Source organism: Adiantum capillus-veneris, chromosome 22 (assembly GCF_014529385.1).
Source record: "Adiantum capillus-veneris isolate H3 chromosome 22, ASM1452938v2, whole genome shotgun sequence".
In the NCBI taxonomy this organism is placed as follows: domain Eukaryota; kingdom Viridiplantae; phylum Streptophyta; class Polypodiopsida; order Polypodiales; family Pteridaceae; genus Adiantum; species Adiantum capillus-veneris.
In genome coordinates, this window is record NC_140952.1 from 138,877,988 (window position 1) to 139,022,166 (window position 144,179).

The following is a 144,179-nucleotide window of genomic DNA, read 5'->3' on the forward strand; positions in this document are numbered from 1 at the left end:
CATACCCGACGCTCGGCAAACACTCAATTGCCCATAACTTGCTCATTTGGGACCCGATTCTCAATGTAAAAGGATCGACATGGCTGTAACTCAAGTGCTTCACATTTACCTACCAAAACTAGCCATGGACACCTCTCCCCATTTGCCCTGTCCATCTAGGATCTGCAAAGCCTTCTAACTTTGAACTTCAATATCTTTCGCATAGGGACTCCGTTTGAAGAGCTGTCTAGATCGACTTCTAGAGCACTTTGAATACTACAATCCCGGGCATCACTTGGACTTGCCTCCCTAATTGGCCTTCTCTACATCCTTCTTGGCCCAAAATACCACATTATACGTACATTTCTACCAGCCTTTGCCTACCCAGGCCTTGCATACTAGCTTAAACCCCCATTCCCACATATGTGTGCACCCTTAGCACTGTTTGGCACCACTTTTGGCTCGGACCAACTTTGCTTGCACCATCATTGCCTACCCCCTGTTGAACATTCATGTTCAACCAAAAGCAGCTTTATTGAACTTGAAACACGCAACACCTTGTGAATACTCAAGCACACTAAGGAAAGCACAACGATATGTACAATATGTACAAAATGTATGTCCATTGCCCCTGAGCCTCTTTTGGTGTGTTGCCCAACCCCCCTAGCCATAATCTAGTTCACATCAGGCACCAATCTCTTGTCATAGTATAGCTTAATCTGCACCCCATTCACCCTGTTTCTAAGTAGCTTGTCATTCACTCTCATCAGTTGATAGGTCCATTTGGAAAATCTTTCTGCACCCTATACGAACCCATCCATTTCTTCTTGAATTTCTTTTGGAAAGTAAAATTCAAGTAGCTCTCATATTTCAATGCTTTAAAAAATCCCGTTTCACCTTCCATTGACCTAACAATTGCTTGATGACCAAAAAGGCATCACCCTTTACCACTAGCATGTAAATGTTGAACTCTACACACTGCTTCAATCCCAAGTGTAAAGTGAGATACTCCACCTCATTATTGGTATGAACATCTTCCAAGTCATAAGCCTTTGAAAAAACCACGTTTTTGTGTGGATCTCGTATCACCACACCTCCACCTGCTTTCTGTATCATCCTCCTATACGCACCATCAAACCACATGGTAAAAGCTCCTACTAGATTAGGTTCCTCCTTAGCTTCATCTCGTACCATCCTGGGATAGATTGGAAAATCAACAACCTTGCTGACCAAAATATCCACCAAGTGAGATCAACTCGTGTGGTTGACCTTGAACTCAAATTCAAATTTCTGAGCTCTATCACCCATTTCATGATTTGCTTCCTTGGCTTCAAGTGCAGCACCACTTTCAGTAACAAATTGTTGGCCTTCAACACATGCACGATGAGATATACCTTGAGCTTACTGCAGGTAAAAACTAAGGCCATGACCCACTACTCTACTTTTGGTGTAGGTCACTTCTCCAGGACTTATTACTCTACTTTCAAAGTAAATAGTCTTATAGCTCCCCAATCGCCAATCGTACCCACCGTCATGGCAACATAAACATCATCTTCTCGATAGGGTGGACACATGGTTGGCAGCTGACACAAGATTTCCTTCACCGTGTCACTTATGGAAATGGCATTATGTATGGTCAAAACCCTTTGTCACATGTAGCTTGAGGCTGTCATGTGTGTTGTGTATGCACTAAATAGGTCTCCCACCAAAGTGTTGTAGTCTATCACTTCTTATGAGGCCCTGGGGTGACCACTCATCAAAAGATTCCTATATCGCACATGTTCAAGAGATTATTAATAGTGCCCCAACATACATGTTATCTTTACACTATGGGTCTATTCAAAAAAAGCTAAGCCCCTCTAATGTATACAAAAAAGTATACATTTTGGGCTATTAATAATTTTTAATAGAGTCTATAAGTTTTCATCATAGAGGTAGATTGGTAACTCTTAGTACTGAGCTAAGTTGCATGTATTCACCCGTATATTCATATATATACATATAAAACGCTAATAAACATTGTAATTGTATTATATGGGTATATTTGTATAAATCATACTTCAATTGAACTATATTATTTGATCAAAGTATAGTTTGATCGAAGCCTACTTTTTATATTGAAACAAAGTGTCAAGAATTTGGACAAACTATCAAGAGACCTCGTTTGTCAGCTTACCATTGCACTTGTGTTTGGCCATTTTAGCACACGGGAGCCCACCTAGCCAAACATTACATTTTTAATATATTTGTATTATGTAATTTTTTTGAGCTAGTGTAGCTATACTCTATGTAAATCTAACTCCAGAGTGACAAATCAATTCCGTGAGTTGTAATTATTTCATGATGATTGTAAAGGCCCATGCGAGCCAGTCATCAACCATGTGCAAAGCCCTAGGTGTACAAAACAATAACCTTAGTGTGAAAAGGAGGCTTATCTTTAGGAGAAGAGGAGCTCTATTGTTTGTACGCTCAAATGCCCAAGCAACTATAACTTATAATCAATTTTTCTAATGATTGGGTAATCCAATTTCAATTCCAAATCTTGCATTGTGTTCCTCTTTCCATGCTCTTCCAATCAATTGTAAGCATTTAAATTTCTATTGTGGTTCGTGACTACACGTTGTTGGGCAAAAGAAAAAGTGGGATAGCTCTATATCTTTATAGGGGCAAGAGCGTTAAAACTTCAACCTCAGTACCAAAATGTATACCAAACCCACTCTTAGTAAAAACCAACCAAAAGGCCTATACTTCCTTGGGAATTTACAAGCACACGCCTACCCAAATGACCATAGCACGTAGGAGGAAAACCTTGTCAAAGCACGGATTTACAACACACGCCGGCCAATGCATATGAATACAAGGGCCTCCCCTTTCACAATTGAGCATCACAAACCCATGATTTCAACATCAACTCCATAATTCATAGATACATGCCCTCCTAATCTGTCTGCACACAATTTGCCACTAGGCTTCCATCGCCATAACCCTGCCGAGAGCTAGTCGTAACTTGAAGAGAACAACTCCAATTGGGGCACTTTAAAGCTTGGAAGAAAGATTGAAAAATGACTGGCGAGAAAGCTGAACATGACCCAAATTTATTCTACACACCACTATGTGTAAAATTGATGCAAACAGAGAGCTGTTACAGTGCGACTACACGTAGAGAAGACAAACTCACTTAAACTCACTTACGGGCACTTACAGTAACCTGAGAGCTGGCGCTACACTAGCGACTTGCCCTGCATGTACATGTACTTGCTAAAGCAATCATAAAAACCCAAAATAACATGTCCAAACACTCTAATTAATGTCTATTTCAAGCCCATATGTACAATTTTTATAAAAAAATGAGGACCTAAAAATGTGCCTAACAGTGTCTACAAACCTAATCTTCAGATTTGAGTGCTTAAATCACTATTTTTTTACGTTTTGACAATTGGAGAGTGTTATTAGACCTTAGGGAGGCCTGTTTGGGTTGTCTTGTTGCAGTTTTTGTGACTTGGGTCATGATGGATCACGATCGATATACCTTTTTATCTTTTGTAGACTTGTCCCTTTAGGCCTAGTAAAGCTGCTCTTAAAGTTTCGTGATGATCCGAGTCCGTATAGTGGACAAAATGGCGTGATGATCGAAAGCAGTGACAAAGGACATAGATAGATTTCATGATCATTGACTAGTGATTTTCTTGTTGAGTTGATTTTCTTGCTAGGTTCACTTCTTGAGGCTCACAACCTCAAGAGTCTTCATACCCCATCCGAGTCACCTGCGTGAGTATTGGCATTATTATGTTAGTGCCAAATAGCTATGCTATAGACATCCATTGTGGTGACATGCTAACATTGGCACCAACGCCGAGGAATGATCCGTAAATGGTGAGCAACCTAGTACATATTTTGAGCTTAGTCTTCTAGAGATTAGCTTTTCATTCTATTTGCACTACTAGCAAAGTAGCTAAACAGGGGTTTATTGCTTGTTGATAGAGTTTAGAAGTCGAAGACTTGCTAGATCTGTTCTTGAGAGGTAAAGAGAGTTGTGAAAAGATTGCCAAAAGCATTTCATTCTTCAATTTTCTCATTAATTTTAAAGTGTTGTACCGTTTTCCGTTACAACTTTAATTTGCATAGTTTTGTCTATTTTTGTTCTTAGTTTCTTTCCTGAACATAGAAGTAGGGTAAGTAGAAACCATCACCATTACAGTGGGTTGAATTTGGGTTGAAAAGATCAGGATAAAAAGAGGTGAAAACCATATTTTGGGCAAAACAACCATAACTCTAAAATTTTGGAAATTTGATGGTAGAGACATCAAAGCTAATCTAAAACCAAAAAGTTGGTGCTCAAGGGCATCAAAAAACTCGCCAAGTGCAAACTAATAAGTTTCAGTAGATTTTGTGGAGGAACGTGAATCGCGATCTAAGTACCTTAGAGGCCTTCTTTGCAGAAAGTTGCTAGTGATGCTCTATATCAGTAAAACATTGCTATGAGAAAGTTTGGTTGCAAGAAAATTTTAAAAGTCACATCCAAATTGGTTGATAGGGCAAAAGCCACAAAAACAGGGATTTCAAACACAAAATTGGCCATATTTTGAAATTTTGAGATCCAAATCACAAAAGACCAAGTTGGGGGAACCATTTCAAAAATTCCTTTTAATAGGAATTGCCAAAATATGCCATTTTATCTTAGAAGAAGATGTCTCTCTCTCACTTTTGGAGAGGGTGGGCACTTTGAGATTGCAAAGCAGGCAAGGGTTCTCTCTCTCTCTCTCTCTCTCTCTCTCTCTCTCTCTCACACACACACACACACACACACACACATACACACATACACACACACACTTCCTCAAATATGTCACCATTCAAGAAAGTAGCAACAATGTATGATTGATGTACATCCCATCCAAAATGAGTTGTCAAAGCACATAGAAAACACACAGTAGTCATATGACAAGTGGGAGCAAAAGTCTATTCATAATCTATACCTTTTTGTTGTGCATAACCCTTTGCAGCAAGTCAAGCCTTATAGCAATCAATCTCACCATTCGGTTTACGTTTCCACTCGGAAACCCACTTTGTACCAATGGCCTTTTTTATAGGAGGAAAATCACTTAAAGTCCATGTGTCATTTTCTATAATTGCATCATATTCTAATTGCATGCCAGCCATCCAATTTTTTGAATTTTGTGCTTCATCAAAAGATAGAGGTTCCGCAACATCACATAAATCAGAAATAGCCAAAGCATAACAATTTGATGCATAAGGTACATGGTGTGAACCTGAACGAGTACGATTAGACAAAGGTACATCCAATTTACTATCGCTAGTACATGACATCAAGGGCTGAACAGAATCTTCCACAAACATAGCATCACACTTTGTTTGCAGATGGTACAATTTGTAAACTTTGTTTTCAGCAATATAACCAACAAAAATAAATTTGACAGCCTTATCATCCGATTTTCTATGTTGCATTTGTGGCATTAAAGCATAAGCCAAATAACCAAAAACGCGCATGTGATCAATAGAAGTCTTTCTATGATGCCATCCTTCACATGGATTCATAGACTGCAAAGCTTTCGTAGGACACCTGTTAAGTACATAAGTGGCACACATAATCGCCTCAAGCCAAAATGAATGTGGAAAAGCTTGACTTTTGACCATACATTGTGCCATTTTCATAATTGATCTATTTTTTCTCTCAACAACACCATTTTGTTGAGGTGTATACGCATTGTACATTGGTGTTTTATCCCACGACTAGCTAGAAATGCATTAAATTCATGAGACATATACTCCCCCCCCTCGATCTAAACGGAGGGTTCCCATAGTATATTTCAAGACATTTTCAACCATAGCCAAAAATTGTTTAAAGCACATAAACACTTCGGAATTTGCTTTAAGAAAATGCACCCATGCATTCCTGGAGTAATCATCAATGAAAGTGTCGAAGTAAAGATAATTGCAAGGACGAAGTTTGCATGGCCCACAAACATCATTATGCACAAGTTGCAACCTGTATGTAGCCCTAACTGAACCATCCTTTGGAAACTTTGAACGTTGCATCTTACCCAAAATACAGCCTTCACAAACATGCTTCATAGGTGCTTCAAGAGGTGGAAAAGAAGCAACCATATTAGATTTCTGCAAACGCAACAAACTGGCAAAATTCAAATGCCCAGAACGTGCATGCCAAACTTTTCCATCTGAAAGAGCCTTTGAATCCACAAATGTATTTGCAAAATTTTGCCCATAGTTGTCATACAAAGTGAGCTTATACAGCCCACAATAGAAAATGCCAGATGCAACAATTTCATCACCAAAACTAAGATCATGGAGAATACATTTGTCATCCATAAATTTCACAACAAGACCAAGTCTAGCAAGTGTAGATACAGACAAAAGGCTCTTTTTGATCTTAGGTACATAAAGTGCATCGAGAAGTGGGAAAGAACTACCATTTGCAGTAGTCAACACAATCTTTCCAACTTTCTTGACCACATAAGAGGCGTTGTATGCACAAGTGATTGTATTCCCATGAGGGACATCCTCGAGAGAGGTAAACAAGTAACGATGAGAGGTAATGTGCTTTGTAGCACCACTATCAAAGTACCACACATGAGCATCTATAGCAACTGACATACATACATCATGGACAAAAGGATCATAAGTGCACTCTGCCCTAAAAGCCCATTCTGCATCTACTTCAGCATCACAATCTTCTTTCACAAAAGACTCTACAATAGATGTACTTGTAGTGGAACCAGTCTCTTTCTTAATAGTATCCTCTTTTGTCTTCAATTTTGGGCACTGCTTGATCAAATGATCATTAGGTTTACAATAACGGCAATGCATCTTCTTTTTTCCCTTTTCACTAGAATTCCCAAACAAAGTGTTGCCAACAAAAGCATTAGGAACAGGTGCCTTTCCACTCGCAGAAGAACCATGAGAAGTGGCTACATTGCTGTTACCACTTTTTCCTTGAGTAGCAATAAAGGCCTATTCAACTGCATGATGTTTAGCCCTTTCTTTTTTGAAAAGTGACTCTTGCAATAGCAATGTACATTGGATCAAACTTGACAACGTCATAAGTCTCCAAGTACTAGCAAAAGTCTGGTAAGAATTCGGCAAAGCATCAAGAACAGTCTACACACGGGAATTCACGCTCATTGATATCCTTGATAGTAGCAAGGAAAGTGTCCATTTCATCTTCCTCATGCATAATCTTTGGCTCCAGCTCTTTACATAGCAATGCAATTTTAGCCTTATTACGACTTGCATAAAGACCAGCCACAATTTCTAAAGCCTGTTTTGTAGCTTAGCTGAACGAATGTGAGCAGTAATACTGCACTTTACGGATAATGCAATCAATACATGAGCCTACACATCTCCTACATCCCAATGAGCCTGCGCAATTGTAGGCAAAATAGCTCTAGCAACAACAATCTTGCCACTGAAACCTGCAACATCCTCAACATCGCATGTATCCACATAACCAAGACGTACATCAATGCCCTGTACAAGATTCCATACACCCTTTGTGCATCATGTAAGACCACATTGGGTAATTGCCCGCATCCAATATATCCTTACCAATTTATCCTTAACAACAAACATCTTGAACACATCTTGTTGTTGTTAGCCATGGCGATTGCCTATACCTATTGTGCAAACTACCCAAAGAGGAGAAATGGAGCAAAACAAATGCGTGCAATATAGCCCAATATGTAGAAGACTATAAGGGACTTGTTATGTAAAAAATGGCACTAACAAAAGTTTGCACAAAAAGATAAAATTTTCTGTGCAAATTTGCATGTAGTGGAAACGAAGGTCGACATTTTTTCAGTGAAAGTGAGCAGGTGTGTGTTGGCGATGCTGGTGACTAAGCCCGAGAGGATGCAACCTGCTCTGATACCGATTGTTGGAAATAGGGTTGCAGGGAGAAAGACACATCTTGGAGAAGATGAAGGAAGCTCAAGGCATGCAACAAAGAGTAGTATTACTTAGTGTGCAATGGAAAGATAAGATAGCCCTAGAGTGATGGGCATATATACAATGCACGCGGGAAAAACCTCCTAGTGAGGGAAAAAATGCCATGACTGTCCTAAGTGTGTTCACACACATCACTACTCCATGTATATGGTAACAGCCTTTGCAAGAGACCCCAAATTGGTCAAACTGGTGGCTGGACCACAACAAATGAGACCATCTCAAGTGGAAAAATGTGTCAAGACAAAGTACAATGGGTCCGGGGATCCATATGCTCATGTCTCACTCATAAAAAAAAATTGAGAGCTGAACAGGTTGCAAATTTCCACACTCAGTATGAGGGATTTGAGTAGACATTGGAAAGAACAGCCTTGATGTGCAACCACTGAATAAAGATTTTTTTTTTTAACATAGGACAACTCTTGCAATAATTTGTAGAGGAGTTCTCTAAAAAGGGGATCAAGCACAACACATGGTCACAAATCTATGCTTTCAAGCAGAAAGAGAACAAGAAAGTGAAGGAATCTTTGTTTTGATTCAAACAATGCCTTGAGAAATGTCCCACACGAGATGTACTGTAGGATGAAAGATTGTCAGTCTCTTTATAAAGGGCTTAAAAAATGAAGCTCTCAAAAAAGATCTACACTTAAAAGGATGAAAGAAGCTTTGTACCTTGTGGATAACTATAAGCTTATGGTGAGATTACAGAGGATGAAAAAACTACGACAAGCAATGTTTCCTTGTCTTCTAGTGAAACCAACCCGATACCAATTGCTCAACCCCAACCAATGTCAATCTAGATTAGCTAGAAAAAGGAGTACTTTGGCCAAAACTATATGTGAGAGAGATCACACGAACCTCAAGCATGGTATCAATTTCCACCTCCAAGGTTTCCAATGGGTCAAAATAGGATTGTGATAGGTGTTGAGCAACCGCAACCATCATATGTGCCACGACCTATTAAAAATCATTATTCCATGAATGAGAACACCTTAATGTTCATAGCCAATCAAAAGTATGGATCAACTGAAAGGCAAGAACAACCATTGGTTGCACCACCAGCTACACAACAAGTAGGACCATGCTTTGAGTGTGGAGGTAATAAATGGGCAAGAAATTGTCCTCATTAGACAAAGAACATAGAGATATTTGAATATTGTTTAGAATATGTTGTTACACGCCTTATTCCTAATTGTCCAAAACACCCAAACAACAAGGGGAAAGCAACAATGAACGTTGTAGGAGTGTTACCTTGTTCAAGCAAACCTCAGGTAGAACCCATAGTTCCTATAAATGCAGTGACTTGAGCCCAAGCTCAAGAAACTGCCAAAGACACACCTATCAAGGAGGAACATAAACTGCCTATGCAGACAAAAATCAAGAGCATATCAATGAGGACTCAAAGAAAATCATGGAAAGCCTAACAAGACAAAATGAAACCAAAAAGGCTCAAAGAAAAAACTACCTTAGAAACCAAGCTGCAACAAATCAAAGAGCAGCTAAAATAATTAAAGCAAATAGGAGCAAACCAAGAAAGAAAAATCATCTAAGATGTCATCAAGAGGATCAGTGTTGGTAGATGAATTCTTGGAACTGTTAGAGTCTCTATTACAAGCTTAGGAGGCTAAACTAAAAACAAATTAGATACTAGAAGAGAGATGGTTGACATATTCACATCTTGAGGTCAAAATACAGAGACTAGAAATGTGCAAGAGACTCATAGAGACATCTCAAGCTCTAATGGATCCAGAGAAACAAAACATTGCTAGATAAGAAGTATTAATCCACAAAAGGAACGGGTAAATTGAGCAAAAAATAAACAAAACTAACAATCAAATGAAGCCAAAGACAGAAACGCCATTGGATACAAGGGTAGTGGCGAATACCACGGATGATGCCAAGTCACAATTGATGATGCCAATTTCAAAATTGGACGAACCATGGCCACAATCCTTATGGGAAGTGATTAGGAGTGCAAAGGATGGTAGTGTGACTTTTAAGTCTGCACCTATCATTGAAATCAACATGGAAGACAAATTTCCCCCATAAGATATCCAATATCTATATGATGATGCAAGAATAGAAGCATCTACAAAGAATAAACCTGAAACATTGAAAAATTTACCATCTTTCATAGGAGAACATGAAATGAAATTGGAGGTCAAAGTGGTACCATCTCAGTGGAAAGCCACACCGAAAATGATGGATGGGTATGTTGGAATATATCATAGTAACTATAGAGTACAAACATACCTTCACAATAATGGACTTTGGTAAAAACAACAACTTTGATGTCATTTTAGGGAGATCATTTATGCATCAACTTAAAGTGGATTGGGGCTATGACCATATCTACTTAAGACACAAGGGATTACCACGAGGATTAGTAAAAAAGACCATAGCTACTGAGATATTAGTACTCTAATGTGTATATTAGAGCATATATTTGGATGTGTGGAGTGTCCGAATTTGAGAGCTTCATTAAAGAGGACTGCATTCTAGACATATCGGTGGAGGATAAAGATTACTTTCAAGAACCATTTCCTAAGGATTCATTTGAGCCGTTTGAATGGGACCAAATCTTGGCTACTTTAGATTTTTGCAGGCTACAAATTTTTGTAATGAGGATGGATATGACATAGCTATATACTTTATGATAAGGTGTTTGAAGGAAGGTGAAAAATGTGAGTATGAAAGAAGAAAAGTGAGACAGATAACTGTGTCATGGATCATGATGCAAAAGCACAAGCAAAGAAAGAAAAGCAACCACAAGAATATGTCATCTTTGACATACCCAAAGAATCAACGATAGTTGTTTTGAAGGAGCCAACTCTAGACAATGCACAACCAAAAGCGGGTGAAGAAGCAGTGTTTCCAAGTTCCACATCAGATGTTCAATAAACTCAAGATCAAAAGAAGAACAAGGATAAGGCAAAAGATCACTTGTCTCCTATAGTGATTAAATCCAACATATGTGGAGAAACAGGACTCAAAATAACATATTTAACTATGATAGATCCTTATGCAACAAAAAATCTAATGTCTTATGGCACTTTTATAATGATGGGAAAGCCACCATTAAAAAAGCTAGATGCTACAATGTACACAAGTTCTAAAACATTAATTCATAGCTCTGGCATGGCTATCTTCTGGTGCAATAATGAGCTAGCCACTATAGCCATCCATGAAGCTATACATTTGGTGGCTTGCTATTTCATCTAACAATGTGTCTATGAACGGGAGTGGGAATGGATCCTTGATTCTCTGAGCATTGAGCTTTTGATAGTCCACACACACTCTCAACTTTCCATTCTTCTTAGGTACCACCACAATAAAAAATAGCCAGTCAGTGCTTTCCACCTCTGTTATGGATCCTTCTTTCAAAAGTTTATTGATCTCCTCCTTGAACTTCTTAGTGTAGTCGGGATTCATTATATACTGATGCAGCCTCACTAGTCTCTCATGTTGCTTAAGTGGTATTTGATGTTGGCACACCTTTGGATCAATGCCTTTCAAATCAGTGTGCTCCCAAGAAAACACGTCATTATATTTTTTAAATAATTCCTTGGCTTTTTCTTTAATCTTTGGTTTCATTTTTACCATTCTGGGGTGCTCCTCTAAGCCGAGATTCCATTTCTCTATTTCCTGAACATTTGGAAGTAGCCAGTTCAAATCGCCTCCTTTTCTCTTGGCCAGCGACTCAGCTTCCTTGTCACTCCAAATACTAGCTGCATATTCATTGAGTGGCTTCCCTAACTTAGTGAGTTCTAGTTCCATTTCTACCTGCTCAGCAACTCGGTTTGGATTCTCTACATTAGTTTGGACATGACCTATGTCTGATCTATAGTCCTCCTTATCTTGGTCTGACTAGTTTCATGTTCACCCATCTACCTGTATTGTCCTTTCACTTGGATTGGACTTAGTGAATCAATCAGGGTATTGTTGTCTTTGTCTCTTAACCTAATCTTTGTCGCATCAAGACATCATTCAAATCGATCTCTGCAATAGGAAAGATATTCATAGATGTGAGCATACGCTCGATCTTCTTTGTTTCATATTTGTTGCAGAGTTCTTATGGTCTCATGGCCTTTCTCAAGCTTCTAGTATTATGAGTCTTGACTTGAATTCTCTGATTGGACCTTGAATGATCACTGTCTGACCAGCATAGCCATGAATGGCTACAATACTTCTGAGCAAAGGTCTATCCAATAACATCCCGTATGCACCTTGTATATCCATTACTAGAAAGCTAGTTTCGAACTTTTCTTTGCCCACTTTGATCTGCAAGTTTTCTACCAAACCAATGTCTTGGACACACTCTGATCAACCATAGTATTTGGAACGGTGCTGGCTTCATCTTTAGGAAACCCATTTTTTGCCTCACAACCCAAAATGTTCACTCGTGCCCCGCCATCCAGTATTACTCCTAACAAATGTTTCGATTGTTTTTTGAGATTGTACTTCACTTTGATGATTGGCACCTCGTCATCTTTAATGGCAAATAAATCCATTGCCATTGATTCTGCTGCTTTCTCTCTCTTCTTTTCGATGAGCTTCGTAGCCTCTAGTAAAGTGCATCTGATGTTTGGTTGTAAAATTTTGAATCCGTTCTCACACTTTGACATAAATTTTGTCCATCTCATTAGCAAAACTGCAATTTGAACTAGAAAATCTTTCTTCCATTTGACTATCCTCGCAATGCCACTCTGCTGGCCTCCTACGTTTGGTGGTTGGTTTACCCTAGAACCAAGAGTCAAGTTGCTCTCTAGCATTTCCATCCCCAGGTCAGTGTTTCTAGCTCCGGCCATGTCTGTGTCTAACTTGCCTGACTTCCTCAGCTAGAATCTCTACTTCTAATGTTAGTAACTGATTTGTTCCATTCTCGACCTCTTCCTCACTAGGCACTCTGACAAGCTTATCCTCATGAGATATTGAAGATAGGGGAGGAAACCTCTGGATGGTTCTGGCCTCTGATCATTCCAGCTTCTCCGACGTCTTCTTGGCCAAATCTTCTGTAATCTTTGCTGCTAAAATCCTTTGCTTCTACCATTCATCGACCACCTTTGCCTTGCCCTTTGCCTTCCAGGTAGCTCTGTGTTATTCCCATCTCTTAGCCTCTCGTGTCTACTTTTTCTACTTCGCAGGCTCATATGGTAGGTCCTCAATCACCACTCCCTTGCTTACAGTGATGACTCAAACCGGAACTAGTGCTAGCTTTAGTTCAGGTCCTTTTGGGTTCACGCTATCATGGCATTGGGCTACAAAATGACCATATTTCCCGCAAGTGTAGTAGCTCAAGTTTCTCTTCCTACCTCACCCTCGGTCATTACCCCCCTAATATCTTCCCTTGCCATGCCCAACACTCATACTGGTCTGATTCTCTCTGGAGCCAGATGCTCCATCTACCTTCACCAGCTATGGGTTTGTCAATGCAATCATAGATCTTTTCCCTTCTTGAATGATGAATCCTTATCTTGAAGTTGTTCCACACATGACCAAACACCTTGCAATATGTACACTGAGTACATTCATCAAACATGTGATCATTAGATTGACACTTTGAACAGGTCTCTAGTTTCCCAACTGAGGGTCTGGTTTTGGACATTTCAGCAATTTGCTTTGACATCTCTTCAATCTTTCTTGTCCAAGACTCTTTCTTCTTCCCCTTAACTTGATGATTTGAGTCATTGTCAGATGAATTGTAGTTGGAGCTAGACTCCGACTCCTCAATTGATGTCTCATTGTCATCGGAATCCCATTTTCCCTTATTACCCCTTTCTATCCTTGCCTATTGCTTGAGCTTCAATGCTCTTTGGACCAAGTCATCGAACTTTTTGGTCTGCACTAGAACCTCATGTTCCCTAAGCTTCTTACTTTTGAACCGATTGAGGAACCAGGCCCGTATTATCTTTTTTAATGGAGGGTCATGCAATTGTCTTGTCCACTCTTTGATCTTTTCTATATAGCTTTGAACTGAAAGCTTTTCCTGCTTGATTTTGTCCAGCTCACATAGGATGTCCTCATCACCCCTATTATCAATACGTTCTAGTTGAAAGTCCTTGATGGACCTGCTATAGGTTTTGAGCTGGCATGTCGATTTTTGTGATGCATCCTTCAGGGTTTGTGGGAAGTGTCCCCCCCACCCCACCCCCGATCTTTGCCAATATCCTTTAGCTCAACATATTGCTCAAACGCTTGGATATGAACGTCAGGATCATCCTTTTTGCCACCTTTCAATATTGGAAAAGCTATTTTCAAATCAGTGGAGTGCTCATGGTGTTTGAAATTGTCCTTCAAAGAAGACTTCATGTCTCTAGTTTGACGCTTACTATAATGGTCTGTATTGGCGTCCCATTTATCATTATCATCGATTTTAATAACCGTGTTCAACTCATGCTTCCTTTTTCATTTCTTTGGTATTGATCTATGACTTTGTCTACTACCTTCACTATCTCAGTCTAACCTATGCCCTTGGTCTTTTCCTTCTTTTGAGATCCATTCAAGCGAGAGTGCCTCTCGGCTTGTTCTAAACAACTTCACCGGGGCTGAGCCAAAATGTTGGGAGTTCCCATGATCCTCAGCGTCCCTCTGGTCCAAGCCTGGATTTGTCTCAGTCCTAGGTTCAATGTCAGTGTCAGAGCCTCGCTCGGATTTCTCTGGTATGGTACTGTCACGATCATGTTCTTCCTTGAATCTTGTGGTTGATCTTCTTTCACGTCCAACTCTTCTAGGTGGCATGGTTGAACTGTAGTTAACTCCAAACCCCAATTGGGAGATAGATTCTCTTACAAGAGCTATCCACCTCAACACCGTGATTTCCAAAATGGAATGGGTTGGTCACTTCTGACAGTTATTCTAGATTGGAGAGTTAGAGTTAGTCAGATCGGATCAGATCAGACAAACAACCCTCACATTAAGACTTCAGAGAGCATGGGATCAGACAAAGATTGAATTGGAAACACATATATGAGAGACTGAAAGTGGAATCGAGATATATTTAGATACTGGAAATATACAGCCATGAGAGAGCTAAATGATGCTTGGAGCAATTGCTTAATGATTACAAAAGAGTAGAACTAGACTCTGGAATGACTAACCTATAAAATGAAGTAATGAGCCCTATTTATAAGTACACGATTGGGACTCTGACTAATTGCACACTGTGTAATTATTGTGGTAACTGTATTTTATAACTACCTGTTCCTAATAACTATGTTGGAATTTGACTAGGGTCTCACTGTCTACACCTGCACAATCCCTTTCTTTTGATCACGAAAACCCACAAGCTGCACGTTTGGCAATTTGCAACATTTGGTGCAATCCCTTCCTTTCGATCATGAAATCCCACAAGCTGCCCAAAATAGCCATGATCCATGACAAGGGTAACCCTACCTCAATAAACACTAAATAGATCAAGTTCTTATAGTTGATGCCCTTATAAAGATCCAAGAATTCTATCATATCGATCCCTCTTGCTCCAATCTTTGATTTCATCATCATCGTCACTACCAGCATATCCATTGTATCTATCCTTGTGATTGTCTTGCTCTCTACGATCACTAGCCATGTGCCCATAATCCCTTATATATTCATCCTCTCTATCATGATCTCTTCGTCTTTCATATCTTGATCATGTTTACCGGGAACAAAGCTTGAAAAGTTGCAGTGCTCAACGTTATTTTTATTGAGATTTCAACAGTGCGACGTTTTTGAGCCGTGCATCTCAGTATAGTCAACGTAAGCAATAAAAAAAAGCATGGAGCACCTTCGGAGATCTTGTAAGGGGGCGAGACGAACGGTGTTTCTGTTGCTCGTGTCTTTTCTTCAGAAGAGTGTGCCTTTGAAGCAAGCAACAAATACTCGCCCTTCTATAGATGGTTGCCACGTGATGAACCGCACGATGGTTATAATTCAACGCTGGCGATTTTTAAAACTTGAGTGTCAACGTAAAAACAATCGTGAACCGCCAAGCCATCATGTGCCTCCACCATTTGCCGTTGAGAGAGAGAGACGGATTCCCATTTCAAAAGAAACAATTGAAATGGACACAATTGTGAGAAATTCACAATGAGGAGAATCTTACATGATTCTCCCTCTATCTTTGTCTCCTTTGGAATTAATATGAGAGTTCCCTTTTCATGAATCTTTTCTTGATGAGAGAGAGAGAGAGAGAGAGAGAGAGCTCCATGAAGATAGCCATTCCGTGTGCGAATGATTATATAAAAATAGAATCTCCTAGGATTAAATCACAAAAGAAGGAGGTAGGTGATACCCATTTTCGGAAAAAAAGTTCAAAGACGAATCTTGAACAGATGCCGTGCTGAAAAATGAGTGCCTCCATACAATGAGGTCGTCAACAGAGGCATCTGCTGTGGAGTGGGACGGCAGAGCATAGCCATGCGACAAGGTCTCCGATAGACACAACTGTTGCAGGAGAGCTCGTTGACAGAACGCAAGGTTCGGCTTGAGGAAAAGAACTCTTTTTTAATTGAATGAGGTGACTTGCGCTACCACCAAACTAATTGGTTGGGCTGGTTAGCGCAATGATTTGGAGCTTGACGTCGAGCTGGATTCTTTATATCTGACGGGTATTTTGCTTGCCATTCCACGAAGCATAAGGATTTGGAGGAATCTTTGTAGATAGAAATGAATAAACTAAAAGGAGGAGTAGGGAACCCTCCTTTCCCTCTTCAAGGATGACCCATCTAGTGACCGGCAAAGGCCAGGAGCCATGGGGTAGAGAAAGGACATTCATTGTTCTTTCTCTATTTTCAATGTGCCCCGTGTGGCGATCGACAACAAAGGCCGAGAACCATGGGGGAACCCTGATGCAAGGAAAAGGGCAATGGACAACATGGAGGTGATAAATTACGCTTTGAGTTGGATATAAATCATTGGGCTATCGAGTAGTTGTATTATGAATGTTGAGGTGTCATTGAGCAATGGTAGATTCCGTTATTTAAGGGACAGAAGCTGTATGATTGAGATCTCTTTTAATAAAACATGACATCTCCTTGTAAAATACATACAAAGTCATACACACACACACACACACACACATAGAGAGAGAGAGAGAGAGAGAGAGAGAGATTGATTAAAAACCCAAGTAAAAATCAATGAAATATACTTTTGGACGTTTTTTGATATGTTTATTACATTGTTGGTTCTTACCAACATAGCATTTAACCTATTTAGATGCATCTTTTGTAAAAGAGAAATCTTTAGATAGCTTATTTACTTCTTTTAATTCACAACTTTGGGTATCTAATATATCTATATGAAAATTATCAACTAAGGACTTCAATGATTCAAATGATTTAGTGAGAAACTCTTATCAACGATGTTGAATCTTCAACATTCGATCCACCACGCTATTTCCAAATCTCCACTAAACATTTATAAAACTTTTCTTCTGGCAATTTTATGAGTTGTGAGACAGTTTACAATCATATTCAAGAAAGCAAAGTATAGAGAAATCTAACAATTTGTTGAAATGTTAATGACTTACAATGCAACAATTTTTATGTTGTCCTTAAAAAATAATGGAATGTAATCATCTCAATCTGTGGTGTCTCATCACTATCACGATCGGATATCAATATCGTGAGTGTCCTCAGCGCTAGTTATAGTATTCCAATTTGCTTTATTGTTGGTGCTATCTCTTTTCAATTATTTCAAAACAATATCAATAACAATTGGCACATCTTGTTTTCTGTTCGTCTCTGAAACTAGCTCACTATATTTAAAAAAACTATAGGTAAATTCAAAGGTAAGTCCCATTATATGTACATAACTGAAACCATAAGGAAAATAATTTGCTCACTTTCGACATGTGATTCATTCCATCTTCTCAGAACCAATCAATGCGAGGTTCAATGTCTACAAATTATTCGTCCATGACAATAATATTAGTGATATCTTTGAAGGTCGCATCCATAGGGAAATGCATGTATCTCCGTAATGCCTTGACTTTGACAAAAGCCACAATAGTTTCATCCCTTTGAGCTAAATTTAGATTGAAAAATAAAACCATCCCCTACTTAGCTTATGATTTTTTTCTTGATGACATAGAGCATATCACTGATAAGTTTCAGAGCCTATGCGAGCCATACGTACGTCACTCTTGTAAGCCTTTTCGCCTTGAAACTGTTTGTTAACTGCTTTTATGCCTCAAACAATTCCCGTACATTACAGGAGTCAAATATGGCTTATCATCAGTCAAAAGCCCCTGATAGGCATCTCTTTCACCCCGACAAAACAAGCAAGAACGAATAACTGATGCATATAAGGGTCGACAGAAAACACATTCACAACTATAAAATCATATCCTTTTCATCACAACCTTCACAGTACGAAACAGCCTTTTTGTTAGTAGGCTAACTCGCTTGAAATTTTATGCTTCAAGGGAGACTTGGTTCTGTTGTCTATGCATTTAGAGAGGCAGAGATCAGGATTATCCAATGTTCATATCCACAAAAATCCACAAAAAGGCCTACTTGAGATTAAAGAATGGGCTAGTTTTTTTAAATTTAAATATTTGATTCCCTATGGCCAACTAATGCCATCCCTGGCTTTGGGCAGGCCCAAAATTGCGAAAAATGTCATGGAGGAAGCATTCCTTGTATGAGGGTATTTATGCCCCATGTACCTTCTCTCAAACTGCCCCCTACACCCAAACTCATTGGTTATCATTGTGATGGTGAAGAGGAAGGAGATCACCTTAAAACAATATCTGACACACGGACCCATAAGTCCTTTCAAATTCTGCTCAAACCCACTGCTGACATGCGCTTGTGTGCTGAGTCTTCAAAACTCCAAAAATAACTATGATTGTCAATCATGAAGCCTTTTTCCCCTGTCAAAAACGCAGTGAAACTACACATCAACAAGGAACACATAGAAATAATAAGGTACAGAGAAAGGTCCACAAAAAATTATAAGTACAAGAGGTCTGAGAGTGATGTTTCTCCAAAACAGAACACACCTTTTTAAATTCAAAGTCTCGCCACTTCAACATTTGTAAGTAGTCCAAATTATAGTGCTCACAGATTCTGGCAATTGACAAGTCATTTACTTTTTCTACCTCATCTTCATGATGTTGTAACATGCTCTCCAGCTTCTTGGAAGGAGAAAGAATCTGCACAAAAAAACAAAGGCCCATGATAAATTTCCTCACATAACACTCCTGTACTTATTTTCACCATTGCTTTTAGCTGTTTCTGGTCAAGGGCTCAAATTCTTAAGCAATAACAGCTGGAACCTCCTCAACAGAGAAAACCACAAACAAAGGTAGAATCTGGGTGATGTGTACTAGAAATTTGAGATTAATGACAATTACTTACAAAAGAAAACCTGTTTTCTTGCGGGCAGATGCTTTTCAATGAAGGTCATCTCATGACGCCATAATATCTCTGACTTGACCTCATCTACACTTAAAAAATCGATAGGGTGCAACCTTAATTTGAACTGATTGTAAAATGTAATGTTCCAAACTTTATCATGGCTACCTTTGACATCCCGACTCCCATCCAGTGTGGTGCATTCAGTTAGTGCTAAGTAGGGAGCTACTTTCATGATACCAACCACACTAAAGCGGTGAAGGGCCCCATCAGCCATGACAAAGGCTAGCTATTTGCTAAATCTGAACTTGACCAAGAAAATGAAGATAACTCCCGATAGTGATTGGGTCATGAATTGGGTAGTTTGAGTGTAATGTCCATACCAGTGTATGTTCAATAGCGTTCTGTTGGCTATTGTGGATTTCCATGCCTTTTTGGTTTGATTGCACTAGATCAGAGCCATCACTTACAAATTCCATAAGTCTCCTGCTACCCTGCAAAATGACGTAAAAGCATCGCATCCACTGATTATTATGTCATAATAAGGGTCGAGCTTCCTACTTCAAAAAATTGATAATGTACACGGGATGCGCATCTATCATGCAGATATTAGTGGCGTATAACCTCAGATCCTGCACTGAAATACTCGGGTATTCTTTTTTTCTACAGACCAAAACATGTACAAACAGAACAATTGCTTTATAACTAACGTTCAGGATTGACTCTAACTAAACAAGCAAGGCAAACAAGACACTTACCTGAAGAGCCTGCCAATTAGCATAAGCACGAAACAGATTCCAGAATAACGGTGCATTTGGGACAGGGACAATCTAGGCAACAGGTAGCCCACAAAGAAGCTGGTGAGAGTACATCCTTCGCATGTTAAAAAAAAGAGGCATCAACTGTTAGCAAGTGTATCATATTCAGCATTCATATAAACCTATATGCCATTAACAATATCGTAGCAACCATGAACTTCTTGATTTAAAAGAATAACATGAAAGAGAAAAGAGCGAGAGCATGCCATTAAATAACTATCAAAATAGACCATTCGATTTTACAAGGAGGAGCAGGCCTTATGAGCATTGCATCATAGAATGAATTTTCAATGTTTCTAGACATCAAGATGTGATGTTAGGTGCCCTGACAAGACTGTCTAATGGTCCTGAAAATTGAGAATGAGTTCGGAATATTGTTTGGATCCTGACCCTCAGTTGGACAGGATGTGTGATTCATCCCAGCAGAAAAAAAGCTAACACCACCACAGAAAAGCTACCATGTTTTCAAAACCAGAGATTTCTGGTGGCATTTCAAAAGGAAAAAACCCAGAAACTAGTTACAACACTACACCCGCACGACCTTGAGGAGGACTTTCTATAAGTGGGTAGTTGCATATGCTATGTGCCTGAAAAGGCACTGAGGTCATTCAGATCTGTACAACACTCATTACCTGTAGATAGTTGGGATCCAGTGCCATTCAATTTCACAGAAACACTTTTGACTTCAAATACTACACAAAAGGTGCATACTCGCAAAATGGAAAAACTACTAGCAATCCATCATTTATTGAATGAGAATACAAGAAGTAACTCGTGTGATTTTCAGCACCAGGGAATTATCTTCAGCACAGAAATATAAGCATTCTAATTGCCAGCACAAGCAAAGTTGCATACTTTTTCTGCATGTCCTTTTTGGACTCCTATGCCATCACAATACTAATTGCAACACTCCCGTGAAAAGTCAGCCAATAACAAAGTGCATGAAATCACAACCGTAAGAGGAATTGAGCCAAAGAAGGATGCTACGTTTCTGTGAATGTCTTTATGGAACATACCATTTGAGAGTGTTCAAGCAAAACAGAAGCAGCAGCACGCACGTGATTGCATCACATGCATTGTTCTTTAGTGAGCACCTCAAAACAAAGAATTGAAACTGACTCCACCACATGTATCTCGCACCAATTAGTCAGTCAACACCAGAGGATGAGGAAGTTGACATACCCCAAATAGAATTGAGAATGGAAGGCATGCAAAAGATCCATACATGTACCTTGAATGTATTTGAGCCCCACTGCAAAACAAAAAGAAAACCTCAAATGATGATCATTCATTTAAATTTCGAATGAACTACCTCCCCATAATTATTAAAAACACGAGCTTGATTTACAATTACAAGTTTTGTTTAACTTGTCAGATTTGAACCGTGTTTGTGATGATAGCAAACTTGACGACATGTAGTCTACACAAAAAAAGTTTCATACAATGGAAAAGGGGTGATAGATCTTGTTAAGAACATCATAGGGTGTCCTTCCAAGAAAACCATCAAGGACCCCATTACTCACAGTAGTTCTGCTGGCCAAAGATAGTTCCACATGAGAGAGAGAGAGAGAGATGGAATGTTTGCAGGCCCGAAGGCATTATCTCAGCCAGTAGGCATACAAGGATAACGGATCTGATAGTAAAAAGCCCCTAAGATATTCAACAATCACAAACCATAGGAGAAAAACTACCAGTAATGCAAAGTTATACAAGATGGGTGAAACAAAAGCTAGGAGCAGGGGAGTGAAGGAAGAAAGTAGCAGAGAGCTGAAGCAGAAAGAAGCCACCCTGACGTCGAGAGGCGGCCGAAAACTCCACCAAAGAATCTCCGATAGGCAACTCCAGACCTCCAAGGACGTATACAAGGGCGCATCCCAACAAAAGAGACATCACCACTGCAAGACGACTTTGTACCAAAAATCCGGGATGGAGATAGCCTCTAGTCATCTCTGGCAATGATCAACAGGGCTATGGCATTCTTCAACCTACAAGCAGAAGCAATATATGGTGCAGTTGATGGAAGGAGGTCTTCAGCTATCCTATAGCATAACAAAGCCCATGCAAGAGGTGTGAATCCATGTATCTGCCTATCCTTATCTACAGCTGATGGGAGGAGGTTCAAAGCTGTCCTGTGACATACCGAAGCCCATGCAAGAGGTGTGAATCCATGCATCTTCACCATAAAATAAATCCATCCTCAATAATGTGAAGAAAATGCTTTTTGTAAAAGCCCATTTTCTCCCCTAGCGCCACGGAGAGAGAGTGTAACAGGCTTGGACACTCCACGCGAGAAATCAATAGCAACACACGAATAGAACTTCAAAATCACTGAACTTTAATAGAGAGTCGACACGGCCCGGTGTATTTCCGTGCCCAGAGGTATTGGCCCCAAAGTCTTGCGCCCCTTTAGGTATTTCTTTATCATAAACCATTGCAAAGTACAACTCCCGAGGGACCTCTACTCTCAGACTCTCCCCAAGGGCTCTTATAAATAGTACAAGGGATGCCCAAAAGCCCCAAAAGAAGTACAATGAAAACTTCAGGTCCAAAAGCATCTCAAGCCCAAAAGCTAGCGCTCTGGGCAGCCATCGTAATTCGCGGTAATCCGTACGCTGCCACGTCAACAATCAATGCAATTCGCGGGTTGTCCGTACAGCACTTGCCAAGTCAGCATCTTCACGATCTTTCTTTTTTTTAATCTCTGTGTCCCCAAGGGCCCCATCAGATGAGTACCCAATAAGTTGGAACAACTTATAATCTTGTAATTCTGTAAGTGGACATGCCACGTCATCATTTTGTGACATACCCCCCTCTTGAAAGAATTATAATCGCCTGCAAAAGACAGAAGCCAGAAACTAGTTCAGTAGACACTGACTCTAAGTACCGACGCACTAGACGACACAAATCCAGCACTTACACAAAGACGACAATCATTGCATATTCACATCACATTTCAATCATATCACATAAAAATCCATCGAGATCTAGGACCATGATTCCTGCCAACATGTTTAGCAATCGCATCTAGATCCACACCGGACCTCACTGATGTCGGATTAACTAATCCTTTCCATGGAATCTCAAGACCGAAATGCTACAGTCATTTCGTCTTTCAATCCTGCACTCAAACCCAATCACATGAGTGAACACACAAAAATCAGATTCATTTTCAGGAATTTCCATGTCGAAGTACTTCTTTCATAAAGTCATATAGCAAAATATTGTCAGTCCATCAATATCCCTGAAATCCAAAGGAAAATCAATGACTTTATTCCATCTAGGTAACCTATGACAAACGAGCGGAGTGACTTCCCTCTTGTGCAGTCCCATCTGCACCAGATTCAACCCTGTTGATCCACGGGATCTCTCGGAATAGACAAAGCTAGACCGAAAGCCTCAAGGTAAAGTTCCAATATCTGAGGAGTATCTGCTAGGTCCTCCTCCATCCACTTCGCATCCAATGCAAGATAGTTCTTGACTAAGAACTGCCGTTCACGTTACCTTTCTCTTTCTGTCACAAGAGTGTGACAAACATTATATATATTTTCCGGTTTCTTTCCCTTGATTTTTATTTCATTTTTGGGACCCTCTTGTTAAAATCCCAAATGCCCGGACATTGCGTGGCCAGTGTGAAATGGTCGTTGGCCGAGACTTTCACCTGTTGGAGTCAATGCCAGGCAGCCACGACATGGTTGGGTCGATCGGCACTGGAATCTGACTAGTAAAGAAGTGGCTAGGCTCAGTTAAAGTCATTTAGGCCCAGCCACAAGACTCTATAAGTTGGTGGGTACTAGGAATTAAACCAAAAGAAGCAAACTGGACACATGGCAGTAGGAGAGAAACCTCCAGGTCAACACATGGTCCAAGGACCAAAGTATCTCATCCCTAGAGGGGGTGCCCAAAATTGAGACTCGGGCTGATTTTTGGAGGATAAGTGAACATAGTGTGTGTGTATGTGTGTGTGAGTAGTGGGTGCAGGTGATCACAGATTTAATGGAAAGCTTTCTAAAACCGGTTCGTAGGGCGGTAGACTTTGGCTTTCATCCGAAATTCTTTACTTTAGACACACACATAGAGCACTTTGAAAAGGTAACCTGCGACGGGAATCAACACTTTAAACACACACATGGCTCGCAAGCTAGAATGCTTCGAGCAGATGCCGAGAACCTGTAGGCCCCAAAATTGGCGCCCCTTTCAGTATTTCTTTATACTTTAAGAGGGTAAATTACAAGAAGAGTCCTAGGAATTCTTTACCTCTATCTAGCTAGATGCCACCTGTTCTCACGAAATTTCGGCAGCAAAACAACCCCAAAACTTGCCCGAAACCAATTCCCTTGCTGGAACTCGCTTCCGCTGACATAAATCTCTGATTTCTGCTCAAAAACAGTAAATTCAGCACGCTGTATTTACTGGTTTTTGCCCTGTTTTCAGCCCTAAACAGTCCCTGAACTGTCCTCTAACAGTGGGGCACTGTTCCCAATGGTTCTGGCATCCGTATGGCTGAAAAACAGTCCAAATTCAGCGCATAACCAACACTGAAAACGCACCTGTACGGTGAGGTTATCACCCTCACCAGTGCTTGCTTTTGGAGCAGCAGTTAGCTACTCCTGTTCTTGCTCAGAAATACTCTTGCCTCTGCAAAAACGTATAAGCCTCACAACTGTACATGAGTCAAATGAAGAGCCCTCTTGTGGAGCATCACATTACTGCACGTAGGGGGGAGAGAGAGCAGTGTAGGGTGTGCAGGGCATGACTTCTTGCACTACACTGTACATGAGAGGGAAAGCTAGCAGTCAATAGCTCTTAACGTGTGACAACTTGCAAATGATAGCTAGAAATCGAGCACTACCTTCTTTTGCATGAGGAAAGTGTACGAAAAGGTACCGCTTGGCACATTTTTACAAGCAATTTCCCGTTTCATGCTTGCCGCTTAAAAATCTCCCGATTGGTTGCCCAGTTGACTTTGCAACAGAGTTCTAAAATGTTCCCCTTGTCATTCCGAAGGTAATGACGCGAACAGATTTTATGGTCCAAAATAGCAGATCCCTAAATTTTAGGGGATATTTCCGTTGGGCTCCCACTGGTCATCTGACCATCTATCCCCACTGGGACCGCATCAAAAAATGCAATGTGGCCCACCTGTCGCGTACTTTCCCTCGGTGACCCCACCTTGGCACTATGCGAGTTCACTTCCTAGTATCCACCAACTTGCTGAGTGCGACGGGGGGACCTACATGATCTTGAACTAAGCCTAGACATCCTCTTACTATACGAATTCCAATGCCGACCAACTTCCCGTCTACGAGTGAAACTACCATTCACATTGGCCATACAATGTCCGACCATTTGCAACTTCAAAAAGAGGGTCTCAAAAATTAAACAAAAATCATTGGAAAGAAACCAACAACTAAGGTTAGTTGTTGCCACGTCCTCGTGACATACCCTCCTCTTGAAATCGCAAACATCCTCGATTGCATACCATAAATACATGCCACTAATGATCTTGTGTTGTTAGCACTCTTTTATCATCACATATATCCGCAAGAAAGGTCGTAACATATAGATACAAATGACTTAATGAGACCTTTATACTTTTGTCATTTCCATGTATTACACTGAATTCATATATACATTTGATGTGCTAGCTCTATCATTACCCCTCCTTTGCACACGTTGGGTTGGGGCATAAGTAGGCTGTAACCCAAAGGCTTCAAGGTAAAGCTGCAATACATTTGATGACTCTGACAGTTCATGCTCTTCCATCCACTTTGCATCCATAGGTGGGTAGTTCTTGAACTTCACCAAGTAGCGTCTTGCAACCTGTCCTTTAACTTCCCTATCCTTATGTGCCAAAACTTGCTCAAGTACCAGGATCTCATCAAGTTCCTCAACTTCTGGTTGATCCTCATATATCTTCTGGCACATCACCCACGAAGGGTCTTAGAAGACTCACGTGAAACGCATTATGAATCTTCCACGCGTCAGGCAATTTCAGCCTGTAAGCTACATCATTGATCTTGTCAAGCACTTGAAAAGGCCCATAGTAACGCATGTTAAGCTTAGGAAACAGCCGTTCCTTGCCCTTCATCTTCTTTAACCTTGCCTTCTCAAACCTTAACAGAACCCAATCACTAAGTGATAACAACAAGTCACGACCGTGACGATTAGCAGCCTTTTTCTCCTTTGCCTGAGTCTTTCTTCTCCAAAGCAACTTTAATTTTCTTGTACATTTCATCCATGTTTTCAACATATCGATCTGCCTAAAATATCTTGTCCTTTGTTATGCAAAATGGGAGGAACCTTTTGCCGCCTTTAACAATCTCAAAAGGTGCCTTGCCAGTCGACGAATGCACCGTATTGTTGTACGCATACTCAAGCACATGCAAATACTGTTCCCACTTGCCCTTATTATCTGACACATAGCATTTTAGCAGATTCAAGACAGTAGAATTAGCCTCTTTTGACTGTCCATCAGTTTGTCGCGATCACTGAAATCGATTGTGGCATACCATGGTACTTCAACACAATGTACATGAACAAGCGTGCCATCTGACCAGATTTTATCTTCTTCCTAACAGTTAGCGTTCTTGGAAGATCAAAGATAAAGTCCATAGCACTGCTTTCCCATGGCTTATCCGGAATCGGCAGTGGTTGTAACAACCCAGTGCCTTTTGCATGTCAAACTTGACCTTTTGGCAAATCATGCATGCTCGCACAAAGGCATCAACATCTCTCCTCAAGGTAGGCCAATAGAAGAATGTCTCTACCGCTTTAACTGTCGTATCAATACCACGATGCCATGCATACGGTGGGACATGACTTTCTACCATGACCTTATGTTGCAATGGCCTAGTGACACAAATTCTGCCATGCATCATCATAAAATCATCTCTGAGGAGGTAGTGCTCATGATGTTGCCCCTCTTGCAATAGTTCAAAGATCCTTGCAAAATCTTCATATTTGGTATATTGTTCCTTCATGTCATCAAGCTCATGATAATAAGAAATTGACACAGCTGAAATTTGTGGCTTTCTTGATAACGTATCAGCCACAACATTCTTCTTGCCTTCCACATGCATAATTTGGAAATGGAACATAGAAAGAATGTTCGCCCATCGCATATGCTTTTCGGATAGCTTTGACTGTGTAAGAAGTATCGCATGGTCTGATGATCTGTCTAGACAACAAAATCAGCAACTAAGAGGTAGTGCTTCCAACTAGAAAGCGCATGAATCACGGCCAAGAGCTCTTTCTCATAGACTTGCATAGTCTTCTCTAGCCCTTGCAAAATTCGGCTTCCATAAGCTACTACCCGTCCATCTTGCATTAGCACCGCTCCGATGCTACTGCCACACGTCTCACACTGGACCACAAATGACTTCCTAAGATCTAGCAAAACAATTACTGGATCTGAAGTGGACTTTTCCTTTAAGAGACTAAAAGTTGAAATCTCTTTTTGGGTCCATCTGAAAGTGACCTCTTTCTTTTGCAAAGCGTGAAGAGATGATGCTATCTCTGCAAAATTCCAGATGAACCTTCTATAGTAGGAACATAATCCCAAGAAGCTTCTGACATCGTGCACAGTGTTCAAGTCTGGCCATGTCTTAATAGCTTCGACCTTTTCGGGATCCATTTTGACACCATCCTTTGAGACCATGTGGCCAAGAAAGTGGATCTCTTCCAGGAAGAATTCACTTTTCTTAGGATTGACAAGTAGCATGTGACTGCGCAGCTCTTCGAATACAATGGTCAAGTGATGCCTATGCTCCTCTTCATTCTTCGAGTAGACTATCATGTCATCGAAGAATGTCCCAACAAACTGTTATTGCGAGCGGAAAATCCGGTCCATCATCCTATTGAACGTGGCAGGAGCATTTGTTAGACCAAACGGCATCACTAGGAACTCATAAAGGACAAATGTCGTTCTGAACACAAACTTGTGCACATCCTCTGGCCTTATACGAATCTGATGGTACCCACTCTTAAGGTCTATACTGCTAAAAATTGCAGCACCCTCTAAACGATCAAGAATATCATAATCCTAGGAATAGGAAACCTATTCTTGATGGTATTCTTATTCAACGCATGGTAATCAATACACATGTGCCATGAGCCATCCTTTTCCTGTACTAGGAGCACTGGGGAGCAAAAGGGTGAAGAACTAGGCTGGATCAGCCCCTTCTAAACCTGGCCCATAATCTCTTTCTATTGCGCCGCGCTAACCCTATAGGGAGGTCTATTTGGTCGGCTACACCCTGCCACCAAATCTCTCCAATGGTCCTCGGGTCTCTCTAGCGGCAATTGCGACAGTAATGAATCAGAAAAACAATCACTAAACTCTCCCAAAAATGCTGACCTTTCTTTATCTAGCACAGAATGAGACATCACGTGCAAAAATCAAGTACACAGAAAGATGATTCTTTATTATAGAAGTGATAGCTGAAGCAGATACAATAGGGATAGACTCCCCTTTGAGCTTTACATCCAAAACATGAGTTTTGCCCCTATGCTGAAGGGTGATCGTCTTGCCGAAGGCATCCAGCACACCATGTACTTTGAACATCCACGTAGCGCATCGCACCCTTCCAATGGCATGATATAAAATTCTTTTGTAACTACATATGAATGAATATGCAGACGCGGCTTTCCAATAATGGGAGTAAACACACTCTTGAGTGGCCAGGACATGCCAACCCTACCTCTACCATGTACCCCATCTCTTCAGCTCTGATGCCCAGCTTCATAGCTAACTCTGGTGAGATAAAGTTTGCTTTGGCACTTGGATCAAAGAAGATGAGTGCCGTCTGAACTCTAACTTTACCCCATGCTTTGCATAACTCATTGGCATCTGTACTGGGCCTATCACCCGGGCCTGTCACCCACCATATCTGGCACCAACCTGCCGTGGGTTTAGGCTTCTTGCCTTTCTGGTCCTCTTTATCATCTGAATCAGCTGGTGTTTTCCTTTGTGGACAATTTGTAGCAAAGTGACTAGGCTGCTTGCATATAAAGCATTTGTTTTCAGCCATTAAGACCTTTTCCTCGAGCGACTTATGCACAAAAGGCTTCCTTTTCAGTTTCTTTGCCTGCGCTCCAGAGTCCCGGCTGAGTCCTTATCCTTGTTGGTCTTTTCCGACCCCTGTGACGCCTCAGGAGCCGTTTTCACAAAGGGCTTCTTCGCTGAATTTTTCTCCTATTGCCCTCCTTTTTCGTTGCTCGGAAACCCACTGTCCTCTCCTTTCAACAAGGCAAGACCAGTGTTAGCAACTTCCATGAGTTGGGTGAGGGTAGCCACTTTGTTCTTGGTACAATAGTCCGGAAGCCCTTTAGGCATCCCACAACAGTACTCCTCTATCTACTCTGTCAATGGCACAAATCTGTAGGAGGTCACTGAGAGTAACGCTTTACAAAACCTCCGATTGTACTCCAGCAAGCTTTTGCAAGTAGCCGAAGTAAGCCGGTGCCAATCTGTCATGACGTCGGCTTCAAATTCATTTGACAGCCAAGCAAATGCAAACATTTGCTTGAAGTAGACCCAAGTGGCGGGTGCCTATCCTTGCATTAACTATGTCGTCCACCATGTAAGCGCATTGTCTTTCAAGAAAGTGGCAACTTTCCTGACCTTGGCCTCTCTAAACTTCCCTCCTACATAAGCTGTATCAAACTGCTAGAGGAAAGTAAGAGCCTTTGCCTTATCCTCGAAGCCGCTGAAAGTGCTAAACTTTACAGCCGCACCACCTTCTTTGTAAGCAAATTCATTTGACAGCCAAGCAAATGCAAACATTTGCTTGAAGTAGACCCAAGTGGCGGGTGCCTATCCTTGCATTAACTATGTCGTCCACCATGTAAGCGCATTGTCTTTCAAGAAAGTGGCAACTTTCCTGACCTTGGCCTCTCTAAACTTCCCTCCTACATAAGCTGTATCAAACTGCTAGAGGAAAGTAAGAGCCTTTGCCTTATCCTCGAAGCCGCTGAAAGTGCTAAACTTTACAGCCGCACCACCTTCTTTGTAAGCTTTCGGCTTTTCCAGTGCCCCCAAATTGTCATAAGGAATTGTCTGCAACATGGGCACGGTAGTAGGGATCATCGGCACGTCTTGGCCATTGGCTGCTGTCCAGAAAAACCAGCCATGCCAAAATTACACATTGGCACCCCAAACTGGCCCTGGTTGCTCTGAAAACCTTGTTGCATGCCGATGCTACCATACATGGGGTTTGGCATCATGCCTTGCATACCCCCAAACATTGTTCCTGGCATGTACGGCTGGCTTCTAGGCGCATAACCAGCCATACTCTGGAACATCGATCCACCCCCGAAATACTCAGGATGTACCGTGGGTGGTGGAAAAATTGGATGCATTAACTGGTAACCAGTTCCGTCTCCATTCAAGACAACATGCGGGCTCTGAAAGGTGGCGGGCTGAACTGGCATAGCCTGTGGAATAGGCGTCCTAACCACCTGTTCAAGGACGGGAGGAACCAGTTTTGGAGCCCTTGACTCCGCAACATGCGAGTGTTCCCTATCATGTTGAGACACATGAAGTACTTAGGCTTGAGCCTCAACAAGCTCTGTTCCCGGTGTAGGTTGCCTATTTTGCTGTGGCACTGGTGGCGCTTGCAAGAACTCTATAAACCTTGGGTTCTGCACCAATCGCGAAAACACATTCACCGCGGAAACTAACCGAGTCCTGAACGCATCATCCTCAAGTTGCCCAGTCATAAAGCCCTCTACTGGAGGAGCATTCTCATTAGGAAAAGGTGCAGACAAGGGTGGCCGTGAACTCTCGCCAACCTCAAACATCATAGGAATTTCCTGTCTGTCCTCTGGAGAGGAACCCTCTTCCATAATGCCTTTCCCTTTGTCAGCCATAGTGTAATCCCGCGTTCCTGTACTTTGTGTCTTTACCCAAAACAATCGAGGCTCACTTCTTGAGGAAAAAGTGATTATGTCCCGGCAACGGAACCATGAAACCGGCCCGTAGGGTGATAGACTTTGGCTTTCACCCGAAATTCTTTACTTTAGACACACACAGAGAGCACTTTGGAAAGGTAACCTACGACGAGAATCAACACTTTAAACACACACACAGCTCGGAAGCTTGTAGGCCCCAAAATTGGCGCCCCTTTCACTATTTCTTTATACTTTAAGAGGGTAAATTGCAAGAAGAGTCTTGGGAATTTTTACCTGTATCCAGCTAGACACCACTTGTTCTCGCGAAATTTTGGCAACAAAACTTGCCTGAAACCAATTCCCCTACTGGAACTCGCTTCCACTGACATAAACCCTCTCATTTCTGCCCAAAAACAATAAATTCAGCACGCTGTATTTACTGGTTTTTGCCCTGTTTTCAGCCCTAAATAGTCCTTGAACTGTCCTCTAACAGTGGGGCACTGTTCCCAATGGTTCTGGCATCCGTATGGTTGAAAAACAGTCCAAGTTCAGCACATAACCAGCGCTGAAAACGCACCTGTACGGTGAGGTTATCACCCTCACCAGTGCCTGCTTTTGGAGCAGCAGTTAGCTACTCCTGTTCTTGCTCTTGCCTCAGCAAAAACGCATAAGACCTCACAATTGTACATGAGTCAAATGAAGAGCCCTCTTGTGGGGCATCACATTACTGCACGTAGGGGAGAGAGAGAGCAGTGTAGGGTGTGCAAGACATGACTTCTTGCACTACACTCTATGTGAGAGGGAAAGCTAGCAGTCAATAGCTCTTAACATATGACAACTTGCAAATGAGACCCCTCTCAGCTAGAAATCGAGCACTACCTTCTTTTGCATGAGGGAAGTGCACAAAAAGGCGCCACTTGGCACATTTACAAGCAATTTCTCGTTTCATGCTTACCGCTTAAAAATCTCCCGATTGGTTGCCCAGTTGACTTTGCAACAGAGTTCTAAAATGTTCCCCTTGTCATTCCGAAGGTAATGATGCGAATAGATTTTATGGTCCAAAATAGCAGTTCCCTAAATTTTAGGGGATACTTCCGTTGGACTCCCACTGGTCATCTGACCATCAATTCCCACTGGGACCGCATCCAAAAATGCAATGTGGCCTAGCTGTTGCGTACTTTCTCTCGGTGACCCCACTTTGGCACTATGCCATTATTGAGTTCACTTCCTAGTATCCACCAACTTGCTGAGTGCGACGGGGTGTCACCAGCGTGTGACTACTATCTATCCTTTTTGTTGATTTCTTTCTTATTATCTATTTACTTTCACTTTTTGGAAACACCCCTCGGGAAATCTAACTGCCCTACATTGCATAGCTAGTGTGGAACTGTCCAGAGGGAGTCCAGGCCTGAGGGCAAGAGAGCACTAAGGTTGGACAAGGACTATGGTTAGCCAAGTGGGGTCATTGACTAGCCAAAGTGGAATCCTTTGCTACAGAGGCTACATTTCAGTTCTGGGTGTGGCCGCAGTGTACAAAGAGGGTCAGATGACCTAGAAAGATACAATGGCAGCATCTCCTAAAATTTAGGGAACTGCTATTTTGGGACCTGAAAATGTGTTGGCGTCATTACCTCCGGAATGACAAAGGGAACATTTTCTTACTCTGCCGTGAAGTCAACTGGGCAACCGGTTGGGAGATTTTTAGGCGGCAACCCCGAAACGGGAAAATGCTTGTAAACGTGCCAAGTGGCACCTTCTGGTGCACTTTCCTCATGCAACAAGAAGTGGCGCTGAATTTGAAGGAGAGAGAGCCTGATTTTCAGATTTTGTCACAGGTTAAGAGCTATGGAGTGCTTGCTTTCCCTCCTATGTACAGTGCGGTGCCAGGAGTGATGCCCTGCACGCTACGCACTGCCCTCTCTCTCCCCTTTGGCAGCATGTTATGCCCCACTAGTGGGCTTTTCATTTGACCAATGTACAGTTGTGTGGGTTCATGCGCGATTGCCGAGGCAAGAGCCTCTTGCACAGGTACTGGATTAGCTAGCGGCCAATCCCCCGCAGGTACAGGTGATTCGGAGAGGTTTCACACTCGAAATCTCGTCCGATTCAAAGGGCAAGTAGCCCTACAGGTGCGGGAGCTCGAGGACTTGCTACGGATGCGACCGGCACGCGAAACGGAGCCCGAAACAGTAAATTACAGCCTGCTGTGTATTTTTGCAGGTTTAGGGTTTTGGCCCTAAACGGACCCTAATACCCCCAGGAGGTTCGGGGACGCGAGGGGACCGCTGTACAGGTGATCTGGCGCATTTTCGGGGCTGAAAACAGAGAATTCAGCGTGCTGCAGATTCTCGCCAGGTTTTGCAAAGTGCCCGTATGCCTCGGGAAGGTCAGTCAATGCGTGGGAATACTGACTGTGAAGGGTTCTAGTACAGTTATGCTGCCGAAATCAAGCCAGAACAATTGAAATTCAGCCAAGCTTGTGCGGGGCAATTTGTAGGGAACCACAGCGTTTATTCCCTCTTTTAAGCAATAAAGAAATACCGAAAGGGGCGCCTAAATTAGGGGCCAATCTGGTGTCGGTCTACTCATACAGGTGCAATCTAGCAACCTGTATCCCTCTCCCCTTTGTTGTGTCTTGAAAGTACAGGTAAAATAGACGACTAATAATGGGTGAAGCTAAATCAAGGTTTGAAGTAAAGTCTACCGCCCTTTTCGGATTGAACAGGCCGGTTTCACGGTTCCATCGACGGGATTAAATCACTTTTTCCCATAGAAGTGAGCCTTGGTCAGTTTAGGCTTGAAGACACAGGGGATCATAGACCAGACACAGGGAATTGCAATTATGGCTGACAGACCAGATGATGTGACTGAAGAGGTTTCCTCTTTACAGGGTCAACAAACACATGAAGTGGGTGAGTCCTCAAGACCACCACAAACAGATGATGATATATTCAGGACCCAGTTGGCTACTGTTGTGGCTATGTTCACACAAGTAATGCAGAACCCGAGGTTTTTAGCCTTTCTGCAACCTCCTGTTCCGTCTCAGCAAGTTGGGTCACTGGATCATATTCAAAAGCCTGTGAAGGCTCGAGCACAGGTGATTCATACTGCAGAGTCAATGGAAACACCTGTACACTTGACGGAGAACATGCAGTCTCCACAACCTGTGCCTAAGGTGCAAGAACAGGTGGCTGAGATGCCAGTCTTTCAAGCTGTACCAGTTCAGCCCGCCACCTTTCAGCAGCCTATAGCTGGTTCTAATGGGCAGGGAAGCAACCTACAGGCTATGCAACAAGTCTTCCCACCACCTTCAGTACACCCTGGCTATTTTGGAGGTGGATCGGTATTCCAGAGCATGGCTGGTCATGCACTTGGAAATCAGTTTTACACGCCAGGAACAGTGTTCGGGGGTGCTCAAACGATGATGCCTAACCCCATGTACAGTGTCATGGGTATGCAACCAGGGTTTCAGAGCACTCAGCGCCAATTTGGGATGCCACAGGCAAATTTTGGTATGGTTGGAATTACAAATCAGCAGCCAAATATGGCATTTCCAGGTCAAGTTAATAGCGGCCAAGGAACACAGATGAACCCTAATAGTGTTCCCATGTTTCAGTCACTTCCATATGACAATTTAACGCCGCTGGAGAGGCCAACTCCGTACAAAGAAGGTGGAAAAGGTGTGTCATTCACGACCTTTACAGGGTTTGATGACAGGAAGAAGGCTCTCTCATTCCTCCAGCAGTTTGACAAGGCCTATGCAGGGGGAAACTTTACAGAGGCTTCAAAGGTCCGCAAGGCAACCACTTTCTTGACAGGGAATGCGGGACAATGGTGGACAACTTTATTGCTTCAAGGGCAAGCTCCGTCCACATGGATTTATTTCAAGCAGATTTTTGCAGCAACATGGTTATCTGATGACTTTGAAGCAGATGTCATGACAGAATGGCACCAGCTTAATGCTGCCACTTGCAGAAATCTGGATGATTACAATCGGAAGTTTTGGAAAGCTCTACTTCCAGTAACTTCCTATAGGTTTGTGCCATTGACAGAACAGATTGAAAAATACTGTTGTGGCCTACCTAAAGGATTGAGAAAGTACTGTACGAAGACAGAAGTCACTACTTTGACGCAGCTCATCGAGGTAGCAAACACTGGCAATGGTTTGCTCAAGGGAGAAGATTGTGAATTTAACACTGGCATCAAGGCAGGATCAGGCAAGAAAAATTCAGCCAAGAAGCACGTTCCCAATGAGGCTCCTAAAGGGACTCAGGAGTCAGCCAACGCAGGGAAAGATAAAGCTACGACTGAATCAAAAAAGGGACCAGCGAAGAAATGGAAAAGACATTTTCCTCGCAAGTTAGAAGAGCAAAAGAAGGTCCTGAGGACAGAGAACAAATGCTTTATATGTGAGCAGCCTGGCCACATTGCTTACAATTGTCCTACAAAGAAAAGGCGAGCTGATTCTGATGACAAGGAAGACAAGAAAGGAAAGAAGCCCATGGCTGGTCTAGTGCCAGATATGGTGGGCGACAAGCCAAATTCACATGCAAGTGAGCTTTGCAGAGCATGGGGAAAGGTCAGGGATCAAACAGTGCTTATCTTCTTTGATCCAGGTGCCAAAGCCAACTTTATTTCCCCAGAATTGGCTTCAAAGTTGGGAATCAGACCTGAAGAGATGGGGTATACAGCAGAGGCAAGTTTGGCATGTCCTGGCCATACAGAGGCTGTGACACCCATCATTGGAAAATTGCGCCTACATATCTAGTCCTATGTAGATGCTGAAGAATTTTACATCATGCCACTGGACGGATGTGATGTGTTGTTAGGTATTCCTTGGTTGTTTTGTGTACAGAGAATCATGGATGCCTACAACAAAAAGATCACTGTACAGAGCAGGGGAAAGACTCACATTCTGGATGTAAAGCTTAAAGGGGAGTCTATTCCCACTGTATCAGCTTCTGCTATTACTTCTGTAATGAAAAAGCATCTTTCTGCGTGCTTGGTTTTTGCACGTGAAGTGTCAGATTGTGATGAATCAAATTTATCTGTGCTAGATAAAGAAAGGTCAATGTTTTTACAACAGTATAGTGACTGTTTTTCCGATTCATTACCGTCTCAATTACCGCCAGAGAGACCCGAGGACCATGCGATAGATTTATCTCCATTCTGTTCTCCAGTGTTGTTGGTGCAGAAAAAGGATGGCTCATGGCATATGTGCATCGACTACCGTGCACTGAACAAGAATACCATCAAGAATAGGTTCCCTTTACCTAGAATTGATGATATTATGGACAAATTAGAAGGAGCCGCTATGTTTAGCAGGATAGATCTAAAGAGTGGGTACCATCAGATCCGCATTAGATCAGAGGATGTGCACAAGACTGCTTTTAGAACGACGTTTGGCCTTTACGAATTTTTAGTGATACCCTTCGGTCTCACAAATGCTCCTGCTACGTTCAATAGGATGATGGACAAAATTTTCCGTCCACACCAGCAGTTTGTTGGCACATTCTTTGATGACATGATAGTCTACTCAAAGAATGAAGAGGAGCATAGGCATCACTTGGCCATTGTGTTCAAAGAGCTACGCAGTCATAGGTTGCTCATCAATGCAAAGAAAAGTGAGTTTTTTCTGGAAGAGATTCACTTTCTGGGACACATTGTCTCAAAGGATGGTGTCAGAATGGATCCTGCAAAAGTTGAAGCAATCAAGTCATGGCCAAATTTGAAGACGGTGCATGATGTCCGAAGCTTCTTGGGACTATGCTCCTATTACAGAAGGTTTATCCGAAATTTCGTTGAGATTGCTTCACCTTTACATGCTCTACAAAAGAAGGCAGTCACCTTTAGATGGACACAGAAAGAGATTTCAGCTTTTAATCTCTTAAAGGAAAAGATGACTTCAGATCCAGTCATTGTGTTGCCAGATCTTAAGAAGTCATTTGTGGTCCAGTGTGATGCCTGCGGTAGTAGCATTGGTGCAGTGCTAATGCAAGATGGCAGGGTAGTAGCCTATGAGAGTAGAATTTTGCAAGGGCCAGAGATGACCATGCAGGTCTATGAGAAAGAGTTACTGGCTGTGATTCATGCGCTCTTAAGTTGGAAACACTACCAGCTAGGTGCAGACTTTGTTGTCCAAACGGACCATCATACCTTGCGATATTTCTTGACACAGACAAAGTTATCTGAGAAGCATATGCGATGGGCAAATATCTTGTCCATGTTCCATTTCCAGATTGTGCATGTGGAAGGCAAGAAGAACGTTGTGGCTGATGCCTTGTCAAGGAAGCCACAAATTTCAGCTGTGTCAATTCCTTATCATCATGAACTTGATGATATGAGAGAACAGTATGCAAATGATGAAGATTTTGCAAGGGTCTTCGAGCAGCTAATGCATGGACAACGTCATGAACACTATCTTCTCAAAGATGGGTTCATGATGATGCATGGCAGATTGTGTCACAAAGCCATTGCGACGCAAAGTTATGGAAGAGAGTCATGTCCCACCATATGCAGGGCATCGTGGTATTGATGCTACAGTTAAAGCGGTTGAGACATTCTTCTATTGGCCTACATTGAGAAGAGATGTGGATGCCTTTGTGCGAGAATGCCTAATTTACCAGAAGGTCAAGTTTGACAGGCAAAAGGCACCAGGGTTATTGCAACCACTACCTATTCCAGATAAACCATGGGAAGTATTGCTATGGATTTTATCTTTGATCTTCCGAGAACGCAGACAGGAAACGATGGTATTTGGACCATTATTTGCAGATTCAGCAAACAGGCTCATTTTATTCCTGTCAAGAAGAAGAAAAAGCCAGATAAGATGGCACGCTTGTTTATGAGCAATATTTTCAAGTATCATGGCATGCCACAGTCGATTGTTAGCGACCGTGATCCACGCATGACAAGTTTGTTATGGAGAGGCTTGTTCGAGAATATGGGCACCACGCTCAAATTCTCTTCGTCATTTCATCCTCAAACAGATGGGCAGTCAGAAGAGGCCAATTCTACTGTCCTAGATCTGCTGAAGTGCTATGTGTCAGAGCATAAAGGAAAGTGGGAGCAGTATTTGCCATTGGTGGAGTATGCATACAATAATACAGTGCAGTCATCAACTGGCAAGGCACCTTTTGAGATAATTGAAGGTGGCAAGAAAGTTCCTCCCATATTGCATACAAAGGACAAGATATTTGAAGCAGATAAGTATGTTCAGGACATGGATGAAATGTACAAGAAGGTCAAAGTGGCCTTAGAAAAGACTCAGGCAAAGCAAAAGAAAGCAGCTGATCGTCACCGTCGTGAAGTAGTACATTCACTTGGTGATTGGGTGCTTTTACGCTTTGAAAAGGCAAGGTTAAAGAAGATGAAGGGCAAGGAAAGACTTTCCAAAGCTCAGCATGCGTTACTATGGGCCTTTTCAAGTGTGCGACATAATCAGTGATGTTGCATATAGGCTGAAATTGCCTGACAGTTGGAAGATTCACAATGCGTTTCATGTGAGTCTTCTCAGACCCTATGTGGGTGATGTGCCAGAAGATATGCCAGCTGAAGATCAGCCGGAAGTCGAGGAACTTGACGAGATCTTGGTCCCTAAACAGATTTTGGCACACAAGGAAAGGAAAGTGAAAGGCAAGGTTGCTAGGCGTTACTTGGTAAAGTTCAGAAACTATCCACCAATGGATGCTAAGTGGATGGAAGAAGGTGAACTTGCAGAGTCACCAACTGTGTTATCACTTTACCTTGAAGCCTTCGATTTGCAACCTACCTTGACCCCTTGAGTTTAAGCGCTACATGGATTGTCAGTGTGACAATGGCTTTTGAAACAAATGATGTACATGGTATTTAAAGTGAGCTCAAATGAAATACCTGTTACATGAATGTTAGAGCTGTACAGATTGTCAGTTTGGCAATTGCTCTTATGGAATGTCCAAAAGTTTGGTTAGTGCTATAGAAGTGAGTATTTCTTGTCAGTTTGTCAAGGATACAGTAGTTGCTTCTATTAAAGAGTACATGTGTAACTGCATTCTTAAACTGTCGGTTTGGGTATGCTCGAAAGTGTTACAGGATCCAACGTGTACTATAAGACAATGGCAAAATGTGCAGCTACCATTTTGTCATTGAAAAGTTAGTGACTCAAAGCAATGGCACAGTGCGAAGCTACCACTATGTCATTGGGACAGGGTTCACACGCAGGCAATACATGTGTCGACGAGGTGTTGAATACACCAGGGTTGACAATAAGCATGTATGTGTCGTATATGTGTCGACAGGTGTTCAATACATCAGTGTTGACTATGAGCATGTACGACATAGATGCAAACGAGGACGTTTGAGATTTCAAGAGGGGGGTATGTCACCAGCGTGTGACTACTATCTATCCTTTTTGTTGATTTCTTTCTTATTATCTATTTACTTTCACTTTTTGGAAACACCCCTCGGGAAATCTAACTGCCCTACATTGCATAGCTAGTGTGGAACTGTCCAGAGGGAGTCCAGGCTTAAGGGCAAGAGAGCACTAAGGTTGGACAAGGACTATGGTTAGCCAAGTGGGGTCATTGACTAGCCAAAGTGGAATCCTTTGCTACAGAGGCTACATTTCAGTTCTGGGTGTGGCCGCAGTGTACAAAGAGGGTCAGATGACCTAGAAAGATACAATGGCAGCATCTCCTAAAATTTAGGGAATTGCTATTTTGGGACCTGAAAATGTGTTGGCGTCATTACCTCCGGAATGACAAAGGGAACATTTTCTTACTCTGCCGTGAAGTCAGCTGGGCAACCGGTTGGGAGATTTTTAGGCGGCAACCCCGAAACGGGAAAATGCTTGTAAACGTGCCAAGTGGCACCTTCTGGTGCACTTTCCTCATGCAACAAGAAGTGGCGCTGAATTTGAAGGAGAGAGAGCCTAATTTTCAGATTTTGTCACAGGTTAAGAGCTATGGAGTGCTTGCTTTCCCTCCTATGTACAGTGCGGTGCCAGGAGTGATGCCCTGCACGCTACGCACTGCCCTCTCTCTCCCCTTTGGCAGCATGTTATGCCCCACTAGTGGGCTTTTCATTTGACCAATGTACAGTTGTGTGGGTTCATGTGCGATTGCCGAGGCAAGAGCCTCTTGCACAGGTACTGGATTAGCTAGCGGCTAATCCCCCGCAGGTACAGGTGATTCGGAGAGGTTTCACACTCGAAATCTCGTCCGATTCAAAGGGCAAGTAGCCCTACAGGTGCGGGAGCTCGAGGGCTTGCTACGGATGCGACCGGCACGCGAAACGGAGCCCGAAACAGTAAATTACAGCCTGCTGTGTATTTTTGCAGGTTTAGGGTTTTGGCCCTAAACGGACCCTAATACCCCCAGGAGGTTCGGGGACGCGAGGGGACCGCTGTACAAGTGATCTGGCGCATTTTCGGGGCTGAAAACAGAGAATTCAGCGTGCTGCAGATTCTCGCCAGGTTTTGCAAAGTGCCCGTATGCCTCGGGAAGGTCAGTCAATGCGTGGGAATACTGACTGTGAAGGGTTCTAGTACAGTTATGCTGCCGAAATCAAGCCAGAACAATTGAAATTCAGCCAAGCTTGTGCGGGGCAGTTTGTAGGGAACCACAGCGTTTATTCCCTCTTTTCAGCAATAAAGAAACACCGAAAGGGGCGCCTAAATTAGGGGCCAATCTGGTGTCGGTCTACTCATACAGGTGCAATCTAGCAACCTGTATCCCTCTCCCCTTTGTTGTGTCTTGAAAGTACAGGTAAAATAGACGACTAATAATGGGTGAAGCTAAATCAAGGTTTGAAGTAAAGTCTACCGCCCTTTTCGGATTGAACAGGCCGGTTTCACGGGGGGACCTACATGATCTTGAACTGAGCCTAGACATCCTCTTACTATACGAATTCCAATGCTGACCAACTTCTTATCTGCAGGTGAAACTACCGTTTACATTGGCCATACAATGTCCGACCATTTGCAACTTCACAAAGAGGGTCTCAAAAATTAAACAAAAATCATTGGAAAGAAACCGATAACTAAGGTTAGCAGTTGCCACGTCCTCATGACATAGTTAACAATTGCCACGTCCTCGTGACACTTTTCTTCACCCTTGTCTCATGCAGCGCGATGATATGCTCTCGCGCATCTCTCTCTCCCCTTTGCACACACGGTAATGCCCTTCTAGTTGGGCTTCTCAAATGACCATGTATAGTTCTGGGGGGTTTATGCGCGCTTGCCAAGTCAAGAGCCTTCTGTGCAGAAACCGCATTAACTAATTGCTAATCCCCTTCAGGTACGCACATTCCATCGTGAAGGAATACGAAATTGGAGATTTTCTCTCATGAAAACTCATCCAATTTACAGAGAAACTGCCCCATTGCGTGCATGAGCTTCTGAGACATGCGTAGACGTGTTTGCTCCGCTCAAAATGATGCAAAACAGGGAATTACAACCTGCTGTGTTTTTTTGCAAGTCTAGTGTTTCACACCTAACCTGCAAGATAATGCCAGGGGAGCCTCAGGAAAGTCTTGGGTGCTTGTGCAGGACAATTTAGAGAGATTTCCCGCGAGGAATCTCGTCTAATTCGAAGGGCAAGTGGAGAGCTCGAGGGCTACTCCCAAGAGCGATCAGCACGTGAATCGGAGTGCAAAACAAAGAATTGCAGCTTGCTGTAATTTTTTGCAGGTTGAGGGTTTTGGCCAGTTTTGATGCCTATAGGTCCAAGGAGCTTCGGGAAAGCTAGGGAATCACCGAACAAATGTTTTGGTGCAAATTGGAGGCCAAAAACAGAGATTTCAACGTGCTGTAATTTCTCGCCAGGTTTTGTAAAGTGCATTGAAAGTCACTGTTTACTTGGGATTTTGTCCGTGGAGACTTCTACTGTGGTTATGCTGCCAAAATCGAGTTAAGAGTAGGGGAATTTCAGCCCGATAAAAGTGGAACAGCTTGTAGAAGTTTACAAGTTTTTCTCAAGTGTAATAAGAATAAAGAAATACCGAAAGGGGCGACAGCCTTTTGGGGCCAATAGGGTCTAGCTTCCAAGCCGTATTTTGTTATGAATTGTTGAATTCCTATCACAGGTTTATACGTGAAGTTCCTTTGTGTCGTAAAGTTCAAGTAAAGTTAAACAGTGTAAAGATTTGGGTGAAAGCTAAAGTCTACCGCCCTACGGGCCGGTTTCATGGTTCCGTCGCCGCAATAGAATCTTTTTCCTTAAAGAGTGAGGCTTGGTTGGTTTTCGGCGAAGGCACAAAGCATACGAACTTGGAATTACACTTTGGTTGACAGGACGAATGACGCCAAGGAAGAGGGTTCCTCTTCACACGACAAACAGGTTGTTCCTCCTCGAGTGTTTGAGCGTGACAAAAGTTCACAGCCACCCCTATCTGTGCCTTTTGTTGATTTGAATGCTCCACAAGGTCAAGGGTTTATGACTGTGCAGCTAGACAAGGTTGCGTTCAGGACACAATTGGTTGCTGCTGTGAATGTGTTTTCTTGGTTGGTGCAGAATCCTAGGTTTATGGAATTTCTGCAAGCGCCACCAATGCACAGCAGACAAGGCAACTGTCTCATGCAGTAGAACCTCTTGAGGCTCAAGCCCACGTCCCTTATGTGTCCCAACAAGGCAAGGAGCACTTGCACATTGCGGAGTCGGTTGGGGCTCCAAGGAGAATCCCTTTTGTCCATGAACAAGTGGTTAGGACGCCAGTTCCACAAGCTACAGCACTTCCGCTAGCCACCTTTCGGAGTCCAAATGTTGGTTTAAATTCACAGGGAACTAATTTCCAAGCTATGCGTCAGATTTTTCCACCACCCACGGTACATCCTGGATATTTCGGGGGTGGATCAATGTTTCAGAGCACGGCTGGTTATGCGTCTGGAAACCAGCAGTACATGCCAAGAACAGTCTTTGGTGGGGGTATGCACGACATGATGCCAAACCCCATGTATGGTAACACTGACATCCAGCAAGGGTTTCAATGCAATTAGGGCCAGTTTGGGGTGCCATACGACAATTTTCGCATGGCTGGTTTTTCCAACCAGCAGGCAAATATGGCACCGATGACTCAGAATGTCAATGGCCAAGGGGCACCTATGATCCCCATTACAATGCCCATGTTGCAACACTTCCTGATGAGTTGCCAAAACTATACAAAGAAGGTGGTGCAGCTGTAAAGTTTGATACTTTCAGTGAATTTGAGGACAAGACGAAGGCTCTTACTTTCCTCCAACAATTTGATACAGTTTATGTACGGGAGAATTTTACAAAGGCCTCCAAGATCAAGAAAGCTACCACTTTCTTGAAAGGAAATATGTATTCACGGTGGACGACACTATTGATGCAAGGATAGGCACTCGCCACATGGGTCTACTTCAAAAAAATGTTTGCATCCGCATGGCTGTCAAATGAATTTGAAGCCAATGTCATGTCAGATTGGCACCAACTCAATACGGCTACGTGCAAAACCTTAGATAAGTACAATCAAAAGTTTTGTGAAGCGTTCCTCTCAAGAACTTCCTACAGGTTTGCGCCACTGACAAAGCAGATTGAGAAGTATTGTTGTGGGCTGCCTAAAGGGCTTCGAGACTATTGTACAAAGAACAAGTGACCACCCGTACTGAGCTTATGGACGTTGCCAACATTGGTCAGAAGGGAGAACACAGTGGAATCCAGGGCAATGTGAAAGGGGGGTCGGTCAAGGAAAATTCAGGAAAAAGGTCCTTTGCAAAATTGCAAAAGCGACTCCTGAAGCTTCCGAGGGGCAAGAAATGCAGAGAAGGCTAAAGACTCTGTCGAGTCTTCTGGAGGACAAGCCAAAAGAAAGAAAAATCAAGGGAAAAGTTGCAAGACAGTTATTTGGTGAAGCTCAAAAACTATCCACCTAAGGATGCAAAGTGGATGAAAGAAAGTGAACTGTTAGAGCATCGAATGTATTGCAGCCTTACCTTGAAGTTTTTGGTTTACAACCCATGTAGTCTCCAACTCAGATTACTTCAATAGAGCAAAGGTCAAAGGGCTTGACACGTGCTCAAAAGAGGAGTGATGATAGAGCTAGCACTTCACATGTACACAAGGATTCAATGCAATAGAAGTATACATTGTTTGACAAAAGTATGAAGGTCTCATAAAGTCATTTGTACACATGATTGACAGTCTTTCTTGCGGATACATGCGATGATAAAAGAGTGCTTACCACACTAAATCATCTATGGCATGCAATCGAGGACGTTTGCAATTTTTAAGAGGGGGGTATGTCACAAGAGTGTGACAACCATTATATATATTTGCCGGTTTCTTTCCCTTGATTTTTATTTAATTTTAGGCACCCTTTTGTTAAAATCACAAATGCCTCGACATTGTGTGGCCAATGTGAAACGGCTGTTGGCCGAGAGTTTCCCCCGCAAGAGTCAAGGCCAGGCAGCCACGAGATGGTTGGGCCGATCGGCATTGGAATCCGACTAGTAAAGAAGTGGCTAGGTTCAGTTAAATTCATTTAGGCCCCGTGGCAAGACTTTATAAGTTGTGGGTACTAGGAATTAAACCAAACGGAGCAAACTAACACATGGCCATAGGAGAGCAACCTCCAGGTCAACACATGGTCCAAAGTATCTCATCCCAAGAGGGGGCGCCCAAAATTGAGACTGGGGCTGATTTTTGGAGGATAAGTGAACACAATGTGTGTTGAGTAGTGGATGCAGATGATCACACCTTTAATGGAAAGCTTGCCTTCTCCCTTGTCTCATGGAGCGTGATGATTTGCTCTCGCGCATCTCTCTCTCCCCTTTGCACATATGGTAGTGACCTTCTAGTTGGGCTTCTCAGATGACCATGTACAGTTCAGGGGGTTTTATGCGCGTTTGCCAAGGCAAGAGCCTTCTGTGTAGAAACCGGATTTGCTAATTTCTAATCCCCTTCAGGTACGCACAGTTCCATTGTGAAGGAATGCGAAAACGGAGAGTTTTTCCGCGTGAAAACTCTTCCAATTTACAAGGGAACTATCCCATTCCGTGCAGGAGCTTTTGAGACACGCATATACGTGTTTGCTCCGCTCAAAATGATGCGAAACAGGGAATTACAACCTACTGTGTTTTTTTACAGGTTTAGTGTGAGGAATAGTGGTGCTAATCCTATAATTAAGACTTAAAACTTCATACTTAAGATCAAGCTGAGACTCAAGAGACTGAATGTGTGTTTGATTGATTGAATGAATGCTTGAAAACTGAGTACAATAGGCTCCTTATATAGGAGACGAAGAGACAGAAATGAAAAGACACGTCTCATGGTGAAGAGACGTGACTTTAGACGTTAAGACACATCCTTTCGGTGAAGAGCTGTAACCATTGGACGAAGAGTCGCAACCGTAGAGCAGTCGTCAAAGGAGTGTGGCTTTTGACGAAGAGGCATGTCTCTTGAGCGAAAGGTCGTGACCATCCAAGCGTAGGGGTTCTCGTTGGCATGGCACTTTGCGTATTTGCAGCTAGGAGTAAGATGTAATACTGCAACATAGTCACAATCGTGACATTCCCTCCCATTTAAAATGAGAGGCCGTGTCAAAGAAATGACTTTTGATGTTGATAGAACTTTGGAAAAGTATTGAATCTCCGAAAATCTTCAATCTTTGAGTTATCTGAAACCTTTGTCTTGAACCTTTGCTTCTTGCGAAACCTTTTTGCTTTGACTACTAAATCCCATATCATTGCATTGTTCAAAGGAATCTGGCATAATCAGGTTGACTGCAACAAGAGGTTGATCTTCAAAATTCTTCATGTGATATAAGACTTCTTGTTCAAAATCTTCCAAGAACTGTGAAATAGTTGGTGAAAAGAAAATCTTCTCAAGACATTCTTTGGAGGGGATAACTTCAATGTTACTAATCACTGGAGAAGATTTTGAATTGAGACTGCAATCATCTTCCAATAATGAACCCCAAAATTCTTCAGAATCGTCTTCAGAAACTGCGACTTCATGACTTGCAATTGGCATATCATCATCCAATAAAGAATCAACGATAGCATAGTCGTCTTCAAACTCGGAATCTGCAACTACGCCCTTATCTTTGTCCAGTAATGAAGTATCACTTGGAAAAACTTCCGCATCAATAATAATTTATGCATCTGCATCAGAGATCATATTTGTTTCATAATCCACTGTATCATGTTGTTTGACTTGTACACGTGAAGCTTGAATCACTCGTTCCGCATGATAAATCCCGTGTAAAATCAACTCACGTCCATCTTTGAACAGATTGATAGTATGTCCTCGAAAGCTAATTGCTGAATCATATTGGAATAACCAATGCTGACCAAGAATCATGTTGTAATAAGATAGAGGAATGACTTCAAAATCCAATCGATCTGCATAATTTTCAATACCGAATTGTAACTGTCGAACTGTCTCATCATAAGTTAAAATTGATCCATCTGCTAATTCCACATCATATAAATGAGATGCCTTCTGAGTTGGCAAGCCAAACTGTCGAACTATCTGAGTGCTGACGAAATTATTTGAGCATCCGCTGTCCACCAAAACATTGATGGAGCGACCATTGAGAGTTCTAAGAAGGCTCAAAACTTGCTTTGAAAGAGGCTCCAAACCTGAAGAATTGCATACTTCATAAGAATAGTCGTATCCTCTAAGACATGAATTGTATTGACCACCACTGATTTTCCTTTATCTTGAGCAGAATTTGGTTGTTCAACATTCGATGATGCTTCCGCGTTGGAATTTCTTTTCAAACTAGACGGATTTGGTTTCTTTGGACATTGATACCATCTATGGTCACCACCGCAAATTGTACATAAACCATCCTTCTTTGAAGTCGAAGAAGTATTTGACGAAGAGCCTTGTTGAGTATTAGAATGCCGATCTTGAGAAAAATCACGTCCTTTATCACGATCAAGTGGAGGAACATTCGAAGAAGATCTGCTTTGAGATTGTCGATCTTGAGAATAGAACCTTGAAGTTGAATAAGGTTCCGTTGCTTGCTATCTGAACTGAGATTGTCGCCGTTGACTTTGGCTATAACTTTCTCTGCGATCGCGCTATGAAAAGCGAGCGCTACTTGAAGATCTATCATCAGGAAAAAAAATCTGTGTAGGGCACCGATTATTGCCAAGACGCTCCACATAGGCAATTGCAGCATTCAAGTGGTAGGGTTGTATTTGTGCACATCATCCTTGAGGTTGGGTTTATCAGAGGGACTAAGGGTCTCTATCTCCAGAGTTATTAGCCTTTGGAACTCTGGGATGTACGCGGCCAAGGAATCTGTCTGGCTCAGGCGGCGAAGAGAGGACCGAGCATGAAAATCCGCATTGACAGGTTCGAACACTTTGCGAATAGCACGCCGGAATTTGTCCCAAGAAGGTGTGTGCTCTACTAAGTCCATGTTGGACAAGTAGACCTCCATTTTGAATAGCCATTGGTCCAACATGCTCTTGTCGCGGTGGCCATTATACGGCTCGGGCAGTTTAACATCCAGTTTCTTATTCTGTGCAGCATTAAAAATTTTATAGAGTAATAGAAGTTCGCGATTGTCTACCTCATCAGTTGGATCTGGTTCGTTTTGTTCGTCCACTGAAGCTTCGGAAGAAGGTGGTGGAGAAGCGGGATTAGTCGTCCGAGAAGTAGTAGGGCGACTCCGAAAAGTGTTTTGCGTCTGCATCTCATCCAAGCGAGTGTGAAGTGATGCGAGGCTTGTGGAAAGTGTGGCCATTTGCTCCTTGATAAGAGTAAGGGCATCGTCAGATTGACCACCTCTGTCCTAAGAATTCGGTATGGTTACGCCTCAAAGGGAACTCTCGAATAGGTGCAGGAGCAGGTATTGGGACGGGTACGCCGGGAGCGGAAAGTCCCTCTGGAAAAAGTTCGCGCTCTGGAGTCGGGGAATCGGGAATAATTATCACGTCCGGCTCTGACAAATCGGGAATCTCAATAACTTCCAGTTTTGGAGTATCCAAAATAATTATGATTTTGATGTAGTAGGAATTTCCGAGAGAACGCTGTCGGGAATCTCCTCTATGTATGAAAGATAAGGGATAGGCACTTTAAATTCCACGTCAATCATGGGTGCGGTGCCAATGATGCACAGAGGAGAGGACCAGTGCGAGTCTCTCGCTGGCTTTCATTTTTTTTTTAACGTAAGTTTATTATGTGAGAGTACTTTCATATGAGGAGTTTAAGTGTCGGGGCTGGTGTCCTGTTTTTTTTTTTTTTTTTTTTAGGTAACTTGTTTCTCTTGATGGGTGAGTTCACATTGGGGTTAAATTTGGGAAAAATTGGAAGGCTGCCAGACAATGTGAAGGTTTTAATAAACTAAGGAAATGGCTGCCAGCATAAAAAGAAGTCCAACGTAGGGAATTTCCAAAAGGATGCGCTGCTGATGCTTTACGTAAAATAAAGGCCAGCGATTTGATGCAGCGTTTCAGCATTCAGTTTTCAGCGTTTAGGCCAGCGCTTTGCATTTCGAACCAACACACAGCAAAGGGTGCCCTCGCTTGGGTGCCACGTGCCTGAAGGGGTGCGAGCCAGGCGAACAGTTGCGAGGGCAAGACCCTTTCACAGGAACGAGTACACTCACAGGAGGGCGAAGAGGTGCGATCCTCTCGGAAGGGATGCTTGCGCAAATGTTCAATTCAGCCAGCGAAGAATTTCAGCGTTTCAGCAGTCCATCCTTTTGAAAAAGGGTGCGCTAAAGGGGCACGTCCCTTGGAAAGGGTGCGAGCACGGAGAACAAGGGGCATGTTGTCTGTTGTCTGCCCGTTCGCGAGAAGGGGTGTGAGTGCGGGTTCGAAGGATTACCACCCAAGCAAAGGAGCACGAGGTTCTCCGGGTAAGCTACGCACACACATCTGTGTTTTGTCTTTACTTATAGAATTGAAACAGAAAAATTCAAGTTACCTCATATGCTCGAGAGCATGTGTGTACCACCTTTCTTTCGCTTCCATACAACTCCGAGAGAGGTGGGGAGAGGGTAACGGCGAGGGTGAGAGGCTCACAACCTTCGGGTCCCGGGAGAAAAAATTGCTCTGGTACCACTGTGAGGATTAGTGGTGCTAATCCTATAATTAAGACTTAAAACTTCATACTTAAGATCAAACTGAGACTCAAAAGATTGAATGTGTAACAGACTTGGACACTCCAAGTCAAGAATCAATCGCGACAGCACCAAATATCCACTTCAAAACAATTCACAGATCACAATAGATTTGCACTGGCCCGGCGGAGTTCCGTGCCTAGAGATATTGGCCCCAAAGACTGACGCCCCTTTCGGTATTTCTTTATGTATTAAATCAATGTCAAGTACAAAGAGCGGTTCGAGTTTCACTCTCAGACTCTGCGTCCACATGCTCTGCCGAGTGTAAGCCCAAACCGCTTATTTATTGTTTACAAGGGATGCCAAAAGCAGAGCCCCAAAAGCTTCAGTACCAAAAGCAACTCTCTCTCACACAAGAGAGTTTTAATAAAATAAAGCAAATAATCTCTCTCTCTCTCTCTCTCTCTCTCTCTCTCTCTCTCTCTCTCTCTCTCTAGCAAAAGTCGACGCAAAAGCAACAGAAAAACTTCCGCAAATTCAGCCAGCGCCATTTTCGGATTTTCATCTGCTGCTTTTAGGGTTAGGGTTAGAGTTTAGGACAGGTTTTAGGGTTAGGGTTAGGGTTAGGGTTTTTGGCAGATTTTAGGGTTTGGAGGTTTTAGGGTTAGGGTTTTCAGTAGCAGTCAGGGCTAGGGTTTCCCGCATGCTCTCGGACAGACACATCATCACTTTGTGAAATACCCCCCTCTTGAAAGCATTGTAATCGCCCTCGATTACGCCTGCAAAACAGATAGAAGCCATAAACCGTCTTAGCAGACACTGACTGTTAGTACCTACGTACTAGGAACACACATCTAGCACATGTACCAATCGACAGTCACATCACAGGACATCACATGACATTCAACATTCATTCGGATGTTAGACCATGATTTATCGGCAATGTAGCTAGCAATCGCATCTAAATCCAATCGGGACCTCATCAATGTCCGATTGACTAACCCCTATTGCAACCATGTCTATCAGACCAAAATGTTGCAGTCATTTCGTCTATCAGTTCCTGCACTCAAAAGAAGTCAAGAACAAATCAGTATCATAATCAGGAATTCCATTTCATAAAGTTATCGAGCAGAATACTATCAACTCTAAGTATCCCTGAAGCTCAAAGAGACATCAATGACTTTAGTATCAAAATCAACGCAACTGTTGACAAAGGAGCGGAGTGACTCCCCTCTTGTGCATCCCACTGCACCAGATCTCCGGCCAAGCTGAATTCTCGGTTCCATTTGCAGTAGACTAAGCTAAACCAAAAGCATCGAGGTAAAGTTTCACAATTTGAGGAGTATCTGCTAGGTCCTCCTCCTCCATCCACTTCGCATCCAATGCAGGATAGTTCTTGAACTTAACCAAGAACCGCCTTTGGACTTTACCTTTCCTCGTATCCTTACATGCCAAAATCTGTTCAGGAACAAGGGTCTCCTCGTTTTCTTCCACTTCGGGTTGCTCATCAGGCTCCCCATCATTAGGCACATCACTCTTAAAAGGTTTCAAGAGACCCACATGGAATGCATTGTGAATCCTCCAAGTATCTGGCAGTTTCAATCGGAAGGAGACATCATTTATCTTTTCAGTGATCTGGAAAGGTCCGTAGTATCGCATACTAAGCTTTAGAAAAAGCCTCTCCTTTCCCTTTTTCTTTCTTAGGCGTGCCTTCTCAAAACGTAAGAGCACCCAATCATCCTCCTTCAATTTCAAGTCGCGACGATAGCAATCCGCTGTCTTTTTCTGTCGTTCTTGAGAATTCTGCAAAGTTTCGCGAACCTTGGTAAAAGCCGTATCCAAATCTCACGTATATTTATCCGCTTCACAAATCTAATCTTTCGTGTTCAGGAAGAATGGAACCTTCGCAACACTTTCAACAATCTCAAATGGCGTCTTCCCCGTCGAAAAGTGTATCTTGTTATTGTAGGCAAATTCCACCAAAGGTAAGTACTTTTCCCATTGAGTCTTCTGATCCGAGATACAAGACTTCAATAAATCTAAAACCACTGAATTGGCAATCTCAATTTGCCCGTCAGTCTGCAAGTGGAACGATGACGAGAACTGCTATCTGTGGCATACTGGTCGACCATATCCTCGAAGCTCCTATGATGTATCGCGGAAATAGCCAGAACCAACGGTTTTCCAAACAAAGCATCTGCCGCCACATTCTTTTGTCCCTGCACATGGACAATCTGAAGTGAAACTGTGACAAGATGTTCGCCCACCGCATCTGCTTTTCCGAAAGCTGCTTCTGTGACAAGTAGCGCAAACTCTGATGGTCTGTAAAGACAGTAAAATCCACTCCGAGTAGGTAATGCCGCCACTGAGTAAGAGCACGGATAACCGCCAAAAGCTCTTTCTCATAAATCTGTGTTGTCATCTCCAACCTAGAGAACAATCGGCTCTCGTAAGCAATGACATGGCCTTCTTGCATCAAGACCGCACCCAGACTACAACCACAAGCATCACAATATACTTCAAATGACTTTTGCAAATCTGGCAAAGTCAAAACTGGTCCCGTAGTCAAATTCTCTTTCAATGTCTGAAAGGCAGTCACCTCTATGAATCCCCACGAGAAAGGGACTCCTTTCTATGTCAAGATATGCAAAGGGGAAGCAACCTCTGCAAACTTTCGAATGAACCGCCTGTAGTACGAACACAGTCCCAAGAAGCTTCCAACTTCATGGACATTCTTCAAATCGGGCCAATCATGGATAGTGTCTATCATGGCCGGATCCATTTGCACTCCTGCTGCTGAGACAATGTGTCCCAAAAAGTGTATCTATGAAGCAGATGATCTTTGTGTTCTGCCTCATTCTTGGAGACAATAATGATATCATCAAAGAAAGTGCCAACAAATAGCCTGTACTCTCGAAAAATCGTGTCCATCATCTGGTTAAATGTCGCAGGAGCATTGCTTTAAGCCAAAAGGCATCACCAAAACTCAAATAACCCAAAAGTAATCCGAAAGGCTGTCTTGTAGACGTCTCTCGACGCGATTCGGATATGATGATATCCACTCTTCAGATCAATCCTGCTAAAGCACGAGGATCCCTACAACCTGTCGAGTATATCATCGATCCTAGGAATCGGAAATGTGTTCTTGATGGTGATTTTGTTGAGAGCTCTATAATCGATGCACATTCTCCAAGATCCGTCTTTCTTCAAATCCAACAACAGTGGAGAGCAATACGGTGAAGTACTAGGATGGACAAGACCCTTTTCCAAGTAGTCTTCACTTGGTTCATAATCTTTTCATTTTGTACTCGGCTCACACGGTAAGGTGGCCGGTTTGGTGGTGTGCTTCCAGGTATCAGATCAATGGTATGATCTTCAGGACGAGCAGGTGGTAACTCTCCTGGTAGGCCCTCTGAGAAGCAATTGGCGTGAGAGTGGAGAAAATCTTTGCGTTCTTTATCAAGTTTAGACATATTTGTCCTATCCTTATCACTCAATTCTTTCATAAAGATCGAGTAAACAAACAGACTGGATTTCATTAATTTTGAAATGGCCGAAGCCGATACAATAGGGACAGACTCGCCCTTTAGTTTAATATCAAGTACAATTGTTCTGCCCTTTTCTGTAGCCAAAGTCGCTTTTCTCGCCCGATAATCGACCACGGCGTTGTTCTTGTGGTACCAGGGAATCCCTACGAGAACATCACAACCCTCCAAAGGCATTATGAAGAAGTCCTCATGCCCCAAATACCCCTGACAATGCAACCGAAGTTTGCCAATAACAGGTGTAATGGCTACGTCCCTGCCGGGTGCTGCTAGAACTACCTCCGCAAGTGGTCCCATCCGATCGGGAGTAATCTCGAGCCGCGCCGCCAATTCCGGTGAAATGAAGTTGGCCTTGGCTCCTCCATCAAAGAAAATCAGGGCCTCTTGATCTTTCACTTTGCCCCAAGCTCGGCAAAGTTCTGTAGTCTCGTCCATGGTGTCGGGATCGATACCCACACAATCTGGAATCGGTTCTGTTTTCATCTTGCCTTTTCGTCCACGTTCCTCAGCTGCTCTCGAACTCTCAGGCCTGTCGTCCTCCTTAGCATTTTGTCCTTTCTGTGCCTTTTGAGGGCACTTCGCGGAGATATGTCCATGTTCCCCGCATCCAAAGCACTTCCCCTCTCTAATGAAGCGAGCTCGCTCCTCAGGAGTAAGCTTGGGTCGTGCATCCTTTTTCTCTAGGTTGCTCTTTTTCTTTCTACTTTCATTCCCAGAAGTCTAAACGGCTCGTTGTGTCATGGTCTCATCTGTGGGGTAGGTCAGACTGCCAGAGTGAATGGCAAAGTCCCCGCTTCGCATGACTCATCAACTCCTGAATAGAAGCTGACTTCTGCTCCAAGCAGTGATCTCGGATCTCTGTAGGTAGACCCAAGGTGAACCACTCAATCTGTTCTCTGAACAAGATCTTCTTGAATGAAGACGCGGGTAGAAAAGAGCTCCAGAATCTTTCACAATAAGCATTGATTGTATCTTTCTTGGTGATCCGAAGATGGTTCCAAGCAGCTCGTATATCTCGTTCATATTCTTGCGTCAACCAAGAAGAAACAAAAAGCTTCTTAAATTTCAGCCATTTAACTGGCGCAATCTTGTTTAAAAGAAGCGTGGACCACCAAGTACGAGCATTCTCCTTAAAGTAAGAGGCAGCTCTCCGAATCTTGGAGTGCTCTGAGTAGCGTCCTCCCGCGAAAGCGATGTCAAACTGCTGTATAAAAGACAAAGTCTTCGAAGCATCTGAGTATCCTAAAAAAGTATCAAACTTGATCAAGTGGCCACCTTCCTTACACTCTGAGACTTCCTTGCTTTTATCTTCGAGAAAGTCTTACTGGTTGGCTTTGTAAAAATTCATCTTGTTTGCATAAAAGTTTCCGTCATCGGAATCTGAGCTGTCTGTAAACGAGTCCTCGGTAGAACTGTCAGTCTCTGGGCAAGATTTAGCTTTCTTTGCCTTTTTCTTGCCCTTTCCGAAGCTTTGTTTCTTGCTTCGCTTTGTACCTTTTCTGTCTTCTTCGCTCGAATCTAAAGAGCTAGAAGAACTGTCAGAAGAAGAAGAAGAAGAAGAACTGGGTACTCCTTCAAATCGAACACGCTTCTTCTGTTTCTTTGCCTTGTCAAATGTCGACTGACGACCCAAATATCCCGGGAAGTAAGTGCCTTTCTCCTGCTTTTTGCCGTGCTTTTTGGCTTTCTTTTGCGCGTCAAAAAGCTCAGCAATCCGTGCATCAACCACCTCTTCTAATTCCTTCTCTGAATATTTCTTTTGATCAGAAGGTTTCTTGAGAGCGGGTTTCGGGGGTGGTGTTGTGGTTTTCTGCCACTGCGCATGCACTTCCTGAAAAGAAGTCTCGCTCATATATCTTGCCAATTTCGAATCATTCGCAAAACTGAGCATCATCTTTGTTGCATCACCAATCAATTGACGACGCTTCATTTCTCTTTGCTCCGCCTGAGTAGGCCGAGGCGGGCCATACTCTCTACCAGAATCTTCGTTGTGATCCCTGCCCGCATCTCCAGATGCAGAGGAAGCGACTGATCCTTGCGTGAAGCCATAGGTGCCGCGGAAAAAAAAGTTTGGATCGGATTTCCCGTTGAAGAGAAATCAGCCGTGCTCTGATACCACTGTAACAGACTTGGACACTCCAAGTCAAGAATGAATCGCGACAGCACCAAATGTCCACTTCAAAACAATTCACAGATCACAATAGATTTGGACTGGCCCGGCGGAGTTCCATGCCTAGAGATATTGGCCCCAAAGACTGGCGCCCCTTTCGGTATTTCTTTATGTATTAAATCAATGTCAAAGTACAAAGAGCGGTTAGGGTTTCACTCTCAGACTCTGCGTCCAGATGCTCTGCTAAGTGTAAGCCCAAACCGCTTATTTATTGTTTACAAGGGATGCCAAAAACCCCAAAAGCTTCAGTTCCAAAAGCAAAATTCTCTCTCTCTCTCTCACACACACAATTTGCGTGGAGGAATAAAGCAAAAGTTGACGCAAAAGCAACAGAAAAATTGCCGCAAATTCATCAAGCACCATTTTCAGATTTTCATCCGCTGCTTTTAGGATTAGGGTTAGGGTTTAGGACAGGTTTTAGGGTTAGGGTTAGGGTTTTTGGCATATTTTAGGGTTTGCAGGTTTTAGGGTTAGGGTTTGCAGAATTAAGGTTTTTAGCAGCAGTCAGGGCTAGGGTTTCCCGCATGCTCTCGGACAGACACGTCATCACTTTGTGAAAGAATGTGTGTTTGATTGATTGTGCTTGAAAACTGAGTACAATAGGCTCCTTATATAGGAGACGAAGAGACACAAATGAAAAGACACCTCATGGTGAAGAGATATGACTTTAGACGTAAAGACACATCCTTTCGGCAAAGAGCTGCAACCATTGGACAAAGAATCGCAACCGTAGAGCGAAGGGGTGTGACCAGTCGTCGAAGGAGTGTGGCTTTTGGCGAAGAGGCATGTCTCTTGAGCGAAAGGTCGAGACCATCCAAGCGTAGGGGTTCTCTTGGCATGGGACTTTGCATATCTGCAACTTGGAGTAGATGTAATACTGTAACATAGTCACAATCGTGACATTAAGGGTTTTGCACCTAACCTACAAGGTAATGTCAGGCAAGCCTCGGGAAAGCCTTGGGTGCTTGTACAAGACAATTTAGAGAGATTTCCCGCAAGGAATCTCATCTAATTCAAAGGGCAAGTGGAGAGCTCGAGGATTACTCACAGGAGTGATCGGCACGCGAATTGGAGCGCAAAACAGAGAATTACAACTTGCTGTAATTTTTTGCAGGTTTAGGGTTTTGCCGACCAAGTATTTTGGTGCAAATTGGAGGCCAAAAACAGAGATTTCAGTATGCTGTAATTTCTCGCCAGGTTTTGTAAAGTGTGTAAAAAGTCACGGTTTACTTGGGATTTTGTCCGTGGAGACTTCTATTGTGGTTAAACTGTTGAAATCAGGTTAGAGTAGGGGAATTTCAGCCTGATAAAAGTGGGACGGCTTGAAGTTTACAAGTTTTTCTCAAGTGTAATAAGAATAAAGAAATACCGGAAGGGAAGCCAGTCTTTGGGGCCAACAGGGTGTCGTTGTCTGCTTGGGAGCAGCTCTGGCTTCCAAGCCGTGTTTTGTTATGAAGTGTTGAATTTCATTTTATACGTGAAGTTCCTTTGTGTCGTAAAGTTCAAGTTAAACAGTGTAAAGATTCAGGTGAAAGCTAAAGTCTATCTACCGCCCGAGGGGCCAGTTTCATTTTCCTTTCCTGGTGCGCCAGCATCTGTTCCAAAACGAGAATCTCCTTGCTCTCTTCCACTTCAGGTTGCTCCTCAAGCTCCCTGTCAACTGGCACCTCACCCTTGAAAGGTTTCAACAGACTCACATGAAAAGCATTGTGAATCTTCTAAGTATCTGGCAACTTCAGTCTAAAGGATACATCATTTATCATCTCCTGAATCTGGAAAGGGCCATATATCGCATACTTAGCTTTGGAAAAAGCCGCTCCTTTCCCTTTCGTTTCCTCACGCGAGCCTTCTCAAATCGTAAGAGCACCCAATCATCTTCCTTCAACCGCAAGTCACGTCGATGTCTATCAGCTGCCTTCTTATGCCGTGCTTGAGACTTCTCAAGAGCCTTGCGAACCTTGGCCACGTCAACCTACAGCCGCGTTTTACGGGCATGTACCCTGCTGCCAGCCGGTGTGAGTGTGTCCGGGCATGCCACGTCACCAGTTTGTGATACCCTACCTGCTGGACTGCCGCTTGGGAGAAACTCAGCGCGTCATCAACTGTCGGCTCTTCCTTGCACGTCAGCCACCGCACACTGCTTATTACACATCAGCAGTAGTACATGGGTGTAAGGCTACTGCCGATTTTCCTTTCTCCAAGGCAGTCCGCACAATTTCATGGTTCCACTGCTTGCACAACACGACCACTTAGCACACAATGTCCGTTACGCGTAAGACGATTCATTCGTTGTGTCCAAAGTGGCCTCCAAAGCATAAGTTTGAAAAAAAAATCCTCCCTTTCTACACCTCAGCAAAGCATACTCCAACTCGACAATCCCTCTCGCCCATTGCATATGGAGGGGCTGCCATGCCCTCAGAGTGGCAGCTCTCGAGGGGACCCTCATGCAACAAATGGCATCGGAGAGGTAGAATCAAGACACACTAAGCAACCATGTGACTGCCAAAGGCAAATCAACATTCCACACATGAGAATACATGCGAAACAAGAACTCGAAAAATTCCCACCACCGGCCAGCATGTGCCCCCCTTTCCCTCCTCTCTCACTAGTAGCGTCCCATACCACCCTGTACAAGAGTTGGGAGGGTCTGTCAGGCTGGACCATCACGGCTCCATGAGCTCTAGTGGTTTTGTGCACGCTGCCATGTTGCCATGTTGTGTACACAAGCAGGAGGCTCTAATACCAATGTTAGTCCCTCGCCGGATCCATCCTGCACACATGACATGAGACAAACCAAACTCACACCTAGACACACGTAGTATGCAGACATGAGGCTCACCTCCCATCCATAGAGCCAATACGTGCTCACCCCCGAGCCTGGGAGCCTACAGCCAAGCAAGCTAGCCTGTGCCACAAGGGCCGGTGTCTCGTACCACCGAACCCAAACTAATATGGGTGTGCAGGCAGAGCTGCCAAGGGCCAAGAGTCCAAGTGTGGCGATCACACAAGATGTCTCATAAATGAGACTCAAGTCCAATTTATAGAACTTCATAACCAAAGGGCCATGTTCACACTGGCCGGACATAGCTGCAGGTGCCCATCCTGATGTCTGGGGACGTAACACACATGGCTGAAGCAGAGCCACCTGCTTGAAAACTTAACACTCCAGATGCTCTCTTCCCAACTAGCAGTGCCCAAAAGAGGAGAGAGAGGGCTACATTTTCAGCTTTTGTGAGTGGATTTTCAGGTTTGAAGCTTTAATGGAAAGCTTGCCTTCTTCCTTTGTCTTAAGTAGCGCGATGAATTTGCTCTCGTGCATCTCTCTCCCCCTTACACGTATGGTAATGCCCCACTAGTTGGCCTCCTCAACTGACTATGTATAGTCTTGTGGCTTTTATGCGCATTTGCCAAGGCAAGAGCCTTCTGAACAGGAACCGGACTAGCTAATTGTTAATCCCCCCCCCCCCCGGGACCCACAAGTTCATCGCGATAAATTGTGAAAAGTGTGAAAACTCGTCCAAATCAAGGGGGAAGTGTCCATTGTGTGCGGGAGCTCTTGAGACACTCCTAGACGTGTTTGCTCCGCTCAAAACAATCCAAAACAGAGAATTACAGCTTGCTGCTGTGTTTATTTGCAGGTTTAGGGTTTCGCACCTAAACTGCAAGGCAACACCAGGGAAGCCTTGGGGTGGTTATACAGGAGTTTGGCCACCAAAACAGAAAATCACAGCATGCTGGAAATCACTTACAACTCACCGAAAAGCTTCTAAAATGCAAGGGAATCAGTCCTAGATTTGTACTTTTGACCTGCAGAGATGTTGGCGCCATTATGCTGCCGAAATTGGGTCAAAAACCTGCAATTTCTGCCCTTGACAGGCTTGGACAGCTTGGTGGGAGTTTGGCCTAAGTGTTCAAGTCGTTTTCTTTCAATTGAATAAAAATATACCGAAAGGGGCGCCAGTCTTTGGGGCTTTGGGACCTACAGGGTGTCGGTCCTCGTGTTCGCAGTGACATTCTAGTCGTTGGACACGTCTATGTTCTCTCTTCTTCTCAGTCCTCTGTGTAAAGTTAACATGTTATAAAATTAGTACCGCCTTCTACTATGTATTGGCCGGTTATATGGTTCCATTGCCACGATAGTCGCTTTTTCTTCAAAAAATACAGCGTGGACTGTTGTGGGTGAAAGCAACTCAGAGCATATCATTATGGCAGAGAAGAGAGACCAAGAAATTTTCCTCGCATGGCACAGAGAAAGTTCCTTCAACTCTTCAAGAAGAGGACAGGTTATTTAGAGCTCAACTGCTTAGCTGCATGGAAATTTTTCAGCAGTTGGTCCAAAATCCCAATAGCACGCCACCAAACCGGCCACTTTACAGAGTAAGCAGAGCCCAAAATGAGGAAATCATGAACCAAGTGAAAGAGCTTCTAGAAAAGGGTCTAATTCAGCCCAATACATCACCTTATTGTTCACCAATGTTGCTTGTATTGAAGAAGGATGGATCTTGGAGAATGTGCATTGACTATAGAGCTCTCAATAAAATCACTTTCAAGAACAAGTTTCCAATACCCAGGATCGATGATATACTAGACAGATTACAGCGTTCTACATGCTTTAGCAAAATCGACCTAAAAGTGGCTATCATCATATCAAGATCGTTCCTAGTCCATTACCTACTTTATATCTCGGCTATTTTGGAGGTGGTTCAATGTTTGAAGTTATGGCTGGACCTAGGAGTTCTTACAAGCTCCTACACAAGGTTTACACGCTCAGACACATGGCAGAAGTGAGTTGTTGTTGGAAAGGAATATTTCCCATGCATAAGGATCTCGTAATGCTCGAGGAAAAGCCCATGTGATTGAGCAACCAACGGTGTCCATTGATCCAAAGCATTTGCTTTACTTGGACAGGAACTGTTTGTGAATAGTCAAGGGAGTAATGAACAAGCTATGCGTCAGAGGAAAGCTTGCCTTCTCCCTTGTCTCATGTAGCGCGATGATTCCGCTCTCCTGCATCTCTCTCCCCCTTACACATATGGTAATTCCCCACTAGTTGGGCTCCTCAAATGATTGTACAATCTTGTGGGCTTTATGCACGTTTGACAAGGCAAGAGCCTTCTGAACAGGAAAGAGGTAAGTTAATTGCTAATCCCCCACAGGGACGCACAGTTCCATCGCAATAGATTGCACAATAGGAGAGTTTTCTCGCGTGAAAACTCGTCTAGATCAAGGGAGAAGTGTCCCACTGCGTGCAAGAGCTCCTGAGACATGCCGTGTCTGTTCTGCTCAAAACTATCCAAAACATAGAATTATAGCTTGCTACGTTTATTTGCAGGTTTAGGGTTTCGCACCTAAACTGCAAGATAACACCAGGGAAGCCTCGAGGAAGCCTTGGGGTGGTTATACGGGAGTTTGGGCACCTATCAATGACTAAAACAGAAAATTACAAAACGTTGAAAACTTACAGCCGACCAGAAAGCTTCTAAAATGCAAGGAAATCCATCCTAGACTTGGTACTTTTGACCTACAGAGATTTTGGCGCCGTTATGCCGGTAAAATTGGGTCGAAAACCTGCAATTTCAGTCCTTGACAGGTTTGAACAGCTTGGTGAGAGTTTGGTCTAAGTGTTGGGATCGTTTGTTTTTAATTGTTATGCCGGCAAAATTGGGTCGAAAACCTGCAATTTCAGTCCTTGACAGGTTTGAACAGCTTGGTGAGAGTTTGGTGTAAGTGTTCGGATCGTTTGTTTTAATTGAATAAAGAAAAACATAGGGGCGCCAGTCTTTGGGGCCTACAGGGTGTCGATCTTCATGTGCACAGTGACATTCTAGTTGTTGGACGCATCTGTGTTCTCTTTTCTTCTCAATCCTTTGTGAACTTAATAGGTAATTGAATTAGTACCGCCCTCTATTGTGTGCAGGCTGGTTATACACTCTCCTACTAGCAAGGCTCCCTCTGAGATCATTAATAGAAAGCTTCTTCTTCCACCCATCCTTCCTCAGCAATTAAGGACTATTGTTTAGCAAACGAGGAGTTCCTTGCTTGGCTATTTTTGTTCGTATCCAAATAAATAAGGTAACAAAATTCTTAGGATGTGCACGCTACAAGTATTGTGAAACCTTTTTGTACATTAAGAACAGATGATGAATCACAATAGCAGACACTTCAACTTGAAAAGAGAGAGAAAGAAGAGACACAGTAAGGTGGAGCTCCTTTCCTAAAAGTGTTGGCCAAAGTGAGATCCTTTCCTTTGTGCTAAAGTAAAATCTTCTTTGCCTCAGTATCAATCATTGCACTACTCTTGTAGTGCCATGGAATTCCCAATAGGACATCACATCCCACAAGGGGCATAATGAAAAAGTCCTCCAGTCCAACATACCCTTGGACATGCAATTGAAGCTTGCCTATCAAAGGGGTAACTGCCACTTCTCTGTCAAGCGCTGCCATCAAAGCATCCATCTAGGGACCCATCTTCTCAAGCTTCACCCCAAATCTAGCTGCAAACTCCATCGAAATGAAGTTAGCCTTGGCTCCACTGACGAAAAAGATAAGGACCTTTGATCTCTAACTTTCCTTTCCTTTCTTTGACCTTTTGTCATCATTTGTTTCGTTATCAGGGAAATTTGCTGCCATATGTCCCTGAATATCACATTTGAAGCACCTTCCCTCTTTGCTCCATTGTTTTCTGTGTTCTTCACTAACTTTGAAAGTCAAAGTTAGTTTGGTTAAATTTTCATTTGTAGTTCCCCTTCGAGAAGTTCTTGTTCGACTTCCCATAACTTTCTTCATCAGAGAAAGTCCTCGTCTTTTAGAATAGCAAAACCATCTACAGCATGTCGCAAATCTCTTGAATGCTTCAACTTTTAAGCTTCAAGCAGTAGTGATTAAGCTCCGAAAAAATCCACAGCAAATACTTGTCAATCTGTTCTGCAAGCAAAGCTTGTCTAAAACATGCCACAGGATAGCACGTCTCCCAATATCTTTGATTGTACTGGACTAGTAAATCTCTCTTCTTCAGTTTGAAATGATTCCAAATCTTGAGGATATCAGCTTCAAATTCTGTAGTCAACAATAATGAAGCAAAGAGCCGCTTGAATCCCAACCATGTTCTTCGCGCCTCGTGTTGAGTAAGCAAAGTGTTCTGCCATGTCAAAGCCGTTCCCTTCAGAAAGGATGTTGCTTTTCTAACTTGGAAACCTCTACGAAGTGCCCACCTAAAAAAGCTATGTTAAACTGTTAAATATAGGTGAGTGCTTTCTTCTCATCTTGTTTGCCATCAAAGATGAAAAACTTCACACTTTGGCCTCCTCCTTGTAGTCTTTTAGGCAGCTCACAGGAATCGATCAAAAGGAATTGTACGACAGAGACTATTTTGTGTGTGTCCATAAGCATTTCCAAATCCAAGTCGCTCGTCTCCCATATGCCTAGCAAAATGACCACCTGCTTCGTCTTCAGGATTTCCATAATGAGCATCATAGAAACCTCGCCTTTCTTGAGACGAACACAAATCATCAACTACTTCAAGGAAAACGAACTGTCTCCCCAATCTGACCGCATGTTGAGTCGGGCCTTCTGCCTTTCTCGTCCTATTGTCACCAATCTTTCTTGAGTCGCCATTGCCAAAAGTTGTGGATTGTTTGCCTTCCACTGCTTTACCACCGTATCAACATCCATTGCCAGAATGAACTCTAAAAGCTTTGGTTACTTAGTACCAACAAGGAACTATTGCATGAGTTGCATGGTTTCTATTTTAGCTACTTCTTTATCATCCACCTCAAAGAAAACATCCTCTACAGGATTCTTCTCTTTCGTGTCGATCTCTACTTCTTCATTGTTTTTCTCCTCTTCACTCTCGTGAGAGGTAGACTCTGAAACCATCATGCTCTGCTACTATAGGAAGGATTGGATTGTTTGTAGAAGAAAAATCGACTACCATTTGAAACCTTTTTGTACGTTAAGAACATACGGTGAATCACAATATTAGACACTTCAACTTGGAGAGAGAGAGAGAGAGAGAGAGAGAGAGAGAGAGAGAGAGAGAGACCAAACACGAGACACAAGAAGACAGAGTTGCTTCCCTAGAAGCGTTGGCCCTCAAGACGAGCACCCCCAAAGGGTATTTCTATTATATTTCCAAAGATGGTCATTACAAGAAGTTGTCACAAGTGCTCAAGACCTTGATTTTCACAAGTGCTCAAGCCTTGGTCATCTTCACAAATACTCAAAGAGAGAGATCGCCCAAAATCTGACGATGGTTACAAATGCCTCCAAGAGGTCTGTATATAGGTACTAGCCTATTGACCCTTGGCTTTTCAATTGTCTGACATTTGGCTATTCATTTGTCCAAACTTTTGGCATTTCAATTGTCCAACCTTTGGCTTTTCAATTATCCAATCCCTTGGCTTATTAAAAAAAGGGTGGCCTACTTTTAGGGCTGATTTGTGTTATGCGCCTCACTTTTAGGAATGGTCTCCTCTCTTTGCTTAATATAAGCCTACACCAAGTGTACCCCTTTCTCACTCAGTGCTTGATACGAATCTCAATTAGTGCGTCGCTAATCAGCAACTTCATAGATTAAACGTTGCTTAACACTTGGTTAAACTCAGTCCTTGCTTAGATTTTGTTTCCAAAAATTAGCAATTAATAAATGGTTAAACTTCTTTAGCAATTTTAAAAACTCAAGTTACCTTCATGATGCAGCTTGTTTGGTCTTGCATGAAAAAACTTGGTGCCCTTGGACAGTTGTCAAGGCACTAGCTCAACCCTTGTTGTCAAGGTTTTTGCTCAACAGATGGTTGCCAAAGCTCATATATTTGGAGAACTTGAATCTTGCATGGGCAATGATGTAGATGGCTTATTTATAGAGTCCCTAGCTTAACACAAGAGGGGGGGGGGGCGGGGGGCGGGGGGCGGGAAATAAAAAGCAAAAAGTTGACATTAAACCTTAACTTCCGGAACATGACACTATGCAACCTTAATCTCGCCATTCGACGCACATTAGCATCCCCAAGCTTGGACAAGAGCTACAATATCTCTCCTAGAGTGATCATTGCCTAAGAAAAGGCCGTATGTTTTCATGATACAAGTTCCAAGCTAGAAATGACTTCGTGCAAATTCATGCAATGTAAGATCCAAGCTAAAACTTGCTTCATGAATGAAGGACCTCGTTTGCTTGATTGCACAAATCCAAAATACCTCTTTCTCTTTGATCATGCAGGATTAAAAAAATCATCCCATGCAATGTTCCTAAATTAGAACAGTTAAAGTGAAATTCAATGGAAGCCCAAGAATTAAAGCATTTAAATATCAGGAATGACTAAATAGAATATGCTATATCAACCTTCAGAAACAATTTGAACAAAAAAAAGCATCACCTAGCAGTATAATCGATGGGGCACCCCATTACTAGTAAACAAACAAAATCACCTCTTTGCAATATGGCGAACTCTTCGCCTCACCAATCTTGAATTCAAGCTGCAAAGTAAAAGTCTTTGTTAGCAAGCATATACACCTCAAATTTGAATAATTGTTTCTCAATGAAGCACTAAAAACACAAAATTCAATTCCAAGATTACTAACCTCTGTGGGAAAACAATCTCAAGCTTGGTAGCATCCTTCGACATCGACTTTAAAAACGTCTCAGATGGTGTAATTTGGACAAGCAACTTCTCACCCATACTACATGCAAAATATCACTAAACTCAATACACCAATTCAATACAAGACATTCTCAAATGTCCCTTGAAAAAAGGGTCCAAGTTAGCAACATACTAATCATTGAAAAAGCACATAACCATGTGCATGAGACCCTAAATTCATTATATGCTCGCCATCCCTCCCTACCCACATACATACACCAACAAACAAAACACACACATACATTTAAACAACAATCTGTGCTCATAAATCTCTTACAAATTAACATATCTTAGGAAATGATCATGTACGCAAACGAAACAAAGTCGCCATTGTAGTAGGTGCCTATGGGCCCTGTCCGGTATGAGCTAGCGGTGCCTAGCCTTGATGGCAAGCTTAGCTTTGCAATCACCAGATGGGCATCACACACATTTTATCCAAAAGTGAAGCACGATGGAGCATCAGCACCTGGATCTAGCATGGAAGCTACCACTCGTCTAGCCAAGAGTCAAGACTACCCATATTCCAAGGCTCTAGAGAAGCACCCCCAATGCACTCTCTCCTTCTGGTACAAGTGCTTGTAAAAGATTTTCCCCCCCAACAACATGGAGCTGCTAGGTGACATCTGACAAAGAAGCTCGTCGATCCTAGGCCTGAGAAGACAACAAGGCAAGGCACACCTCCATCTGCTCTGCATAAGAAACTCTATTGGGTAGCAGTAACTGTAACTAGAGTCTACGAGTGTCGACATTGGCTCGCACATCTGGTAGCCCATATGATCTTGGATATCTCCACCATCCGGCCTTATCAACTAGAGCACTCTGCTCCTCACGAATGCAACCACTCTTGTCTAGCACACCATGCAACATCTGGATTCTGGCCGAAAGTAACCTGCCTCATAGTAAACTTGCCAAAGATAAAGGAAGAGGATCAAGTTGGTACAATCAACATACTGTTGTACCCCCTCTGACTTCCAAGCCGGGAGATTTATCTCAAATCAACACCCTATGTTCATCAAATACAACCACCATGCCAAGTCTACAAAACTTGGCACGACAAAATGTGCTCGACGCACATAAAGAACATGGGAGATGTACATTCCTGTTGCTAAATTGGCTTTATCTGACAGAAAAATAATTCTAAATGAATTATTGGAATTTTAAGTGAGGGTTTTCTCGCTTGGAACACCAAGGAAAAATAATTCTAAATGAATTATTGGAATTTTAAGTGAGAGGGTTTTTCTCACTAGAGACATCCAAGTACAGAGTATTCCTAGTGCGTCATTCAAAGTAATGACGGGAGCACTGAGAACGGGAATATCTGTAAGGCCACCAGGAACGGGTACTTCTGATGCGTCACATTGGATGGGTGACAGGGAGCATCGGAAAGAAGTATCCGACCATCCAGGAACGGACATCTCTGATGCGTCATAGGATGGGTGACATAGAGCATCGTGAAGGAGATTGTACCGTAAGTTCGGTAGGAAAGGACTAGGTGATGGGTATTCCTGATGCGTCACAAGGTGGGTTATCCATAGTCGAGAGGAAATCCGAACTGGAAAAGAGGAATACGCGTAAAGACGCAAGCACAAGAATAAAGATGGGTTCTGAGAAGCTTTTCTTAAAAAAGCGGAATATTCTAACGAGTTTTCCAAGAAGAGCAGACGCTTTCCCGCAAGGAATCTATGTTTGCATTGCATTCGTGCATGTGGTTGCATCCAGGGACACCTGGGAACTGCTGTGAAAGCATTGTTTTTAACTTATAAGGTTTTATTGAGTTTTTGGGCAGATTCAGACTATTTTTTAAAATACGCCGGCCGCCCATTTAATAAGTGGGCAGCCATTTAATAAATAAGGCAATAGATCAGCCAGCGTTTTCTCTCTTTTTCTGGCAAAACGTCGGAAAAGGAAAAAAAAAAAAAAAAACGGTTGCGATCTCTACGCGAGCAGCTATTCGTGCCGTGGCAAAGGAGCTATAAAAGCACCACATGCCCTCACTGAAAGGGGGTTACCAACGCCAGCAAGAGAACACTCTGCCGCTACAAGACGCGAGAGATCGGGCGAGACTACGAAGCACGGAAGTCGCTTTTCCCGTGCAAGAGCGACATGTATCTATTGTGGATTCGCCATACGGATTGTTGTCGCATGTTTGCGTGTGTGTTTGCAGGTACTTCATCGCGAAGGAGAAGCGAGAAGGCTTCGGCCTATGCTTGGGAATTCCGGAAACGGAATTCGGAAATTGTCTGTGGAGTCTCAACTCCGAGTACAGACAGAAAAAGAATTGAGAGCTCGTCTCTCGGATTTCCCTTACGCGAAGGAACGACCATCGAGTCAGAGATTTAGAACGGAGGGGTTTTCTCCGGTTCTTGTGCTTGTAAAAAGATTCTCCCTAATAAAGGATTCTCTTTAAGGGGGGGGACCAGCCCATCTTCTGGTCCCCAGTACTGTGTCGATCTTCTCACTCTCTATCTCTCTCTCTATATCCTCTGGCTTCAGCAATCAGTGATAAATCCTATTTATCCGAATGTATTTTATATTGTTATGCGCTCCCGTTTGTGACAATTCCCTTGTTGCCGTCTCGAATAAGCTCCATGGCCCCCTCACTGTGTACAAGAACCACTGATCTCCCTCCGAACATAATTGAACCTTCATACTGCCTCAGATCGTACATCAAATCATGAGAAGAAGCCATGTGCCTAACTGCACCACTGTCAATGATCCAATCTCAAGAGTCGAGGAAAGTAAAATCACCCTCCTGCTCCAAAGGTGACTAATCCTCTGGGATCTCCATCTGTGTAATAAAGACACGAGTTCGAGTCACGCCAGCTCACTCCGCTCTCCGCAAAGGACATTTTGTAATCGACAAGGCACCACGTGCCAGCTGAAAATAACATAAATGGAACCAAGGTGGTACCGAATGTATTGTACGTGGCATATATGTACGTATTGTACGTTGTGTACGTTGTTCCGTATAAGAAAATTTTTGATGTACGTAAAAATACGTACTCTTGTAAAAAAAACTCAATTTACCAAACTTTCTAGGACATTTCTGATAAAAAACAAGAGAGGGCAACAACTTTTAGAGACATTTAAACTTTAAAGACCTGTTTTACAAGACAACCACATAATGTGTAACTACTGCAAGAGACTTCAAAGTTTAGACGACATTGATGATTGAACAGGCATATTAAAGCTCAAATGAGAATTGGTTTGGTCGCCCATAAGTTAGCAAAAATGGATCAAAAACCCTCAGCCACCTTATCTTCCAGAAAGAAAAATTTTAAAAAGAGCCACGAGGAACTTGGGTTCTTGCGGTTCTTGGGTTCTTGAGCCTTGAGGTTCTTGAGTCCTTGAGGTTCTTGAGTTCTTGAGGTTCTTCTTTAGCTTGCAATCTGTGTTAGAGAAGGCTTTTCTCTTATCCGAGCTCGACTCTTCCCCGTGGGCGCACCCCTTAGCGCCTTGCGCTCACACTAAGGTTGCTTTTTCCGACCTCGGTCGATTGGCCGGCCGCTAAGTGCACGGTCTGCTCTCAATGAGTGAAAAGAGGAACGGAGGCCAGACAAGCCCTTCTTTCTTGAGTTTCCTGTCACTCTTCAAAAACACGATTAGGAATCCACACGCCCAAGTAGACTTGGGTTACGTGCGACCGCAACAAGCAAAAAAATTGAGTGCTCCGAACTGTGCTCAAGGGTTTCTTTTACTTACGGAAGGGAGAGCCTTTCGTTCCTTTAGTGAGAGAGTACAAATGATCACAAACAAAGTGAATGACACTATGAATGAAGGTGCTGAGACTGAGAGAGAGAGAGAGAGAGAGAGAGAAGAATACGACACCAGAATGTTGTCAAACCCTCCTCCAAGGTATTGATTCCACAAATCTGGTACGATGGTCAAGATGCAATGGACTTGCCAACGATGTCAACGACAATGATGACGGCAATGAGACGGGCTGAAATCTGAAAACGCTAGGGGCTAAAATCTAGAAATCTGCTGAATTCTGACACTGTGTCGACGAGGACGGCGATGGCGACGACGCGACGACAATGCGCTGAAAATGCAGCTGCTGAAATCTGCGAGCAGCGGGCTGAATCGGGCTGAATCTGAAAACGCAGGCTGATCTGACAATGCGGCGAGGATCTACTACGGGGAGGTGACATCTGCGAGGTTTGGGGCTGCTATTGCGTAGTCTAAGGGCTAAAAACAAAAAACGTTGATGCAATGGCTGATGTGAATCTGAAAATGCAAAAACGCCAGGCTATTCTGTGATCTGTAAATACGCTAGCTCCTCTGATGCAGAAACGCCAAAGCTGATCTGTTGCAGAAAACGCTGGCTGGTCTTGATGGCTGAAAAACGCTAGGTAATCCTACCGGTTTGCTGAGAAGGTGCACTGCAAGTGTAGGTACTTCTTCTGTCTCTTCTGCCGGAAAGTGCTAGTGCTAGGTTTCTTTTATAGAGCTTAGCAAATTTGCCCTACCCAATTTCCCAACAAAGTCACTTATTAATAATAAGTGAAAAATGGCTAAAATAGGGAAAATGGGTTTTGTGCACTGTAAAATGCTCATGATGGCTACTGATTGTAATGTTGATGATCATGATGTGTGCAACCAGAGGATATGCAACTACTCTTTAAGTGCCTGGACATGCACGGCCTGCGCACGGGCTCACAAAGGTACAAGAACACTTCCTAAGCTGACCTGAATCCTGGACTTGAAGTAGCTTGTCCACATGCACATAGGGTTAATGTGCACGTGACAGCTAATTAAGTGAAGGGCGCCAACTCTCTCTCTCTCTCTCTCTCTCTCTCTCTCTCTCTCTCTCTCTCTCTCTCTCTCTTATCATACGCGTGTTGTGCTGAGCCGTCACAAGCAAGAGCTGACGTAAGAGCACCATCTCTCTCATTCTTTGCAGATAGCACAGCATTTTTGAGGGAACAGGTTCAGAGAAGTTGACTCTCATCTCTTATTCTACATACAATGTCTTCCGGCACTCACAAGGGTTCTTCTTCTTCAAGAAGGTCCACAAACCATTATAGAAAATGATCCAAAATCTCCTAAGTGTGGAGATAGCAACACAACCACTCAACCAACGACATCGGAAACCATGATCGTGGCATACTTGGTATTGTTGCAAGAGACCGTACAAGGTGAAGACTTACGGGCACTTGCAATGGAGAATGGCACGCTAAGGGTTTTTGTGGTTGAAAATGAGAATCTCAAGAGGACACTTGAGATGCAAACAACACGTTTGATGCAACTTGAAGAGAAAGTCAAGGAATGTAAATGCTCTTGTGGACTTGAATGCTTTGAAGGAGCGCATGAGCAAAGTAGAGCATGACCATGTATCAAAAGAGGAGAAATTTGACACCATGAACCGGGATGTATGCGACATGAAAAATGTATGCACAGATAAGCCTTGGACTGATGTATGTGGTAGCAATGTGGTTCCTAATTTCTCCTTCATGCAAGCTATAACAATGTTGAGAATATGGATATAGAGGAGTTGAAGGAACGGAAGCGACGTTCCATGGACTGCTATTCTTGGAAATCCCGAAGAGAAGTTCAAGACACTTGTCATTGTTATCGAAGATTTTTTCAAAACCCACTTTGACATGTCGGGAGTTATGGTTTACGGAGCGCATAGAGTGGATAACCAAGGAGCTCCTCGCTCGAGAGAGCCGTCAATTGTATGCACCATGCGGGATAAAACCAAAGGAAAGATTATCCCAGATAATAATTGGATCTATTTGAGGAATACAAAATGTTTTGTATGTGAAGATCGCACTATTAAGCAACAAAATATGCGTCACAAGGCATATGAGGAGGGGAATAAGAAAAACAAGGAGATCTCTCGTGAAGAAAATGTGCCCAAGGAGGAGGCAAGTCCCTCAAGCAAATAGGAATGTGCGACCTATGAGGCCGAGTTACAATTGAAAGTATGCTTTTGGAATTGCAATGGATATCCATGGAATGCGGGGGATGGCATTGATGAACTAATAAATAAAGCCGATGTTGTACTTCTTATTGAAACTTCGGAGCATGCTACACGAAGGATTAGCGGGCTGGTGGAGGATTACAATGTACATTCATCGATGTCGTCAAAGAATCTCAAGCAACGAAGAGGGCAAGGAGAGATACCGTGTATAGTTAAGAAAGGATTGGAAGACTTTGTATCAATTGTGAAAGATGACAAGCACAAACGTCATGTATGGCTGAAAATTATGACACCAAAAAGAGCACCCATTTTTGTAGCCGGTTGCTAAATTGCTCATCATGATTCCCCTTTTATGCTTGCATGGATAGAGATCAGCCATTTTTTAATTTAGAGGACGACATTGCTTATTTTAAAGATGAATGTGATGTTATTGTCTTAGGGGATATGAATGCTCGCACAAAGACATTGCAACATGATACTCAACAATTTGATATGCCATACATTTCAAGGGATTTGGAGGAAGTTCACTTGTATGATCTTACTTCAATGGATGAGAAAGAGTTGGATCACATATTGCGAGTATAATAATAAAGAAATACCAAAAGGGGCGCCAATATTTGGGGCCAATGCTTCTGAGCACGGAACTTCGCCATGCCTTGTCGATTCTCTCTCTCTCTCTCTCTCTCTCTCTCTCTCTCTCTCTCTCTCTCTCTCTCTCTCTCTCTCTCTCTCTCTCTCTCTCTCGTAAAGTTCAGTGATTTTGTAATTTCTGTTCGTGTTGGTATTGATTTCTCGCTTGGATTGTCCAAGCTTGTAACTCAGAAAGATTCTTCTTCTACGGAGGATCCGATCCCTTCTGCAACGCACACAGATTCTCGACAGAGCAGTCAAGATTTTGTTTGTCAAAGAATCTTCATTCTTGTTTGTCAAAGTCTTCCTGTGCCTGCCCAAGACTTATTAGGCTCTCCCACCCTTAGTCCATCGCGCATTGGGCGCTCTCCCGTCTTCATCACTCTGTCAAGAACATAAGCCATAAAGAACCCAAGAGCACATGGGTTCTCATCGTGGAGAATCTAACAGAGATAACAACACTCAGCGGGAAGGCAAAGAAAACTTGAAATCTGGTGATAGAACTTGTTGCTAAATTGGCTTTATCTGACAGAAAAATAATTCTAAATGAATTATTGGATTTATAAGTGAGAGGGTTTTCTCGCTTGGGACACCAAGAAAATTAATTCTAAATGAATTATTGGAATTTTAAGTGAGAGGGTTTTTCTCACTGGAGACATTTGAGTACAGAATATTCCTAGTGCATCATTCAGAGTAATGATGGGAGCACTGTGAACACGAATATCTATAAAGCCACCAGGAACGGGTAATTTTGATGGGTCACATCGCATGGGTGACAGGGAGCATCATGAAGAAGTATCCGACCATCCAAGAACGGACATCTCTGATGCGTCATAGGATGGGTGACGGGTAGGAAAGGCGCCAAGGGGATATTCGTGAAGAAGTAGGAAAGGACTAGGTGATGGGTATTCTTGATGCGTCACAAGGTGGGTGACGGGTGCATCGGAAGGGAATATCCATAGTCAGGAGAAAATTCCGAATTGTGTTAGAATTGTGCACAAGGAAAAGCAAGCACTTGAATGAAGATGGGTTCAGAGGAAACTTTGAGGAAAAACAGATGCTTTCTGAGAAAGCGGGGTTGCTTTTCGAGAAAGCTTTCTCGCGAGGAAGTCTATGTCTGCTTTGCAACTGTGCATGTGATTGCATCCAAGGACGCCTAGGAAGTACTGTGAAAGCATTGTTTTCAACTTATAAGGTTTTATTGAGTTTTTGGGCAGATTCAGACTATTTTTTTAAAATACGTCGGCCGCCCACTTAATAAGTGGGCAGATATCTGATAAATAAGGCAATAGATCAGCCAACGTTTTCTCTCTCTCTTTTCTGGCAGAATAGCACAAAAAAAAAAACAAAAAAAACACACGAAAAACGGCCGCGATCTCTACGGAGCAGCCAGCGGTCAGCTATCTTTGTCGTGGCCAAGGAGCTATAAAAGCATCACACGCCCTCTCCCAGAGGGAAGATCAATTTTCGCAAGAAGGAGATGTTGTTGCAGATTTCAGCCGCAAAGAAGACGTTGCCGGTGATGCCCATGGCTGCCCGAAGTGTACCAGATGTCGCCAAGACCAAATATGCGAGTTCCCTCGCGAAGAAGTGCCTACAGAGAGTAATTCCATCGCCACAACCTGCTGTTTTTTCTCTGTTTTCAGCCCATAAACGTCATAGACAGGGCTGATTTACAAGAAGGAACCCAAGAACACGCCTCTTTTGTGTGTAGGATTGGAAGAGAGGATTTTCTATGTAGAGATCTCTTCCAGGGAATTGCTTTTCGAGAACCGAGTGCGTTTCAAGCGTCGAGATTTTGAAGGTAACGATTTTCATATTATGATCTCTAAGTATTTGTTTGCAGGTGTACTTCCTCTGAGTGAGGGAGTAGGAGCAGAGGAAGGCATATATATGTATGTATGTATGTATGTATATATATATCTATATATATATATATATATATCCTCTGGCTTCAGTAATAAGTGATAAATCCTATTTATCCGAATATATTTATATTGCTATGCTCTCCCGTTTGTGACAGTGGTATCAGAGCATGGTCTCCTCTCTTTCTCTGTAAAGGAGGAGGACTCTGGGAAGATACGGGTAGAAGCCATGACAAGCCAAGAGAGAAGTAAGCACGCGAAACCCTAAGCCCTGTAGGAAAAGCTCGCAGTGTTGGAAAAAAAATTCTCTTTACAAGAAGTCAACACAAGACTTGGGATTCTCTGAGAAGGCAACGAGCATGATGCTCAAGAACCTAGAGAATCCAAGGAGCGGAATGCTCAAGATCCTTTAGAAACCAGAAAATATCCATGAACATCAAAATCCAGAACCATAGCCATGAAATCCCGTCATTCCGGGAAGGATATGAAGAACATCTTGTTACGTGCAGCGGAATGAATGTTTGCGCTTTGCTAAAGATGAGTTCTCCGAACTATGCTCAAGGTTCCTTTTGTTCTTATGGAAGGTAGAGCCTTCTGTTCTTAATGAGAGAATGCTATGATCACAACAAAGTGAATGGACATTGTGCGTGCAAGTGTATGAGACTGAGAAATAGAGATAGAAGAGAGATACGACACCAGAGACGTTGTAAAACCCTCCTCCGAAGGCCCCACTCTCGTCAGCGAGAGTGGTCTACTTATGATTGCACAAGCTAATACAAACTGTATGCATGAGACTGATGCAAGTCTAAGCTATGTCCACGATGACGACGGTGACGACGAGACCGACCTAAGGGCTGAAATCTGCAATCTTCCTACTACTGTCCAAAAACGCTATGGGCTGAAATCTGCAATCTTCCTACTGCTGTCCAAAAACGCTATGGGCTGAAATCTGCTGCAGGTCCAAAAACGCTGATTTGGGGGTTGTTTCTGTGGGTCTTTGTTGCTGAAGTTCTGCAGGTTTAGGGCTGAAAACAGAGGTGTCTTTAGGCTGAAAACTGATGGTCTTTCCGGCCCGAATCTGCTACTCTTCTATGGCGATGACTGCAAATGCGGAGATATTCAAAAACGCTAGGGCTGCTGATGTCAAAAACGCTAGCTTGTCTGCTTCTTCTGACGATGGATGATGATTCAAAACGCTAGTGGCTGGGAGGTATGGCGATGACTGCTGATGCACAAAACGCCAGGTAAGGGGTCTTAAAAAACGCTAGGGGAGGTTCTGCTTCTTTCTTGGAGAGAATCCACCAAGTGGTCTTGTTGAGAAGTTGCCTGCTGAGCTTGGCTCCTGTTGCCTCTTCTGCCAATTAGTGCTAGTCTAGGTTTGCTTATATACAAACTTACTCAATTTGCCCTACCTACTTTCCAACAAAAGTCACTTAAAAATAATAAGTGAAAAATGTCAAAAATAGGTAAAATAGGCTAAATGCACTGGAAAATACCCCTGAAGGATTCTGATGGATTCCGATGGGAATGCTTATGATCATGCTGTGTGCAACCAAAGGATATGCATTTACACTAAGTGACTGGGCATGCACGGTCTACGAATAGACTCACAAAAGTGTCAAATCACTTCTAATCTAGATTGACTGAACTAACTAAACCCTTGTTGTGTTGTAGCTTGTCCACGAACACATAGGGTTGGATGTGTCACGTGACATCCCCTCCTTTTGAAAGTGAGGTACTGGTACCGAACTGTATGGCGTCGAGGGAGATCGCCAATAGTATCCGGAATCCTGGAAGGGACTCTGCCGGCCCACTCTGATGTGTGGGTCGTGCGGTACTTGAACTTCATAAAGGTCTGCAACGCTTGCTTCTTTGGGCCGCGCCAAAAGTGACACAAAGTCTTGTGTGGCTCCTTCAATGCTTCAACTTCATCAAGTGTCATACTTCTTTCTTCTCAAGAATCTCCATGGCTGAAAATTCCTGAAACCATTTCCAACACAAAACCATGAACATACCTATTCCATGTAAAGTGAGTGGAAAAAATCATGTCTTCCTCAAAGACTGTGCATGCAATGTAGATGAACCAATAGACGCAGTGCCAAACCGTTCACCACACACACGCAAACAATGAGATCGAATCTCGTCTTTCTGATCTATATCAGTCAACGGTGGCAAATCACAATGGAAATGCCTATGCTTCGTGCTCATACTTTCATGTGCTCTTTCTATGAATGTGTCATGCCAAGGAAGAGACATGGAATGTGACTTCCTTGAATGCATACTTTTCAGCTTTTCATGATAAATCCGCATACATTCATGCTCATTCATGAGTGAAACGTGCTCAACGTACAATATGCCATGCCTAGGAAAAGGGATCACATAAAGACGCTGACTAAAATATAGGAAACAATCACGAATGAAACACTCGAACAATGCGTGCGTATCAATCATGCGAACACATAATACTTTGTCACGTGACACATCCAACCCTATGTATCCGTGGACAAGCTACAGCATGATCAGGGTTCAGTCAGTCCAATCAAGTCTAGATTAGCAGTGATCCGGCACTTTTGTGAGTCTATTCGTAGACCGTGTATGCCCAGTCACTTAGTGTAGATGTATATCCTCTGGTTGCACACAGCATGATCATCAGTATTCCCTTCAGAATCCATCAGATTCAGTCAGGGAAATTTTCCAGTGCATTTAGCCTATTTTTCCTATTTTTGGTATTTTCACTTATTATTTTTAAGTGACTTTCCAACAAAAGTAGGTAGGGCAATTTTGCTAAGTTTGTATATAAGCAAACCCAAGTTAGCACTTTCTGGCAGAAGAGACAGCAAGACCTTCCCGCTCAACAGGCAACTTCTCAGCAGAACCCGCAGAACACCCCCAACCTTGGCGCTACCTCCCCCTCGTCCACAAGTGGCACGGCCTTTTCTCGAGGGATCTACGGTGGTTCAATCCACCATCGATCACAATCTAAGCATGGCAAAAAAGATGCGTCCCCAACCTCCCCGCCTCGGGTTCGACCTCACGACCTCCCGCTGGACACCTGCGCTCCTTATCCAGCCCGCCTGTCGCGTTTGCTTGCAAAGCATGTGAGTCCAGTGCTATAAAACCCTGCCCCCCCCCCCCCCCCCCCCCTGCTGCGTGGATTCAACGGCCTGAAGCCCTCCCACCCTGCCGATCGCATTCCCCGCCGTCGATCCCTCGAGTGACACCCCGTGTCACGTATAAACGAGGCTACCTCCCCCCTCTGGCTAGCGTTTTTGGTTTCCCAGCAGTACTTCCCCAAGATCCGGCGTATCAGCATTGCATGTGTCTCCATCAACACAGATCCCTAGCGTTTTCATCTGTGCATCATCGCCAGCACTCTGGAACCATCAGAAATTCACTAACGCTAGGAAGGGCAGTAGCGTTTTTGGTTTTCAGCCAACCCTCAGCAGAAGCAGATCAGCGTTTTGGTTTTCAGCCCATGCCGCATCAGAACAACAGCGTTTCAGCCCTATGGAACAGCAGTAGAATCAGCCCAAGTTGGTTGCAGAAGAACCCCCATTTTCAGCCATAGAAAACGCAACCAAAACAGTCATTTTCAGCCATCGAAACAGTCCCGAAATTCAGCAGATAGAAGACCTCAGATTTCAGCCCTAAGGTCGTCGTCGTCATCGGCATAGTCCCAAGTTGCATCAGTCCATTGCATACACATTGTACCACTTTGTGCAATCAAAAGTAGACCACTCTCGCCGACGAGAGTGGGGCCTTCGGAGGAGGGTTTTACAACGTCTCTGGTGTCGTATCTCTCTTCTCTCTCTATCTCTTAGTCTCATTAACTTACACACACAGTGTCCATTCACTTTGTTCGTGATCATAGCACTTTCCATTAAGAAACGGAAGGCTCTCCCTTCCATAAGAACTAAAAGGAACCTTGAGCACAGTTCGGAGCACTCATCTTGAGCAAAGCGCAAACAATCATTCCGCGCACCTAACATTGGTATCAGAGCTTTGGCAGTGTTCTGTATCACTCAAGGAAAGAACCACAAGAACCACAAGAATTTTTTTGCTTGTTAAGGTCGCACGAACCCAAGTTCGCTTGGGCGTGTCGATTCCTAATCTTGTTTTGATGAAGAGTGATAGGAATCCCAAGAAAGAAGGGCTTGTCCAGCCTCCCCTTGTGTCGCTTTTCACTCATTGAGAGCGGACCGTGCACTTAGCGGCCGACCAATCGACGTGAGGTGGGAAAAAGCAACCTTGGTGTGAGCGCAAGGCCGCCAAGGGGTGCGCCCGCAGAAAAGAGTAGAAGTCGGGTGAAGAGAAGATCCTTCTCAAACACGGTTTGAAAGCGAAAGAAAACCTCAAGAACCAAGACCCCCAAGAACCCAAGTTCCTTGTGGACTTAAGAACCCACAAGAACCCACGACTTCAGAATGATCATCACTCAAAGCAGAATGGATACTTCGCTTGAAGGTGATGAGCATGAGAGAGGCGAAGAAGAATTTTCTCCACCAGGAGGTTTTTCTGACCCTTCCCCATCTACGACACCAATTGCACTAACTCCTATGGAGGCTTTCGACAAGAGGATGATGGACAAGAAGTTAGAAGACAAAGCAAGAGATGCCGAACGAGAAGCAGAAAGAAAAGCCTACGAAGAAGACATGGCAACCATAGAGCGCCAGTACCAAGAAAGAATGGCAGCCATAGCGCGTGAGAGCGAGCAAGCACGCTTGGAAGCCAAAGCAAGACAAGCAGAATATGACCACGAGATCAAAGCAAGAATGCAAGCGATGTTGCGACTGTTTTCTCAAATGCAGGCACAAATTCAACAGGATCGGGAAAAGGAGGCTCTCAGTCTCTTCTTCTCCAAAGCATGACACACAGGATTTGCATGATTGTGTGAAGCATGATGATGATTTGAATGACAATGATTTGCATGATGATAAGCATGATGATTTGAATGACAAGCATGATGATTTGGATGTCAATGACAAGCATGATGATTTGCATGATCAAGATGTGATTTCTCACAAGCATGATGAGTTGCATGAAGATGATGTGATTGTTCATAAGGATGATGTGTTAGTGGATGCTTTTGCTAGTTCGATCATTCAGGAAGAACAGATCTTGGCTCTCGAGCCTAGGTCCAAAGAACCCTCACAGGAAGTATTATGTGTTTGCATGCATTGTTCGAGTGTTTCATTCGTGATCGTTTCCTGTATTTTAGTCAGCATCATTATGTGATCCCTTTTCCTAGGCATGACATATTGTATGTTGAGCACGTTTCTCTCATGGATGAGCATGAATGTATGCGGATCTTTCATGAAAAGTTGAAAAGTATGTATGTAGGGAAGTCACATTCCATGTCTCTTCCTTGGCATGACACGGTTGTAGGAAGAGCACACGACAGTATAAGCACCAAGCATGGGCATTTCCATTGTGATTTGCCACAGTTGATTGATTTCGATCAAACAGAAAAGATTCGATCTGATTGTTTGCATGTCTTTGATGAACGGGTTGTCATTCCGTCTCTATGTTCATCTACATTGCATACACAGTCTCTAGAGAAGACAAGATTTTTCCCACTCAATTTACATGGAATGGGTATGTTCATGGTTTTGTGTTGGAAGTGGTTTCAGGAATTTTCAGCCATGAGATTCTTGAAGATGGAAGAAGCACGCCTCTAGACGAAATTGAAGCATTGAACGAGGCACAGAAGACTTTGTGTCGCTTTCGGCGCGGCCCAAAGAAGCAAGCTTTGCAGACCTTTATGAAGTTCAAGTATCCCACGACCCACACATCAGAGTGGGCCGGCGAATCGTCCCTTCTAGGATTCCGGATGCTATTGGCGATCTCCCTCGACGCCATACAGTTCGGTGCCAGTACCTCACTTTGAAAAGGAGGGGATGTCACGTGACACATCCAACCCTATGTGTCCGTGGACAAGCTACAGCATGATCAGGGTTCAGTCAGTCCAGTCAAGTCTAGATTAGCAGTGATCTGACACTTTTGTGAGTTTATTCGTAGACCGTGCATGCCCAGTCACTTAGTGTAGATGTATATCCTTTGGTTGCACACAACATGATCATCAGTATTCCCTTCAGAATCCATTAGATTCAATCAGGGGAATTTTCCAGTGCATTTAGCCTATTTTTCCTATTTTTGGTATTTTCACTTATTATTTTTAAGTGACTTTCCAACAAAAGTAAGTAGGGCAATTTTGCTAAGTTTGTATATAAGCAAACCCAAGTTAGCACTTTCTGGCAGAAGAGGCAGCAGGAGCTTCCCGCTCAACAGGCAACTTCTCAGCAGAACCCGCAGAACACCACCCCAACCTTGGCGCTACCTCCCCCCTGTGGCTAGCGTTTTTGGTTTCCCAGCAATAGTTCCCCAAGATCCGGCGTATCAGCATTGCATGTGTCGCCATCAACACAGAGCCCTAGCGTTTTCTATCTGTGCATCGTCGCCAGCACTCCGAAACCATCAGAAATTCACTAACGCTAGGAACGGCAGTAGCGTTTTTGGTTTTCAGCCAACCCTCAGCAGAAGCAGATCAGCGTTTTGGTTTTCAGCCCATGCCACATCAGAACAACAGCGTTTCAGCCCTATGGAACAGCAGTAGAATCAGCCCAAGTTGGTTGCAGAAGAACCCCCATTTTCAGCCATAGAAAACGCAGCCAAAACAGTCATTTTCAGCCACCGAAACAGTCCCGAACTTCACAGATAGAAGACCTCAGATTTCAGCCCTAAGGTCGTCGTCGTCATCACCATCGTCATCATCGGCATAGTCCCAAGTTGCATCAGTCCATTGCATACACATTGTACCACTTTGTGCAATGAAAAGTAGACCACTCTCGCCGACGAGAGTGGGGCCTTCGGAGGAGGGTTTTACTACGTCTCTGGTGTCTTATCTCTCTATCTCTCAATCTCATTAACTTACACACACAGTGTCCATTCACTTTGTTCGTGATCATAGCACTTTCCATTGAGAAACGGAAGGCTCTCCCTTCCATAAGAACTAAAAGGAACCTTGAGCACAGTTCTGAGCACTCATCTTGAGCAAAGCACAAACAATCATTCCTCTGGAGTAAGCTTAGGTTTAGCAATTGTGTTAGCCTTACCCTTAGATTCATTGGAAGAATTCTTTTCTGAGAGACTGTTGGAAGATTGGTTAGAAGAGTTACCATTCTTACCGTTCTTACCGTTCTGAGGGTTCTGAGAAGTCTACGAGGTACTTGTGGAAGTCTTGTTCTCCTTAGGGCTTTCCCTTGTTGTGCTTCATCTCCTGCGCGAGAGCAATCGCTACCATCTTGTTGAGATAGATTGGATCGAGCACCTCGACATCGTACTTGATATACTCGTCCAATCCGTAAAGGAATGCCTCTTTGCGTTCATCATCCGACTTGAGTAATTGGGTACCTAGCTACAAAACACGATTAAAAAAAGACATAACCGGCATACCATTTTGCTTGAGAGCGCGCCAATCGTCCTTCAATCGTGCGAGATACTGAGGTGGCATAAACCGTTCCTTAAGCTTGTCTTGGAAATCAGCCCAATTGAAGGAAAGGGGCGTGAATTCGTCGGCATCCTCTAGGTGTGCGGCTAGCTGTGCCTCTTGCCATGCATGGTACCAATTGATGACATCACCGGCAAGGTACATAGCTGCCGTCAATACCTTGCTATTCCCTGTCTTCTTAGTTGTCACAAAATAAGCATTAAATTGATGCAACCAAGAATGAATAACTGTAGCATCCATCTTACCATCATACTTACTGAAAGTCAACTTCTCTGTGACTAGATGGTTGGAATCCGCATCGTCGCTTGCGCCACTTGAGGAACTCCCACGATCTTTGGTTGGTTCGGACTTCGAGGCAAGCATTTGTCAAACAAATTCTTGAGTGCATAGTTCTCTTTGAGCCTCACACTCGGCCTCCCAAACCGCGCGTCTTGCTGCCGCTTCTTCTTTTCTCAGGTCTTTTCTTTCTTTTCGTTCGTCGCGTTCGCGTTCCAAGGCAATGCGAGTCTCTTCTTGTTTGGCCATCATGTCCATCATCTGCTTGACCATTGCCTCCATAGGGTTTGGTACACTTTGTGGCGTAGATGGCGAAGGGGGAGGGTCGGAAAAATCTCTTGGTGGGGAAAATTCTTCGTCGCCTCTCTCATGCTCATCACGTGTATGCGAAGTATCCATTCCGCTTCGGGTGATGCCCATGCACTATGATCTTTGGTTCTTAAGTCCACAAGGGACTTGGGTTCTTGAGGGTCTTGGGTTCTTGGGTTCTTGAGGGTCTTGAGGTTCTTGAGGTTTTCTTTCGCTTGCAAACCGCGTTTGAGAAGGATCTTCTCTTCACCCGCCGAGTTCTACTCCTTTCCACAGGCGCACCCCTTGGCGGCCTTGCACTCACACCAAGGTTGCTTTTTCCCACCTCCCGTCGATTGGCCGGCCGCTAAGTGCACGGTCCGCTCTCAATGAGTAAAAAGAGACACAAGGGGAGGCTGGACAAGCCCTTATTTCTTATGATTCCTGTCACTCTTCAAAAACACGATTAGGAATCGACACGCCCAAGCGAACTTGGGTTCGTGCGATCTCAACAAGCAAAAAAAAATTCTTGTGATTCTTGTGATTCTTTCCTTGAGTGATACAGAACACTGTCAAAGCTCTGATACCAATGTTAGGTGCAACGGAATGAATGTTTGCGCTTTGCTCAAGATGAGTGCTCCGAACTGTGCTCAAGGTTCCTTTTGTTCTTATGGAAGGTAGAGCCTTCCGTTCTTAATGAGAGAATGCTATGATCACAACAAAGTGAATGGACATTGTGCGTGCAAGTGTATGAGACTGAGAGATAGAGATAGAAGAGAGATACGACACCAGAGACGTTGTAAAACCCTCCTCCGAAGGCCCCACTCTCGTCGGCGAGAGTGGTCTACTTATGATTGCACAAACTCGTACAAACTGTTTGCATGAGACTGGTGCAAGTCTAGGCTATGTCCACGATGACGACGAGACCGACCTAAGGGCTGAAATCTGCAATCTTCCTACTGCTGTCCAAAAACGCTATGGGCTGAAATCTGTTAAAAGTCTAAAAACGCTGATTTGGGGGCTGTTTCTGTGGGTCTTTGTCGCTGAAATTTTGTAGGTTTAGGGCTGAAAACAGAGGTGTCTTTAGGCTGAAAACTGATGGTCTTTCCGGCCCGAATTTGCTACTTCTTTATGGGCTGAATCTGCTACTCTTCTATTGCTGAAAATCGGTGAAGGCTGAAACCTGCAAATGCGGAGATATTCAAAAACGCTAGGGCTGCTGATGTCAAAAACGCTAGCTTGTCTGCTTCTTCTGACGATGGATGATGATGCAAAACGCTAGTGGCTGGGAGGTATGGCGATGACTGCTGATGCACAAAACGCTAGGCAAGGGGTCTTCAAAAACGCTAGGGGAGGTTCTGCTTCTTGCTTGGAGGGAATCCACCAAGTGGTCTTGTTGAGAAGTTGCCTGCTGAGCTTGGCTCCTGTTGCCTCTTCTGTCAATTAGTGCTAGTCTAGGTTTGCTTATATACAAACTTACTCAATTTGCCCTACCTACTTTTCAACAAAAGTCACTTAAAAATAATAAATGAAAATGTTAAAATAGGTAAAATAGGCTAAATGCACTGGAAAATACCCCTGAAGGATTTTGATGGATTCGGATGGGAATGCTTATGATCATGCTGTGTGCAACCAGAGGATATGCATCTACACTAAGTGACTCGGCATGCACGATCTACGAATAGACTCACAAAAGTGCCAGATTACTTCTAATCTAGACTGACTGGACTAACTGAACCCTTGTCGTGCTGTAGCTTGTCCACGGACACATAGGGTTGGATGTGTCACGTGACAAATCTTTAGACCTTAGAACACTCCGGTCAAGTTTGATACTTTTGATAGAAGGGAAGATGCCCCGAAAGCTACCGCTTTAATTCGACAGTTTGAAGTTGCCTTTGCAAGCGGCAATTTCTAAGAAGCGTCGAAGATGATGCATGTGACCAAACTCCTCAAGGAGATTGCAAGTACTTGGTGGTATACCAAAGCTCTGCAAGGAACTTACAACAAGACTTGGATTCAATTCAAAGCTGAATTTTTTGACAAATTTTTTTTCTCTACGCTTTGAGGAAGGCATTCAAGAAGATTGGGATCGGTTTGCCCAATGGGAACACGAGCGAGTCAAAGCAAGTAGTGGTTCACTCTTGCCAAGGTAGCTCCACTCTTGATTCTCTCTAAGGAAAGAAAGATGAAGAAATTCAACAAAGGACTTTGCCCGAATTTTGTAGACTCATTTGCAAGATACTTTGCAACGGATGGTAGAGTCTGCAATAAAAGCTGAAAGTGTATACCTCAGTGTACGTAGAATCTAATCCCCGCAGTGGGACGGGAACCATTGAACACGAAAACATCAAATTTTTCTTATCCCTCCTCGACGGATATGTGGTTGTCCGAAGAAAGTTGGAGTAAGGGAACTCAACTGACTCCTGAGATTTTGAACAGAAGGCCTCAAACTTTAAGTGAGAGGGCATGTCTTTGATCAAAGTTACATCTTTGAGGAAATCATAAAGTGCATGGTGCTTGTTTGCTCTTCTGCAGGAGGTATGGTTATGTCTAACAGGGACTACTCACTCTCGAGTGTTTATGAGAGTAGGATCAAGTTGAAACATTGCTTTATGCGATGAATTGGTTTGCTCAACCATCCGGAAAGTTACTGATTGATCTAGTATTCGATAGTTTCCTAACAGATTACCTACTATTACGGGTAGGACATTATGAAGGAACCATTCCGAGTTTTCAAGGAAAGAAAAGCTTTTATCAAGCTTGAATACCCTATGAGCCTACACCCCTTACCCGATAAGGGAATATATGGTAGTACTTTTTGCACAAGTGAATGAATAATCTCTTTATGAGGGAAGAAGCAAGAGACAGCCTTGGCCTATGCTCATAGAATTCTAGATTTGAAATCCAAGTTTAATTGATGAGCGGGTTTTGCTCTAAGATCGAGCCAAGGGATCGTAAAGTTGAGCGTCTTCGCTCTAAGGATCTTACGAAGGGAACGTAAATTCCCGAGGTTCACCAAAACTCTAACATAGCTTAAAAATTATGTACACCTTTGAGTACATGGATAACACAAGAAGATGCAGACCTATGCCAAGGAGGATCATCTACCAATAGAATTTTTTTCCTGCTAACCGGAATGAGATGAACCAACTCTCTTTTCAGGAACTGGATGGGAATTTGTTATACTCTCTTGAGCGCCTTTTTGCGCGCAAGGATATTCCGACACGAGAATCTCTATTTGAGATGCGTTCGGTAGAAGGAATTTAAGTTTCTCTACGAAGAAGAGGTTTTCTAATGGTTGTTGTTGTCACGAACGGGAGCGCATAACAATATAAAATACATTCGGATAAATAGACTTTATCACTTAGTACTGAAGCCAAAGGATATAGAGAGAACTAGATAGAGAGAGATTGAGAGTGAGAAGATCGACACAGTACTGGGGACCAGAAGATGGGCTGGTCCCCCCCCCCGTAATAGTATCTTTATTACTGAGGAGAAGTCTATACAAGCACTTGAACCGAACGTATTACCACGTTCGTTCTAGAATAAGACTTGATGGTTCCCGGAAGCCTCGGCTTCCGATTCCTAGGGCAAAACCCTATTCCAAGGAACTTCCGTTCCTTATTCCAAATCCTTGAGAACCAAGGTTCTCGCCTCTGGATCACACCTTCCAGACTCAAGGCATGGCATCCCTGCAACTCTTTTCCGACTCTCTTTCCACAGTCCTCTTCCCGCAGAACAACTCTGCTTTCCCGGACACGAAGTCCTTACTTGGGAATCCCAACTTCCGGATCACAACTTGAGAGACTACCTCTCTCCGATCCGTGGATCTACTTCCCAAACTCGGGTACGAAACCCCTGGGCTGATCTGGCTCTAGTTCCTCATAGCGCTTTTCTCCTACAGAGGCTCATACCTTCCTCTGCTCCTACTCCCTCACTAAGAGGAAGTACACCTGCAAACAAATACTCAAAATTCATAACATGAAAATCGTTACCTTCAAAGTCTCGACGCTCAAAACGCAACTCCGTTCTCGAAAAGCAATTCCCCGGAAGAGATCTTTCCATAGAAAATCCTCTCTTCCACTCCTACACACAAAAGAGGTGTGTTCTCGGGTTCCTTCTCGTAAATCAGCCCCGTCTACGACGTTTATGGGCTGAAAACAGAGAAAAAAAAGCAACTTGTCGCGATGGAAACACGCTTCGTAGGCACTTCTTCGCGAGGGAACTCGCGCACTCGGTCTTGGCGACATCTGGTACACTTGGGGCAGCCATGGGCATCACCGGCAACGTCTTCTTTACGGCTGAAATCTGCAGCAGCATCTCCTCCTTGCAAAGATTGGTCCTCCTCTCTGAGTAAGGGCATGTGATGCTTTTATAGCTCCTAGCCACGGGCACGAATAGCTGCTCGCGTAGAGATCGCGGCCGTTTTTTTTTTTTTTTTTTTTCTGTTCTGCCAGAAAAAGACGCTAGCTGATCTATAGCCTTATTTATCAGATGGCTGCCCACTTATTAAGTGGGCAGCCGGCGTATTTAAAAACATAGTCTGAATTTGCCCAAAAACTCAATAAAACCTATAAGTTAAAAACAATGCTTTCACAGCACTTCCCAGGCGTCCCTGGATGCAATCACATGCACAGTTGCAATGCAGACATAGACTTCCTCGCGAGAAAGCATCTGCTTTCCCGAAAGGCAATCCCGCTTTCTCAAAAAGCGTCTGTTTTTCCTCAAAGTTTCCTCTGAACCCATCTTCATTCAAGTGCTTGCTTTTCCTTGTGCACAATTCTAACACAGTTCGGAATTTCCTCCCGACTATGGATATTCCCTTTTCGATGCACCTGTCACCCACCTTGTGACACATCAAGAATACCCATCACCTAGTCCTTTCCTACCGAACTTACGGTACAATCTCCTTCACAATGCTCTATGTCACCCATCCTATGACGCATCAGAGATGTCCGTTCCCGGATGGTCGGATACTTCTTCCCGATGCTCCCTGTCACCCATCCGATGTGACGCATCAGAAGTACCCGTTCCTGGTGGCCTTAAAGATATTCCCTTTCACAGTGCTCCCGTCATTACTCTGAATGACGCACTAGGAATATTCTGTACTCGGATATCTCCAGTGAGAAAAACCCTCTCACTTAAAATTCCAATAATTCATTTAGAATTATTTTTCCTTGGTGTTCCAAGCGAGAAAACCCTCTCACTTATAAATCCAATAATTCATTTAGAATTATTTTTCTGTCAGATAAAGCCAATTTAGCAACAGTTGTTCATTGAGTATGCTATGTGCTTTTACCATTACAAGTAGCAACTTTTGGCTGCGGTATATGTTTCTCCATGAGCAGGTCAAGTAGCATTTACACGCTGCTGGAATAAATTCGAACTATTATGTTCGTAAGAGTAAAATTCGCCAACCGTTTCAAAATGATAAGAATTATATACGAGAGAACATCCCTGAGAACCAAAGAGGGTTCGCCCTATTGTGAATAGGGTTTGAACGTACATTCAGAAAATGCTATGGCTAGAATCCTATTTGCTTGAGATTTTGCAAGTCGTCATTGATGCTTGCAAGGTGAATCATTTTTTATGATTTTGCAAGGGAGAGACGCTAATGCGCATCAAGAAAACACTACTGGTGGTAATAACTCGCAAGAGAAAAAGATTGGAAAGAAGTGCAGCCATACATGTCACGTGAGACATCCAACCCTATGTGTCCGTGGACAAGCTACAGCATGACCAGGGTTCAGTTCAGTAAAGTCAGTCTAGAATAGGAAGTGATCTGGCACTTTTGTGAGTCTGTTCGCAGACCGTGCATGTCCAGACACTTAGATTAGATGCATATCCTCTGGTTGCACACAGCATGATCATCAGATTTCCATCAGAACCCATCGGGAGCATTTTCCAGTGCACAGAACCTATTTTCCCTAGTTTGACATTTTTCACTTATTATTTTCAAGTGACTTTTGTTGGGAACTAGGTAGAGCAATTTTGCTAAGTTTGTATATATAAAAACCTAGCGCTAGCACTTTTTGGTAGAACAACTCAGTTCAACAAGCACCTTCTCAGCAGGACCCCCAACAGAGACCCTAGCGTTTTTGCATCCACAGACCAGCCTTGGCGTTTTTGCACTTGCAGATTCCTGACGACATTAGAACAGCAGATCAACCTAGCGTTTTGCATTGCAAGACAACCGGCAGCAATAGAAGACAAAATTCAGCCTAGGGTTTTTGGATCAGCAAGACCAACCAGCGTTTTGCAGATTCTTCGCGACAAGGCATCAAGAAGGACCAGGGTTTTCAGTTTTCAGCAGTCGGACATCGCAGTAGAACCCCCGAACCTCGCAGATCTCACCTTCCCGCAGTAGATCCTCGCCACACTGTAAAATCCCGCGAAGTTTGCAGATTCAGCCCGGAAAACGCAGATTTCAGCATCTGCGTTTTCAGCGTGTTGTCGTTGCATCGTCGCCATCGCCGTCGTCACCGACATAGAGCCAGAATTCAGCAGATAAAGATTTGTAGATTTCAGCCCTTAGCACTTTCAGATTTCAGCCCGTGTCATCGTCGTCGACATCGTCGGCAAGTCCAAAGCATTGTAGAGAATTGTGCAATCAATAGTAGGCCACTCTCGCCATAGAGAGTGGGGCCTTCGGAGGAGGGTTTGACAACATTCTGGTGTCATATTCTTCTCTCTCTATCTCTCAGTCTCAGCACCTTCATTCACAGTGTCTATCCACTTTGTTTGTGATCACTTGCACTCTCTCATAAAGGAACGGAAGGCTCTCCCTTCCCTAAGTAAACGGAACCTTGAGCACAGTTCGGAGCACTCATCTTGAGCAAAGTTCAACATTCGCTTCCACTGCACCTTACAGTATGTTAGGTGCAGCGGAATGAATGTTTGCGCTTTGCTCAAGATGAGTGCTCCGAATTGTGCTCAAGGTTCCTTTTGTTCTTATGGAAGGTAGAGCCTTCCGTTCTTAGTGAGAGAATGCTATGATCACAAACAAAGTGAATGGACACCGTGCATGCAAGTGTATGAGACTAAGAGATAGAGAGAAGAGAGATACGACACCAAAGACGTTGTAAAACCCTCCTCTGAAGGCCCCACTCTCGTCGGCGAGAGTGGTCTACTATTGATTGCACAAAGTAGTACAATGCGTATGCAATGGACTGATGCAACTTGGGACTATGCCGATGACAACAACGGTGATGACGACGACTACTTTAGGGCTGAAATCTGTGGTCTTCTATCTGCTGAATTTCGGGACTGTTTCGGTGGCTGAAAAGAACTGTTTTGGGCTGCGTTTGTGAGGCTGAAAATTGGGGTTCTTCTGCATCCGACTAGGCTGAATCTGCTGCGTTTTTCCTACTGCTGAAATAGCGTTTTTGGAGGCTAAAAATCTGCGTTTTTATCTGCTGAAGAAAACGCTGATCCTCAGGGTGATCGCTAGGGCTGAACATGCCAAAAACGCTGACTCTTCTACTGCCAAGGGCTGAAACCAAAAACGCTGGCTATCTGGGACTTCTGTTGGCGATTGGGGGAATCTGCAAACGCTAGGGAATTGGAGAGGATGGCAATCATGGGACTGCTGAAAACGCCAAGTGATGGAAATGCCCGGCGATGAAGGAAATCCAAAACGCTGGGGGTATTGCTGGGGTTCTGCTGAGAAGGTGCCTCTTGAGCATGTGCTCCTGCTGCCTCTTCTGCCATTGAGTGCTAACTTGGGTTTGCTTATATACAAACTTAGCAAAATTGTCCTACCTACTTTTGTTGGGAAGTCAAATAAAAATAATAAGTGAAAAATACCAAAAATAGGGAAAATAGGCTAAATGCACTGGAAAATTCCCCTAACTGATTTTGATGGATTCTGATGGGAATTCTGATGATCATGCTGTGTGCAACCAGAGGATATGCATCTATGCTAAGTGACTCGGCATGCACGGTCTACGAATAGACTCACAAAAAGTGCCAGATCACTTCTAATCTAGACTGACTTGACTGAACTGAACCCTGATCATGTTGTAGCTTGTCCACGGACACATAGGGTTGGATGTGTCACGTGACACAGTACACAAGGAATCTTCGGATTGACAACGTCTGCCTACGTTTAGCAACGGCCCGGAACAAGAACCTTCTTAAATGTGATCGCAGACTTTGTTTGTGAAAGAAAGACATCGAGATTAATGCTCTTATGATTTGAGCATTCCCAATGTGGGAGGACACAAGAGGTTTAATATCCTCTGGACTAAGAGCGCAAGATTATGCGCAAGGACAAATACCTAGATTGATTTCTAGGAGGATTATTATTCTCGAGATTGAGAAGGTGAAATTGAGTTAACAGATTCTCGGATGAGGAAACTTCCGATCAGTTGGAAAGACGCGAATGACAAGTTCTTACATGGCTCGTAAGTTTGATGATTGTCGAAGGATATCCTCGAGATACTAGAGGAACGACATGAACCAGTAAGGTAAGTATTGAATTATTGAATTTTTGTTTAATTTAAATTTTTAAGTTCTCTTTTGAGAAAGGACGAGCTCAACTCACCATTGAGAAAGATTTGGAATCTTTCCGGTTTCTCCCCGGCAGTTCAGTTGGACCTCTACAGTTGAGGACAATTGTTTATAAGTGAGAGGGATATTGCTAAATTGGCTTTATCTGACAGAAAAACAATTCTAAATGAATTATTGGATTTATAAGTGAGAGGGTTTTCTTGCTTGGGACACCAAGAGAAATAATTCTAAATGAATTATTGGAATTTAAGTGAGAGGGTTTTTCTCACTGGAGACATCCGAGTACAGAGTATTCCTAGTGCGTCATTTGGAGTAATGACGGGAGCACTGTGAACGGGAATATCTATAAGGCCACCAGGAACGGGTACTTCTGATGTCACATTAGGTGGGTGACAGGGAGCATCGGGAAAAAGTATCCGACCATCCGAGAACGGACATCTCTGATGCACCATAGGATGGGTGACAAAGCGTCGCGAAGGAGATAGTACCGTAAGTTTGGTAGGAAAGGACTAGAGCGTCGAGATTGTACCATAAGTTTCTTAGGGTTTAGGCCCCTCAGCCAGGATTTGCACAGTGGCTCCGTTCTTCAATGGCTTGACACGTCACCAATTTGTGACATTACCCCTTCTTGAAAGAAAGTAATCGTCCGCGATTACAACATATCTACAAAACAACTCAACTTAGCTCAAAAAAAAAACAAATCGAGGGACATTCCGAGGGACAATCAGTTTGCTCTCTTTTTTGTTAAGCAGTTGAATCTCCTTTCAGCTCTTTTGATCAAGGAGTTGGCTTATCCTTCCGTCCAGATCGGAACTCTTGATATTCCGGCATAGTAAAATTAGCCATCACACCAGGACCGCACTGATCTTCCACGGGTGTCTTGATGCACTAAAATTACATACCCAGGTAACCTCATTCAATTAGGAATATTCAGTGGTTGGCACATCACAATGCAACACGAATGCTCACATATGCATGTTACAAGACACACAAAACAGCACCGGTGAGCACTCCCCCAAGACAAACGGTCTGCGATATGAAGCTACTCAACGACTACCTCGTCACTCCCCCGCAAATAACCTAAAAAGATCTGAGCCATGATCTCAGAGGACTGTACAACCAAACGCTCCCCAGACCACAATCTACGTCGTTGGGAGGTTTTCTAGCATACAACGGAACGCTCCCCAGACATCGACCTGCGTCGTTCCGAGGTTTTCAAACATACAACGAAACGCTCCCCAAGCATCGACCTACGTCGTTCCGAGGTTTTCAAACATACAACGAAAAGCTCCCCAAGCATCGGCCTGCGTCGTTCAGAGGTTCAAACAATACCAAAACAGTATTTCTTACTTCTCCACCCGGGAGTAAAATCACCAATCAATGGAACCAGTATTAAAACCAAAGTCAAACAGTTCAAATCCAAGACAGGTTCAAAACAGATAGCATCCATTTGAAACAAATTCCAAACAATACTTTCTCAAACAAAATTCAAACTTAAAAAGCACTCTCGACATCAATCGAGCTCGAAAAGTCCATTGACTTTCCATCCTGAAACCTGCACCAAAAATAAGGGTTAGATTCTTTTCATAAGGTCATAGCCGATTGCAGCATTAACCCTAAACTCTTGAATAGTCGAAACAAGCCTCGACAAGCAATGTTCCTATGATGGTGATGGTAGTCCCCAGACCTAGCAATCACACTGGACCTCCAAGGTCTTTTTTAGCTCGAAAAGAGACACCTACTGAGAGATGTTGAGAAATTTCAAGTTATAATCTGCTAGGGTTTCCATCGCAAGCATTTTAGGATACCCACTCTGCCAGAAGTTGCACTTCGAAAAAAGATGTCAGAAACCATACTTCAGGCAAAAAATTTCTTGAAAGCTTGCCAAGTCCTTGGAGTGCGCGGCTTGGTAGCTATAGACATCGACATTTGCATGGCACTGCTTATGTGAAAAAAAACAGACTCGAAACAAATCTTGGATCCTTCTCTTGCAAGTGATCTTTTTGGCTTATGCCTTGTAAGACATGAGCGGTGAAGATGGGAGTGTGCCCAATGCGCGATGAAATAAGGGTGGGAGTGGCTAATAAGTCCGGGGTTAGGACACAAAGAATCTTTCAAATAAAATTTCCAATGAACTTTGGAAGTGTCATCTTGCTCTGTCTACTCTTTGGTAGGACCGGTATGCTTTCAGAAAAGCACACGCCTAATGCTCTGATACCACTGTCGCAAGATGGGCACTACGTGCCAGTAGAAAAGAACGGACTGAACAACTTTAAGCACTTCAAATAACAACTCAACTAAAAGAGAGAGATAACACGCGACACGACGTGGCGGAATTCCACCCCAGAGAGGATTGGCCCCAAACCTTGGCGCCCCTGTAAATATTTCTTTATATTGCATCAACACAATACAAGCCTGTACTTCACGCTCTGCACCTTCTCCCATAAGAGTGCCAGAGAAATAGCCCTTGCCTCATATTTGAAGGCCCTTGGCCATTAAAAGCAGTTTACATGAAAAGCTTTAAACTCAAAAGCAACTGGTCCAAAAGCAAGTGCTCAAAAGCTACCAGCATAAATCACGGAGATCCGTACAACAGCCACAATTTCAACAAGCCTCGCATAGATTCACACTCACTTGGATTAAATGCGAATGCAAACCTCTTCTCGGAGTCACCCAACTGCTTCTCGGACAATACATGCATCTTCTTTTGAAGCTTCAATGGTTGACTAGGAAGAAAATACCCAAAATTTTCTCACCCAAAGCATGATTTCTCAGAGACAACTAGACACAAAGTATCTTCGTGCGAGCAGCAAAAGTCTCAACATGAATATCCATAGAAATGCTATAATTCCAAGCAACATACTTCTTATTCGAATCATCATGAACAAAAGCAGCAACATGAAGCTTCCAAAGGATCATCAGCAATATCAAGATGGGCTTACTTAGTGGCACATATATCCGACCCTAGTTGAGTTCTCGCTCGTGAATGTCGCGCGACAATGGACAAGTTCTCCCTCGCGAGCCATGCCCTACATTTAAGTCTTTCTTGTCTGATGGTGGTACAGTTGAAGATTTATTGATCCTTTCCTTATGCAAGAGGATCCTTCAGAGGTCTAAGAGGCAACAGCTTCCCCGACCTCCCCCTTCTCAATTGGAAGCCTTAATACCCGCTGAAACAGCTTAAGATTCAAAAGATTCCGGTTCTTGTGTGACAACAGACAAGCACAAAACCCCTTCTTTGCCATGATCCAGGCAGAAAAACTCGCCTCGTCACTGCCCTTGCAGAATCAAGTCTCTCTCTGAACAGATACCAGATGCTATGGTGAATGATATTTCTTCAAACTTGAAAATACCATGTACGTGACACATCCAACCCTATGTGACCGTGGACAAGCTACAGCATGACCCGGGTTCAGTTCAATCAAGTCAGTCTAGAATAGGAAGTGATCTGGCACTTTTGTGAGTCTGTTCGCAAACCGTGCATGTCCAAACACTTAGTTTAGATGCATATCCTCTCGTTGCACACAGCATGATCATCAGCATTCCCATCAGAATCCATCGGGGGAATTTTCCAGTGAATTTAGCCTATTTTCCCTACTTTTGACAGTCAGCACTTTCTGGCAGAAGAGGCAGCAGGAGCACCATTGCTCAACAGGAACTTCTCAGCAAGACCCCTTAGTGGCGTTTTCTCCTCCAAGCAAGACATCCATTCCCTAGCGTTTTCATCAAGATCCATCGCCACAGATTCCCCCCTTGGCTAGTGTTTCCAACAGAAGGACTCCATCGCCATAGCCTCTCATCAGTAGCGTTTTCATCCGCAAGCTTCACCGAAGAAGACCCACAGCCCTAGCGTTTTCTAGACCCAAAATCGCCCCCCTTTTTGCTAGTGTTTTTCAGCAGGTAAAGACCAACAGAATTCAGCAATGAAGAACCAGCCATATCAACGTTTTTAGGAGTAGATTTCAGCCAACAGAATTCAGTCTATCAACGTTTTTGGACAGCAAATAGAAAGCCTCAGTTTTCAGCCCTTAGATCGGTCTCGCCATCCCCGTCGTCGTCATCGATCTAGCCTAGACTTGCATCAGTCACATGCATCCACTTTGTACCAGTTTGTGCAATAAATAGTAGACCACTCTCGCCGACGAGAGTGGGGCCTGTGGAGGAGGGTTTTACATCTCTGGTGTCGTATTCTCTTCTCTCTCTATCTCTCAGTCTCATACACTTTCACGCACAGTGTCCATTCACTTGTTTGTGATCATTGCACTCTCTCATTAAGAACGGAAGGCTCTACCTTCCATAAGAACAAAAAGGAACCTTGAGCACAGTTCAGAGCACTCATCTTGAGCAAAGTTCAAACATTCATTCCGCTGCACCTAACATTGGTATCAGAGCTTTTGCAGTGTTCTGTATCACTCAAGGAAAGAACCACAAGAATCACAAAGAATTTTTTTTTGCTTGTTGCGATCGCACGAATTAAAGTTCGCTTGGGTGTGTCGATTCTTAATCGTGTTTTTGAAGAGTGACAAGAATCCCAGGAAAGAAGGGCTTGTCCAGCCTCCCCTTGTGTCTCTTTTCACTCATTGCGAGTGGACCGTGCACTTAGCGGCCGGCCAATCAACGTGAGGTGGAAAAAAGCAACCTTGGTGTGAGCGCAAGGCTTCTAAGGGGTGCGCCTGCAGAAAAGTGCAGAACTCGAGTGAAGAGAAGATCCTTCTCAAACACAGATTGCAAGCAAAAGAAAACCCTCAAGAACCTCAAGACCCCAAGACCCTCAAGAACCCAAGTTCCTCGTGAACTTAAGAACCAAAGATCATAGTGCATGGTCGTCACCCGAAGCGGAATGGATACTTCGCATACAGGTGATGAGCATGAGAGAGGCGACGAAGAATTTTTCCCACTTTCCGATCCTCCCCCTTCTCCATCTACGCCACGAGTTGTACCAAATCCTATGGAGGCGATGGTCAAGTCGATGTTGGACATGATAGCACAACAAGAAGCGACTCGCATGGACAGGGAACGTGAGCGCGATGAACGAAAAGAAAGAAAAGCACAAAGAAAGGAGGAAGCCGAAGCCAGCCGAGTGGCCTTGGAGGCCGATCGTGAGGTTCAAAGAAACCTACGCACTCAAGAATTGGATCGACAAGTTCTTGCCTCGAAGTTTGAACCAGCCAAAGATGTTGGTAGTTCCTCAAGTGGCGCAACCCGAGATTCGGACTCCAACAACCCAGTCACAGAGAAGTTGACTTTCAGTAAGTATGATGGTAAGATGGATGCTACGGTTATTCATTCTTGGTTGCATCAATTTAATGCTTATTTTGCGACAACTAAGAAGACAGGAAATAGCAAGGTTTTGACGACAGCTATGTATCTTGCCGATGATGCCATCAATTGGTATTATGCATGGCAAGAGGCACAGTTAGCCGCGTACCTAGAGGAAACCGACGAATTCACGCCCCTTTCCTTCAATTGGGTTGATTTCTAAGACAAGCTCAAGGCGCGGTTTATGCCACCTCAGTACCTCGCACGATTGAAGGACAATTGGCATGCTCTGAAGCAAAATGGTATGCTGGTTATGTCTTTTTCTAATCGTGTTTTGCAGCTAGGCACTCAATTACGCAAGTCGGATGATGAGCGCAAAGAGGCATTCCTTTACAGATTGGACGAATATATCAAGTACGATGTCAAGGTGCTCGATCCAATCGATCTCAACAAGGCGGTAGCGATTGCTCTTATACAAGAGATGAAGCACAACAAGGGAAAGCCTAAGGAGAACAAGACTTCCACAAGTACCTCGCAGACTTCTCACAACCCTCAGAATGGTAAGAACGGTAAGAATGGTAAGAGCGGTAAGAATGGTAAGAACGGTAAGAATGGTAAGAACGGTAACTCTTCTAACAAATCTTCCAACAGTCTCTCAGAAAAGAACTCTTTCAATGAACCTAAGGGTAAGGCTAACACAATTGCTAAACCTAAGCTCACTCCAGATGAAAAGGTAGCACAAGGAATTTTAGGAGGATACATCACGTCGGAAGAGCAAAGCACTTATTCTAAGGAAGGTCGTTGTTTTCATTGTCACATTAAGGGTCACATAAAAAGAACATGTCCTAAGCTTGACTCTAATGAATCTAAAGAATCCACAGAACCCACTTCCTCTGTCAATGCAATCAATGACAACACGAGTGTGCCCCGAGTTTCTCCTTACCCTCCCATTGATGAGTCTCTCATTAAATGTTATGGTCATATGACGGGGCAACATTTTGTCATATTGTTTGACCCAAGTAGTATGCATGATGTGATCAATCCCTCTCTTGTTGAGAGAGCTCGCTAGAGGTTAGTCAAAAATCTCCTCTCGAGGTTTTGGGCTTCGCTCCCGGTATAGACTCTCTCATCACGAAAGAGTGCCTTGATGTGTTGTTTACAGTTCAACAAGCTGCTTTCCGTAGAAAATTTTTTGTCTCTCCTCTCTCAGGATGTGATATGATTTTGGGCATTCGATGGTTTCGTGAGCATAACCCTCTCATTGATTGGGCGGAAAATACGTTCACTTTCGATGCCAAAAGTGACTCTCCCATTGTTATTCGTGGAGAGGAAGTTGTTCATTCTCCCTCTCATTGCAAATGTGCAGGCGAAGATTGAACGGATTCAGGAGACAGAGACTCTCTCAGTCTCTTCTTCTACAAAGCATGACACACAAGATTTGCATGATGATTTGGATGATAATGATGAGCATGATGATTTGCACGAAGAAGACGTTATTGTTCACAAGGATGATGAGTTAGTTGATGGTTTTTCTAGCGAAGCTAACCTCGTTGCAGATCGATCAATCACGAAGGACATATCTTTGCTCTCGAGCCTAGGTCCAATGAACCCTTACAGGAAGTATTATGTGTTCGCATGATTGGTACGCACGCATTGTACGAGTATTTCATTCATGATCGTTTCCTGTATTTTCGTCGACATCTTTATGTGATCCCTTTTACTAGGCATGACATATTCTACGTTGAGCACGTTTCATTCATGAATGAGCACGAATGTATGCGGATTGTTCATGAAAAGCTGAAAAGTATGCATTCAAGGAAGTCACATTCCATGTCTCTTCCTTGGCACGACACAATTGTAGAAAGAGCACATGAAAGTATGAGCACCAAGCATGGGCATTTCCGTTGTGAATTTGAATTGCCATAGTTGATTGTTTTAGATCCAAAGAGAAAGATTCGATCTCACTGTTTGCGTGTGTGTGGTGAACGGTTTGGCACTCCATCTCTTTGTTCATCTACATTGCATGCACAGTCTTTGAGGAAGACAATATTTTTTCCACTCACTTTACATGGAATGGGTATGTTCATGTTTTTGTGTGGGAAGGGGTTTCAGGAATTTTCAGCCGTGGAGATTCTTGAAGAAGAAAGAAGCATGACTCTAGACGAAGTTGAAGCATTGAACGAGACTCAGAAGACTTTGTGTCGCTTTTGGCGCGCCTCAAAGAAGAAGGCATTGCAGACCTTTATGAAGTTCAAGTACCGCACGACCCACACATCAGAGTGGGCCGGCAAAGAGTCCTTTCGAGGATTCCGGATGTTATTGGCGATCTCCCTCAACGCCATACAATTCGGTATCAGTACCTCACTTTGATAAGGAGGGGATGTCACATGACACATCCAACCCTATGTGTCCGTGGACAAGCTACAGCATGACCAGGGTTCGGTTCGGTTCAATTCAGTCAAGTCAGTCTAGAATAGGAAGTGGTCTGGCACTTTTGTGAGTCTGTTCGCAGACCATGCATGTCCAGACACTTAGTTTAGATGCATATCCTCTCGTTGCACATAGCATGATCATCAGCATTTCCATCAGAATCCATCGGGGGAATTTTCCAGTGGATTTAACCTATTTTTGACATTTTTCACTTATTATTTTTAAGTGACTTTTGTTGGAAAGTAGGTAGGGCAAATTGAGTAAGTTTGTATATAAGCAAACTAGAGTTAGCACTTTCTGGCAGAAGAGGCAACAGGAGCACCATTGCTCAACAGGCAACTTCTCAGCAAGACCCCTTGGTGGCGTTTTCTCCTCCAAGCAAGACATCCATTCCCTAGCGTTTTCATCAAGATCCATCGCCACAGATTCCCCCCCTTGGCTAGCGTTTCCAACAGAAGGACTCCATCGCCATAGCCTCTCATCAGTAGCGTTTTCATCAGCAAGCTTCACCGAAGAAGACCCACAGCCCTAGCGTTTTCTAGACCCAAATCGCCTCCCTTTTTATTGGCGTTTTTCAGCAGGTAAAGACCAACAGAATTCAGCAATGAAGAACCACCCAAATCAGCGTTTTTAGGAGCAGATTTCAACCTGCCGAATTCAGCCTATCAGCGTTTTTGGACAGCAGATAGAAAGCCTCAATTTTCAGCCCTTAGATCGGTTTCGCCATCCCCGTCGTCGTCGTCGATCTAGCCTAGACTTGCATCAGTCACATGCATCCACTTTGTACCAGTTTGTGCAATCAATAGTAGACCACTCTCGTCGGCGAGAGTGGGGCCTTCGGAGGAGGGTTTTACAACGTCTTTGGTGTCGTATTCTCTTCTCTCTCTATCTCTCAATCTCATACACTTTCACGCATAGTGTCCATTCACTTGTTTGTGATCATTGCACTCTCTCATTAAGAACGGAAGGCTATACCTTCCATAAGAACAAAAAGGAACCTTGAGCACAGTGCGGAGCACTCATCTTGAACAAAGTTCAAACATTCATTCCGTTGCACCTAACATACCAGTCCTTACCTTCAGTGGTACAAAGGATAAAACAGATGTAGAATCTTGCAACATGACTTCAATCGCTGCAATTGTATCTTTGGGCACAACTTGTTCCACAGATAAACCTTTACAGATGGATATACCTCCAAACACTACTCTGTCTCAGTCTACGACATCCCTTCAATAGGATTTTATTGTTCCAGACAAACCAATGAAATACCTTACAGATTTCCAACCAGTGGTCTTCACTCAACAGAAAACTCAAGTCAGTTTACCAATAGTTTCACTCGAAGCAGATAAACATTCAATCTTTTCTTGGATAAAGCTCAAAGTTACAAATGACTTGGACAAAGACACTTATCAAGTTGCAGATATGATCAGTTTTCAGTTTGGCAAAATAATTATGGTCAATAACAGTGTCATGACGTGGGAATTAACAGAAAGAGCTTTGGATGCAGAAGCACTACAACAATACCTTTCCCTCTCCCAGAGTTTCTACAACTACCTTGGTTTTTATTTTAAATGGGAGGGAATGTCACGATTGTGACGTATTCTTTGTCTTGGTATTACCTTCTCACTTGGTTCTCTTGCAGATACGAAGACGTACCAGATCCGAGACCACGATTCTCCAAAGGATGCGTCTCTTCGCCCAAGAGTCGCACTTGTTCGGCGAATAGCCATGCCTCTTCAACGAATGGCTGCACCTTTGCACCGAAGGGTCGCGACTCTACAGCAAAAAGACACAACTATTGGCCTAGTGTCATGTCTCTTGACCTATGGTCATGTCTTTTCATCATGTCTCTTCAGTTTCTATATAAGAACACCTTTGTAACACATTTCAAGCATTCAAGCAATCAAACACAGAGTCTTATGAGTCTTGTCTCTGAGTCAAGTTCAAGTTTCTTAAGTCTTAGTCATGAGTTTAAAGATTTAATTAAGAATTAGTAACTAGAATCCTTACAGAGGGTCTCCTCTCTCTACAGTGCTTCCAAGCCAAATCTGAGGAAGAGAGGCCCTGGCAATTCTTTTAAGGGCCTATGGCCCAAAAACAGTACATGAAAAGCTTCAAGTTCTTTAGTTCCAAAAGCATCTGAGCCCAAGGCCTTGCGCCAAAGCTGCTGCCACAAAACGCGAAAATCCGTACGTTGTGCCACGTCAGCAACTCCCTATGATTTACAAAAATTCGTACGATGTGCCATGTCAGCAGCTCACGTAAACTTTAGTTCTTGCTTTATTTTATTGCTCTAGTTTCCCCTGGGCCCTATCGGACCAGGACCCCATTGGAACAACTTATAACATCAAGTTTGTCAGTTTCACTGGGATATGTCCATTTGGTATGCCACGTCATCACTTTGTGACATACCCCCCTCTTGAAAGAATTGTAATCTCCCTCAATTACGCCTACAAAAACCAACATAAGCCAGAAACTAGTTTAGTAGACACTGATTCTAAGCACTAACGCGCTAGACGACACATATCCAGGACTTGCACAAAGACAATAGTCACTGAACATTCAAATCACATTCACATCATTACCTTCGTCGAGATCTTGGACGAGAATCATGATCTACTGTAATGTATTTAGCAATCACATCCAAATTTGTCACTGATCTCTCGAAGATGTTTTGATTGACTAAATCTTGTTACTATCATGTCCATCTCATCTTTATGAAGGAGAAGACCCAAATGCTGTAATCATTTCGTCTTTCAAACATGCACTCAAACACTACTAGCATGAGAGAGAACATATAAAAAAACCCTTTGCCATTTTGAAGTACTTCTTCCATAAAGTCATACAACAGAATACTCTCAGCCAATGTCACTTTACCTTTCACTTTCCTTTCCTTGTGAGCCAGTATTTGTTCTGGAACGAATCTCCTCGGTCTCTTCCACTTCAGGTTGCTCTTCAGGCTCCCTGTCAGCAACTGGCACCTCACCTCTGAAAGGTTTCAACACTCACATGAAATGCATTGTGAATCTTCCAACCTATAACACGCCGGGATACAAAGCTAACTGATTTGCTCCACTCGTCAAGATATGAAAGAAAAACTAGTCAGAATAGCGATGGGAGAAGAGTGTTATTGCCATATGGGGGATCAAATGGCCTAACTACATGAGGATGTTTATTTGAAACGTACTTTGGGGAGCCATCCCTACTAGATTTACACTCGAGAGATTGGCATTGACACTTGCTCTAGTTGTAGAATAGCTTAAGAGAATCCCCTACATCTGTTCAATAATTGCTCTACCTCGTGGGGTCTAACCGCCGTTAAAATCTACAAATGGGTGGATGTACCTGAAAGATTATCTTCCTTACAATGACCTGGTCCTGAGAGGGTGTAAATCGCAAAGTCAAGTAATTCCATACGTTGTGCCATGTCAGTAGCTCACGCAAACTTTGGTCCTTGCTTTATTTTATTGCTCTAGTGTCCTCTGGGCCCCATCAGACAGGGACCCCATAGCTTGAAACAACTTATAGTATCAAATTTGTCGATTTCTGTCCATTTGATATGCCACATCATCACTTTGAAACACTATTAGCAGTGTTTATGTCAAAAGTTACCAATGAATCAAAGGTTGAATCTGGTGCGGTGCAAACTGCACCAGGGGGGAGCCACTCCACTCCTTTCACATAGATTGCCTAGATTGAATAAAGTCACTAATTTCTCTTTGAGATTTTAGGGTACTGACAGGCTGACAGTATTATGGGAATGACTTTCTGAATTGTGTGCACTCAATTGGAAATTTCCTTGATGGAACTGAAGACATGTGCTCTTTCATGAGTGTATTGTTAGAGACATGTAGAGAAAGATAAAATGTCCACTATTTTATGTGATGAATGATTTAAACTTAGTGCATCTAGACATCTGTGGCGATCATTGAAATCTAGATGTGATGGCTAAGTGAATGAGAACTGAATGTGACCTGAATGAGATTCTAGTACATCAAGATATCTATCTGGATGAAATGACTAGATATTGTTGTGAGTGCATCAAAGAGTTCCAAAAGAATGAGATGACTTAGTGCATCTAGACATCTGTTGCAGATCATTGAAATCTAGATGTGATGGCTAAGTGAATGAGAACTGAATGTGACCTGAATGAGATTCTAGTACATCAAGATATCTATCTGGATGAAATGACTAGATATTGTTGTGAGTGCATCAAGAGTTCTAGACGGAATGAGATGGCTAGATTGAATGATTGAAAACACAGTATTCACCATAAACTAAGTGTGTGATTTTGTGAATTGCATGCTGTCTAGATGTATTGTCTTGTGAGGATAGTCATGGGCATGGTTTGCTTGATTGACATGTGAAATGAAAGGATATGAATCTGAAAGTAACAAGATTTAGTAGATCAAGACATCCGTAAGATCAGTGTGGTCTGGATGTGATTGTTAAATGGTTACAATGACACGATTTGTATCTGAGACCCTCGACAGAAACGTGATTGATTAGTGACTGATTCTTTGTAGAAGTGTTGGATTGGGGGAGTTTGGTGCATGAGTACATAGAGAAAGTGTCTATTGAAGAAATTTTCTATCCTTTGGCTGTTTTTGCAGGTGTAATCGAGGGTGATTACAATTCTTTCAAGAGGGGGAAATGTCACAAAGTGATGATGTGGCATGCCCAATTGGAAGTTAATGGCCGAGTGAACAAGAAAGGAACCTAAACGGACTTCAAAGCACCGGTCGTGGGGTCTTACAACCTTTTTAAAATAAACCTGACCCCCAAAATTGCATAGACGAACAGATGACGTGGCAGTTGTGCAGACACCTGCAAATTGCATTGATGATGTGGCAAGTTGTACAAACGTCCGCGTTCTATGTTGAAGATGTGGCAGGTCGTATGGATTTTCGTAAAACATGCTGGCAGCTTTAGCGCTAGCTTTTGGGGTTTAATGCTTTTGGGGCTCTGCTTTTAGGCAACCCTTGTTTATAAGGACCCTTGGGGCCCCTCTACAGAGCATCTGGACGCAAAGTCTGAGAACAGAGGACCCTTGGGAGTTGTACTGTTGCGAGTACATGGCAAGCACAGCCACAAAACGTATCTCACTCTCAACATAACTTCTTGGAGATACACAAGATAGGCTATAGATGCTTGGAGATGCTAACTCTGATACTTCATTGGTTATTGCTAGTACTTTGAAACTCCTCAGAATTAGATTGCTTGGAGTTCCACACAAGCAAAGAAAATTTTAAAGACTTAATCCTTGAAATTCCATGCAATAAGATGCGAACAATTATAAAATTCTCGGTAGTCTTGTGTTAATTCAAACATTCACTCCGATCACACTTGTGTAGTACTTGCTGATAAAACGTTCTCACCGCAAGGACCTTATTAAAGCACGTGCTAATCGCTAATCTGACATCACAAGAACGCATCATTATGATGTAGAAAATGTCCATGCGTCAGAGCTAGGACAAACCTAAGCATTAGAAATTCGAAAAGGCTCCTGGCCATTTGAAAAGGTTTTACACGCTCTAAGAAGGCCTTGGAAGTCCTTAACACAAGAAGATTTAGAAATTTTCTCATGTAGGAAAACGGAGTCTTTTACAATGTTTTTCATACAATGCACAACATCATGAGCTTCTGCTTGAGAGGCACCGCATACCTAGCTAGGTACGATTGGGGGCCGGCGGTCCCCTACCCCCAATCGTACCTAGGGCCGGCGGTCCCCTACCCCCAATCGTACCTAGCTAGATATGCATTGCCTCCCTCACCGGCCCGCGCGGTCCCCTACCCCCAATCGTACCTAGCTAGATATGCATTGCCTCCCTCACCGAAGCTCATGATGTTGAGGTAAGTCACAATGTGGGGATTGTTGCGAGAATTTGTCCAAAACTTCTTGTGTAAGTCTTCGTTGCAAGTAAAGTGTGAAGCTCTTAGCTAACAATGAGAAGAAAAATCAAGTGACAGCATGTACCGATGCAATCTGTTCTTTATGCTTCCCTCCTTTGCAGCTCCAAGAGCAATCCATTGTTGCTCCATCTGACGTACACCTAGCAAATTTTTATGAGCGGAGCAGAACTGCATTAAGAACACCTCGCAGATCCATGTTAGGGACGTAGCATGCATACCTTGTCGGAGACATAGTGGGAAAGAGGCGTGAGGCTCTGCACGATACCTTTACCAGACTTGACGTCTCTCAAAGCACCTAGCCACACTTGTAAGAAGCTAGCTTGAGTGGAGGTGGTGCATGCAGAATTTGCTGGAGGGGTCACCGTGCTGAAGGCCCATCGGCGGCCCTTCACGGGAAACACCACAATGCGCTTTGCCATTGAAAGTGTGTATTCGCGCGTTCGGTCGCGCGAGAGAAGACGAAGGTTTAGGCTGGGTTCAGACGAGCCTGAAGCGCCACCCTGCCTTGCATATATATACAAGTGGTCCCGGTCGGGTCCATCAGGACTAAGTGGCACGGGCATGGGAGGGTGGGATCTACGGTGGGGGCATTGTGGGCTGTAGATCCCAGTTGCAGCCATGTTTTAAGTAATTAGGGTCCCCATATTTCACAACACACGTATGGCATAGTGATTAGGGTAGGCGCCTCTCATGCGTGAGGTTTCGGGTTCAAACCCGACGCCCCAAAATGGGGGTACCCTACATTACTTCCAAAATGCGGGTACCCTAGATTACAAAAGTAATATTACTTCTGAAATGCGGATACCCTAGATTACTTTTTACCCTAGATTACAAAAGTAATCTAGGGTACCCACATTTGGGATCTACGGCCCACAGTGCCCCTGTCATAATAATCAATATCTAATTCTCCTAAATGATTTTCTCATATTAAACTGATCATTTAATGTGGGGAAGTGCCAGGGGAGAAAAAGTTAGAATATTGGTTAAGCTATCATACCGGCCACAGTAGGGATCCAAAGGAGGGAAAATAGGGATCCAAAGGGGGGGCCATTGCAAAAGAGCCATGTGCAACAATGGGCCAAAAAGACCCTAATGTTCAGCCCATTAAGACTTCCAAAATGCTAAGGTTCCAAAATTCAAAGGTTGTGTCCAAAGGGTTAAAGCTTATGATAAATTGGGTAGTTTGTGTACTCTCCAAAGTCAACACACATCCCTACACATGAGGGGGCGAGCCCTAAAGGTAGGGGGATGAGAGAGAAAGACTAAAAAACTTACACACACACACACACAAGCTCCCATTTGAACACAAAGGGCATAAAGGACACATGTCAGATGCCTAAGCTAGTTGCTCCCAAAGTGTGCTAGATTCCTATTGAATGACCCTTGAAGTGGACCAATGAGAATTAGGCTAGAGTAAATTTAGTCTAATTAATTTTAAAACACTTAATAAAAAGAACCAATGAAAATTAAGTCTCCTGGATGATTATTGGACAGCCCGTGAAGGGGTCCAATAGGAATTGAGCAGCCCAATGGGCTACTTAATTCCTATTGGCCAGAATGGGGAAAGGTCCAATGGGGATTTAATTCATTTAAATCAATTTTAGTTTTATTGATAAAGCTCTCTCAAAAGGGAAAAGAGGGACACATGTCAGAAGGCTCTTCAATTTACCCCTATTTTCCTATTGGCTAAGCTTAGCACTGTCCAATGGGGAGCCTGCAAGAGCAAATAGCAAGAGGGCTCGCCCAAGAGAGAGAGGGGGCTGATTTTTGCAAGGCATTATCACACACACACTCACACACAGTCTATGTGCGAAGTAAAGAAGACTATCTCTTCCCAAGCTTTAATGGAGAGCTCATCACTTACTCCAAGCTTGTGAGATAGAAGCCTACATCGACACACTCTTGGAATGTGGATGCAAATCCAACCAAGAGCCAAGCTTCAATGCATGCTCATCTCCTCTACCAAGCTAATTACTAAGCTAAGCTATGCTAATATGAGTGATTATGTGAGGAGATGTACATCTTTCTCATAAGATACTCCTTCTTCCTCTCAATCTACTCTCATACCCTGCTAGCTCTCACCATCTTCGAAGGTGTGTGAGGTCTTGGGTCTAAGAACGGAGATAATTAATGATGTGTTTGCTAAGTGTTTTGCTTAGTGCATGAAGCTTTCATCTTCATTGCACTAACTAGTCTTGAAGGAACACAAAGAATTGTATTGTACAATATCTCTCTTGATGGGAGAAACCATAATACAAAGCCTTTTGGAGGGGGGACAGGCTCCATGCAAATCTGGTCTTCAATTGTTGTCAATAGCTTAATTTCTCTCTCTTTTGAAAGTATTGTTCATGCTATCTAACTAGGTGTTATGCTTTTTGTTGCTCTCTCCACCCAAGCACTCTTGTAATTCTCATTAGGAATCTATTTTAATGAAATGCCCACTATGTTCATGCTAATTTCCGCTACACACAAGTTTTTAGGCCATTAAATGTTACATTGGTATCAGAGCACAAGGTTTCTCTTTTCTTGCTCAAGAAGGGAGGTCCTCAAGCTAGCTATAAATGATTGGTATTATTAATTGCCTGTGAGTAAGTAGAATAGGGATTTTTGAGCCTTGCAGTGCGCCTGCCTTCTTGCAGTTAACGAGGCATCACCGTCGAGAGCTATGGTCTTAATAGTGGAGTCCTACGGGGCTTGCCTACGGCTTAACCACTATTGAGCTATTAGAAGCTTGACAGGAGCCGGTGTTGTTTTGGTGTTGAAAGACCCTCTCTTCTATTCCTTGCAATTAATGGTATTCGAGCCGCGGGTACAGTAGCTTGAGTGCTTTTTCTAAAGGGGTAAAGAGGAGTAGCAACTAGGGCTTGAAGTGCCAAAGTACACCTAAAAAGTTTACACCTAAAAGTTGTTAGAATGGCTGACAATAGTAAAGAGAGTGAAATTAATGTTGATAACTTTGATTTTGCTAATGAGCAAGCTACTAATGATGCTTCGATGCTTGTTAACTATCTTGTTTCTAGGCTTCAACAAGCCATGGGCAATCCATCTCTCCAAAGTGAAGTGCAACGACAGCTTCATGCTCACGGGATTCTCCAAGCTCATCACCATGACGAGAGAACACCTAGGAAGCCTCCTTGTGAGACTCCCAAAAGAGGTCTCTCTCCGATTCGGGAAGAAGAAGAGAATCCATATGAAGGGCTCAAGAATTTACTTCTTGATGATGCATCTCCTTCCCAAAGGAGAACTCAAGAGCCTCCACCGAAGGAACGAGAAAGAAGTGAGTCTCCCACCACCTCGGCGGAGATGGCTCCACGAAGACGGCGGGCTAAACGCTCTCCATCACCACCAAAGCGGAGAAGACCATCACACTCTTCTCCACGCCATAATTCAAAGAGGGATGATAAAAAGCAAGAGAAGAAAAAGGCGAGAAAGAGGACACCCTCTTCTCCATCTTCTTCATCCTCTTCCTCTTATGAAAGTCATGGTGAAGACAACGAAGATCAAGACAAGAAAAAGGCGAGAAAGAGGTCACCCTCTTCTCCACCTTCTTCAAATTCTTCACCTTCTTAAAAAAAGTGATGGTGTAACCTTTGAACCATCAAAAAGAAGAGGCCATAGGAATTCCTATGCCGCATGGAAGAGGTCGTCCAAGCTAAAAAAATTCAAAGAGGGAGGGAAGAGAATCTCTTTCCTTACCTATGATGGTACCTTTGGTGCTACGGACAAAGTCTTGGCCTTTATCCAACAGTTTGATGCGGCGTTTGGAGATGAGGGCTTCACGGAGTCCTCTAAGCTACGCCATGTAGCTATGCACTTTCAAAAGTCCGCCAGACAATGGTGGTCTAGCCTACGAGCCAACAGTGAAGCTCCACGAACATGGAAAGCTTTAAGAGCTTCCATTATGAAGCAGTTTTTGGCCACCGATGCCAAAGACAAAGTACTCACCGAATGGCGAAGCTTAAAGCTCTCTCCCTATGAATCCATCCACAAATATGTAGACAAGTTTTGGGACCTACAACTCAAAGCCACTGTCTTCAAAAAGTTGGATTTTGGAGAGCAAAAGCAACAATTTTGTGCGGGCTTAACCGAAGAAATGGCGGAGTATGTCAACTCCCAAAGGCCACGTACTATATCGGCGGTAATACACCATACTATGGTGGCCTCTCGAATCAATTTCCAAACGGGGGCTAAAAGAAATAATAAGCCCACGGAAAACAAAGGTTCCAACGAGCCTAAGGGGAAGGACAATGTCCAAAAGTCTCCTAAGGGCAACTCCAACAAAGCTAAAGAGAAGGGAGTTTACAAAGGTAAAAACAAACTCTCTCCTGAAGAGCTTGAGCGTTATCACAAGGATAACCGGTCTTTCAAGTGCGGCGAACAAGGGCATGCGTACCGCGCTTGTCCCCAAAAGAACAACGGCCAAGATCCTCCTAGAGCTTCCTTGGTTGAAATCCAAGAGGAGGAGACTCACCAAACTCACCACAAAGGATCTCCTCTATGCCATGCTTGGGGAAAGGTAAGAGAACATGATGCTTTTATTCTCTTTGACCCTGGTTCTACTCACAATTTTATATCTATAGAGTTGGCCAGCAAGCTAGGCATACAATCTTACAAGATGGGAGATGTCTTACCCGCAGACAGTACCTTCAAGGGGCAAGAAGCTTCAGTCACTCCCTTAATCGGGAAATTGAGGCTTCATGTCCAAGGCTATGTGGACAAAGAGGACTTCTTTATCTCTCCTCTCAAGCATGAGGATGTAATCCTAGGGGCACCATGGTTTGACCACATGGCTGCCAATGTTAAATTTCCTGAAAGGAGAATCTCCTTTAAGTTCAGGGAAAAAGACATGTATATAGATGCTAAGGAAATGGGTAACACTATCCCCATTGTACATACACCAGCTTTCAACAAGTCAATAAAGAGCTCTATTTCCGTGTACATGATTTTTGTTAAAGATTCTCAAAATGAACCTAATGCTTTAGCAAAAGAAAATAAAAGCAACCAAAAGGAATTAGAGTTATCCAATTTTCTCAAGGGGTTTCAAGATGTTTTTATTGACGACATCCCTTGTGAGCTACCTCCTAAACGAGGTAATGATGACCATGCAATTGAACTTCTTCCAGGAAGTTCACCGCCTAACAAACCTCCTTATAGAGTTTCTCAAGCTCAACAAGAGGAGATTATGCGGCAAGTGCATGAGTTAGTTGAGAAGGGCATGGTTAGGCCTAGCTCATCTCCATTTTGCTCACCTGTGCTATTAGTGCAAAAGAAAGACGGCACATATCGTATGTGTGTCGACTATAGAGCACTAAATAGGATCACTATCAAGAATAGGTTTCCCGTTCCACGGGTAGAAGACCTATTTGATAAGCTACAAGGATCGACCTACTTCAGTAGGATTGACCTAAAAAGTGGCTATCATCAAATAAGGACAGTTGATCAAGATATTGTAAAGACCGCATTTTGCACCACATTTGGTCTTTATGAATACATTGTCATGCCTTTTGGCTTGACCAATACACCAGCCACATTCAACCGCTTGATGGAGAAGCTGTTCAGGCCTCATCGAACCTTCACTGGAGTGTTCTTTGATGATATTATCATCTACTCTAATTCATTAGACGAACACAAGCAACATCTCCAGGTAATATTTCAAGTTTTGAGAGCGAATAAACTTTATGTTAATCGATAGAAAAGTGAATTTTTCTTGCAAGAGATTCAGTATTTAGGTCACATTATCTCTCAAGATGGCATCCAAATGGATCCATCAAAGTTGGAGGTAATAAAAGGATGGCCTAAACCAAGGAATCTTCATGACCTAAGAAGCTTTTATAGGTATGTGTGCATACTATAGACGCTTCATAGAAAAGTTATCACAAATTGCGGGACCATTACATGACCTAACAAAGAAAAGTGTTAGGTATACATGGTCTGCTAAGGAGAACAATGCTTTCGAAAAGCTTAAAGAAAAGTTTATCTCTCAACCTGTGCTTACACTACCGGATCTCTCAAAACCATTTGAGGTCCAATGTGATGCTTGTGGTGATTGCCTTGGAGCTGTTTTGCTCCAAGAAGGGCACGCCATAGGCTATGAGAGTCGAAGGCTTGACCCTGTTGAGCAAGCTTTAGGCATATATGAAAAGGAACTCCTTGTAGTTCTACATGCCTTAGACTCATGGAAGCACTATTTATTAGGGACTCCTTTCATTCTGCGAACGGATCACCAAAGTCTTAAGTATTTCATGACGCAGACCAAGCTCTCCGACAAACAAATGAGGTGGGCAAATTTCCTTTTGCAATTTCATTTTCATATTGCTCACATTGCTGGCAAGCATAATCAAGTAGCTGATGCACTCTCAAACGGTCGAGAGTGAATGCGGTTTCCATAGCAACTCACAATGATCTATCTTCAATGATAAATGAGTATGCTATTGATCCCGATTTTAGAGATGTGATTTCAGCCCTTGCATTAGGGAAGAAAGAAGAACCATTTACTTTACAAGATGGTTATCTTCTCTATGGCAATAGACTATGTGTTACTAACTCACTACGTGAGAAAGTAATGTATGAATCTCATGCTCCACCTTATGCGGGGCATAGAGGGATTCAGTCTACCTTAAAGGGAATTGAAACATATTTCTATTGGCCTACCATGAAAGCAAACATACAAGAGTATGTTTCTAAATGTGTGGTATGCCAAAAGACAAAATTTGATAGAGGGAAGCAACTTGGATTGCTTCAACCCTTGCCAATCCCTAATTCACCATGGGAGAGCATATCCATGGATTTTATCTTTGGATTGCCTAAGTCCATCCATGGGAATACGGGAATATGGACGATAGTAGACAGGTTCAGTAAACAAGCTCATTTTATACTTGTCAAAAAGACTATCAAAGCCCATCAAATGGCAACCCTCTTCATTTCACAAATTTTCAAGTACCATGGCTTGCCAATGTCCATAGTGTCGGATAGAGATCCTAGAATGACCAGTAATTTCTGGAAGGGTCTCTTTGAGAATTTAGGGACAAGGCTAAACTTCTCTTCGGCCTATCATCCACAAACAGATAGCCAAAGTGGGACGCGATTTTTGGGCGAGCAGTTGCTGGCGAGCGCTTTTTAAGAACCGGGCGAGCGGATTCTCAAAAGAAGGGACAATCTACCCATCTCTCTCTCTCTCTCTCTCTCTCTCTCTCTCTCTCTCTCTCTCTCTCTCTCTCTCTCTCTCCAACTAAAATTTGATTGTCATTTCACGACCAACTTACATTCAAACAAAAAACACCGGCGAATCATTCAATACACTATTGATAAGAGAAATAGAAGTTCCTTACACACAATTAGGGTCTATTTCATCTAGCAAACCCCAAATCTATGATTTCCATTACATCCAAAGTAAATACATATGGGGGTGATACATCATGGGTGACGTGGAGGAAAGAAGGGCGGTGGGGGGCCATATCCTCTAGGAGGAAGCAAAGGTCGTGCCAACGGGGGCAGTGCACCAAATGGTGGGGGAACTACTCCAAATGGCAATGGGTATGAACTATATGTGGGGGGGGCTACAGGTAGTGAAAGAGGCAATGGATCAACCCCGGGCGGGGCCTCAGATGTGGAGGCAATGAATGCACTGGGAGACGGTCCAGTTGCACGCCATGCCAAAAATGGGCCTGTGAAAGTGGGATATGGTGCTGCTACTGCCCCGCCCTAACTGCTGAGTGGTGTCGGGAACGGTGGGTCAAGCGGATGAAGCTGCTCGGACACCTGTTGCGGTTGCTCAGTTACCTGAGCTCTGACACTCCTATGAAACATCAATGTCGAGCCTAAATCGGAAGGTAGGTGCTGAGCTGGCTCCAAACAAGCACTGAAAACTGCCCAATCCTTCTCACAACTGATGCAATGTCTACGTAGTAGTAAACATTGTGCTGCCAATGTCCCAACTCCTGCAAAACAATCCAACACAGCATCTCCCATGTCTGTGAAGGTACCTAGTAGCCATCTAAAAAAAAAAGTTACCTTTAGATTATTATACCTATAATTTTATAGGAACAATAAAAACAACTAACAAAAAAATTCTACCACCTGGCAAATGCTGAACTCCTCTCAACACCTCTACGATAAGGCCGGCCCATACGATCAAGCGTCCACTATGTGGAATCTGATCCTGGTAGCTTCTCCCACAACATGTCGTCATCTGCAGAGAAGCCACGTACATTTGCTGCAATCTCTCCATCCGCTCGATCGTACCTCGGAAGCCGACACCCACCAGTTCTAGGGGGTGAAAAAATGGCTAGCAACAAAGTACCAACCTGTGGGAAGCAAGTAAAACATTATATTTTGACCCACGAACATCGAAGTTACTATTCATTATCAAAACAAAAAAACAACATACCCCCTCTAAATAGTCCTGAACAGTCGTACAACTAGCCTCTGGTAGTCGTCGTAAGTACAATATCCTCAACAGCTGGAAACCAGCTCCCTCTGCCTTCGAAGTGACGATGGAAAGATGTTTTGCACGACATGTCGCCACAATCATGCCATCCACAAAAAGAAACTCGGATGCCAGAAGGAATGCAGCATCCACAAGGTCACTATCCCATTGGTTCCATAAAGGAACCCCACCCGTGCTAGCTGCATGTGGCCTAGTGTGTAAGGGAAAGGCCATGTACACCAAACGTACGCCTGATAGAGAGCCCAAGAATCTACGTAGTGACTGCATAGAACTGCATGCAGTTTTTGCTAGCACTATAAGTGTGCACATAACTATGATTGTAAATAAGCGTGGCTTACCTGTCATTGCACAACACATCTGGAATAGCTTTTGCTAACTCTTTGGCACTAGCATGCACTGCAAGGTGGCGTGGCTCTACATGCATATCTGTATGTAGCAACATAAGATCAAATATATCTTTCAAGCAATGCTAAAGAGAACAACACAACATTAAGCATTTTCACGTACGTGGATGGTTATCTCCCACAACTCTGGCCATGTCTGATAGGTCCTCTGCAGCCCTACCATGCGATGGTGAACATGGAGGGGACTCTTGGATGCCCCCCACTGGTCTGGGAGTGAAGGATAGTGTCGGTACACTGTGACTCATAGCACCAAGGCTATGAGCACTATCGCTGACTTCTACAGAATACTCCACAACCACATGCTCGCTCTCACTGTCGCTCGAAACTAAAGCCCTCTTCTTTCTCTTCCCACGTTGCTTGTCAGCTTGTTGTGCATGCGAGTCTTTCCTTGAGGTCTGTTTTTTCCTCTCTGGTTTCTTTGATGTGTTTGGAGATAGAGCATCCTCTATCACAACCGCTTTCTTCCGTGACGCACTATGCTCCACTATTAATTAAAAGAAGAAGAGTTATTGAGCCCATATTCTATTGCTTCATGGCAAAGGTAAAAACTACATAGAGGCATACCTATGTATAGCTCTTCCTCTTCGGGTGGGTACTCCTTGTCCGGGTAGTCCAGCCACCAAGGACACTTGAGCCAAGCTCCCTTTGGCCGCAAGTCATCTATCCACTTGTTTGGATATAAGCCCGTCTCCTCTCTCTTCGACCTGCACCATGCATCACTGGGGTGCTCGGGAATGGGAAAGACAAGAGCATCTCTCCACCATCTACAAGACAAACCACAATGTTTTCATTTGCATAGAACAAGATTAGTGTATCCTACTACATTCTTAATTTGTCAATTAAAGATGTCGAACCTGTACAACAAGTGTCGTGCCGTACAAGCAAAATGGGGTTGATCTTCGGGTTCATGTGTGGATTTGATCCGAGCACTCCAGTTCTTGAAGGCCTTCTCAAAGTGCTTGCGTCTGTATGTCAATAATGTGTGGGCAAGCGTGCAACCATGCCTACCTTCAGCCTTCTCATGTTGGATAGCAACATCATGATTCTCGGCCTCCATTTTCTCGGCCATCTCAATCACTCTCCTACAGCAGCAAATAATAGGTCACACGTTACATAACAAATTGCTAGCTGGTGCAAATGTTCACTAAATCTAACCTTTCCAACTGCCACCAGTACACGTGATATCGAAGCCACTGGATCCAGGCCTTCTCCATCAAACCGATGCCCTTCTCCTTCAAGGATGCATCACCGCCTTGGAGCAAATCAAGCAATCGTCACTTCTTATCAAAGGAAAAGCGAGACTTATTTTTTATTGCTACATAATAAAAAGAGAAATATATCCAATGATTTAAACGACTACTACTTACTCTGTTGGGCTAATGCGTGCACGCGTTACCTCTGCCACTCTCGAGGGTGTCATTTTCGTGGACTTCTCGCCCCAACCTGTAAATGAAATACATTTTTGGAAAAAATCGCTACCATTCTCGGGATTTGCAATGGTGGCTATGTCAAGCCCTTTGCGCGTAAAGAATTGCTCCGTTTGAGAAAGCGCTAGATTGATGCTTTCCTCGTATGCTTCAGGTGCCAACTCATAGTCAAAACTCCCTTTTGATGGCAGCCCTTCCGTTTTACTACTAAACATATGATCGAACTCTTCCTATTTTTTCAAAAGAGTCGATCAAAATACACATAATAAGATTTCGTAATCAAAACATATTCTCATATACAATTGGTTTGAAGCATACCTTCCAAAGTAGTTGCGCAAGGACAACCATCGGCAATTTTAGCCACTTAGACTTATTTGGACCTCTAAAACTCAAAGCCCTTTCTGCTGTCAAACGCGCTCTTTCGGGGAATTTTTGCAGAAGTGATGTAGGGTTCGCCAACCCTAGCTTTCTCATCATAAAAATATCATGAGCAGTCGTGTGAGGCACTGAAACCCTCGTGGCCCTGTTTAACAATCGATTGTAATTTATATAGTTTACAAATAAGATGCATTTACATTAGCAAAAAAACAAAGGGCTCACCTATTGATCATACCCAAAACCAATAGAAACTCCGCTGCCTCATGTGGCTGAAAGTCAACTAGAACGCACTCCACCTTTGGCGCTTTCTCAATTGGAATGTCATTCTCGTTCATCCACCGCATCCATGCCTCCAATCGGTGATTACCATTCCAAACCACAAAGTACCTCTCGACCATGTGACTAAGCTCGGGGATTTGGCGAAGCTCTTCATCCAAATCATATGACATTGCAAGATTCCTCGCAGCGTGACCACGACGAGTAAATTGTTTGTGATCCTCCCCAGGAATTCGTTCACTAACAATAAATTTGGCCATCGTTGGTTGGTAGCTTTTGTTTGCAATAGAGAGTTGCAAATCGGCCACATGGTCATCATGTGTGTGGATGGCGGGTTTGAGAGAAGTCGACAAAGAGGCAATTGTGGAAGTTTCCCATCGTATGGTACTCTTTGAGAATCCACCCAACCCAAAGAAATGTGTTTGTCGACAACATTTCCAAACACTTCGTCTTTGACATTCTCACTAGAGGTACCTGTTTCCACACGATGACTGGGTCCGGCGCTTGATTGTGATGTTCCAGCCACTCCAGTTACAATGGATACAATACGATCCAAAGAACTCAATGCCTGAGATTGTTGGGTATCCTGTGTGCCTAACGGAAGTACTTCTTGTGAGGTAGTAACATCCACCTCATCAATTGCACCAGTATTTTTTGTTTGGTTTCTTGTTCTCATGCTTGCGAGAAAGAAGGATAATTTATAAGAAATAGATATAGGATGATTTATGAGAATTTGTAGGTTGGAAGTTTGAGATGTGAACTTGAGAGAGAGAGAGAGAGAGAGAGAGAGATCTGTGTAGCAAAAGAGAATAGAGAAGAAGAAAATGAAGAAGAGAAGGTCACTTTATAAAGCTTTTAATTTTTTATAAAATTTTTTTTAAATTTTTTTTTAAATGACTGTGTGTGTGAGAGAAAGAAATCTGTGTGTGTGTGTTGCCATGTCCGTGCGTCTGTGCGTGTGTACGTGCAGCGTGTGTGTGTGCACGTGCACGTGCGTGTGTGTGCACGCACACACACACACACGCTGCAACACACACGCACACACACACACACACGCTGCACGCAGGCGCACGTGTGTGTGTGTCACACACACACACGTTGCACCTAGGTGTGTGTGTGTGGTGCACACACGCACGTGCCCGTGTGTGTGTGTGTGCGTTTGTGATTGTGTGTGTGTGTACGTGCAGCGTGTGTGTGTGTGCGCGTGCACGTGCGTGTGTACGTGTGCGTGTGCGTGTGCGCACACACACACACGCTGCACGCAGGCGCACGTGTGTGTGTGTGCCACACACACACACACACTGCACTTAGGCGCGTGTGTGTGGTGCACACACGCACGCCAGCGTGTGTGTGTGTCCACGTGGCAAGGCACGTGGACACGCTGGCGCAGGTGGCCGTTGCGTGTCCACGTGGACTGCCACGTGTACCGTCGATTGGCGACGGTACACGTAGCCAGTCCACGTGGACACGCTCGCCACCGTGTCCACGTGGACTGCCGTGGGCCTGTGGGCGCCTCTGCCTCTGGCCAACGCGTGGCCAGAGGCAGAGGCGCCCACGGCCGCCCACGCGCCCACGGCTAGCGCGTTGGCCATGGGCGGACACACACTCCACACAGGAGCGTGTGCCCGCCCATGGCCACCCATGGCCAACGCGCTGGCCATGGGCGAGTATGCAGGCCATCCCGCTCCGCTCCTCCACCACCTCATCCCCCCCCCCCCCCCCCCCCCCCCCCCCCCCCCCCCCCCCCCCCCCCCCCCCCCCACCCAAGCTGCGGCCTCCACCCGTGGGCGCCTTTGCCTCTGGCCAATGCGTGGCTAGAGGCAGAGGCGCCCACGCGCCCACGGCCAGCGCGTTGGCCATGGGCGAGTATGCAGGCCATCCCGCCCCTCTCCCCCCCCCCCCCCCAACCCAACCTGCGGTCTCCGCCCGCTCCCACCTCATCCCGCCCCCACTTGCCCCCTCATTCCGTCCCCGCTGGTCTCTCTCCCTCCGGCCGTCCATTGCCCTGGTCTCTCTCCCTCCGCTCCCCTTGCGTTAGTGCCTTGCTTCCGTCCACGCAAAACGCTCCAGCCCGTGATCACACACACAGTCACAAACAAATATTTTGTAATTTTTTTATTTCATATTTTTTAACATTAATTTTTTAAATTAATAAAATAATATTAAATTTAAATTTATAACGGCTATAGTATTAGACGTGAGTATATACTCAATTTGTTTTAGCTTATACAATGTGATCTTGTGCTTAATTATTTGCTTAGCATATTATTATGGCTTGCTCTTTATTTTTCTTGGGTAAAGAGTTTTCTTATCCTTTTTACAATGGTAAATTCATAATATCTGAATCATTTCTTTTAGAATTAATTTCTCCAATGCAATTTACAACTTCAGATGTTGTTATCGAAGTAGGTGATATTGAAATGAATTTGCCTCTTGAGAGGACTCTCAACAATTTGGGTGAATTCATCTATGTATTGGATGGGCAACTTTCACGTTGTCGTGCTGTGACACGTACATAGTGGGAACGCATGCTACAAGATCTATCTTGTATTTTTTTAGATACATAATTATATTTCCTATAGTGTACATATGCATATTTAAGTATAATAATAAGCCTTCTATCTCATCCTATTATTTTTTTCAAGGGTAACATATCCTTACTTTACCATCAGAAAATATTATGGGAAAAGCATCAATAGCTCCGCCTCTTTAACTTGGGGCAAAAAGCATTGATTCTTTATTTCTACTATTTCATTATCATCTCACACCCTAGCTAAATCCTATATCTAGGGTAAACTCCAATATATATATATTCTATGTATTTTTTATACTTTTCTTATATTTCTTTTTAAATAGCTACTAGGAGAGAATCAAATCCTAGTGGGACACTATGTGGCATGATTTCAAAGATACACTTATTTTAATGCATTATTGCAAGCATGATTACAAAACTTTGTCAAGGAGCAATGTCATGCTTTCATATGGCATGAGGTGTCCTTTGGAATTAAATGAAAGTCTAAGCTAAGGAGACCACATGAAGACTTTTGCTGCCATAAATGGACCCTATTTTGATGAATTTTTTACACAAGGTTCCAATCCGAATTGGAAAACGATTTTAAAATGAAAATCGTAGCTAATGAGCTGAAGTTTTTGCCCATATTTTTACTTTTTTATTTGGAGCCACGGTTGAGGAGATATGATCAAAATACTGGACCCCAGTCTGCCCACATCATGCAGGGGCAGCTCATTTCCAACTTTTCCAATTCCTGTTCACACTGGCTCCTCTCTTCTTGTGTAAACCCTTGGGGGTTCCCTTCACCTATAAAAGGGGACCTCTTCTTCCTTGGAAGCAACTCAAGCATTTAAGCCATTGATGAGAGGAATTCATGAGGGAGTGAGTAGTAACGCCTAATTGTACTTAGCCATTAACATAAACCCAAGCCTACACTTTTTCCTAGAGGGAGACTAGCCATTCTTGCAACAAGATAACCTTGGAAGATCAACTCTAATCAAAGAAGGTCTTGCACTTGGTGTATCAATAAAAGTGGAATTATCCACTCTTCTTCTCTCTCCCACCAATAATGGTGCCGAAGGATTTCAAGTAAGATGTGTTCTACATTGATGTTTTCTTGATTTCTTGTTGTTTTCATTTTCATCTCTAATCCAACATATATATATATATATATGTATCTAATCTCATCTCCTTAACCAAACCTGTCTCTCTCATTCTTAGTAATTCATCCTCTCTAGGTTCTCTTGCTACATGTACATCTCTCCCCGCAGTATCCTTATTGCCTACGGGCAAGAATAGGGCTTGGGAGGGAAACTTCTCATCTCTTCACTTCTCTCATATCTACATTTCTCACATACTATCCTAGATGAATAACCCACATGATGATCATTTCTATCGCTTTCACTCTGTATGATCTATTAGAATTAACGTATGGATTAGCCGTAAAATACACTTTCAACAACGTATAGTGTTTCTCTTCGGCCCTGAAAAGCTCAATGAAATACTTCTATCACCGGATCCCATCATACTACCTCTCATAGACTATAATTTTTCTTTTGATGTAAGCGTAGTTATCTTGCTATGAACCAAGAGGATTTGTACACACAATTAATCCCAATCACTAGACAAAATATATATATTATGGTAAGCACAAAACTACAATTCCAAAGAACAATTCGTAGCCTATTTGGTCAGCCAAGATTGAATGCCATTAACTCATCCATTAATCCTTTCATATTACCCATGATACGATATGACCATAGCCTTTATGTTTTCATCTTCGTATTGTTTTGACATTCTCTTTTGCGTTCTTTCTTTGTGTGTGTGAGTGCAAGAGAGAAAGAGTGAGTCTTCTTTGATTGCACTTCTTTCCAAACCCTAGTATTCATGGCATCTATGGTTTAACTCCTTCATATAGTTTTTGTTGAGTTCTCTCACAAACTCTCATAGCCATAAGCCCGGTGCTTTCCTGGCAAGACTGCAAATTTCTCGACAACGTAAATACAAAGTCAATGTATCTCATCAAACACAGTATGCCGGCTCACCTAGCATGATTCCCATTTCCATTGTGGATAGTCCATCAAAGATGCAATTCGGTCCAAAGGAGTTAATAGATCTATGTACCCCCCCTCGAGTTTTTCCCTTAAACAACTTCAAAAGGAGTACAAGACAAAAGCTCTTACAGGCCGAGGAGAAGGGCACATTGACAAAACTGTTAATGCAAATCAAAGTAGTGGAACAAGTTACAGAGATTCCAAGGTCTTACAATGGAGATCTCGTTCTAGAATTTCCACCTACCATGGGAAAGTTGCACCATATGGATACGATGGAGCATAAGTATGATCCTCATTTGTGGTCGAAGCCTACTACATCCAATATTGTATTTGCAAGTGTAGTGCGTCTTAGTCATTGCATAGTATCTCTCAAGTGCATGAATGAACAATGTGTCCGCTTGGTTAATTACCAATTCCCAATATAAGTCATTTCAACGGGTACATACAAAAGGCAACTGGACCTGGGGAATATTGTAAGATTGGAGATAAGAGCCTTACATGCCATTTTTGTAAGGCAATTGCTTTTTGTATTGCAACATGTGATTGTGTAGTATACTATGTCATGCCATCTGATGAGACTGCCACTAGAGTCATGATTCATCGTGGCACACATCGACACGATGTGCGCAGCGGCACATCCAAAACACTAACGGACAACACCAAGCTGATGGTGCAAAGGATTTTGACTGTTGACCCACACGCAGGAGCCAGGAAGGTTCAAATGTGTTTGGCAAAAGAAATTATAAGTACAACACTACTTCGCAACAACACCAACGAAGGTATTTTAGGCGAGCAATAGCTATTTGCAATCGCTGAGGAGTTGGGCCCATTGGTGCAAGATAACTAGTATGAGCATTTCGTAGATTCTTATTTCGATGCAAAACTCTATGCTAAATTATTTTTTAATCTAAACACTTTTAACATTGACAAGTTTCGGAGGTCAGTATCTATTTTACGTAGAGGGGTTGACAAAGAATCTTTTGGCATTGATGCACTCCTAAAACTGAAGCGAGACTGCACATATGAGTTTTTCCATGGAAGCCGGTTTCCTGGTCAAGGTATGGATAGGGAGAAATGTTATGTCTTCAAAATGTCCACAATTGGTCCAGCATCCGGTGTGGACCTAGTCAACCGAATGAGACAAGATCGGGATGGTGATCTTCGACGTGCGTGGATCTAGTTTGATCACACCAGACGTGTTAACGATTGGGTGACTATGGCCTGTCATGTCTATGATCCAAGGTACATGGCCTATCTTAAGAGCTTTGTGGCTTTCCATTTACTCTCTCTAAAACAATTTGTTTGCAGCATGCAGGACCTTTTGACTATTGCAACTTGTGAAATGAAACAGGAAGACATGGAAACGCAATGTTTGTTTTGGGAGTGCCTTAATGATGTAATGATATCATGTGGGTGTGACAAAGCAAATTTCTTTGGCTACATGGCTGATGAAGCTCAAGCAAATTGGAATGCAGTTCGAATTGTTTTCAATGGTGGTGACAAGACCAATACAATGAGCGGCCGAGAGCGTTCTTGTCTTTTCCATTGGAAGCAAATCTTGAATCAACACACAATGAAGTATGTGGTGCAAGCTTCTCAACACACACACAAAGAAATGTGTGAGAAGTGGAGGCAAGCACCAACAAAAGAGGCTGCAGCAGCGGAGGCTCGTCTGATACGCCAATGGTGGCGTAACGGTCATTGCATAGACCGTAACATTCCATACATGGATTCATGGCTTAGTTGGTGGGAAATTTGTATTGCACATTGGGGTGGCATTATGACATGCGTAGAAAGTAGCTCTGATGGACCAAACACTCCACGCACTAACCTTGCGGAGAGCAAGCATGGCAGCTGGCTAGCAGGGGAGGGTTTCCGTAAACGCATATCATTATATGATGCATGTACAACCGACCTTGCAAATTCCATCTTACAGAGCACAAAGGCCATTTCATACAGCCATGGAAAACACATTGGGAAGGGTCCATCAATACAAAAGCTTACGGAACGCCATGAAAAATGTCCTAGCCAAGTGATTAGAGGAGTGAATGCGGCTACTGAGGGCACTCCAATGTATAAATAACCAACTCCCTTAACAGGAGATAAGGAGACATTAAGGCAAAAACGGAAGCCAAATGAGGTTATCAACGTGGAAGATGATGCATCACATAGGCCTGAGTACAACTCGGTCACCGAAGATCGCAAGAAGTGTGGAAGACCACGTAAGATCAACTTTGCAGAAGAAGGGATATCACAAACCCCAAAACAAAGTATAGGTTCTGGTGGGCAGTATGTAGTTGAGCGCAAGGTCAATGAGGCAATGTGGGCCATACGTTGAACTCCACAAGGTAGTAGGGTCACATGTAGCGGCACACCAAGAGGCGGACGCAGGTGTGGATGCAGTATAGCAGGTTCTAGCCTTGGTATACCAGCCCCATCGTTTGAAGGATATCGAAACCATCCAAATGGTGTGGTGCGTCAATGGTTTTGGTTTTGTCCGGATCATGTCTTGCATTGTCATATAGTAGACCAGAACATTGAGCCGCAGCCTCTTCATCCACCACACACTTGGCCCGTGCATGTGGGCACCAACCTATCGGAGGATGAGGTGCAAATATTGCATGAAGGGGGGTATCAAGTGGAGCTAAGCAAAGAAGGAGTATCTAATGTAACGCCAGTTGCTCAAGAACAAAATATGACAAACTCTCCTTTCAAGTCAAAAGATGCATCCACTCTTGAAGGCAGTGCAAGAGCCACAGTGCGAGATGGTCTACGTGTACGGTATCGGATGTCCATTTCCGAGGATGCTGCTCGCAAGATCAGTCTAGCACTAGCCCTGAGAGCGAAGGTCGTAGAAGAGATATGTGCAGCAGATGGTGTTAGTGAGGTCTTCAAAATAGAGACGAACAGTGAAGATGGTCATGTCGGGATGTACAAAGTTTGTATTAGCAACCAGCCATCGTGCACATGCCCAAACTTCATGGAACGGGTGTCAAAGCAAAAACCATATCTTGCATGTAAACATTTGTATTTTATTTATCTGCGTGTGCTAGGGCTAAGCCAAAATGAGAACATGTTTATCCATCAACCAATCCTGGTAGATGTTGATATCTTCAGGGCACTGAGTCGAAGCCGGACTTATCCAGGCATGGATGCATAGCATTTGACAATGCTCACTTCTTCTTAGTATGCTTTACCTAAACAATTGTACTACTTTCTAATTTTATCTTAGGATGGTCACATTGGGATACATTCATTTGCAACTTTTTTTCATATTTGAGTACTGGTTGTTTATGTGTCAAATTGTGTATAAAATAATATAATATTACCACAGTGGCTATAAATTGCCATAGCTTGAGTTATTTTTGTGAAAGCGTCCACTATCTTCCTAGCACACCTCTCCTTCTTTCATGATGTCCGATGATCTTGCGAGTAAAATAAAGTCTGCGTGGGATGCCATGGAAGCCATTCCAAACGGAGAGGCATTGTATGAAGCTGACTGGTTTCGTCAGGCTCTCAAGGCAACCATCAACGTGTATCGCCTCTATCAATGCCGCAAGGAACTCAATATGCGGAGCTTAATCAATTTGAACGAGACGGGACAACTAGATTTCTCTTGCTGGAAGAAAATTGGGTTCATCACAGAGGAGGATGAGGAGGAAATGAGGCAGCAGCTAAGCAAGGTGGTGAATCTTAATATGCCAATCAAAGGGAGCACATCAACTACTAAAACCGGGCCTTCCAGAAGATGAACACTTCTTGTTTATGTAATGCAAGTTTAATAAAATGTAACATTTTTATTATTAATGGGAGTTCTTGTTTTAAGTACCCTTGTCTATATTGTTTTTGAAACAATTTGTCTAGCTTCCATACCTTTGACTCTCTCTCTCTCTCTCTCTCTCTCTCTCTCTCTCTCTCTCTCTCTCTCTCTCTCTCTATCTCAAAGAGAGAGATAGAGATAGTCCACAAAGAGGAAGAGAGAATCTTTTTAGGAATCTGCTCACCTGATTCCTAAAAAGTGCTCGCCGGAAACTGCTCGACTAGAAATATCCCCCGCCAAAGTGAAATAGCTAACCTAACCATTCTCGATCTACTAAAAGCCTATGTAACGGAAGTAGATCAAAGATCCCAATGGGAGAAGTACTTACCCTTAGTGGAGTATGCTTACAATAACACTATACATACTTCCACAGGAAAAGCACCTTTCGAGGTAATTGAGGGGAGATCAAAAAGTCCCTTGCTACTTAAGGTACATGGGAAGATCTTCGCTGCAGATGAGTATAGCCGAGACCTACAAGAATCTTTTCAAAAGATTAAGGATGCTATCTCTATCTCACAGCAAAGACAAAAGGCTGCTGCTGACAAGCACAGAAGAGCCCAAGCCTTTAAAGAAAATGATTGAGTCTTATTAAAGTTTCCCAAGGCTCGATTAAGGCACACGACGGGCAAGAATCCTACGGGACACCAAAAGTACTATGGTAAGCTAGAAAAAAGGTACTATGGTTGGTCCCTTCCAGATTCTTAGGCCAATCAATGAGATGGCCTATCAACTCAAGTTGCCCAATCGTTGGCTCATACACAATGCTTTCCATGTGAGCCTATTAAAGCCTTACAAAGGAGAGCCACCTCAAGAACCAACTATTGAAGACCCACTGGAGATCGAGGACCAAGAAGAGGTGCTGCAGCCTGAGTCCACTCTCCGACATGAAGACAAGGTACTAAGAGGCGGTAAGACTATCCGACAATATCTTATGAAGTTTAAGAATTATCCTTTTGAAGATGCTAGATGGATGCAAGGCATACAATTAAAGGATAACCTAAACCTTGTCAATGCTTACAATGCTTCCCAAGAGTAAGCAAATGTACAAAATGTTAAAAATGAACAAAGTTTCTTTTGTCTTATAAGACTCTCTTTTTCTTTATTGTGCACAAAAATGAAGTAGTATGCATGCTTAGATCAAGTTTGCGGAGACGACGTCTCCCAAACACCAAGTAGAGCTTGTCACTCTACTATGGAAGACTGATAGGACTAATGTGCAGACATGCTTGCGGCAGCCTCAGGTTCTCAAGCACCAAATGGACTAGTCATCCATTGTGGAATGATGTCGTAGGGTAACATAGGGATCCTCTACCCGCTAAGAAAAGGACTCATGAATATGCTTTATCTTCTCTACACCATAGTCGAGGACGACTATGATTTCAAGAGAGAGGTAATGTCATAATAATCAATATCTAATTCTCCTAAATGATTTTCTCATATTAAACTGATCATTTAATGTGGGGAAGTGCCAGGGGAGAAAAAGCTAGAATATTGGTTAAGCTAGCAGACCGGCCACAGTAGGGATCCAAAGGAGGGAAAATAGGGATCCAAAGGGGGGGCCATCTGCAAAAGAGCCATGTGCAACAATGGGCTAAAAAGACCCTAAGGTTCAGCCCATTAAGACTTCCAAAATGCTAAGGTTCCAAAATTCAAAGGTTGTGTCCAAAGGGTTAAAGCTTAGGATAAATTGGGTGGTTTGTGTACTCTCCAAAGTCAACACACATCCCTACACATGAGGGGGCGAGCCCTAAAGGTAGGGGGATGAGAGAGAAAGACTAAAAAACTTACACACACACACAAGCTCCCATTTGAACACAAAGGGCATAAAGGACACATGTCAGATGCCTAAGCTAGTTGCTCCCAAAGTGTGCTCAATTCCTATTGGATGACCCTTGAAGTGGACCAATGAGAATTAGGCTAGAGTAAATTTAGTCTAATTGATTTTAAAACACTTAATAAAAAGAACCAATGAAAATTAAGTCTCTTGGATGATTATTGGACAGCCCGTGAAGGGGTCCAATAGGAATTGAGCAGCCCAATGGGCTACTTAATTCCTATTGGCCAGAATGGGTAAAGGTCCAATGGGGATTTAACTCATTTAAATCAATTAAGTTTAATTGATAAAGCTCTCTCAAAAAGGGAAAGAGGGACACATGTTAGAAGGCTCTTCAATTTACCCCTATTTTCCTATTGGCTAAGCTTAGCACTGTCCAATGGGGAGCCTGCAAGAGCAAATAGCAAGAGGGCTCGCCCAAGAGAGAGAGGGGGCTGATTTTTGCAAGGCATTATCACACACACACTCACACACAGTCTATGTGCGAAGTAAAGAAGACTATCTCTTCCCAAGCTTTAATGGAGAGCTCATCACTTACTCCAAGCTTGTGAGATAGAAGCCTACATCGACACACTCTTGGCATGTGGATGCAAATCCAACCAAGAGCCAAGCTTCAATGCATGCTCATCTCCTCTACCAAGCTAATTACTAAGCTAAGCTATGCTAATATGAGTGGTTATGTGAGGAGATGTACATCTTTCTTGTAAGATACTCCTTCTTCCTCTCAATCTACTCTCATACCCTGCTAGCTCTCACCATCTTCGAAGGTGTGTGAGGTCTTGGGTATGAGAACGGGGATAATTAATGATGTGTTTGCTAAGTGTTTTGCTTAGTGCATGAAGCTTTCATCTTCATTGCACTAACTAGTCTTGAAGGAACACAAAGAATTGTATTGTACAATGTCTCTCTTGATGGGAGAAACCATAATACAAAGCCTTTTGGAGGGGGGACCGGCTCCATGCAAATCCGGTCCTCAAATGTTGTCAATAGCTTAATTTCTCTCTGTTTTGAAAGTATTGTTCATGCTATCTAACTAGGTGTTATGCTTTTTGTTGCTCTCTCCACCTAAGCACTCTTGTAATTCTTATTAGGAATCTATTCTAATGAAATGCCCACTATGTTCATGCTAATTTCCGCTACACACAAGTTTTTAGGCCATTAAATGTTACATGCCCCGCCATAGATCCCACCCTCCCATGCCCGTGCCACTTAGTCCTGAGGCCGGTCCGGCCCCACCGTATGATTGTATACATGGGCCAATAATGAGATGGATCATGGCCCCCTTTGTGGGACTCTGGTGCACTGAAGCTTGGGAGATGGCATAGTTACATGGATCAAATCTGAAGTGTAATTGGTCGCAGCGCGTGCTCAACCCCCGCTGGCGCCTTCGGACTTGAAAACCCCCGTGTTGTCCTTCTCTTAATACGCAAAATTTTTACAAGGGAAATTATTTACTCCTGTCATGTTCATTGTCAGAGGCGCCATTTCATCCAAGGCTTTTGTTGCAAGTTGCCCTTTTCCTTTCCTAAGTTTTGCGCTAGACAGCCTTGCTAACCCTGCAACACCCAAGAAAAGCACCCGAGTGGCCCCTTTACCCTAGGTATACGGAGATGCACCCCCCCCCCCCCCCCCCCCCCCCCGCCACCCCCTCCCCTCGTCTCTATCTAAGAGAAAAGGCTGCGTACAAAGACAATCTGGAGAGTCTCAAGACTAGAGTGCTGGAGTTAGAGCAACAAGCAAAAGATCTCTAGAGAGAGAGAGACGACAGTTATAAAAGGACCTACGGCTCACATAGATTTATCATTTATTGCCCAAGATAGCCATAACCAAGAGACACGCAAAGGTTAGAAGACTTGAAAATGCAAAACAGAGAAAGCATATGATCACTTAGTAGCCACATACGATGGTGTCAAATCTACATTTACGACACTTTGATGAACCGAGTGTCGAGCACCTCAGTGCCCTTGAGCTTAACACAAGCTAAAGATTTGGCAAAGCTAAAGAGGAAGAAAGAATTCAAAAACAAATGGTAGTCATTAGCATCATGGCTACTACTACACACAATGAACTAAAGATTGAAGAGATGGAAGATCAACTAGCAAAAACAAATGCAAAAATGGAAATACAAGCTGCATAGTACAAGAAACAGCTACAAGAAAGAGATGACTAGCTTTATGTAAAGGACATGCAATTCAAGGATCTTTGGAGTGTTAACAACCAGAAAATAACAAGTACCTCTGCTTTAGCATTTATGCATGCAGAGACATTAGAGATGCTAGAGGTCCATCTAGATGCACCAAACACGTCTCAAGCTCTAATCCCATCTCCGACTTCATTCAGCACTTAAGATACACTTGTGGATACAAAGCAAGAGATGGGCATGTGGATAGAGGAAATGCAAGAGGGCACTACATAGGGGTACATGAAATGGGAGCTGAAGATAATGTCCTTAGCTTCCCTACAGTTTATCAAGGCCAAGCACTAGGTAAAGAATTTGCAATGTGAGATGTTTCGGCTTCCACTGGTCAAGCATGAAGTTTATTTATGGTAAAATAAGATGCTGCCAAACTTGGAGCCAAACCCAATGCTTACGAAGGAGTTGCAATTGTTGTTGAAGAAGTTACAATCACTTTGGAAAATCAACCCTCATGGAGAAAGAAATGGCTAGAAAAAGACATACAAATGAGATGAAGCGACGGGACTGCCTTTGCACGGGGACCATTGATTCCTTCCATCCCACCCTCTACTAAATCTTTCTCTCTAGTGTGGATGATAGATTGGTGGCTAATAAAATGCATGTCCAACATGCCATTGTAGCTTCCATATCAAGGTCTTGTTCTATCTTTAGCTCTTTTTCATATATAATTTTCTCTACTTCTTCAAAGTTTGGTGGTAGTTGTACACTTGCTTGTCCATGGTATCTGGATGGTCCTGGAACTTATGTGGTATCTATGCTTTGGCATGGCGTTAGCATCTTTCCATGCACATCTTGCCATGGAGAATCTTTTTCCTTAGTTGATGCTTCTTACCTTGTAGATCATTTTTCTAGTGGTTCTTGCACTTGAGCTTTGGAAAATTCTCTAGCCTCTTCCAGTTCTTGGACTTGAGCAATCTCTAGCACTTTAGCAAAATCTCCTTGGTGCTCTTTCATGGTAGTATATTCAATGGTGGTCGTGGTGTCTATCCCTTCAATTGCTTGGGTTTTCTTCACCTCTGAGTCTTTTTGTGATTCAGTTGAGGGCTCTATTGCAATGGAATCAAGTGTCAGATCCACTTTGGTTTGTCCACCTCTGGAGAGAGGATGTTGCTTGTAACATTTAATGGCCTAGTAACTTGTGTGTAGCAGAGAATAGCATGAACATAGTGAGCATTTCATTAGAATAGATTCCTAATGAGCATAACAAGAGTGCTTGGGGGGAGAGAGCAACAAAAAGCATAACACCTAGTTAGATAGGCATGACCAATACTTCAAAAGAGAGAGAAATTAAGCTATCGACAATAGTTGAGGACCGGATTTACATGGAGCCGGTCCCCCTCCAAAAGGCTTGTATTATAGGTTTCCCCCATCAAGGGAGACATTTTACAGTACAATTTGTTGTGTTCCTTCAATAACTAGCTAGTGCAATGAAGATGGAAGCTTCAAGCACTAAGAAAACACTTATAAAACACAACATCAATTCCCTCACGATCTCTGAACCAAGACCTCACACACCTTCGAGCTAGCAGGGTATGAGAATAGATAGAGAGGAAGAAGGAGTAGTCTTGCAAGAAAGAAGTATACCTCCTCACCTAATCACTCATAATAGCTTAGCATAGCTTAGTAATTAGCATGGTAGAGGAGATGAGCATGCATTGAAGCTTGGCTCTTGGTTGGATTTGCATCACAAAGCCAAGAGTTGTTGGTGTAGGCCTCCCTTCTCACAAGCTTGGAGTAGATGATGAGCTTTCCATTAAAGCTTGAGAAGGAGAGAGGGAGTCTTCTTACTTCACACATGAGATTTTGTGTGTGTGTGTGTGTGTGTGTGTGTGTGTGTCTGTGTGATAATGCCTTGCCAAAATCAGCCCCCTCTCTCTCTTGGTCGACCCCTCTTGCAAATTACTCATGTTGGCACCCCATTGGACCCTGCAAAGCTTCGCCAATGAAAATTGAGAAGCATAAGTGATAGCCTTGTGACATGTGTCCCCCTTTTGTGAGAGCTTTAGGTAATTAAATAAGTCAATTAAACTCGCATTGGACCCCTTTGTCTTCTAGCCATTAGAAATCAGGCAAGCCATTGGGCTGCTGAATGCTCATTGGACCCCTTGGGAGACTGTCGAATAGTCTTTTAGAGAGTTTAATTCTTATTGGTTCTTTTATCAAGTGTTTTCAAATGAATTAAACTAGATTTACTCTAGCCTAATTCTCATTGGTCCACCTCTATGGCCATCCAATAGGATTTAAGTGCACCTTATGGGCAATTGGCCTAGGGAGCTGACATGTGTCCCTTATTCCCTTTGTGTAAAGGGAGCCTGTGAGTGTGTGTGTATGTGTCTTTCTCTCTCATCCCCTACTTACAGGGCTCACCCCCTCCTATGTAGTAGTCATGAAGACTTTTTGGCACACTCCTTAAGCATCCAATTTAACTAAGCTTGACCATTGGACACAACCTTTGAATTTTGGAACCTTAGCATTTTGGAAGTCTTAATGGGCTGAACCTTAGGGTCTTTAAAGCCCATTGTTGCACATTGCTCTTTTGCAGATTGCCCCCCTTTTGGATCCCTATTTTCTCTCCTTTGGATCCCTACTGTGGCCGGTCTGCCAGCTTAACCAATACTCTAGCTTTTTCTCCCCTGGTACTTCCCCACATTAAATGATCAGTTTAACATGAGAAAATCATTTGGGAGAATTAGATATTAGTTATTATGACATTGTTGTTGCTTCTTCTACTTGGACAACTGTTGTTTCTCTTAGTGATGAATTGGACTATTAGAGATCTACTTCCAACCATTGTTTTGTTGTAGCTTCCTCCCTCTCTTTTGCTTTCTGCTTTAGCATGCTTTTGATCCTTTCCATTTGGGCTTATGGTAGCTTTATTTCTTCTTGCACTTTGCTTTTGCCATCCACTCTAAGCCTTTGCATTCTGGTGATTAAGCCTATATCTTTAGTTTTGTCTTCCTTGGTCATTTTAGAGCTGGGAGTCGTCTCTTTGGTTGCCCTTGTCTCTTCTGCTCTCTTTACCAAAGCTTCCATTTGTTGCTTGTGTAGGCCTTTGATACATCTAGCTTTTCAATCGTCTTCCCCTCGGATGTGAATTTGGCTATTTTTGGTTCACCGTGTGAAAAGTCTTGAGTTAAAGTATTGCCAGATAGATCTTTGATTGAATCTTTGAGGATTGATCCTTCGAGGGTAAAATAGCTTTATTCGAGAGCAAAGGTGAGAATGGGCTTCTATGATGAAGTCATTAAAAAATTGAATTAAAAAAAATCAATTTTTTTCTGATCCGGAAAACCGCCATGGGGAACCGCCAGGAGGCGAGGAAGCCAGATGACGAGAGGGGGGATCGTTGCTAGGTGAGTGGGGAAGAAGGGAGCCCAAGAGGGCTACCCTTGCGTGTACTATGTGTGTGCAGAGGAGATAGGAGCCGCCAGGGGCCGCGAGAGAGTGAGGCTCAGGCTGTGCAGAGTTTGGAGAGAAAGAGAGAAAGCGTGACCAGGGAGCACCAAGATGGGGAGCGAGGGCTGCAGTATGCAAGCCATGAGAAGGTGAGAGCATAAGAGAGCCTGAGAGGGTAGTGAGAGAGGCCGCGCCGTTGTGGGCAAGGTACAAGTTTGAGAGAGAGTGGGCGTTGCCCTGACTTAGCAAGCCGAGAGGGCAAGAGGGGGCCACACTGTTTGCAGCGAGGCCATGAGCAAGAGCCGACAGGAGAGAGAGAGAGAGCCTATGGATGAAGCCAGAGAGAGGGACTGATCAGGAGAGTAGGAGGGTATTGGTTGAACACCATGCATGAAAGGGGATGCAGGCCATGCGGGCTGAGAACTGAGGGATGGCCGAGAGCTGCAGGGTTGTTGAGTGCAAGCTAAGAGCAAACAAAGGCTGCAAGGTTGGCAAAACGAGAGGAGATTCCGAGCGAGAAAAGGCCGTTTTGCCATGACGAGTGAAGGACGATGAGGAGTAAGGGGGGAGAGCAGGTTGTTAGCATAGAGCCAAGAGAGAAAGAGATTTGTGTGTGAGTGAAGAGAGAAGCCGGGAGGGCGCTACCCTGTAGCAAGAGAACTGAGAGCGAGGATGGAGGCAAGCAAAGAGATTTTCTACCTGGGCAAAGATAGAGAGAGAATGAGGGTAGTCGATTAGTAAAAAGAGCGGAGAGAAAAAGAGAGAATCTCTCTGTAATGAATTGAAGAGAGAGAGGCCGAGTGTATCTTCTGAACGTTATCGAGAGTGAGAGAAGGAGACTCCTTTCTCTGCAGTGGAATGAGTCAGTGAGAGAAAGAGCGAGAGAGAAAGAAAGAGTGAAATAAAAAAAACAAGTTTCAAAATCTTGTTGCGGAGTGACTCATGTTAAAGTGAGAGGAGCCGCTGGTCGATTTCGGACGGAGACGGAAAGCAAAACATTCGAACGTGAAAGTTAAAAATTCTCTGGTTAGTTTGTTTTGATTTCCAAACGATTTCATAACACTGAAAAGAAGCATTGCTAGTTTTTTAATTGATAATAAATTTGATCGTTTGAAGATGTATTTGCATTAAAGGCTATGGAGGGACCCCTTCTCTTCTGCAGACCACCCAGGAGTCCCTTTCTTTTAGTACACTGTTTGACTGGGACGTCATATACTAGCAGCACAGAGAGAGGCCCTCCCCGTTGCGGCATGTCATTGGCAGGAGGAGGGTCTCATAGTCGAGTTCTTGGCAGACTTTTGGGAGAAGTTGTGGGACTCCAGACAGCCGAGGCGAGTCACCTTGTTCCAGTGGGCTGGTTGGACATAGAGCCACAGCAGTAGGGAGCTGGCTAGTGCATAGTGGTCTCTCGACCACATGTGCAGCTTATGACCATTTGGTGGAGAGTCAGCGTCACTGTCTTTGGGACTGTCCCTCGGCCCAGCAGGTGTGGCTACGAGTTCTTTGGCTGATGCCTGCTCTCTCCACGGCTCGACAGTACACTTGGGGGGCAGCGGCTTGGTCCACCCTCACGGGCCCGACACTTCAATTTGAGCTATCTTCCACCAGCAGGATGATAGTGATACAGGGGGGGCGTCCTACACTCCAGCCTGCTACAGAGCTTACTCCACAGGAGTGGTGCAGTGAGAGAGAGGAGTGTTGGGAGCTCATCCGTGGCCTGACACTTTGGTTCATCTGGCGGGCCTGCTGTTTCCACATCTTTGAGGCTCGCCCTGTGCCACCAGCAGAGACTGTTCGTGACTTTTGGCTAGAGCTGATCCATACTCTCAGAGGACAGCTTGAGGGACTACAGGGTAGCTTCGATCGCATGCGGGAGCGCCACGAGGCTTTCCTTCGACTCTGGCCCTGGGCCTTTCTGCATCATAGTCGGGGGTGCTCATATGGCACTATGTCCACCTGTGTGGCTCTTCCCTCCTCCCATCTCTTGATTTAGCCTCATTGTATATATGCTGTTTTTTCATTGGGAGAGTCTCCCCATCATGCTTGTTGTAGCCCTCTCTTGCAGAGGTGGTTGTAGCCCTATGGGCAGTTTTCATTAACTAATAGAAGGATCTTTTTCTCGGAAAAAAAAAAGCATACTTGAAAATGAAATGTTGCATATTGTTGCATGATTAGTGGCATTTGGGAAAGGAAATTAGATCATTGACAATTTTTGGCAATTTCAATAGAAATTTATATTTTACGAGATTATTCTGGTGTTTTTGATTGAAAAGTTTGCAAATCTATTCAGTGATTCTAAATGCAATGTTCATTAATCTGAAGTCCAATGAGTGATTGATTTGTTCTATGAGTCTAAAATGTGTGAGTTTTGAAGTGTAGTTTTGAACTCTAGCGGTCAAGCAAATGTCTAAATGATTGCGTGTTGATAAATCTTGGTTAAAAACTCCATTAAAAATGTATATGAGAATTCAAATTTTAACCATAAATAGCATATCTAGAGATGCTTACATGAGAAATAGTGCATATTAGAGAGTTGGACTACGAAACTGGGAGGGCAGATATATTTGGACTACAAAGCATAGCAAAGTAAGTGAATACGAACGCATAATCGGAAATTAGTTAAAATATGCTCGGAAGTAGCAAATATATGGCAAATTAGTGCACGTCTAGGTTAGTTAGGGGACCGTTGGTTTAATTGAAGGTTATTTAGGCGACGTTCACAACGCAATCCATGCATGAGCATGCGCATATTTTACATCCCAACAAGCTTGTTCTTCTGTAGGCATAACAACTCTAATAGCAGCAATCCTTGCAGCAAGACCTGCAACATCCTCAACATCGCGTGTATCCTCAGAACTAGGACGTACATCAATGCCCTGCACAATGTTCCAAATGCCCTTTGACACAAGGACATGTTTCATCATATAAGCCCACATCGAAGAAAGTGAGTAGGCGTGTGCTAGAGCTACCACACAGTTTAGATAAGACAAAGGAAACTCAAGGCACACAAGAGAGAGTGTATTACTTGGTGTGCAATGGAAATATTAGATAGCCCTAGAGTGATGGGTGTATATACAATGCATGGGGGAAAAAACCTCCTAGTGAAGGAAAAAATGCCCTGGTGGTCCTGTGTGTTCACATACATCACTACCACATGTATATGGTAACAATAAGGGCATGTTTTCCCATCTTGGTGGATATCCTTGAAAATTTCCACTACTACCTAGAGCTCTCCAATGCCTCCTCTGATCATATGGATGCCAATTCTGGTCCATTCTCTCATGTACTTTTGTGTACAGTCGATTTGCGGAAGGGCATCTTAATTGTAATGTTATTGGCACATTCCCTCTAAACTTTGGATTATACCAATAGTTTGTTGTCGCATGACCCGGCTTATCACAAATCTCACAAAATGACTTGCTATCTTTTGTTTTGAGTCCCTAGATTCTTGAATTGCTAAACCAAAGAACTAAGCTCTCCTACTTCCTCTTTCTTCGTTTTCAACTTCTTTTGATCCTTTCTAGATTTCTTATTCTACTTCCCCTTCTTCTTTTTCTTTCTTGATTTTTTGGAATCCTCATCCTCAAAGTCTTCCTCTATTTTCAATTTTGAATCATCTTCCTCGTCTTGTCAATCCATATCTGAATCCATATCTAGCCCCCCTATTTTTGTAAGCTTTAGTATTTTTTCAACTCTGACTGCCAAATCAACTAACCCATCAAATCCTCTTGCCACATCATAGCTTCATATTGCATTCATCAACTCCTTTCTTAATCCACACATAAAATATCCTGCCACCATCTCATTGGTTGGTCTTTTGACCGCCTCCAACTTGTTCAAGGTTGTTTTAAACTTCTACGCATAGTCCTCCACTTTCATCTTCTTCTGCTTTATTGTTATGATCTTCCTTAGCAATTCATTGGGCATCTTCTTTTTTCGGAATCATCCAAAAAATTCATTCTTTAATGCATCAAAATTTGCAAAAGTGCTTTTTGGAAACCCATTAAGCCACTGCATGGCCTTCCCTTCCAAGGTTGCTTGTAACTATTGCAACTTCTTCGGATCCCCATACAAAATATCGTATCCATTGGCCGCCCATTATTTTTGGAACCGACCAATATGACAATCAGGGTCTTTATTTTTTCCCGCTTGAATGTCCCAAATTTCACCTTCATATTTGAGATTCAATCTAGTGCCATAGTCATCCTCCTCGGTACAAGTCGATTCCCTAACACAATTGGATTGAACACCAATTGCCTTCTTATTGTAAGTGCTGCTTCTCCAACAATTGGGGAAAAAAGAACATGGTGACTTGCTCTTTGTTCCCTGAAGAATCTCTCCTCCTCCGTTCCAAACTGCAAATCATCTTCAATTTCCCGGTCTATGGGTATTTGCTCTCCATCATCCCTATCATACTCAAATAGGTCTGGTTGATTAAATGGGCATTTATACTCCTCCCATCCATGGTGATACTCATCCGCTTCTGCCAGCTTTTGGGCTACAGAGTGCATGAAATACACATCCCTAGCCTTCTTACTTCCCTATCATATAAGCATTGTTCTCATTTGGTTCATGTCTGTGGCTTGTTCTTAATCTGCCCTGACTAAACAAAAACCGATAGGATTGACAATGTTAACTATGGTGAGACATAAGCAAAAAATACACAGACTGCAAAACATCCGCGTGGACAGAAACAAGACATAAAAAACCTTTCTCCTTCATTGATTGAAGTGGAACAAGATTACAAGAAGTTATCTAGGAAAGCTGAACGGCCTAACTTCCAAGGTCGCATGAAACTCCCAACAAAACCACACAAATAATAAGACAAAATAGATTTTGACCTTACAAATACGAAATAGGTAATGGCTAAGTATGCCTTTTACATCTTTGTGACAACCATATACCCTCTTATGTGCAAACAATTTCAATTCCCAAAAAGTACCGCAAGTCTCCAAAGTATTTCATCTCAAACTCCTATATAAATAGAGCATATAAACCCTCTACTTCAACATTATCACCTTTAATAGTTAATTCATCCACATAGATACATATCACCACAATTCCTCCTTCCATTCTTTCACACATAGAATGAATGGGCTGCATCCAACATCTCAATACCCAAAGCCATGAGGAATTCCACAATCCTCACAGAGCACAAAATTTAAAGGGTAGCGGTGGCAAGAAACTGGCAAGGCAAGTGATGATTGCAATGAGGCAACGCGGGTGAAGGGCAAGCTTATGCAAGGTGAGGAGGTCAAGGGTGAGGAGAGGGCAAGCGAATGATGTTAGGATGATAGGGAGCGAGTGAGTTAAGGGTTGGGCAAGCAGTAGGAGAAAGTGGGCAGGGCGGGCGGGGCGAGCCTAGAGGGGTGAGTTTAGGGCGAGGTTCAAGGGTGAGAGAGAAGGCAAGGCGAGCAGAGGCACACAACAAGGCAAGCACAAAGGCAAGGCGAGTGCTGATTGACAAGGCCATGAGAGAGAGGTAGAGTGAGGTCAAGGGCGAGCAAGCGAAAGGGCTGGGAGTATGAAGGGCGAGGAGTAAGTAAAGGAAGGTGGGTGGTGCGAGCACATGGAGAGTTAGAGGAAGATTTGAAACTGAGGCAAGGAGGGTATAGAGAAAGAGATGAGGACTAGTTGTAAAGGGGTTGGGATGGCAAGGTAGCTAGAAGTGTGAATAAGTTTTGCAAGCCAAAGAGACCCCAGGTGCAAGCATTCTTGAAGGTTAGGGTGAGAGAATATGGTCTTGGTGATATTTCATTCTTAGAGAGGTGGGGAGAGAGATTAGAAGGCAAGATGAGTGACCAGCTTTAGGAGGCGGGGGTAGAGCAAAGAAAACAAGAAGTGGAAGGCAGAGAGAAAAGAGGGGCGAGCACGGGTTAGACGAGTCGAGTTTGAGAGAGGGTGAGGGATATGGGAAGGGGGAGAGAGCGAGAGAGGAGGGCGAGAGTGTGATAGAGGATAGTGTGAGAGAGCGAGAGAGGGCAGGGGTGAACGAGAAAACCAACACATATGAGAGAGAGAGAGAGAGAGAGAGAGAGAGAGAGAGAGAGAGAGAGAGAGAGAGAGAGAGAGAGAGAGAGAGAGAGAGAGAGAGAGAGAGAGAGAGAGAGAGAGAGAGAGAGAGAGAGAGAGAGAGAGAGAGAGAGAGGTGAATTAGTGCAAGTGTCCAATGAACCAAGGCGAGTGCAATTAGAGAGGAAATGTGGCGAGCCTAATCTATGGAGCAAGTAAGAGGCTAAGATAGCAAAGTGGTGGGGATGAGTGAAGCATGGCAGTGAGCCGATAGAGCAGAAATAGGGGAGAAATAAAGAGAGTGAGTGCAAGTAGAAAGATTAGTGAAATAAGGAAGGTCGGACATGAGGTGCAGGTTGGAAGAAGAAGAGATTGATAGAGAAAAAGTGAGAGAAATTGAGGGAGTGCCGAGATAAAGTGCAAAGATTACCAAAGTGAGCAAGCTATTTGAGCAGAGATAGTACCCAATATTTACAACAACCACCATCATAGATGTATAACAAATGGAGAGGGTGCCACAAGAATGAACTTAATAGAGTAGAGACATAAGGCAAGGAGCAACATACAAATAATGAAGGATGAAGGTAGGAGATAAAGAAACCTTTTAATGAAATCGAGAGTAGAGTAGAATCTAGCCAGCAATGCAAAGAGAAAGAATAACAACTGATAATCATTAAGTGATATATGAGAATAGGATTTTGTTTAAGGACAAAGAGAAGAGATTCCAAATAATGCACTACATGGACCAAGAGGAAAAAGTGCAGAACGAGGACACATCGTAAATTTAATGCAATTGGGATGTTTGAGAAAATTGGTGAGAATGGAAAGGCGGATGCAAAGTAGAGAAAACTAGAGGCTAGGAAAAGATGATACAAATGTGATGCTAGTGGAAGGCTAGTGAAACTTGTGATGTCTAAGTGTGACCGCTACTACATACTTGGGGTTGAGCTTGTATCCCCGGCCTCACACAGGCTTGGCATTCTCCTGTAGGGGTGGAGGGGTATGGAATGAACACCCACAGCTGGGTAAGGTCTTGTGAGGTCATTGTGTGACTAGGCAAAAACATCCTTCCAATTGGTAATGAATGAGACCATCAAATCTAGTAACTTGGGATGATCCCAAAGCCATGCTACTAGCAAAACAGGGTTGGGTTCATTTGAGGACAATTATTGAGCAAGCTCAATGGAGCGAGCTTTTTTCTTTTTAGGGTGTGGGACGCATGTCTAACCTCATCATCCTATCTTATTGCAGTATTAGTGAGAACCACGATTAATTTGTCAAACCATGGGACGAAGCTAACTCGACTAGTGCATAGAGGCTACAAGAGGTTGTCAATCTCTTGGAAAACAACTAACAACTCGCATCTAACTCAGGTTACACTTAAGTGACTGAAATCACCAAAAGCCAATCGCTCATCGGCAAGCAAATCACATCCGTTACAGCATCAAATGACATCCAAACGTAACGAAACTTCTAGGACAAGTTTATAAGACCTAAGCACAAATGCCTATGGCCTCAAACTCCACTTTAGGTCAAGTTCCAAAATCGCGATTATTAATAGCAGTGGATTTTTCACCTAGTCGTTTTTGACCCAGAATGCATCTAAATGCTTAGCAATGATGCCCCAATACCCTGCCTATGCTTAGTTTTTGTTTTAAAAGTGTAAATTTCTAGTTATGATAAAATTAGGCCGCGGGTCGGCGACGCCAAAAGCTACGAAATACTGTGAATGGCTTACGTCAATGCGTAGAGCTCTTACCTGCGGTTGCAATGCAACAAACGCATTCACAATGTGACAACCGGAGAGGGAGTAGGAAGCACGAGAAGGAGAGAAGTGAGCGCCGTTAGCTCACGTTGTGTATTTCTTATCCAAAAACTTATAAAAAACTTAAAAAAATTGGCTTTTATACCTTAGCCAAGGTTTTTGGGTGGTTAAAAGTAATAATATGGAGTTCTACCAAGGTTGGGAATTGAATGGCTGATACAATCTGGAAGCTTGTAGCCCCGGCTCATTAATTACAAGGTTTATCAAGAAAACAGGAGTTACAATATTCCCGATTTATCAAAATAATAATTGTTTTACAAGGAGAATTCCAAAATATGGTGTCCACGCTAGCTTGCTGCTAACATCCCCCCCCTCCTCGCCTGTGTCGTCCCTTGACACAACTTTATGGGCTGAAGTAATCTTTGGGTTGACGGAGGACGAGGCGGTCCTTCAGTGCTTCCAGTGCTTTTTCATATCTGATTTTGCGTTCTTTGTCTGGCACTTGCAAAAACTGCATGGTGACTTTGTTTTTTAGTTCTACTGCCGAGTAGCCTACAAATCTTGCTGTGAGGTTGCTTATCACCGGCGCAAATATCTTCGTTCGCCAGGTGAAGAAGCCAGTGTACAATGCCTCCTCAAAAGCTAGCATATTGTGTGAGGGCAGAAACATGCATCGAACGTAAAAGCCATAAAGAACTTCTTTCGAGGGTTGCCCACTTAGATCATAGCAGAGGCCTTTGTTTCCTTCCAAAAATGAGAGCCATGGGGCTCCTGTCTGCTCAGGATCATTGAAGACTTGTATGCAAGTGAGTAGCAACCGGCAGATTTTGTATAGCATTGCACAGGAGAGATCTGGTAGACTTTTGAAGAATGTCATGGCGTCCGTTAAGGTTTTCACCATGTATTCTTCTGTTGCTTGGCCTCTCTTTGGAGCTAGCAGCCTGGGAAAATTCAGCCATGTTGACCTCTTCTTCTGCAGTGCTTCATGTGCTTGCCACGTCCTTACTCGCGGTACATGACAAAATGTGGGATCTTTCTGTATGGCGGCAGGTGCTCTTGTGAACAGAATCAAATATCTTGGATTCTTGTTCAGCCAGCTTAGCCTCCACTTCGGGTGGTCTTGAGCTGCGTCATCTTCTTGCATATCCTTGTATAATCTTTCCTTTACCTGTAAGAGTTCAACCTTGACGAGAGGGTATGGCAGGGATTGTTGGTGCCATCATTGATTTGATTGGGAGTGAGTTGTGTGACGTTGATAGAGTGTAAAACTCTCAACTCCCAATCCATAGCTGCCTTCTACTGCTCATCTACCTCCAAGGCGATCTTTTCCTTCAGTGCATCTTCTTCAACCTTTGACAACTGGACTATCGGCACTGTGTCTTCCTCTGTGATTTGGACTTGAAAATATTTTCTTTCACTCGGCTCTACTGTAGACCGCGTCTCAAAGTCAGCAAATGAGACCGAGGGGATTTCCACTTGGGGTGGCTCTGAAGTGGATGTCTCTTCCTGTATATCCGGCCTTCCATCTCTGACTAGTTGGTTCACTCTTTTCAATTCTGCAATCTCTTTAAGGAGCTCCTCCTCTCTTTGGATGTGCATGAGTGCCAGGTCTCTACGTTGTGACTGCTCCAGCTTCAACTCCAGTTCTAATTCTTTGTTTTTCTTTTCAAGTGCTTTATACACCTCATATGTTCCCTTGATCGAGGCCACGGCTGGATTTTCTCTTAATTGCCGCAAGAAAGTGGCCTGATCATTAATTCTTTGTTCCGAATACTGCAGAGATGCATTTGCTACATCTAATTGTACTTGAATCTTCTGAGCGGACAGAGAGGTGGTAAGAAGTTCATTTGTCACCTCTGTCAACTGCTCATCTTTCACTTTGCAGGCATCAGATAACTTAGTCATGAGGTCGCCCAACTCTTCCATTTCCTTCTGTTGGCTGTCCTTGGCTATCTGATGCTGTTCTGCTTCAGTCTTTAGCTCTTGTACTTGCCTTTGAAGATCAGTGATAGTAGCCATTCTGTCATCGAGCTCGCCTTGAAGAGCATCGATAACCATTTCTAATTTTTTGGCTTTAGTACTACGGTTAAAGGATGCTGAGCGAAGTTTCTCTGTCATGATTTGCATCTGCCTTGCATACTCGTTCACTTGTAGAATGACTTCATCATTGGACTACCACTCTTCCTGTCGTGCTAGTTCAGATGTGCCGGTAGCCACTAGTGTCGCTTCTTGTTGTATTGTTATTGCTGGTGTTTCTATAGAGATGGTTGCTTTATCTTTGCCATCCTGAGGTTTTGAAACCTCGGTAGTTACTGGCTGAGTGGAAACAAGCTGTGTGGTCTCAACTTTTACAATTTCTTCGGTTGCAAGCCTTTCTGCCTTCTCAGTCTCGGTTTCTTCCTCATGTGTAGTGGTTTGCTCTTTTTCTGTATCTTAGTCTTTATTAGTTTTATCCGCCTCCTTGTGAGTGTCCTCGGCTATCTATTCTGGTGCTGGTTCAGCTTCCTTTTCTTCATGTTGCTCGACGTGATCAGTTTGTTGTGTAGCTTCCGTTTGGTGGGTGAAATCACAATCTTTTTTCTTGTCGGTCTCGGTCTCTTCAGTGGTCTCTTGGCCTGGCGGTGATGATGGTGGAGTGGGCATGGGTTGGTCCTGTTGTTCCGGTGGCGGTGAGGTGGGTCGGGGAGATGCCTGGCCTTGCTCTTGAGTTGCCGCTTCTTCAGCTTTCTTGGCCGCTTCTTCAGCCTCTTTTAGCTTCAAGGCCTCTACCTCTCGGTACATTCTTTCTAAATGATCCTTGGGATCCTCGGCCTCTTTCCTTGAATGATGTTTCATTCGAAGTCCTTTCAAGCCGGTAGGTACCCACTTTTCTTGGTCTTTTCCATGCGCTTGCCTAGTGCACTGATACGCCTGTTTTTCTCTTTCAAATCTCTCTTGCTTTTGAGCTGGCTCCTCTTGGTGGGCAGCCACTGCTTTCCTCTTCATCTCTTCCCTCCTAGCTCTTTTTCCTTCATTGTCAGAGATTTCACTGCTATGCTGCTCTGATGAACTGTTATCGGATTCATCACCTGATTTAAATGATCGCTTACTAGATCTTGTAGATCTTGGAGAGGGTTGAGCTGCCAAGATCCATGTGTTCTGATCTGGGCCAGGTGGTAGGTTGTCAGCCATGCCGATGGCATAATAGGCTATTCTGGTCAGTACTTCCGGTGCGCCCAGGTATGTTATCTTTCCCTCCTTCTTGGTGGCCTTCAATGTTGTCAACAGATACTACACGTGGCCCACACGTTGTCTGGTGGTTGACTTCAAAAATTTTGTAATAGTGATGGCCACGTGGTGATTTGGTGTCGTGTACCTTGGTGGCCTTTTCGCCAGGAAATGGAAATGTTGGTGGTATAGACGGGCTGGCTCTTCCACATGCTTGTGGATGAGATCGGCAAATGTAGCCGCAACTATTTCCTTTGTAAACGTGCCCGCTGTTTTCGTATCTCTTGCCCGCATGGTCATCCCTTCCAGTGGGCGATCTGAGTGCCTCTGCCACTATTTCCTTTGTAATTACAACCTCTACCTTATTTCCTTGGTTGTCTGAGATTTGGGAAGTTCCGTCTTCCTTGATGGTGGACATAAGCTCGTAAGCTTTCTAAAAGTCTACTCCGCAGGGCTCTTGTTCATAGAAGTGTCGGAGTCCCAACCTGCGGTTAGCCTCTTTGGTTTCTGGCTTTGCTGCGACATCATAAACCTCTTTAGGCAAGAGCTGCAACTCCACCGGATGTCCTTCTTCACTCTTAAACCTGCCAGTGAAGACTGTGGTGTGGTGTTCTTCTAACTGCTCTTTAGAAAGGTAAGATTCCTTTGTAGCTTTTACTGATTCGGGGTCCAGTTGATACGAGGGCAGCTCTTGTAGTTTCTCCTTTTGGTTTAACTTTTTCTTGGCTTTCTCCGCAACTTGCATTGCTCCTATTCAATGAATAGAGTGCAAAGTTAGCGGAGTTGTCAGATTTTTCTCCAGAATGTCCTTTTAGATTGAAATGCTGATAATTTGGTCCAAATTGCTTCAAATCAATTTTTGAACAAGCAAAGATGCATAAAATCATGCAAGAAACAAAACTGTATGGTCAAAACAAAAATTTGCAACCAAAGTAAATAATCGCGATTATTTACAGTTGGGAAAAATTTCAACTTTTTTGCAAACTTGGCTTTATAGGTTTGAAGTATATGCCAATTACATGCTCTAAGGGAAATATAGGCTCATTTGGATGTACATGATGAAAATGGTACCAAATTTTGGCTTTAGGTCTCTGAAACAGTAGATATAAAGAAAATTTGAGATTTCAAATCCAAATTGACTCAAAATTGACTAGTTGGCTTATCATAACATGTACTTTGGATGTATGATGACAAATTTTCCAAATTGTCCCATTTTGGCCAAAAAGTAAATAATCGCGATTATTAACTTTTCTTCCAAAATTGACATTTTTTGGCATAGACTGGTTCTAGGCATGGTATAGACCTTGGGTATGAATTATGAGGTGATTTGGATCAAGAAGAGTTGTCCATAACCCAAATTTTGGCTTACACAGACTTCTTTGCGTTTTTTGACAATTTTGCCAGTAATGGGTGGTCATTTTGGCTAATACTTGATTTTTGGCATGTAATTGGGGTGTACACATGATAGGTGAGGTGAATTGACAATTCCATGCAAAAATGTTGCAAAAGTAAATAATCGCGATTATTTACAACATGACAAAAACTTTGCATTTCACATAAATTTTCACCTAGACATGTTTCATACACCTAAAAACTGGTAAGTGGTAATCCAAAAACTGTTTTTGTTTCCGCTTTTGTGCATAGATATGAGCTACAGCAGTTAGCCTTTGCTCATCTAGCTTTTCCAACTCTTCAAGTCTTTCTGACAATTCATGCCCAGTCCACTCAAGAGTCTGTGCTACCCTTAAGGTCGGCAATAGAAATTCTATTGGCAGTATGGCATCAAGACCATAAACAAGGTTAAAGGGTGTAGCATTTAAGCCGTTTTGAATGAAACTTGATAAGCCCATAGAGCAGCATGGAGATTCATTTCCCAGTCGGTCCTTCTTGAACTAACCACTTTGATCAGTACCGAGCTAAGAATTTTATTCGTATGCTCAGCTTGTCCGTTTGCTTGTGGGTGATAGGGAGCTGATTTGTTATGGATAACCATAAACTCATTAAGCAAATACTCTATTACCTCGTTGAGGAAATAAGTTCCCCGATCACTGACAATCTCTACTGGCAATCCATACCTTACAAATACATACTCATATAAGAATGCAGCAGTGGTTTTGGCATCATTCTTTTGAGTCGCTTTAGCCTCGGCCCATTTGGTTAAATAGTCCATAGCTACAATGATATATTGAGCTTGGGTTCTATAAGCAGGTGGCTGTATCGGTCCCACAATATCTATACCCCATTTTGCGAAGGCTTTGGCCCCCATCATTGGTCTTAAGGGCATGCTGTCTACTCATGTTGGCATTTTTGCTGGTTGACAAGCATCACACCTTCAAACATATTCTTTGGCATCTGCAAAAAGTATTGGTCGCAAGATGGTATTGGACACAATTTTTTCCAACCATCTTGGTATCATTTCCACGGAGAACAAATAAGCATCTGGTAGATCATCATCTACCCCTTTAGGTGATTCCCCCGAAACAATCTTGGACAAATGATCTGCTCGTTGATGTGTAGTGCCTTTTTTAACAAGCACAGTGAAATCAAATTCAAGAAGAATGATGAACCATCTCACTATTCTCCCTGTGCTACATGGTTTGTTGACCAAATATAACAAAGCTTGGTGGTCCACAAAGAACACAAACTTGTTGGCCAATAGGTAATGTCTATACTTTACAATGGCATAGATCATTCCTAGTCCTTCTCTTTCAGTGGTGGTGTAATTCTTTTCTGTCATTTTTAATGGTCGGCTAGCATAAGAAATATGAAAGTCAATTTTCACATCTCTTGGTTGGTGGGCTAGTATACAATCAATAGCAAAATTTGAGGCATCTATGTGTACGGGGAATACCTTATCCCAATCGGGTGCTTTCAATATTGGAGCTAAGGTGAGAGCTTGCTTAAGCTTCATGAAGGATTCTTCACATGCCTCGGTCCATTCAAAGTGTGTAATCAAGCTATACTTGGGTTTTGCAATTATAGCATACATGTAGATGAACCGTTGGTAATATCCACAATGTCTCATGAAGGCTTGTACCGCTTTGATTGTTGTTGGTCTAGGCAAATCAGCAATGACATGAATCTTTTCAATATTGGTAGCTATGCCATTTTTAGACACTATATGTCCAAGAATTTTCCCTTGTCTTCCCATGAATGTGCACTTTTCAGGGTTTAAGCAAATCCTGTAAAGTCTACATTTCTCGAATACCTTTTTGAGGTGTTCAAAATGGTCAGCTCGGATTGACGAATGTACACATAAATCATCCATGTATACCTCCAAGAATTTCCGAAGATACTCCTTGAAAGCATGGCTCATCAATCTTTGAAATGTGGCTGGAGCATTAGTTAGCCCAAATGGCATAACCCAATAGGCAAATATATCCCATTTTGTTGCAAAAGCAGTTTTATGCCGATCTTTTGGGTCAACCAAAAGTTGATTGTATCCCGAAAAACCATCTAGGAAGCTGTAAGCTTC

The 144,179-nt window shown here is 43.3% G+C and overlaps 1 protein-coding gene across 2 annotated transcripts; it reads right to left on the reverse strand.

Annotated features, from left to right (window-relative positions):
* Window positions 1-18,436: 18,436 nt before the first annotated feature.
* On the reverse strand, window positions 18,437-103,504 carry LOC147430311 (K+-H+ exchange-like protein). Of its 2 annotated transcripts, none has more exons than XM_086495643.1 (9): window positions 103,242-103,504; window positions 103,041-103,116; window positions 64,313-64,411; window positions 64,160-64,207; window positions 21,299-21,368; window positions 20,057-20,128; window positions 19,682-19,792; window positions 18,944-19,096; window positions 18,437-18,814 (listed from the first exon to the last, which is right to left on the reverse strand). In XM_086495643.1, exons 1-9 carry the CDS (start codon window positions 103,393-103,395, stop codon window positions 18,797-18,799), a joined length of 801 nt encoding a protein of 266 aa, XP_086351769.1. In that variant the 5' UTR covers window positions 103,396-103,504; the 3' UTR covers window positions 18,437-18,796. The 2 variants fall into 2 exon arrangements, with proteins under 2 accessions (XP_086351769.1, XP_086351768.1); XM_086495642.1 differs by having other exon boundaries at window positions 103,041-103,105; window positions 103,195-103,497.
* Window positions 103,505-144,179: the final 40,675 nt, after the last annotated feature.

What these genes read in the sequence shown, in the direction of transcription:
- LOC147430311 (XM_086495642.1), bottom strand. Translation starts at nt 103,395, where the DNA reads ATGGCAAAGCGCATTGTGGTGTTTCCCGTGAAGGGCCGCCGATGGGCC. An exon ending in ATAAAGAACAGATTGCATCG is followed by an intron (nt 64,412 to 103,040) that starts GTACATGCTGTC and finishes TTTTGCATGTAG; the next exon opens with TATGGGTGAGAAGTTGCTTG. An exon ending in CTAATTGGCAGGCTCTTCAG is followed by an intron (nt 19,793 to 20,056) that starts GTAAGTGTCTTG and finishes GTCATTTTGCAG; the next exon opens with GGTAGCAGGAGACTTATGGA.